The sequence below is a fragment of the Ranitomeya imitator genome, chromosome 1 (genome assembly GCF_032444005.1).
Source record: "Ranitomeya imitator isolate aRanImi1 chromosome 1, aRanImi1.pri, whole genome shotgun sequence".
NCBI classification, from domain to species: Eukaryota; Metazoa; Chordata; class Amphibia; order Anura; family Dendrobatidae; genus Ranitomeya; species Ranitomeya imitator.
The window spans coordinates 256,103,411-256,245,129 of record NC_091282.1 but is presented as its reverse complement, the minus strand read 5'-3'; the positions used below and the strand labels follow the sequence as shown (position 1 = coordinate 256,245,129).

The 141,719-nt window shown below is 45.2% G+C and overlaps 1 protein-coding gene across 1 annotated transcript; it reads right to left on the bottom strand.

The window, feature by feature from the left end:
* Positions 1-27,383: 27,383 nt before the first annotated feature.
* TCTN2 (tectonic family member 2) lies at positions 27,384-92,783 on the bottom strand. The gene is made up of 18 exons (XM_069755990.1): positions 92,646-92,783; positions 91,510-91,614; positions 91,299-91,387; positions 89,256-89,451; positions 87,401-87,501; positions 86,094-86,293; positions 82,161-82,293; positions 63,201-63,345; positions 55,637-55,693; positions 50,716-50,847; positions 47,851-47,925; positions 42,539-42,619; positions 34,026-34,134; positions 32,668-32,774; positions 30,819-30,972; positions 29,568-29,678; positions 28,483-28,571; positions 27,384-28,054 (listed from the first exon to the last, which is right to left on the bottom strand). The coding sequence occupies exons 1-18, from the start codon at positions 92,725-92,727 to the stop codon at positions 27,933-27,935; spliced, it is 2,088 nt and encodes a 695-aa protein (XP_069612091.1). The 5' UTR covers positions 92,728-92,783; the 3' UTR covers positions 27,384-27,932.
* Between the last annotated feature and the right edge of the window lie 48,936 nt (positions 92,784-141,719).

Sequence of the window (141,719 nt, the reverse complement as noted above, 5' to 3'; positions counted from 1 at the left end):
TCCCACAGCCCCCCCTTTGTATGATGGCCCCCTCACTCAGTAGTATGTCTCCACAGCCCCCATTCAATATGATTCCCACAGCTCGTCACTTATTATTATACAGCCCAGCCCCCTCTCAGTACCAATAACTCTCACTCAGTATGATGCCCTCTCAGACCCCACTCAGCATGATCCCCCAGCCTCTCACTACGATTGCTCACACCACCCCTCATTTATGATACCCCCACAGTATCATGTCCTTCACAGCCCACACACAGTATGATGGCCCCCACAACTCTTCACTTCTTATTATATATGTGGCGCCCCAGGGTCCTGGTTGTCACAGTGACATTGCTTTCCTCAAGGGGAGAGTGATGTTAAGTTTGGAAGCGATGAAGGATATCTCTTTATCAGGTAACCACAATGCACACAACATCTTCACACTCCAGGCCACAAGGGGGAGCTTATGATCCTATTTACTAGGTGACTCCCCTATATATATGTGTCAGAGATACAGAAGAGAGGAGACCGACCTAGAGGGTCAGAAGGTCTGAAGGGGCCGTGTAGTCTGAAGCACTACAGCTCCTGGAAGGAGACATACAGAAAGCCGAACATTGTTCAGTGAGCGTGCAGGAGAGCGAAGCACAGGAGAATAATATCAGGGGAGACCAGCTAAGAGCAGGCTGCCTCCCTCTGAGGCGCAGATAACCGGTAGCCGGACAGTGCACCATCACCACCACTGAGACAGCAGTGGCCACCATGCCAACCATCACATGTACCCAGGCAACACAGACCCCCATTGCAGGACATGACCTGACTGTACATGAATTCAAAACCCATGACGTCTACTTGTTACCAGGTGTAACTTTGGCTCAAGACCTTCCCAGGCCAGGAAGTATTCAGCGTCAAGTGCTACCTTGGAAAAAGAACTAGAATTGCGCAAATTTGAACATGACTATGAATAGTTAAAAAGTTTAAAAGTTCATTTAACCCAATCAAGGTTCGAGTTATTCATTTTAAAAGAACTGCAGAATCATGAACTGAGCATGATCAAAAACTGTCCATTATACATAGTTGGCACCTATTTAGGTGCTTCCTACTGGTTTTACAAAGAAGCTTTTAACCCCTTCACCAGCTTGCCCTTTTCCGTTTTTGCGTTCTCGTTTTTCGCTCCCCTCCTTCCCAGAGCCATCATTTTTTATTTTTCCGTCAATATGGCCATGTGAGGGCTTGTTTTTTGCGGGACAAGTTGCACTTTTGAACGACATAATTGGTTTTAGCATGTCGTGTACTAGAAAAAGTGCAGTCAAATTGCAAAAAAAAGTGCAATCCCCCACTTGTTTTTTTTGTTTGGCTTTTTTGCTAGGTTCACTAAATGCTAAAACTGACCTGCCATTATGATTCTCCAGGTCATTACGAGTTCATAGACACCAAACATGTCTAGGTTATGTTATATCTAAGTGGTAAAAAAAATTCCAAACTTTGCTAAAAAAAAAAAAATTGCTCAATTTTCCGATACCCGTAGCGTCTCCATTTTTCATGATCTGGAGTCGGTTGAGGGCTTATTTTTTGCATGCCGAGCTGACGTTTTTAATTATACCTTTTTGGTGCAGATACGTTCTTTTGATCGCCCGTTATTGCATTTTAATGCAATGTCACGGCGACCAAAAAAACGTAATTCTGGTGTTTCTAATTTTTTTCTCGCTACGCTGTTTAGCAATCAGGTTAATCCTTTTTTTTATTGATAGATCAGGCGATTCTGTACGCGGTGATACCAAATATGTGTAGGTTTGATTTTTTTATTGTTTTATTTTGAATGGAGCGAAAGGGGAGTGATTTAAACTTTTGTATGCTGGCCCCCACAACTCTTCACTTCTTATTATACAGCCCAGCCTCTCACTCAGTATGCCGGCCCCTACAGCCTCTCACTCAGCATGCCGACCCCCACAGCCTCTCACTCAGCATGCCGACCCCCACAGCCTCTCACTCAGTATGCCGGCCCCCACAGCCTCTCAGAATGACGGCCCCCACAGCCTCTCACTCAGTATGACGACCATCACAGCCTCTCACTCAATATGAAGGGCCCCACAGACTCTCACTCAGTATGCCGGCCCTCATAGCCTCTGACTCAGTATGCCGGCCCCCATAGCCTCTCACTCAGTATGCCGGCCCCCACAGCCTCTCACTCAGTATGCCGGCCCCCACAGCCTCTCACTCAGTATGCCGGCCCCCATAGCCTCTCACTTAGTATGACGGCCCCCATAGCCTCTCACTCAGTATGCCGGCCCCCATAGCCTCTCACTCAGTATGCCGGCCCCCACAGCCTCTCACTCAGTATGACGACCCCATGTGGCAATGGCCCCCGTTGGCTCACGAGCTCCATAGCGGAGGCGTGGACTGCCACTATGGACAGTATGCCTCTTTGTATAAGGGCATTACCTCAGCTTTGTCTTTGGTTGTATTAGTTTCCCTATGAGGTGGCCTCTAATGATGGGTCATTCACAGAGGAGTGAGTGGAATTGAATGCTCAATTTTTAAAAAATTTATATTTTTCCTTATACAGATTTTTTTTTTATTTGTTCACTTGCATTCAACAAAAGAGTCGCCCGTTGTGGACACCATTTTGCCGAAACATGAAAGACCAAGCTAACTATTGATAAAAAAATAGACTGAGGCAAGAACCTTCGGCACTCACTGAGAACAATTTTTTGTTCAGTGTTCAAAGAAAAAGAGGCAAAACATCCACCATATAATAATAATAATAATTTTTATTTATATAGCGCCAACATATTCCGCAGCGCTTTACAAATTATACAAAAGAAAAGAAAAAACGGAACGTTGATATATACAGATACGCTTCAGCTGCAACGTTTCGGCAATGTAATGCCTTTATCAAGCCAAATCTGTTGTGAAACATATACAAAACAGTAAATATTAAAAACACACATAAAAATAGTACCGGAAAATACAGAAATAATGCAATATACTTGCTGGAGATAGCTAGGAAAAAATAACTAAAGTTGCACTCCAGTTGCTAGTCCCAAATACAGGATGTAGCCATTCCAGTGAAATATACATGAATACGGCGTACAGTGCCGCAAAGTACAACCAATATATAGTACAGCAAGGTCAAATCTGTGGGCATGTGTACAAGTAAAAAATGGAAAAAGAGACTCATTGACTAAGGACCCATGTTGTAGGATAAAAGGAAAATGGAAAAAAGGAAAAGATTGTTGAAGGGTAAAAAATTAAATAAAGAACAGTAAAATGTGGGAAGGGTAAAGAAGAGGGCAGAAAGAAAGGGGAGGGTTTTTTCGCCATATAATGTGTATCCATGAGTGTAAAAATCCGCCATATAGTGTGCCCATGAGTGAAAAAAGGGGGTATACAATGTAGGACCAGGTTTACCTGTAAAGGAAAAGTGTCAGATATTAGGATCAACTTGGCCGTTCTGCCTAAAATAAATACCCATATTAGTAAAATACATATGTATATATAGAGAGAGAGAGCAGGCGGGGCAGGGAGAGCACCAAAAGGGAGGCTTGTCATCAGGCTATGCCTGGTAGTGGGAAGGTAGCAAGGCATTTATAAATAATCAATAATGTATTTCAGTCGTTTCGGTCATTATGTAGTAGAAGGTGTATGGTGGTGTTATTGGTCTTTGTATGGAGTGTTTTGGTATGTAGAGGTAATGGTCATATTATATTATGTATTTGCGGTGTGGTGGTGATTGTAGTGGGCATTGTGCAGCCGTATTGTTTTGGCCTTTTATAGTAGTAATCTATCTATATAATAGTCTAAGGGGTACTTCCGTCTGTTTGTCTGTCACGGAAATCCTGCGTCGCTGATTGGTCGCCCCATCCCGGACCAACTTTTTACTATTGATGCTGCCTATGCACCATCAATAGTAAAAAGATGTAATGTTAAAAATAAAAAAAAATAAAAAATCATGCTATTGTCACCTTCCATCGCCTCCGCAGCTATCCCTTTTGTGAATTCCGCTCTTGGGCTCCCTCCGGTGGTTGTAAGTGGCACTTTTGTGAGTTCTGCCCCTGGGCTCCCTCTTGTGGTTTCAAGTGGTATGGCTGCTCCTTGGATTTAGCTGTCAGCAGCTGCTTCTACTGATTGTCTTTTCTGCTCGGCTATTTATGCCTGGCTCTTTCCTTCAGCCAGTGCCACTTGTAAATGGTTCCTGGTTGGATTCACATCTCTTTGGATTTCCTTGTTATCTTGACCAGTTCAGCAAAGCTAAGTTCTTGCTTGCTCTTTTCTGTCCACAGATTGTGGACTTATCCGTTCTGTGCTTTCTATGTTTGTCCAGCTTATCAGTGTGAATTATCTCTGTGTTGCTGGAAGCTCTGGGAAGCAGATTTACCCTCCACACCTTTAGTCAGGTGTGGAGATTTTTGTAATCTCTGCGTTGATTTTTGTAGTGTTTTATACTGACCGCACAGTATTCCATCCTGTCCTATCTATCTAGCTAGACTGGCCTCCTATGCTCATCCTAGTTTCATTCTGTGTATGTCTTTTCCCTCTCCACTCACAGTCATTACTTGTGGGGGGCTATCTATCCTTTGGGGATTTTCTCTGAGGCAAGATAGTTTTCCTGTTTCTATCTTTAGGGGTAGTTGGTTCTCAGGCTGTGACGAGGTGCCTAGGGAGTGACAGGAGCATCCCACGGCTACTTCTAGTGTTCTGTCGAGCTTAGGGACTGCGGTCAGTACAGATACCACTTCCTTCAGAGCTCGTTCCATGTTGCTCCTAAACCACCAGATCATAACATATCCCGCTTCCTCGCGATGCGGCCGACAGCTTCCGTTCCCAGAGATGCATTGCGAAATTACCCAGATGACTTAGCGGTCTCGCTAGACCGCTATGTCATCTGGGTAATTTCGCAATGCATCTCTGGGAACGGAAGATGCTGGCCGCATCGCGAGGAGCTGGACAGCTTCGGTGGACAACTGAAGGCGAGTATATAACTATTTTTTATTTTAATTCTTTTTTTTCACAGGGATATGGTGCCCACACTGCTGTATACTACGTGGGCTGTGTTATATACTACGTGGGCTGTGCTACATACTACGTGGCCTGTGTTATATACTACATGGCCTGTGCTATATATTACGTGGCTGCTATATAATACGTGACTGCTATATACTACGTGGCTGCTATATATTACGTCGCTGTGCTATATACTACGTGGGCTGTGCTATATATTACGTGGCTGCTGTATACTACATGGCTGTCTGTTATACACTACATGGCTGTTATATACTACATTGCTGTTATATACTACGTGGCTGTGCTATATACTACGTGGCTGTGATATATACTACGTGGCTGCTATATACTACATCGCTGTGTTATATACTATGTGGCTGCTATATACATCGCTGTGTTATATACTACGTGGCTGTGCTATATACTACGTGGCTGTGCAATATACTACGTGGCTGTGCTATCTACTGCATGGGCTGTGTTATATACTACATCGCTGTGCTATATACTACGTGGCTGCTATATACTACGTGTCTGTGCTATATACTACGCGGCTGGCCGCGACCAATCAGCGAAGCGTGGTTGAAATCCCACACCAATTCGCGGCCGGACTGCGTTTCGCTGATTGGTCGCGTTTGGCCGGGCGCGACTAATCACCGAAGCGGTGTTTAAATCCTGCGGCAATATCGCTGATTGGTCGCGGCCAGCCGATATTGCCGCAGGATTTAAACACCGCTTCGGTGATTAGTCGTGCCCGGCCAACTGCGACCGATCAGCGAAACGCAGTCCGGCCGCGAATTGGTGCGGGATTTCAACCACGCTTCGCTGATTGGTCGCGGCCAGCCGGGCGCGACCAATCAGCGATATTGGCGCGGAATTTAACCCCCACTCACAGCGCAACGTATATACATATTCTAGAATACCCGATGCTTTAGAATCGGGCCACCATCTAGTATTGATAATATTGGTCTTTGCATTGTGTGTTTTTTGGTTACCAACAATGGTATACTGTAGTTATATATACATGCTATTTAAATGGCTAAAGGTTGGTCGTATGGGGAAACATGCACTTTGGGACTTGGGCCCTTGATCTTTAACCCCTTAATGACCGCCAATACGTCTCTTAACTGACCTGAGATATGAGAGAATAGCCTCCCCATACAGGTGACAATCCCGCAGCTGTGGGCTGCCCACTATAGCTCACAACTTGCTGCATCAGGCACGATCAGTGTTTGCACCGTCCAAATCTGTTTAACCCCTTAGATGCTGCTGTCAATAGTGACTACATCATATAAATGGTTAACAGAGTGTGGGGGCTTCCCCTTTATCCCAATTGGCACCATGAGATCATCATTTTGTGGTCCTGGTCCTAATGTTTGCAATGGCAATTCATGACCAAATAGTGGCCTTAGAGTCTGCCGGCTGTAGTAATCTGTTCAGAAGTTAGAGATATTTAGGTGGTAAAAATACACTTCTTCATTTCTGTCATGCCACTTGCATTAATTCCTGCAAAGCACCTGAAGGGTTAATAATCTACCTGACTGCAGTTTTCAATATGTCAGGGGGTGCTGTTTTTAAAATGGTTTTAACTTTTGGGGGTTTTCCAATATATGGGACCACTAAGGGCACTTCAAACCTGGATAGGTCCCTAAAAAAATAAATTTTGTAAATTTATTAGAAAAAATGAAAAATTACTGCTACATTTTTAAACCTCTTAAAATGCTAACAAAATAAAATAACATTTTACAAATGATGCTGATGTAAAGCCGACATGTGGGAAATGTTATGTATTAATTTTTTTCTATGGTATGACTATCTGGATTAAAGAGATAACCATTCAAATTTTGAAAATTGCAAATTTTTTAAAATATTTCTCTTTTTTTATAAACAAACACAAAACATATTGACCTACATTTATCATTATCATAAAGTAGTAATGTGTCACGAAAAAGTCTCAAAATCACTGGGATTTGTTGAAGTGTTCCAGAGTTATTACCACATATAATGACACTGGTCAGATTTAAAAAATGTGGCTCTGTCACTAGCAATGCCCCTGCCGTACTGTGTGTTTACATGTCCGTGTTTCTGGAGTTGTATGCATGTTTGTAAGTAAGCTCAGTTATGGTACCCTATCTAAGCAGTAACCTTGGTTCTGGTACTGTATCGATGTAGTAATTTAGATTCTGGTACGATTATGGATGCCGTAAGCTTCTGTTTCCGTATCTTGTTGTAGACAATAGTAAGCTCTGTTCTGCTCCCATATCTCCGTAGTAAGCTCCATTCTGCTCCCTTATCTCTGCAGTAAGCTTGGTTCTGCTCCCATATCTCTGTAGTAAGCTCCGTTCTGTTCCCATATCTCTGTAGTAAGCTCAGTTCTGCTCCTATATTTCTGTGGTAAGCTCAGTTATGCTCCCATATCTCTTTAGTAAGCTTGGTTCTGCCCCCATATCTCTGTAGTAAGCTCTAGTCAGTTTCTTTGTCTACATAGCAATCTTGGTTCCGGTCTCGTGTCTATGTAGTCAGCTTGCTTCTGTTACAGTATCTATGTAGGCAGCAAGCTTGGTTCTACTTCCATATATATACAGCTAGCTCCGTTCTGTTCCCATATCTATGTACCAGCCTGTTTTTAAGGGCTCATACTCACTTGCGCGAGACTCGGATGAGTCTCACATGGCAATATCCTACACTGTACCTGGCACAGAGGAACGGAGCGTGCGGCTGCATGTATTCTTATGCGGCCACACGCTTTGATCTGAGTGCTGGCAGTAGCGCCGGGTATTGCTGTGCGAGACTCATCCGAGTCTCGCGCAACTGAGTATGAGCCCTAAAGCCTGTAATCTCTGTTGCCTTAATGCAGTGGCCAGAGATAAGCAGGGCAAAAGCACCGCAACTGGAGGGCCACTGCTTTGTGATTGCCCCCCAGGCTGAAAAGTGCCAGCCAGTCCCTGCGTATTTGTATGTGTGTTTGTGTATAATATCTGTCAAATCTGAGGGCAGGTTTTCAGAAACCACTGAACCACTAAGTTTAGCACTTGCGCCAAGCATGGCACATTTGCAAGTTGCCAAGCTTCACAGCCGCCACCAGGTTACCACAATTATCACACATGACCATGTCTCGTTGGATGTTCAGCGACGAGAGACACAGATCTGTCTGTTAATGTATTCCTTTCACTAACTCTGCCGCGGTGTGCGGTTTGTTTTCTGGCCTGTTGCTGTGTCGCTGAGGCAGTACTGCAGAGCTTCCAGCTGATGTGGACAACATTCTCTAAGATAGCACATCGGAGGTGGAGGAGAGAGGACAGGGTTCAGGAACTAGTGTAGAATGTGAAGAAAACCCTGACAGAATTAGGGCTACTTATCCTCGGCATCGGTAGAACATGTGCCATGCCAGGGTGATACTCAGCCCCTGCCTCCACAATGTTCAGGAAAAAGTAGCGTCCCTGGCCACAAGAGCTTGTTTACGTGTCTGTCCTTAAGTGTACAATCTCTAACTGCATTGGTAAGGCCACGGGTGATGTTTCTGGACACGAGCTGGTATAAGGCGGGGACACCACACTGGGAAAAATAGTGTCGGCTGAGGACTGAGAGTACCAATGGACAGCTACTGCAATGAGTCGGTGGAAATTCTCTGTGTCTACAAGCCTAAATAGAAACATTTCCACAGCAAGCAGCCTGGAAATGTGCCAGTTTAGCATTTGAACCAGTGGATGATTGGCTGGGAACTTTCTTTTTTGTTCCAAGGCCTGGGGTAGGAACAGCTGAAGACTGTGCTGAGACAAGTTTTTGGAATCGCCAGATGATGGCGCCTGATGAATGTGCAAGGATAGGTACAGGGCGGAAGACATCTGCACTAGTCTCATGGACAGGGGTTTGGGAAGCACCTAGCACAGGGGAAGAGGCAGTGGTGTCACTCGCTGTCACCAATCATGGACCCAGGCGTTCAGCCCACAGAGTCTGGTGCTTAGATGACATGTAACTGATCATGCTGGTGGTGGTTAGGCTCTTAGTGGTCAGGATCCTGTTGACCTTGGCATGGCACAGGTTGCAAATGACCTTTTTTTGCCTCAGAATGCTCCTTAAAGTCCCAGACTATGGAACACCTAACTCTTTCAGAGAGAAATTCAGGAGTGTCTTTGCTCTGTGGAACAATTTCCCGCCTTCTCCCTTTGGTCACCACACTGCTTATTACTGCCTGTTTCGGTGATGTCGATCCCTCCCTCTCAGCGCTGCTGGCCTCGCTCTGCATTCAGGCTTCGCAGGTTGGGTCTGTGACTTCATCATCCACCACCTTGTCTTCCACCACCGCACCCTGGTGACTTAAAAACAACCTGACTTATCTGCAACTGTGTCTCATCATCATCTACCTCTTTAGAAAAAATGTGCTATTCCCCATCATCATCTTCTTGTGACCATGGCTGCTACAAGTTTTGTTCATCATTACACAGCATCTGCTCCTGTTCCTCTTGGAACAGATCAGGGTGAGGATTAAGTGATCCAGACTGTTGCCTGGAGAGACTGAACTGTGTGGAAGACTGGGTGATGCAGGAAAGCATGATGGAAGCACTCTCTACTATCCGGAGGTGTTCCATGCCTCCCTGCAAAGTGGGACAGGGTGCTGGGTGTTGTGGATGGGCGTGTTCCTTGTGCTCCAGCAACAGGCGTAGTCGCACCTGCCCATGTATGTATGTATGTATGTATGTATGTATGTATATACAGTTAGGGCCAGAAATATTTGGACAGTGACACAAGTTTTGTTATTTTAGCGGTTTACAAAAACATGTTCAGAAATACAATTATATATATAATATGGGCTGAAAATGCACACTCCCAGCTGCAATATGATAGTTTCCACATCCAAATCGGAGAAAGGGTTTAGGAATCATAGCTCTGTAATGCATAGCGTCCTCTTTTTCAAGGGACCAAAAGTAATTGGACAATGGACTCTAAGGGCTGCAATTAACTCTGAAGGCGTATCCCTCGTTAACCTGTAATCAATGAAGTAGTTAAAAGGTCAGGGGTGGATTCCAGGTGTGTGGTTTTGCATTTGGAAGCTGTTGCTGTGAGCAGACAACATGCGGTCAAAGGAACTCTCAATTGAGGTGAAGCAGAACATCCTGAGGCTGAAAAAAAAGAAAAAATCCATCAGAGAGATAGCAGACATGCTTGGAGTAGCAAAATCAACAGTTGGGTACATTCTGAGAAAAAAGGAATTGACTGGTGAGCTTGGGAACTCAAAAAGGCCTGGGCGTCCACGGATGACAACAGTGGTGGATGATCGCCGCATACTTAATTTGGTGAAGAAGAACCCGTTCACAACATCAACTGAAGTCCAGAACACTCTCAGTGAAGTAGGTGTATCTGTCTCTAAGTCAACAGTAAAGAGAAAACTCCATGACAGTAAATACAAAGGGTTCACATCTAGATGCAAACCATTCATCAATACCAAAAATAGACAGGCCAGAGTTAAATTTGCAGAAAAACACCTCAAGAAGCCAGCTCAGTTCTGGAAAAGTATTCTATGGACAGATGAGACAAAGATCAACCTGTACCAGAATGATGGGAAGAAAAAAGTTTGGAGAAGAAAGGGAACGGCACATGATCCAAGGCACACCACATCCTCTGTAAAACATGGTGGAGGCAACGTGATGGCATGGGCATGCATGGCTTTCAATGGCACTGGGTCACTTGTGTTTATTGATGACATAAGAGCAGACAAGAGTAGCCGGATGAATTCTGAAGTGTACCGGGATATACTTTCAGCCCAGATTCAGCCAAATGCTGCAAAGTTGATTGGACGGCGCTTCATAGTACAGATGGACAATGACCCCAAGCATACATCCAAAGCTACCCAGGAGTTCATGAGTGCCAAAAAGTGGAACATTCTGCAATGGCCAAGTCAATCTCCAGATCTAAACCCAATTGAGCATGCATTTCACTTGCTCAAATCCAGACTTAAGACGGAAAGACCCACAAACAAGCAAGACCTGAAGGCTGCGGCTGTAAAGGCCTGGCAAAGCATTAAGAAGGAGGAAACCCAGCGTTTGGTGATGTCCATGGGTTCCAGACTTAAGGCAGTGATTGCCTCCAAAGGATTTACAACAAAATATTGAAAATAAAAATATTTTTTTGGGGTTATGTTTATTTGTCCAATTACTTTTGACCTCCTAAAATGTGGAGTGTTTGTAAAGAAATGTGTACAATTCCTACATTTTCTATCAGATATTTTTGTTCAACCCTTCAAATTAAACGTTACAATCTGCACTTGAATTCTGTTGTAGAGGTTTCATTTCAAATCCAATGTGGTGGCATGCAGAGCCCAACTCGCGAAAATTGTGTCACTGTCCAAATATTTCTGGCCCTAACTGTATATGTGTGTGTGTATATATATATATATATATATATATATATATATATATACATACAGTGGAGCAAAAAAGTATTTAGTCAGTCAGCAATAGTGCAAGTTCCACCACTTAAAAAGATGAGGCGTCTGTAATTTACATCATAGGTAGACCTCAACTATGGGAGACAAACTGAGAAAAAAAAAATCCAGAAAATCACATTGTCTGTTTTTTTAACAATTTATTTGCATATTATGGTGGAAAATAAGTATTTGGTCAGAAACAAACAATCAAGATTTCTGGCTCTCACAGACCTGTAACTTCTTCTTTAAGAGTCTCCTCTTTCCTCCACTCATTACCTGTAGTAATGGCACCTGTTTAAACTTATCAGTATAAAAAGACACCTGTGCACACCCTCAAACAGTCTGACTCCAAACTCCACTATGGTGAAGACCAAAGAGCTGTCAAAGGACACCAGAAACAAAATTGTAGCCCTGCACCAGGCTGGGAAGACTGAATCTGCAATAGCCAACCAGCTTGGAGTGAAGAAATCAACAGTGGGAGCAATAATTAGAAAATGGAAGACATACAAGACCACTGATAATCTCCCTCGATCTGGGGCTCCACGCAAAATCCCACCCCGTGGGGTCAGAATGATCACAAGAACGGTGAGCAAAAATCCCAGAACCACGCGGGGGGACCTAGTGAATGAACTGCAGAGAGCTGGGACCAATGTAACAAGGCCTACCATAAGTAACACACTACGCCACCATGGACTCAGATCTTGCAGTGCCAGACGTGTCCCACTGCTTAAGCCAGTACATGTCCGGGCCCGTCTGAAGTTTGCTAGAGAGCATTTGGATGATCCAGAGGAGTTTTGGGAGAATGTCCTATAGTCTGATGAAACCAAACTGGAACTGTTTGGTAGAAAACACAACTTGTCGTGTTTGGAGGAAAAAGAATACTGAGTTGCATCCATCAAACACCATACCTACTGTAAAGCATGGTGGTGGAAACATCATGCTTTGGGGCTGTTTCTCTACAAAGGGGCCAGGACGACTGATCCGGGTACATGAAAGAATGAATGGGGCCATGTATCATGAGATTTGGAGTGCAAACCTCCTTCCATCAGCAAGGGCATTGAAGATGAAACATGGCTGGGTCTTTCAACATGACAATGATCCAAAGCACACCGCCAGGGCAACGAAGGAGTGGCTTCGTAAGAAGCATTTCAAGGTCCTGGAGTGGCCTAGCCAGTCTCCAGATCTCAACCCTATAGAAAACCTTTGGAGGGAGTTGAAAGTCCGTGTTGCCAAGCGAAAAGCCAAAAACATCACTGCTCTAGAGGAGATCTGCATGGAGGAATGGGCCAACATACCAACAACAGTGTGTGGCAACCTTGTGAAGACTTACAGAAAATGTTTGACCTCCTGTCATTGCCAACAAAGGATATATTACAAAGTATTGAGATGAAATTTTGTTTCTGACCAAATACTTATTTTCCACCATAATATGCAAATAAATTGTTAAAAAAAACAGACAATGTGATTTTCTGGATTTTTTTTTCTCAGTTTGTCTCCCATAGTTGAGGTCTACCTATGATGTAAATTACAGATGCCTCTCATCTTTTTAAGTGGTGGAACTTGCACTATTGCTGACTGACTAAATACTTTTTTGCCCCACTGTATATACACACACACACACACACACACACACACACACACACACACACACACACACACACCATTATCAGCACTTCGACTTCCCCACCCCTAAACACACTCACCTTACGCATATTCTAATTGCTAGGCCTCGGATGAGTATATAGTCATGTTTTTTCACCCTCCCCCCAAAAAAAGAATGTGGCCACATGCAGCATCTATATATTTAGCAAAGGACTGCAAAGCCCTAAGCCCTATCTAGAGGCTGTATTCTGCCACTCTCCCTGCTCCTGCAACTATCCATAGGCTAAATGCAGTGTATCTGATGCAAACAGAAAAACATAAGATTGGCTCTTAGAAGGACTGTTAATATGATGGTTCAGCATCAGCACCAGTATCCACACTAGTGGACTCTGACTAGTTAAATTGTGCACACACAGACTGGTCTCTCCCTCCAGTCACAACTGTTCCTGAGCTGTGCAATGGCATCAGTGAGATGAACATGGCGGCACCTGTCCTTTTATAACCTCTGATGAGGTAATGTGGCCAGCCGGTCACAGTAATACTACTACCAAGATGGCTACGGCATTACAGTGACTGTCAGGCAATCCCCTCATGCTTATTGGCTGTGTAACAGGCACCAAACATGTGGGGCGGGTATTCGAGCTTCAAATTCAATCACCAGCCAATGCTCGTCGAGTGCCGAGCACATCCGAGAACCCAAATACTCGAGTGATATCACAGCATCACCGAGCACGTTCGTTGATTCCTAATAGACAGCTTACAGGTGCATCCGTTCACAGGTGCATCCTTTTTTTTTTTTTTGTCAGCTAAATCAGATTTTCTCTATTGCTTCATTGGGGGCCCTGGTAAACATGGGTGTATGATGCTGCCTCTCTCTTGTCAGCAGTGTACAATGTACACCCACCACGTGGCACCAAGCTAAATCAGTTTTAGCTTGGTGTCAGTAGGAGGCAGACATGGGTCTTTCCCAGATCCATCTCTACCTTTAGGTTTTGTTGTTTTCTTTTAATGTTGTTCCCTTTTTATTTCAGATTCCACTGGAAGAGAAACAGGGTGAAATATTTCCCTCTGTCACCCCATATGGAGCACAGTGTGGAGTATGTCACAATGTATCCTCTCCAGTCTATCCGGCAGGACTAACGCATGAAGAGCGTTCAGGTGACCAAGATGATGGTCCGTAACCTCCCATCCCAGCCCGCACACCCCTCAGTGGCACGCAGGCGCTCCTAGCGCGCCTTTCTCGGCTCCGCCTTCTTCCTTTCCCATTCGCAGCACTCTCCCCAACAGCTTCGCAGAGGAAATCACGCACCCTTTTTCCTCAGCCCCGTCTCCTTCCCCATCCGGATGCCATTTTACCTCCATGGAAGCTTGGTTCACCTGCAGGACTCTCCATGGCTCGCCCACTAAGGATCCTCTGGGACACAGCGATCCTACTGCACACGATTGGGCTCCAGCAGACAACAACCCTCACCCTCTAGACTGGATAAACTCTGCCCTAGTGAGTGTGGCACTCTCTCCCTTAGCAGCATCGTCTCTTGGTCCCTCTCTCTTCTCCCATGACTAAATCCAAAGGACAGTGCTCTCAGCCTCCTGCCTCTGCCCCACTTATCATGCATTTGCCTGCTCCTCCTAGAAGTGCAAATTTCCTTTGAGTCAGTCTGCACCCATCTGCCATGAATACAACCATCCCTCCACGTATACCTCCCAGGAGCGCTCCATTGTCTGTGAGGAGAGCATGCCCTCTCCTTCGGTTTGGGCCTTGACGGCTTCCCAATCCATCACTGACCTAACCAAGGCCTCTGTCACGTCGCCTCCTCTGCCGCCGGTCACGCAGCCTCCTCTGCCCTCTCCTGCCCCCGCTTATACTTACCTGTCCCCGGCATCTCGGCACGGCTCTCCTGCAGCATCCCCTCCTCAGCGCTCGCTCCCGACCTCTACTGGTTGTCGGGCATGCGCACGCACGTCAGGTTCTCTTCTGTGCGCGCACACCTCTAACCTCTTCTGGCTCCTTCTGCCTGGTCCTCTCTATCGTCCTGGAGGACTTTCTTCACCCGGAAGTTAGGCGTTGCGTTTCTATTTCTTCCTCTCTGCATCTCACCCCTGTGCCTGATGATCACTTGTGTCTTTCTAGTGCTCCAGGCCACAGGTGTGTTCAGTGCATCTACTGTTCTGATTCTGTGCTCTGCTTTCTCTTCGCAGAACGTCTCAGTACTGGACAGTCCTGGCAGTTCCTGTGTTCCCGCAGTCCCTGTCGCTCTGCAGTTCCTTGTGTCCCTGTAGTCCCAGTCACTCTTCTGTTTCTGTGCGGTCCCTATGCTTCTGCAGTTCCAGTCCTCCTGCGGTCCCTGTGTCTCCCCTGTGCTCCAGTAGTCCCTGTCTCCCAGCGGTCTCTGTTTCTCTATAGTCCTGAGTTCCTGTGGAACTCCATCAATCCTTTGTCTCTTCTGTTCCCGCCAGTCTTAATTTCTCTTTTACTTCTCACGGTCCTGACTCACCGTTCTTTTCTCCCCTTTTTCTCGCCTAGGTTCCTCCGGCTTCCGTGGCGATAGTCCCTCACGGTCCTGCCCCTAACTCTCCCTGTATGGGGGGAGGTCTATCTGGTCAGCTCGCCCGTGGGGGGGGGGGGAAAATCGGCGTCACGGTCTAGTGGGTCCACTCTTTCTACCTTGGTATCCTCACAGTCTCACAGACTCTGGTTTCCATCCTGGACCAGCTCTCTAATCTCCCCTCCACATCGGTCACTACAGGGGGAGTCAGGCGGGTCAAGCGAGTCCCTAGAGTTGTCGTCAACCATAAGGAATTTGAGAACATCCTAGCAAGGGAGTGGGAACATCATGACAAGCAGTATCAGACAATGAAGCACCTATACGTTCTTTATATCTTCCTTTCCACTCTCACCAAAAGTTGGGCTGAATCACCAACTGTGTATCCACCAAAACTGTCCCCTTACTGTCCGATGAAGCTTCACTAAAGATTCCAATGGTAGACACATCGAATCGCTGGTCAAGTCAGCCTTTGAGTCAGCAAGCTCATCCTTGTGCCCATCCTTTACCAACACATGGATTTCAAAGTCGGCATTGGCTAAAGAAGATCGGCAGGGTATCCTTGCAGGGGCTCCTCCTGATGAACCAAATCACTCAGGCTGGAAAATGCCTTCTTTCAGTGTCCCTGGATACGTCTCCTGCTCCGCTCATGCTTCCAGCAACCTGGTTGCCATTCACAGAGTCATTTAGCTTAAGGCTCGGAATGTGGATTCAGCATCTAAGAAGTCCCTCACCAATCTACCCTTTCAGGGTTTTTGCTTGTTTGGATCCAAATTGGATTATATCATAGTGGAGGTCACGGCTGGGTAGGAGGAGTGCTCTCTGCTCCAGCAACCCAAGCAAAGATGACCTCCTGCCAGATAAAGAACAGTACTCTTTTGTCGTTTTTCCAATTTTTCCTTGACAGAAGCCAAGCCACGTGCGTTGCAGCAAAGGAAGAGATCCTCCTTCTGGCGACCATGCAGTACCCAGAGCAGGTCCTCCAGGAATAAGTCCAACAGATTCTCCTCCTCATTATCGGTTGCTCTCTGGTTGGTTGGACATCTCCTCCTCTTTCAGGACAAAAGGCTCGCCGCGGTTAAAGACGCCCGGGTCAGAGCGGTAATCTCTTCCAAGGGGAAGACATATCATAGGTGCAACTTCTGCCCATAAAGTAAGTGGGGCAATGTCTATCCCCAAAACTGGTGGAATTGTGAATTATGATGAGCTATTGGACTGGAAAGGGCCCATATACTGTTATTGCACAGGGGTCCTTTTCTGTCTATGTTCACCAGTGTCTCTTCTGGATACAAAATAGTTGCTCCTACTACTTTCTCACTAACTGATTAGCTTTGTGCCAGTTGGAGGGTGTACACTGCTGAGGAGGAGCCAATCAGTTAGTGAGAAAGCAGCATGAGCAGCAACATGTACAGCAAAAACTCAGAAAGGGATGGTGCTGTGTCCCCCAATGAAGGCCCAGAGAAAAAGATTTTATAATGTTTTGCACCCAGTCTGTATAAACAAAGAATAGAACAAAGACATGTGAATGAAGTATTAAAGGGGTTATCCATTACTAGGACCACCCTGTCTCAATATGAATACACAATATAATATACTCACCTCTGGTGCTGTTACAGTGTGTCAGCACGCACGTTACCGGGGCTCACGTGAGGTTGTTAAGTCACAGGAGCCCAGGAATCAAGAGAACTTGAGAGTTGCAGCTGGCCGCTCACTTCCTCTTAATTACTTATACTCCCGAAGGTGGAGACAGTGACACAATTGCAGATTTGGCTCTGGACTCACGTGACATAACAATGTGAGGTAAGCTTCGGGAATGCAAGTGCCAACACTGGAATGTCAGCACGATGCCGGAAAAGGAGATAAGTATAGATGTTTTTATTTCAATGGGGACGAACATTCAGATTGAGAAGAGGTTGTTCAAGTAGTGAAAAACCCCTATAAGTTAAGGGAGAATTTTCCTTTGTTTTGGGGTGAAGGTTTTTCTTTTTTTGCCAAAACAAGATAAGAGTGCTGGCCAGGATCTTTGACATTTTGATCCCAAGTTAGAATCCCTAGCTCCCCTTGGGCATTCACACTGTCCTCCCTCACTTCCATCTAGCTTTATGCTACTAATGATTTATATAAAAATGAAGATAACAAATAAAAAAGGAAATAATGCAAATTAAAAATACAATATTAATAAACTGAAGTACTGAGGAAGAAATGGAACCATACTCTAAATAAAAAATGCTAAAAATCCATTTTTGTATATCAAACTTAAAATTTATCTTGGTACCTGTATGTGAAAATTGGCATTATACAATAATTTCATGTGGTCAATATATATATACACCCTTATATACAATTACAAGGAATCGATTAGTATTTACAACATAAATATTGCTGCAGTCACATGTGCTATAAAACATGAAGTAATGGAGAAGATCAGTTCTTAGTTTGCATTCACCCATCCATGTGAAATGTCTGTGCTGCCTGATTTTTTTTTTTACAGGACAATACAAGTACTCATTGAGTAAAATGGATCTATTCAGACGTCCATTAAGATAATGGATCAGAGAATGAGATCCATGAAACTCAGAACAGCTCCTATTTCTAGTATTGAAAAAAATTAGAGGAGAAACCGCAATTCCATGATCCTTTTAAAACGTTTCATCTTTATTGAAAAAACATGTTAAGGTTACTTTCACACATCAAGTTTTTTGCATCAGGCACAATCCGTTTTTTCTCTCATAGAGTTGTATTAGTGCTGGATTGTGCCTGATGTCCCAATGTTTCATCCGTTTTCTGCCGGTCCTGCGGCCGGAGAAAACGTCGAGAGAAACTTTTTGTGTTGCAGAGAAAAACCTGATGGCGCCTTTGGGAGCCGGATGCGCCACATGACATCCCCCGCGGCAATGACCCTAGATGACGTGCGGTTTCGCGAGACCGCTACGTCATCACAGGTCATTGCCGCGATGCATTACTGGGCCCGGAAGAATCATGAGGAGCGGGAAGGCTATGGGGAACGCCGGAAAGTGAGAATATCACGATTTTTTATTTTTTTACATTTTATCTTTATCCCGGATCCGGAAGAAAAGCTGATCCGGCGCAATCTGTTTTTACACTAATTGCGCCGTATCCAGCGATCCATCCCGCCGCTGGATTATGATTGACGTGAAAGTAGCCTAAGAGTTACAGTGGCTTGTGAATGTATTCACTCCCCTTGACTTTTTACCTATTTTGTTACATTACAACCTGTGTTTAAATATTTTCTTGTAATGCGATTTGTGATTCATCAGCACTAAATAGTCAAAGTTGGTGAAGTGAAAAAAATATAGGCATAAATTAAATTTATGGGATTGCATAACTTGGCATGTGCATATGTATTCACCCCTTTTGCTATGAAGCCCCTACAAATTTCTGGGGAAAGCAGTTACCTTCATCAGTCACATGTTTAGTGATAGGAAGTCCACCTGAGTGCAATCTAAGTGTCACATAGTCTGTCAGTATATATACACCTTTTCTGAAACGCCAAAGAAGCTACAAACACCATTAAGCAAGAGACAGCACGGACTATATGGTACTATAAAGACCAAGATCTCCAAACAAGTCAGGGACAAAGTTGTTGATAAGCACAAGTCAGGGTTGGGTTATAAAAAAAAAAAAAAAAAATATCCCAATCTCTGATGATCCTACTGAGCACCATCAAATCCATTATCATCAATGAAAAGATCATGGTACCACAACGAACCTGCCAAGAGAGCTGCCCACAAAAAGTCTCAGCCTGGGAAAGGAGGGCATTAATCAGAGAGGCAGCACAAGACCAAAGGTAGCCCTGAAGGGGCTGCAGAGTTCACAAGCAGAGACTGGGAGTATCTGTCCATACGACCACAATAAGCCGTACACTCCATAGAGGTGGCCTTTATGGAAGAGTGGGCAGGAAAAGTCTTTACTTACACACACCAATTGTAAGGTGCGTTTTGAGTTTGCCAAAACACATTTGGGACACTCCCCAAATGTATGGAGGAATGTGCTCTGGTCAGAGGAGAGTAAAATTGAACGCTTTGGCCACCAAGTTAAATGCTATGCCTGGCAGCAAATCAACACAGCTCATCACCCCAAGAACACCATCCCCATAGTGAAACTTAGTGGCAGCATATTGCTGTGTGCAGGGCCGGCGTCAGCACCTGGCGTACCCGGGCAAGTGCCGGGGCCCTGGAGAGACAGGGGGGCCCATTCAGGGCTGGCGTTAGGAGCAGGCAGCTGCCTAGGGCTTCTGCTTCCCCAGGGGCCCTCAGCTAGCGGCACATCACGCAGCCGCTATGGGGCCTCTGTGAGGCAGGGGGGCCCGCCTGTCACCAGCGCCAACTCCCCCGCTGCAGTATTGAACTGTACCGGATAATGGAGGAGGGAGTGTCACCTGACGCTCCCTCTCTCATCATTCCCGACTCTGCCTCTGACACTGCCGCTGTGGGTGCGCGATGACGTCATCGTGCACTCGCTGTGTGTCAGGCAGTGCAGCGGCAGCCGCCGAGACCGGAGCAGGGAGCAGCGCGGGCACATTGAGAGGTGAGGAGTGTTTTTTTTTTTTTTTGTTGTAACTATAACAGTGAGTACTGGACTATGGGGCCATTCTTGGGGGTAGGGGAGCGGTGCTGTATACTACATGTCTGTGCTATATACTACATGGCTGTGTTATATACTACGTAGGCTGTGCTATATACTATATGGGCTGTTATATGCTACGTGGGCTGTGCTATATACTACATGGCTGTTCTATATACTACGTGGGCCGTGTTATATAATATGTGGCTGTGCTATATACTATATGGACTAATATGCTACGTGAGCTGTGCTATATACTACGTGGCTGTGTTATATGCTACATGGGCTGTCCTCTACTACATGGCTGTGTTATATGCGATCATGAATCGTGGTATGTGTTAAAGGAGGGGGGCACACAGACTCTTTCGCCCGGGGCCCTCAAAAACCTGGAGCCGGCCCTGGCTGTGTGAATGTTTTTCAGCAGCAGGGACGGAGAAAATGGTCCGAGTAGAGGGGAAGATGGATGGTGTGAAATACAGGGATATTCTTGAGCAAAACCTGTTTGTCGGTCAGTGACTTGAGACTGTGACGGAGGTTCACCTTCCAACAAGACAATGACCCAAAGCATACTGCTAAAGCAACACTTGAGTGGTTTAAGGAGATACGTGTAAATGTTTTGGAGTAGCCTAGTAATTATTGTAAAAGGAGGCTCTACAAAGTACTGACTTTAGGGAGGTGAATAGTTATGTGCACTAAAGTCTTCAGTTATTTTGTCCTATTTGGTTTTCTTTTTATTGTGACGTAAACAACAAATGTTCAGTTGTAGACATGTTCTTTACATGAACTGATGCAAACCCTGAAAAAAAACTGAAATTCATGGTTGTGAGGTAGCAAAACATGAAAAATGCTAAGGGGGTACATACTTTAGCAAGCCACTGTACATAATAAAATCTTTCACATACTAAGTTCACTGATGTGTTTCTGGCAACAACTCGTCCTTATTCATAGTGTGCTGTATACGGACATGAACAAGGGTCCTATTTAGTGATGAGTGAGTATACTCTTTCTCAGGTTTTACTGAGCACGCTCGAGGTGATCTCCGAGTATTTGTAAGTGTTTGGAGATTTTGTTTTTGTCACCTCAGCTGAATGAATTATGGCTGCTAAACAGGCTGAATACATGTGGGGATTCCCTAGCAACCAGGCAACTCCCACATGTACTCAGCCTGGCTAGGCTAGTAGCTGTAAATCATTAAGCTCAGGGGACAAAAACTAAATCTCCGAATACTTACAAATGCTCGGAAAACCAGAGCAACGAGTATACTCGCTCATCACTAGTCCTATTCTAATTCGATGTTGAGGATCAGAATAGAACATACCAACTGGGGCAGTGTGCTGTCCTATAAAAAAAAAATGGGATAGCACATTGTCACTTCACACGGATATGTGTAAACACCCTAAGAGACATGGAATAGCTAGGTTATCTTAGCAAGTCCATTAGGCACTATAAGTCAAGATCGGCCAGCTACTTTAAAGGGGTTGTCCACTACTTGATCAACCCCTTCTCTATCAGCATTTTTTCTGCCATAAAATAATGACACATATTCACCTCCAGTACAGGCGTTGTCCCAGCGGTGTTGGCACTACCTCTCCTGGGGATCGCATGACGTAACAATGTGAGTGGGTAGCCGAAGCTCTCACGTCCTCTTTATGTTTGATTTGTCCAAAGGACGGAAGACTGAAGAGAGTGCCGAATGGCCACAGGGATCCCGTGATGTAATAATGTAATGCGATCCCCAGAAGGGTAAGTGGGACAGCGTCTGCACCATAGGTGAGTAAAAGCGTTATTTTTCTGGGGATAAGAAGCTGATTGGCAGGGGTTGTCCGAATAGTGGACAACTCCTTTAACCCCTTAGTGACAGAGCCAATTTGGTACTTAATGACCAGGCCAATTTTTACAATTCTGACCACTGTCACTTTATGAGGTTATAACTCTGGAACGCTTCAACGGATCCCGCTGATTCTGAGATTGTTTTTTCGTGACATATTGCACTTCATGTTAGTGGTAACATTTCTTCGATATTACTTGCGTTTATTTATTAAAAAAACGGAAATATGGCGAAAATTTTTAAAATTTTGCAATTTTCAAACTTTGAATTTTTATGCCCTTACATCAGAGAGATATGTCACACAAAATGGTCAATAAATAACAACATTTCCCATATGTCTACTTTACATCAGCACAATTTTGGAAAAAAAAAAAAATTATTAGGGAGTTATAAGGGTTAAAATTTGACCAGCAATTTCTTATTTTTACAGCAAAATTTACAAAACCGTTTTTTTTAGGGACCACCTCACATTTGAAGTCAGTTTGAGGGGTCTATGTAGCAGAAAATGCCCAAAATTGACACCATTCTAAAAACTGCACCCCTCAAGGTGCGCAAAACCACATTCAAGAAGTTTATTAACCCTTCAGTTGCTGCACAGGAACTGAAGCAATGTGGAAGGAAAAAATGAACATTTTACTTTTTTTCACAAATATTTTACTTCAGAATCAATTTTTTTTATTTTCACATGTATAAAATAAGAAAATGAACCACATCTTTTGTTGTGCAATTTGTCCGGAGAATGCCGATACCCCATATGTGGGGAGGGACCACTATTTGGGTGCACAGTAGAGCTCAGGAGGGAAGGAGCGCCATTTGGCTTTTTCAACATAGAATTCCCTGGAATTGAGATCGGACACCATGTCGCGTTTGGAGAGCCCCTGATGTGCCTAAACAGTGGAAACCCCCCACAAGTGACACCATTTTGGAAACTAGACCCCCTAAGGAACTTATCTAGGTGTGTGGTAAACACTTTGAACCCCCAAGTGCTTCACACAAGTTTATAACGTAGAGCCGAAAAAATTAAAAATCATTTTTTTTTCACAAAAATGATCTTTTCACCCCCAATTTTTTATTTTCCCAAGGGTAGCAAGACAAAATAGACCCCAAAAGTTGTTGTGCAATTTGTCCTGAGTATGTCGATACCCCGTATGTGGGGGTAAACCTCTGTTTGGGTGCACAGTAGAGCTCAGAAGGGAAGGAGCGCCATTTGACTTTTTCAACATAGAATTCTCTGGAATTGAGATCGGACACCATGTCGCGTTTGGAGAGCCCCTGATGTGCCTAAACAGTGCAAACCCCCCACAAGTGACACCATTTTGGAAACTAGACCCCCTAAGGAACTTATCTAGGTGTGTGGTCAACACTTTGAACCCCCAAGTGCTTCACACAAGTTTATAACGTAGAGCCGAAAAAATTAAAAATCATTTTTTTTTCACAAATATGATCTTTTCACCCCCAATTTTTTATTTTCCCAAGGGTAGCAAGACAAAATAGACCCCAAAAGTTGTTGTGCAATTTGTCCTGAGTATGTCGATACCCTGTATGTGGGGGTAAACCTCTGTTTGGGCGCACTGCGGAGCTTGGAAGGGAAGGCGCGCCATTTGACTTTTTAATCTCTTAATTGTGAGAGCGGACGTCATTTTGGGTTTGTAGATGTGCCTAACAGCAGAAACCCCCCACAACTGACCCCGTTTTGGAAACTACACCCCTCAAAGATTTTAATCAGGGGTATATTGAGCAATTTGAACCCACATGTATGACACAGAGTTTGATAACATTAGGTTGTCATATTGAAAAAATTCATTTTTTTCCACGAGAATCTTGTTTTAGACCTGAATGTCTCGATTTTTCAGAAATAACATCAAAAAGTGGACCCCACAATTCGTTACCCACTTTATTATGAGTGCAGCAATATCCCATATGTAGTAAAAAAGTTCTGTTTGGACAAATGGCAGGGCTTGGACAGAAAGGGGCACAATGTGACAAATTTGGCTTTATTTGAAATTGAAGATCCAGGACCCATTCAAAGCTTCTAGAGACATTGAGCAAAAAAGAAAATCCTTCCAGGAATTATTACTCACAGAGGGAGGCATGCTCCTAAAACACATTGGCTGACTATAAAATTGGTCTTGCTAACAAAACAGTTGTCCCGCATTTGCGTATATTGTAGCAGGAAGAATAAACTGTACTGGAATGAAGGGCAAAATGTGTAGGAAAATGCAGCCAACTATGTGGCAAAGCGGAGTTTGTTCCAAAGATGAAAGAACACCATCAGGGCTAGAATGGCAGACACTTTCAGAGACTGGTCGTACAACGTCCTTTTAGCTCCATCAATCCCTATATGAGAGACGAATGTGCCAATAGACGTGGTACACCATAGCAAGCTCCCACCCGCCAAGGTCAGAACCGCTATATGCACAAAACAACCAGTTCTCTATAGAAAGTATTGTCTGGTACCAGAGGTTCGGCAAGAACCATAAAGTAAAGCCCATAGTGTATAAGTACGGAACTTCCTCATTTTTTAGAAATCCTACAATAAAATGATCATGCCCGTATCATCAACATAAATATAAGTAATATAAATGGAAGCCAAAGTTTTGTGTAGCAAGACAGTTATAAAAACAGTCAAAGTTAGATAAATGGTCAAAAATGTTTGAGTAATAAAGTCCTAGAATTCATTTTCAGATAATCTCACTTTTCAAGATCATTTCTGGGGTCCACATTCTAACGCTTATTGACATAGGTACGTGGACGAGAATTTGTTGGAATAGTAGTTTGGTATGGGATTGATCGAGTCGTAGAATTTTCAGATGACCTGACTTTGCAAGAACATTTGTGGGGTCCACACTCTAGAGCGTACAGACGTGGGTACGTGGATGAGAATTTGTTGGGATAGTAGTTTGGTATGGGATTGATCAAATTCTGGAATTAATTGTGAAATGGGGTAAAATGGGATCTACTAATTAAAATATTTATCAATTGTTCCAAATTGTACTACTGGGGCCACTAAGCAGAAAATAAAAATGATTGAAAAAAAAACAAACTAATAATTGTAGGTGGTGTGGTAGGTCTCAAAACAGGGGGAGATACAAAGGCCTGGTTGGGATGGGCATGTGGGGCAATAAAATCGGGAATCACTCCGCCTGCCATGCTTTCTGCAAACTCGGCACCTTTTTTGAGGATACCTTTGGGTGGGAGTGACAGGGACAGGGTGAGGAAAATGGCGTTCTGACAGTCTCCGGGAATCCTCAGAGTCGAAGGCTTCCCCCGGTGCCATGGACTCAAATATGAGGCTCTCTACTACTTTTTCCTGAAAGTGCAGGAAAGTTAGTGGTCCTTGAGATTTTTTGTATAGGACAAAACTGTTGTAGGTGGCAGTCTGAATTAGATAGATTCCCACCTTTTTATACCACGCCCTGGTCTTCCTCTTGACCAGGTATGGTTGCAGAACCTGGTCTGACAGGTCTACGCCACCCATATGTCTATTATATTCTGTGACGCAGACAGGTTTTTCTTTGTCCCTGGTGGCACCCCTCTCTCTGACCGTCACAGTGGTGTCCGTATGCAGTGTGGAAAGCATATAGACGTCCTTCCTGTCTTTCCACTTCACTGCAAGTAGTTGGTCGCTTGCAAGTGAAAATGACGCCCCCCTCTCCAAACGTCTGGACACCAACTGTGACGGAAACCCCACTCTGTTTTTCCTCACTGTCCCACAGGCCCCTGTACTTGCAGCATGGAGGGATTTGTATAGGGGGATACTCGTGTAATAATTATCTGTGTACACGTGGTACCCTTGATTGAGAAAGGGCGTCATTAGCTCCCAGACAATTTTGCCTGGGATACCAATTGTCTGGGGGCAGTTTGGGGGGTTTATTTGGCGGTCCCTACCTTCGTAAATTAGGAAGGTGGACGTGTACCCTGATGAGCTCTCGCAAGCTTTATATAATTTTACGCCGTATTTGGCTCTCTTGGAGGGAATAAATTGGCGGAATGAAAGACGGCCCTTGTAGCTCATCAAGGACTCGTCGACTGCCATATTTTGCTCTGGGGTATAGGAATTTAGAAAGGAAGTTTTTAGGAGGGAAATTAGGGGTCTTAATTTATTTAGCCGATCGTAGTTGGGGTCAGTTCTTGGGAGAGCTTGGGCATTGTCACTGAAGTGGAGGAATCTCATCAGGGCTTCGTAACGGGCTCGGGACATGATGGCTGCAAATACAGGGGTGCAGTGGACAGCTTTTGTTGCCCAGTAAGAGCGGAGAGTGGTTTTTTTTACTATACCCATATTCAGGGTGAGGCCTAAGAATTTTTTAATTTCGGGGACATTTGTGGGGATCCAGGAACGGGAATGAAAGGCAGTGGGTTTTTGGGAAATATATTGCCGGGCATATAGGTTAGTTTGGTGGACGATTAATTGCAGGACTTCGGGGCTAATGAAAATTTCAAAAAAATCAATGGGGGTAAAATTGGCGACATCTACTTTTATTCCAGGGACTGCAGAAAAAGGGGGAATTTGAGGGGAAAATGAGGTGTCATTATACCACAGCGGTGGGGGGACTGCGGTACTTGGTCCTGCCTCTGAAGCTTCAGCAGTGACGACCGACTCCGCTACCACCGGGCTGGGGGATCCCGTGGAGGAAGAGTCGTCATCACTGTCTGAAAACTGCTCAACTTCAGGGGCAGAATCTGTTTCGCTGCCGGAGCTGCCGGAGCAAAGCAGGCTGTAAGCTTGCTCCGCGCTAAAAGTTCTGCGAGCCATTTTATCTAATTCCTCCCCTAACCCTAACCCTAAAAAAAATTTTTAAAAAAAAATTATAATTTTTTTTTTTCTTTTTTTTTTTTATAATCCTCTGCTGGTGATGCAGGGATTACGGAGAACGGGGGTGGGTAAATGGGATGCTGGCGGAGGCAGATATTTTTTTTTTTGTCACTGACAGGGCAGCACTTGAACTGTAGTCTCTCTCTCTTCTCTCCTAGAACAACTACAAGGAGAGAAGAGAAAGGTACAGCCCAAGTGCTGCCATGTTTATCAAATATTAGGGGTTTTGATCACTGTAATTGGACATATTACAGTAATCAAAACCCAGCAGCCAATGAGAAAATTCTCATAGGTTGCTGGGTCTCTGCTGGCAGATCATGGCAGGCGCACTGCGCATGCGCCCGCCATTTTCTTCCAGCAGAGAAGAAGGGGGGCCAGGAGCAGTGGGCTGGGGACCGGGGACCACTACTGAGGATCGGGGACCACTACTGAGGACCGGGGACAGGAGCAGGCGGTATGGTGGGGGGCTCGGGGGCTCTATTTCTCTCCCCTCTGATGTGCGATCACATCAGAGGGGAGAGAAATGCAAAGCATTTTTTTTTTTTTTACAAACTATTTGCAGCGATCGCAATCCCGGGGGTCTGTAAAGACCCCCGGGATTGCGATCGCTCCAGGGGGTCTGCGATCGCTCCAGGGGGTCTGTAAAAACAGACCCCAATACACCGGGGGAAGCTAGGCTTTGGCGGGCGCATCTGCACATGCGCCCGCCATTTTGGAGCCCGGGCAGGAAGGAGGAGGGTCGGGGACCCGGGGGGGCACCTTCTCCGGTACATAAGGTACCGTGGGGGGCTCGGGGGACCCTATTTCTCTCCCCTCTAATGTCCGATCACATTAGAGGGGAGAGAAACACAATACTAATCGCCTTTTTTTTTTTTTTTGCGATCGCCGGTAAACGGTTAATTACCGGCGATCGCAAAAGCGGGGTCGGTGAAAACCGACCCGAATCATGTTCTCTGGGGTCTCGGCTACCCCCGGCAGCCGAGACCCCGGAGAAAATCGGCCTCTGGGGGGCGCTATGTACTTTTTCCACAGCGCCGTTAATTAACGGCGCTGTGGCTTAAGTACCCTTAGCGGCCGCCGTTAAAAGGCGTATCGGCGGTCGCTAAGGGGTTAATAGTCTAATGTTAGAGCATCTTTGTCTTTTATTGTAAGCTTCTTTTAAAAGGTAGTTTCATTCCATGCTTTACGTATCATGTTCCACGGTGTTCCAAGGACTGCAGCGCTTATAAAAAAGAAGACCAGAATCAATCCTTTAGCTAAAGTGACATGTTGTGGCTCTCCTAAAAAAAAACAAACATAAAAAACAAACAATTAAAAATAAACAAAAACAAATACTTGTACAAAACGACAGAGCATAAGAGGAGCTGATCTCTGGACCTGCAATGTATGGCACAACTGGACAGTACTACCATAGAGTGCCTTCTTTAGTAAAAGGGTTGATAAGCAGAATAAAGTGAAAGGCGCGTGATGTAAAAAAGGTCTTGGCCACTCGTGTTTCTCCGGTGTGTAATCTGTGAGCAGCTGAGAGTGGGCTGGATGCAGGAGACATGGGATAGATGCTCTGGATTTTCCACAATGGGAAAACGGGGCCAAACACAGTTCAACCGACCAATTCAAAAGTCTGAGCAATCCCCTAACCTAACAGTACAAAACCTGGACACATGGTGGCAAAGTGTTAACTGTCCTGTGGGGGATTATAGCCCCTTACCTGTGTAATACTTGGTCAGTGGATACGCAAGCTGCTGCCAGCACACGTCATTTTTCTCACAGTCATATTCTGTATCCGTCATCTGAAATCTAGAAACAGTCGGATGTTTAATAGTTACTCAAAATGAAGATATAGAATTTATTAGATGAGAACATCCACACTAATCAGTCATAACATTAAGGATGAGGTGACATGTTGTGGAGCCTTTTTTTGCTTGAATTTTCTGAAGTCGCAGCACAAAAAGCTGAAAATGCTGCAGAAACAGTACAGAAATATATAAAAAGGGAAAAAAGCATTCTTTTCTACCACATGGTGCAAGCAAAAAATATTTTGGAATAGCCAAGCCAGACTCCTGACTTTAAAGGGAACCAGTCCCATGAAAAAACGCTATTATCCTGCAGATATATGGTCAATAATGTTCTGAACCTACCTGGCACCCGCACTTAGACCCCCAATGTGGGAGGAAATTAACTTTATTCCCCCCGGCAGCGTTTAGTCTTCAGCTACGGGGGTGGCGATGTTACAGTCACGAATCTGTGTATAGAGAGCAGCAGCTGTAACCCCGTCCCCGACTGACAGCGGTTAGGCATTAGAGCTGGCTGTCAGTCAGTGCCGGGAGGAGCGGTTACAGCTGCCGCTCTCTATACACAGAGTGATGACTGTAATGTCGCCACCCCCGTAGCTGGAGCCCAAACGCTGCCGGGGGGAATAAAGTTGATTTCCTCCCACATTGGGGAGAACGTTATTCACCTGCAAATTAACCCCATAACTACTTACATAACCTTATGTAAATGCTATGGCATGTTATTAATAGGGCTGCGGATCCAGAAAGAGTCATGAATTGAAACACACTTTCAAGCTGGTCCTCAGCGTTATACAAATCTCATCATAGTTGCAGTAAAGTGCTCCAGAAAAGACAAGCACAGTACAGATGTGTGCCATTAGCTTTAGTATATAACAATCAGGTAATCAGTGCAGGAATATAGGCAGGTGCACTTATGTTTTCCTGCAAGAACATTGGGTGCTAATGTTATGGCTAATCTGTGTATGTATAGTAATTACCCCAGTTCCATAAGTGATCATACCTTGTAACGCTCAAGGGCACCTGGGCCGGGACTCTGGTGAACTGTACGGAGGCCGTGAGTGGAAGGGACAAGTTACAGGCAGACACACAATTTATATTAACCGCTGAGAAGCTGGAAAAGAAACAAAGCATGGTGACATTGTGGCAAATTAGACTTTATTAGCAAGCTAGAGTAAAACCCATTCGTTTAGAAAAGTTAGGGCGCCGTTAAGTCTGCGCAATTTCCGCCAACAGTTTGAATCTGAATCCGTATCATACGGCTGCTGTAAAAATCTGGACACAGATCTGTTTAACTATTGGAGAAACATAGTTGACAATTGAAGGATGAAACATCAATAGTAAAAAGGGGTTGTCCACTGCTCAAACAAGGGCTTCTTAAAGGGGTTGTCCAGGCTTGAGGTTCAAGTCTGCAGTCACTATGTGATTGCGGACCAAATGAATCCTCAGATCGTGTAAAATGTACACTGTCAGGATTCTCCGGTGCTGGCGCCATTAGAGGCACGCGAGTGACCAGAAGTATGCAATACGCAGTCACATGCTAACTAGACATACAAGTGAACTGAGCTAGGCTGGACACGTCTGGTTGGAATGTGGTTCAATGTAGTATGAAAATCACATACTTGCTGTTACATGACCTCTCTCTCCCAACGCCGCAGAATCCTGACAGCGCACACTGTGAGGCTTCACATGAATCCCGAGCCTGGACAACCCCTTTAAATACTATATGCCAGAATATAAAATAAAAACATCATATACTCACCTCTATCACAGACACCACTACATCGATGTCGGCACCGAGTCTCCCGAGGTGCGTGTGACATGGTTTTGCCAAACCGTGGCCACCATTGGGCGGCCTTTCTCACACTTTCTTCAGATGAAACACGGACATCTGAAGGAACTGAGAGCGCAGCAGCTCAATAGCAGTTGCTAATTGGCTGTAGGGCTCATGTGGCATAATAATCTCACGGAAACCTTGGGAGACCCGGCGAAGACATCAATGGAGTGGCGCTGATGAGGCAGGCGAGTATATAGTGTTTATTTTATATTGTGAGTATGGCATTTAAGAAGGAATTGTCAGTAGTGGACGACACCTCTAGGAAGTAAAGATTTCATAAAAAATGTTAAACTATTAACCATTTATAGGTGGGGGCTTCCTACTATAGTTACTCTACTGCTAAAGCAAAAAGACAATGGTGGTGTTTATCAGGAGCAGGAAAGCGGATACGATCAATGAAGTATACTGGATCCTGACCTAAATTTAGCTGCCAGAATTTCTTCCTGAGGAATGCCCTCGACGGCTCCCGTTACAGCGGTTAAGATCTCAATGTTGATGTTTGATGGCACCCTTATACACATTACATTTTCTGAGCCGCAGTTCTCTGGACACGTTGTATTGTATTCTTCATCTAGAAGAAATCACACCAAATTAAAGGAGGGATGCAGGTTAAAAGAAATAAAGCACAGTCATTCTACAAGCTCCAGCTTTCTCACAAACTGTGTCTTATAGCTCACAGGATGCTTTTTTTTTCCTCTTGAAGAGGCTGTAAACCTGTACAAACCCAATACTGAGGGTTTGCTACAGTTGTGCCTATTCTAGACCATCCTCTGTGAACTAATCAGGATGGACCCTAGGCTATTAGTCCTATACTAACACATTATAAAACACTATCAGGACAGGATGGTGCAGGAGAACCGGTCACAGAGAAGTGTGACCCGTCAGTCATTAACAAGAGGCCGGCGGTGGGCGGAATATAGGGACAGAGGCCGGAGAGCTGTAAGTGCCGGCCAAGCTCCTTTTCATTTGCATAAAAATTAGATAGATTTCTATAAAACTGAGAGATGAACTTATAAAACAAAGGGATATATGTAATCAACATTTCAGGGATTTTACATAGCTGATGTTAGTTTGGGGTCCAAAAACCTGCTGACAGGTTCCCTTCTACCCCTTCATGACATGCGCCGTACATTTATGGCACAAGTCGGAAGAGGTGTTTGGAGCAGTCTCACAGGGTGAACCCACCCTGTACGCATCAAATCATGGCTGGGTGTTACAGACAGAACCTGCCTCTAACCACGATTGCTGATCTGTTAAATGCTGCTGTCAAACTGTTAACAAGCGCCAGCATGGGAGTGCATCATTCCATGTGCCCATCGGCGCGCCGGTGACTTGATAGCTGGTCGCCAATGGGTTACTATGAGGACCCCCGTGCTTGTCATTACGGAGATCCTTTGAAACCCTGCCCGTGCTTGGGCTTCAAAGGAGACAGAGATTTTGACTATATGCAGCAATACTATGGCATCACTGTATATAGCACAAGCGACCAGGCCCTCACAGCTTCAAGTCCGCTAAGGGGACTAACAAGAACAGTGAAAAGTAAAAGAAAAAATGTTTTAAAAAAATCTGGAAAAAAACCCGTAAAAAGTTAAAATTGCCTCCTTCTTCCCCATTAAAAATAAAGATGATGACATTTAAAAAATACACAGATGTGGTTCAGAAAAGTCCAATCAAAATATAAAAATAATTAACACGATCGGTAAACATCGTAAATGAAAAACAAAATCAAGAATGCCAAAATTTCGTTTTTTTTGGTTGCTGCAATCACACAAAAATCCTGTAACGAGATCAAAATGTCGAATGTATGCGGATGCCTCTGCATGCGTTGTATTGACGCTGCGCCGAACTGCGTCAAATGCAACATGTTGCATTTTGTTGCGGTCAGCGCAGTGTCAAAACGATACATGCGGAGGCATCCGCATACATTCCATGGTCTGCGTACCCAATGTTAAAGATCAGTACGCAGGACACATGCCGACATAGGTGGAGCTGAATGGAAGAGGCGTGGCAGTAGGCGGGGCTTAACTGAGGAACTACGCAGCCCTCCGCAGCTCTGACCAACGCAAATGTGAAACCAGCCTTACACTTCTGCTACTACGTCTTTGAGGCTTGTGTACTTGTCCTTTACTGGTAAGCTTCAGACAAGACGCTGAGTACACAGCAGGGAACAACAATATGGCACAACCCAGCAGTGGCACAAATATAGTTTCCTCTATTGTCCTACATGGAGGAGCGCTTTCATCATCACAGCTACCTACTGACTTACAGATTATTGATATCCATTCGCTTGGATCGCTGACATTTGAGTTTCCCCGCATGGATACGTGATTGACGGAAAGTAGAGAATTATTAAACCAGGAAAGTACATTTTCCCTGCAAATATAGAAGAAAATGACAAATACAGTACATCATTCTTATTAATACAAGCACAGGCCTTACTGGATAAACTGATCCTTACTGTCAGACAAGTGGGGGCAGGTTTAAGGCTTAAGCTTATATGATGAGACATCTGAGGGTCTCTGCTGCTCCATACTATAGTACCATGTACTTCAGAGAGGTTCTTCTCTAAGAGCAACGCTACAAAGGAAAAACACCACCAGAATATGTCATGGGGTTTTTTTATGTCCTTTTCTTATGGAATCCACAACTATTAGGTTAAGTTCCCACAAGGCATTTAATTTTTATGCAAATTTTCAGCTGCGTTTTAGAGAACCAGCTAGGTCTATGAGATTTCAGAAATCTCATGCACACACATTGGTTTTTTGTCATAAGTATTTTGTACTTTGCATGTGTTTTTGCACAATGGAGCAAGTCACTTTTTTCATGTTTTTTCAGCGTTTTTCACCCATTGACATGAATTTGTGGTGAACAAAACGCTGAAAATCTGCAGCAGAAACGCAGGTATCGGGTTTTGGTGACAAATCCTGACTGTAGAATAGCACTTTTTTTGTGCACTAAACTTTATCATCGTGCATAAGGGACAAATCTAGCATGCAAAAAACACAGAAAAAAAAACAAAACAAAAACACACAACACATGCTTTTTTTTCTGCAGCTTCTTTCCTGCCAAGACACCAGGTTTTGCTGTGGACTTCGCCTTAGGATGCTCAGCTTGAGCCCTAGGAAAGTTGGAGAATATTTTGCGGACTTGAATCTCCCCCCCCAGCCCAATATTATAATCTTTTATATTTAGCTTTTGCACTGGTTCCCACTACATTAGAGCTGTGCCTCTGTGTAGGTCAGTTGTAAGAAAATAATCTGTGTAATACAAGGCTGTATGTATAATCTCTTCTGGTCTGAAGGCCACGTTGTCAGATTGTAGAACAACAACATTTAAAGGGGTATTCTCATTTGAGACATTTTGATCATATTGACAATATCTGCCACGTACGAGTGACAGGTGGGCGTTTCATTTTCGTGACTTTTCCTATTGGGGACAAGGATTTTTCTGCAACTCCCATAAACTATTTTCTTCTTTTGACAGCCAAGTTTTTCTTAACAATCAAAGACAAGCATGATGTGTACTGCTAGTTCGGAAACTGCATGGCAGGACCCAGGTACTTTTACTCGGATAGTGGCCATTTTTATCATTAAAGTAATCTAATTATTGAAGATTATAACTCACCTAAGCTGTGTGCAGTTCTCATCAACCACTTGCAAGAGACATCCAGAAAATGAATTTTCTCCAAAAAGAATTGGTGTATGTGTCACACTAGAGCAGGAGCTATCCAAAACTGAAATAGATGATATAATAAGCTATTCTCAATTACAGCACATTAAAGGGAATCTGTCAGTAGGATCAACCCTCCTAAGCCTCTATATGGCCACACATAGGTCATAGGAGGCTGAATAAAGTAGCACCTTGATATCTGCGATCCAATGTCCCTTTCCAGAGAAATCCCATGGGAGACATGTAACTAACACAGAACAGTAGAACTGAACTTAGTCCCTTATAAACACATATGCTGCAGCTCTCACAGCTCTGCTGTATTGCCAAAATATTGCAACCCAGTGTGCCTGTGAGATGGAAGCTGAAATGAACCTGCAGATGTGTCAGATATAATCACACACAGCCATGCAGTAGAGAGCGGACATTACACATCACACTGGTAACCATTACACATCACACTGGTAATGTCACTTCTATTTAAAATAATCTCTGGAGGCAGATTATCATGCAGATCAGTGTCCTCAGTATGGAACCGCTTATTTATATGTAAGAAAAACATGGATTTCTCTGGAATAAGGTATTAGATCACGGATATCAAGGTATCATTTTATTCAGCTTCCTATGAATTACAGGCCTATATAGATTGCTTAAGAGGGTTGATCATACTGACAATTCCCTTTAGATAACACCAAATTATATACCATACTTCACTACAAGTATTAGAATATATATACTGTATATTTTGGACTATAAGGTTATGTTTCCACGTTCAGGATTGCATCAGGATTTGATCAGGATTTGACACAGGTAAAATCTGCACCAAATCAGCACCTGAGGTCGCTGGCAGGTCACCTGCGTTTTTCATGCATTTTTTGACGCGATGTATTGCGAAATTACCCAGATAACTTAGCGGTCTCGCGAGACCGCTAAGTCATCTGGGTAATTTCGCAAGGCATCTCTGGGAACGGAAGCTGCCCAGAGCATCACGAGGAGCGGGACAGCTTCGGTGGACAACGGAAGGTGAGTATATAACTATTTTTTATTTTAATTTTTTTCACAGGGATATGGTGCCCACACTGCTGTATACTATGTGGGCTGTGCTATATACTACGTGGGCTGTGCTATATACTACATGGCTATGCTATATACTACGTGGGCTGTGTTATATACCATGTGGCTGCTATATACTATGTGGCTGTGCTATCTACTGCATGTTATGTGTTATATACTACATCGCTGTGCTATATTCTACGTGGCTGTGCTATATACTTCGTGGGCTGTGTTATATACTACATCGCTGTGCTATATACTACGTGGCTGCTATATACTACGTGGCTGTGCTATCTACTGCGTGTTATGTGTTATATACTACATCGCTGTGCTATATTCTACGTGGCTGTGCTATATACTACGTGGCTGTGCAATATACTACATCGCTGTGCTATATACTACGTGGCTGCTATATACTACGTGGCTGTGCTACCTACTGCGTGTTATGTGTTATATACTACATCGCTGTGCTATATTCTATGTGGCTGTGCTATATACTACGTGGCTGTGCAATATACTACGTGGGCTGTGTTATATACTACATCGCTGTGCTATTACTACGTGGCTGCTATATACTACGTGGCTGTGCAATATACTACGTGGGCTGTGTTATATACTACATCGCTGTGCTATATACTACGTGGCTGCTATATACTACGTGGCTGTGCTATCTACTGCATGTTATGTGTTATATACTACATCGCTGTGCTATATTCTACGTGGCTGTGCTATATACTTCGTGGGCTGTGTTATATACTACATCGCTGTGCTATATACTACGTGGCTGCTATATACTACGTGGCTGCTATATACTACATGGCTGTGCTATCTACTGCGTGTTATATACTACATCGCTGTGCTATATTCTACGTGGCTGTGCTATATACTACGTGGCTGTGCAATATACTACGTGGGCTGTGTTATATACTACATCGCTGTGCTATATACTACGTGGCTGCTATATACTAAGTGGCTGTGCTGTATACTACGCGGCTGGCCGCGACCAATCAGCGATATTGGCGTGGAATTTAACCCCCACTCACAGCGCGACGTACATACATACATACGTACATATTCTAGAATACCCAATGCGTTAGAATCAAGCCACCATCTAGTCTACTATATAATTGTCTAAGGGTCACTTCCGTCTGTCTGTCCTTCTGTCTGTCACGGTTATTCATTCGCTGATTGGTCTTGGCAGCTGCCTGTCATGGCTGCCGCGACCAATCAGCGACGGGCACAGTCCAGAAGAAAATGGCCGCTCCTTACTCCCCGCAGTCAGTGCCTGTCGCCCGCATACTCCCCCTCCGGTCACCACTAACACAGGGTTAATACCGGCGGTAATGGACCGCGTTGTGCCGCGGGTAACGCACTCCGCTACCGCCGCTATTAACCCTGTGTGTCCCCAACTTTTTACTATTGATGCTGCGTATGCAGCATCAATAGTAAAACGATCTAATGTTAAAAATAATAATAATTAAAAAAAAAACCTTATTCTCACCTTCCGCCGTCGCGTCCTCTCCTCGGCACTGCAAGCGGCAGGTTCCGCTTCCAAAGATGATATGGGAGAAGGACCTTCCATGACATCACGGTCATGTGACCGCGACGTCATGGAAAGTCCTGCGCTCATACCAATCCTGGGACCGGACACCGCACACAAGCGCTGGAACTACAACGGGCTCTTCGGATGGTGAGTATGTTTCTTTTTAATTTTTTAACCTGTTACATACGTGACTGGGCAATATACTACCTGGCTGGGCAATATACTACGAGTCTGTGCTGTATACTACGTGACTGGGCAATATACTACGTGGCTCTGTGCTGTATACGTCGCTGTGCAATATACTACATGGCTGGGCAATATACTACGTGGCTCTGTGCTGTATACTACGTCGCTGTGCAATATACTACCTGGCTGGGCAATATACTACGTGTCTGTGCTGTATACTACGTAGCTGGGCAATATACTACGTGGCTCTGTGCTGTATACTACGTCGCTGTGCAATATACTACGTGGCTCTGCTGTATATTACGTGACTGTGCAATATACTACGTGACTGGGCAATATACTACGTGACTGGGCAATATACTACGTGACTGGGCAATATACTACGTGGCTGGGCAATATACTACGTGGCTGGGCAATATACTACGAGGACATACATATTCTAGAATACCCGATGCGTTAGAATCGGGCCACCATCTAGTACATATATAATCATCTAAGGGTCTGTTTGTCTGTAATGGAAATTCTGCATCACTGATTGGTCGCGGGAGGCTGGCGCGACTAATCAGCGACAGGTGCAATCCAGCTGCAAATTGGCGCGGGATTTAAACCATGCTTCGCCGAATGCCGGCCACGACTAATCAGCGATATTGCAGCGGGATTTAAATACCACTTCGTAAATAAACTACATACATATTCTAAAATACCCGATGCGTTAGAATCGGGCCACCATCTAGTAGATATGTAATAGCAAGGCTGATGTTTATTAATGAACGTTTAATTAAAAAAAAAAAAAAATGGCGTGGGCTCCCGCGCAATTTTCTGCGCCAGAGGGGGAAAGCCGACGGCCGGGGGCCAATATTTGTAGCCTGGGAAGGGGGTAATAACCATGGCCCCTCTCTATGCTATGAATATCAGCCCGCAGCTGTCTGCGTAGCCTTTACTGGCTATTAAATTAAGGGGACCCCCCCCAAAAAAAAAAATGACGTGGTGTCCCCTTATATTTTATAGCCAGAAAGGCTACGCAGACAGCTGCGGACTGATATTCATAGCCTAGAGAGGGGCCATGGTTATTGCCCAACCCCCCTCCCCGGCCACAAATACCAGCCCCCAGCCACCCCAGAAATGGCGCTAATTCCGGCACTTAGCCCCTCTCTTCCCACTCCCCTGTAGCGGTGGGATATGGGGTAATAAGAGGTTAGTGTCACCTTGCTATTGTTAGGTGACATTAAGCCTGGTTAATAATGGAGTGGCGTCAATAAGATGCCTATCCATTATTAATCCTAGAGTAGTGAAAAGGGTAAAAAAAAAAAAAAAACACAGCCAGAAAAAAGTATTTTAATATTCTTAATTTAACCATGCTTACCATACTCGATCGCCTGCAAAAAAATTAAAATAATAAACCAACCGTATACTACCTGTCCGCCGTAGTCCAATTAATAACGAATGTCCCACGACTATCTCCCCTATAGAACAGTGATATCGGGTGATGTCACTGCTCTATAGGCCCTCCAGTGACACACTGACAGGGGACAATGGCTCCTGCTGTGTATCACTGAGGTTACCTTAGTCCTGGGTCTCACTTTATGGCAAAAGCTGCGTTGGAATTTTTCCACACAGCAGTGCCACAAGTGAGACTAGGGACTATTTCTCACAGGGGCATAGGAATACATTGCTGAAGGATACCTTCTGTAATTGTATTCCTGGAGCCCCTGGAGAGCGGTCACATCAGCTGATGTGGCTGCTCTCCACGGGAGATCGTCGTAGGACACTCGTTTTAATTTGATATCTGTGGACTCAGGAGTAGAGTGTTTGTTTATTATTTTAATATTTTTTACAGGTGACAATGGCTTCGGGGATCAAGGTGATCGTGAGTATGTACTTTATGTTTAATGTACTGTATGTCTATATGTATGTAGTGTATGTATGTGTTGTATGTTGCATGTTGTATGGTGCATGTCGCATGGTGCATGTTATATGGTGCACGTTGCATGTCGAATGTTGTATGTTGCATGTTGTGTATTGTATGTGCACACAGTCCAGCTCTGCTACATCTGGATGCCTCACATGCAGGATGTAGTAGAGCGGCTCCCATGGGCGTGGAATGCGGTGAATATTCATTCCCTTTAGTAGCGGGGATAAGTAAATCAACGCTGGCAGCTGCAGGAAGCCTGCAGCTGACTCTGTGCGTGCTACTAAAGATCGAGCAATGAATACTCACTGTCCTCCACGCACTGTCCCGGCGTTGAGAGCAGTGAGCATTCCGGCAGCTGCCCTTCAGCTTGTAATCAGCGCATGACGTTCCTGCCATGCACTACTGACAAAAATAAAGCAGCTGCTGGCACCGGAACAAGACGCTGCGAGGGAGCAGAGGAAGGTACGTGTAATGGTTTGGGTTTTTTAATGTTTTTCTGATGGGGCCATGGATACCTGGATGGGAATGGGGGCTAATCACACAGGACGGAGATTGGGGCCAATCATACCAGGATAAGGATGGGGCCATGCATACTAGGACAGAGATGGGGGCTATGCATACCAGGATAGGGATGAGGGGGACAATTCCTACCAGGATAGGGATGAGGGGGCCATGCCAACCAGGATAGGGATGAGTGGGACATGCCTACAAGGCTAGAGATAAGGGGGACATGACCAGTGGCGTAACTACCACGGTCGCAGCAGTCGCCACTGCGACCGGGCCCGGGGGAAGTCAGGGGCCCCGGCAGGTCAGATGCACGCCGACACCAGCAAAAAGTTAAAAACTGTTGCCGTGCAGGTGATTCCTCCCGCACGGCAACAGACAGACCGGCCCTCCACCTGACCTGCCGGGCGCACACATCAGATCAGCAGCCGACGCCTGATCTGAAAGGAAGAGCTGAAGATCCTGTGGTGACGTCATCACTATCATAGGTCTTTCACCATTTATCAGCTCCGCCTCCTGATCACATGACGATGACGTCACCACAGGTCCTTCAGCTCTCAGCAGCTCAGTCCTGGTTGTGTGCAGCTCGTGTTCTCTGGTATCAACCAGCAGCAGATTTCCGATTCCTGCTGTTCTGGTGAGATGTGGAGACAGGGGCAGAATGTGGAGACGGATGGGGCAGAATGTGGAGACGGATGGGGCAGAATGTGGAGACGGATGGGGCAGAATGGGGAGACGGATGGGGCAGAATGCGGAGACGGATGGGGCAGAATGCGGAGACGGATGGGGCAGAATGCGGAGACGGATGGGGCAGAATGCGGAGACGGATGGGGCAGAATGCGGAGACGGATGGGGCAGAGTGCGGAGACGGATGGGGCAGAGTGCGGAGTCGGATGGGGCAGAGTGAGGAGTCGGATGGGGCAGAGTGAGGAGTCGGATGGGCAGAGTGAGGAGTCGGATGGGGCAGAATGAGGAGTCGGATGGGGCAGAGTGCGGAGTCGGATGGGGCAGAGTGCGGAGTCGGATGGGGCAGAGTGAGGAGTCGGATAGGGCAGAATGCGGAGACGGATGGGGCAGAGTGCGGAGACGGATGGGGCAGAGTGCGGAGTCGGATGGGGCAGAGTGCGGAGTCGGATGGGGCAGAGTGCGGAGTCGGATGGGGCAGAGTGCGGAGTCGGATGGGGCAGAGTGCGGAGTCGGATGGGGCAGAGTGCGGAGTCGGATGGGGCAGAGTGAGGAGTCGGATGGGGCAGAGTGAGGAGTCGGATGGGGCAGAGTGAGGAGTCGGATGGGGCAGAGTGAGGAGTCGGATGGGGCAGAGTGCGGAGTCTGATGGGGCAGAGTGCGGAGTCTGATGGGGCAGAGTGCGGAGTCTGATGGGGCAGAGTGCGGAGTCTGATGGGGCAGAGTGCGGAGTCTGATGGGGCAGAGTGCGGAGTCTGATGGGGCAGAGTGCGGAGTCTGATGGGGCAGAGTGCGGAGTCTGATGGGGCAGAGTGCGGAGTCTGATGGGGCAGAGTGCGGAGTCTGATGGGGCAGAGTGCGGAGTCTGATGGGGCAGAGTGCGGAGTCAGATGGGGCAGAGTGCGGAGTCAGATGGGGCAGAGTGCGGAGTCGGATGGGGCAGGAGCATGGGCAGGATGTGGATTTGGGTGAAAAATATTTTGGCGGGGGGGCCCCATTTGAAAGTTCGCACCGGGGCCCATAACTTTGTAGTTACGCCACTGGACATGACTACCAGGCTAGAGATGAGGAGGCCATGCAAACCAGGGTAGGGATGAGGGGGCCATGCATACCAGGAAAGGGATGAGGAGGCCATGCATATCAGGAGAAAGATGAAGGGCCCATGCATACCAGGATAAAGATGAGGGGGCACATGCACACCAGGATGGGGATGAGGAGACCATTCATACCAGGATGGGGATGAAGGGGCCATTTATACCAGGATAGGGATGAGAGAGGCCATGCATACCAGTATAGGGATGAGAGGGGTCATGCATACCAGGATGGGGATGACGATACCATGCATACCAGGATAGGGATGAGGGGGCCATGAATAGAATACAAAAATATGGATGAGGGGACCATATATACAAGGATTTTTTGCTTCAAATTTTTTTTCTAATTTCCTCCTCTAAAACCTAGGTGTGTCTTTTGGTCCGATACATCTACTCCGAAAAATGCGGTATATATACCGTATATACTCAAGTATAAGCCAAGATTTTCAGCCCATTTTTTGGGGCTGAAAGTCCCCCTCTCGGCTTATACTCGAGTCATACCCAGGGGTCGGCAGGGGAGGGGGAGCGGGGGCTGTCTAATTATTCTCACCTGCTCCTGGCGCGGTCCCTGCAGGTCCCTGGCGCCCCGGCTTCTTCCTGTACTGAGCGGTCACATGGTACCGCTGATTACAGTAATGAATATGCTGCTCCACCTCCCATAGGGGTGGAGCCGCTTATTCATTACTGTAATGAGCGGTAACAGTGACCGCTCCGTACAGGAAGAAGCTGCAGCGCCGGGAAGCAGGGACTGCACAGCGCCAGGAGCAGGTGAGTATAATGGGGAGGGGGAGCGCTGCGCGATATTCACCTGCTCCCCGTTCCGGGCGCCGCTCCGTCTTCAGCGTCTTCTGCAGTGACGCTCAGGTCAGAGGGCGCAGTGACATGGTTAGTGCGCGCCCTCTGCCTGAAAGTCTGTGCAGAAGACGCTGAAGATGGAGCGGCGCCGGAACGAAGTCAGATGAATATTGAAAGTGCCGGGGGCCTGAGCGATGGAGAGGTGAGCAAATGGGCAAGTGTCTGTAAGGAGCATCTTATGGGGCCATAACGTTTGTGCAGCATTATATGGGGCATATGTCTGTATGGAGCATCTTATGGGGCCATAATCAACATTTGTGCAACATTATATTGGGCAAATGTGTCTATGGGTGTCTATGGAGCATCTTATGGGGCCATTATTAACCTTTATGCAGGATTATATGGGGCATATTTTAATATGGAGCATCTTATTGGGCCATCATAAACTGTATGGTGCATTATATGGGGCTCATGATTCAATATGGATATTCAAAAACACTTAACCTACTGAGGTCTCAGTTTATTGGTATCTATTTTTACTTTGACATTTACCGGTAGCTGCTGCATTTCCCACCCTAGGCTTATACTCGAGTCATTAAGTTTTCCTAGTTTTTTGTGGCAAAATTAGGGGGGGTCGGCTTATACTCGAGTATATACGGTATTTATTCATTATACCAGAACTATAAAAACACAATTTTACCTGATTTAAATACATTGAGAGTGGTCTTGGTAAATGGTGCACTTCCATTTGCAGCTATCACAGGTTTTCCAATTTGGTAGCCTGCACATAAAACAAACAAATAAAAAAAAAAAGAAAATCTTCATTAGGATTATTAGAACAAAGAACTATTGATGTATGGTTCCAGATTTCTTTATACGGAAGCTGGGAACAGATTATGAAAAAAAGATGCCTCAGATCCATTTAGGATCCATGTCTTACTTTTTGCTTCAAAAACTGTATCAGAAAACCACAATGTGAGAACACTCCCATATTTCTGGGTGGATTCAGAATGGACCAAAAACTAACTCATATGGAGAAGATCGAACACAACAAGTAAAGTCGAAGCTCAAACCAACCAATAATATTGTCCTATGGATTTTCAAAAATATCTCTGAAATATGAAGATACAGTTTAACCCCTTTACCCTCGAGGGTGGTTTGCGCGTTAATGACCAGGCCAGTTTTTACAATTCTGACTCTTAAATAACTCTTAAACTCTTTAAGAACTCTTAAATCACCAGGAAAGCTTTAACAGATCCTGGTATTCTGAGACTGTTTTTTGTGACATATTGTACTAAATGATAATGATAAAATTTCTTTAATATGACTTGCGTTTATCTGTGAAAAAAATGAAAACTTCACAATTTTCCAACTTTGAATTTTCATGCCCTTAAATCACACAGGGGTGGTTGGGGAGGGGGTGGGGAAAGTTTGGATTCAGGGGTTATTTGTTTTATATGTCTTTTCATTCAAAACCTAATAAACAAATTTGGAAAAAAAACAAAGTACTTAAAGGGAACCTGTCACCCCGAAAATCGCGGGTGAGGTAAGCCCACCGGCATCAGGGGCTTATCTACAGCATTCTGTAATGCTGTAGATAAGCCCCCGATGTTACCTGAAAGAGGAGAAAAAGACGTTAGATTGTACTCACCCAGGGGCGGTCCCGCTGCTGGTCCGGTCGGATGGGCGTCTCTGGTCCGCTGCGGCGCCTCCTATCTTCATTCCAAGAAGTCCTCTTCTGATCTTCAGCCACGGCTCCGACGCAGGCGTACTTTGTCTGCCCTGTTGAGGGCAGAACAAAGTACTGCAGTGCGCAGGCACCAGAAAGGTCAGAGAGGCCCGGCGCCTGCGCACTGCAGTACTTTGCTCTGCCCTCAACAGGGCAGACAAAGTACGCCTGCGCCGGAGCCATGGCTGAAGATCAGAAGAGGACGTCTTGGAATGAAGATGGGAGGCGCCGCAGCGGACCAGAGACACCCATCCGACCGGACCAGCAGCGGGACCGCCCCTGGGTGAGTATAATCTAACGTCTTTTTCTCCTCTTTCAGGTAACATCAGGGGCTTATCTACAGCATTACAGAATGCTGCAGATAAGCCCCTGATGCCGGTGGGCTTACCTCACCCGCGATTTTCGGGGTGACAGGTTCCCTTTAATAAGTAACATTTCCCACATGTCTACTTTACATCAGCACAATTTGGGAACCAACATTTATTTGGTTAGGAAGATATAAGGGTTAAAAGTTGACCAGCGATTTCTCATTTTTACAAAAAAAATTTACAAAACTATTTTTTTCTAGGGACCACAACACATTTGAAGAGACTTTGAGGGGGTCTATGTGATAGAAGATATCCAAAAGTACCATTCTAAAACTGCACCCCTCAAGGTGCTCAAAACCACATTCAAAAAGTTTGTTAACCCTTCAAGTGCTTCACAGGAATTTCTGGAATGTGGAAAACAAAATTAAAATTTGAATTTTTTTTTGTTGTTTTCACAAAAAAAATTTTAACTTCAGATCCAATTTTTTTTTTAGTTTCTGACAAGGGTTAACAGGAAAAAAATGGACCCCAAAATTGGTTGTGTAATTTGTGCCGAGTACACAGATACCCCATATGAGGGAGAAAACCACTGTTTGGGTGCTCGCCAGAGCCCAGAAAGGAAAGAGCGCAGTTTGACTTTTTGAATGTAAAATTCCTGGAATCATTAGCGGACGCCATGTCGCGTTTGGAGGCCCCCTGATGTGACTAAACAGGAAACTCGCCACAAGTAACCTCATTTTGGAAAGTAGACCCCCTCAAGGAATGTATTTAGATGCGTGGTAAATACCCTGAACCCCCAGGTGCTTCACAGAAGTTTACAACGTTAAGCCGTGAAAATATTATAACATTTTTGTGGGGAAAATGTGATTTTTTTTGGCCCCAAATTTTCCATTTTCATAAGGGTAACAGGAAAATTTGCACCATACAATTTGTTGTGCAATTTCTCCTGAGTACACCGAAACCCCATATGTAGGGGAATACTACATTTGAGGTGCAGTGCAAAGTTCAGAAGGGAAGAGGCGCCATATTGGAGTTCAGATTTTGCTGGAATGGTTTGAGAGTGCCATGTCACATTGGCAGAGCCCCGGAGGTGACAGAACAACAGAAACCCCCTATATGTGAACTCCCCTTTTCCTGTAAGTCTGTAAGCTTGCGAGCAGGGCCCTCATTCCTCCTGGTATCTATTTTGAACTGTGATTTCTGTTATGCTGTAATGTCTATCGTCTGTACAAGTCCCCTCTATAATTTGTAAAGCGCTGCAGAATATGTTGGCGCTATATACGGTAAATTAAATTATTATTATTATTATTATAAATGTCTGCCGCCTGGAAAGAATATCAATACAAGGTCATGATTGAACCTTGACCCTGCTGCCTCCTCACCACTACCGAAGCTACCGGCCCACCAACACCGGAGCTGCTGCAACCCTCAACCTATTGTCTCCTTCCCCACCATCCTGTAGAATGTAAGCCCACAAGAGCAGGGTCCTCGCCCCTCTGTATCAGTCTGTCATTGTTAGTTTGCTTACTGTCAGTGATATCTGTAACTTGTATGTAACCCCTTCTCATGTACAGCACCATGGATTCAATGGTGCTATATAAATAAATAATAATAATAATTAAACATAAACAAGTTGGTAATGAGAACCTTAGATTGCACTTTGCCCATGAACGGATTGTACTTAGTTCTGTTATGTAATTGCAATTAGCCCCGATGTAAAGAAAATTGTACAACCCGATTTAAATGATGGCCACCTAGAAGCAGAATCCATAGATACAATATAAAGTGGTTACGTGCACCATACATGGAAAACAATAGAAAAAGGGATTCAGTAAGATAGTGAGTCTCTACAATAGTCCTCTGTAAATAAACCGCCTCAGTTTGAGAGTTCACGATCCGTATTAGGTGCAGGCCTCTCGGAGTCTTGTATAAAAATCCTGTGTGGTCGACTGGAAAGCATACATGTGTTTGCTGAAGAAGAAATAACGATTAGAAGCAGCCCCGGCTGGTGGCAAAGCTTCTGTTGGTGAGCTGATGCGGCGGCGCTTCAGACAGATTAGCCGGGTCAGAAATCTGCTGTGCACACATCGCTTTTACCTTACTTGTTGTTTTAGCCCCAAGTTTTTGATTTTTCTAAGGGTAATAGAACATTTTTTTTTTTTTTTACAATAAACTGAGGTCCATTTTTTCCTCAGTGCGCCAATACCCTACATGTAATCTGGAAATATTTTTCAGGTACACTGCAAACCTGAGAAGGCAAGGAGCACCAGATTTTACTGTTATGGTTTGCAGGTACCATGACCCACTGGGAGAGTCCAAGAGGTGCCAGAACAGCAGAACCCCCCATAAGTGACCACATTTTACAAACTACACCTCTCTATGAATTCATCGAGGGGTGCAGTGATCATATTGACAATACGGGCGTGTCACAATTTTATACCATTGGGCAGTAAAGAAAAAAATATCTACGGTACATTTTTACCAACAAAATTTTGTTTTAGCCCCAGATTTTACATTCTCACACATAAAGTGGGTAAAAGAGTCTCCCAAATTTGTCCCACAATTTCTAATGAATGTGGCAATACCCCATATGTGTATAGTACTAATTAGCCATACGGAGAGACTCCGGAGCAACGGCAGTGCAGATTTTACTTGAAAAGTTTGCGGACTCCATATGCAGAGCCCCTAATAGCTAGAAGAGAAGAATCCCCCCTCAAGTGACCTCATTTTGGAAACTATATCCCTTGGGGAATTTATCTACAGGTGTAGTGACAATTGTGACTCCATGGGTATTTTCCAGACACAAGCAGCAATGATTGTTGCCAAGTGAAAATTGCCAACTGCCATTGTAGTGACCAGTACGCGGTAGTTACCAGTACGTTATGCCCAGCCCGTGCTTCTGGAGGTTCAATTTTTTCTGAAAAGTAGGGTAGAGAAATATCACCTTACACAATTAGGTCTTTAAGAATTGGTATGTGTAGAGAAAAAAAATGCTTTAAAGAAGGGACCTCAAAACACTGTCCCTAGGGCCTCCTGTGAATCTGGACTCAGAGATTCCACCTTCAGGACAGATACGCATCTTAGCCTATGGTCCAACATCCATCCCCCACAGCTCCTGTGTAGCTCAGGCCAACTTCACTCCAGGGGATTGCTCAAAATTTCTGTTCTTCATTCCTTCATTGTGCGGCGGCACTCCTTCCTCTTCTGGCTTCCAGCACAAACCACTGTATTTCCTCCAGCAGGTTCAGGACTAATCTAGCCCCAGACTTCTATTACAGCCTACCTGACTCTGGCAAAATGCACCTTCTCTCCTACTCCAGCCTACCAGGCTTGTGCACTTTGTCTGTCCCCAACATCCATCGAGCCCATCATGTTTGTGTAGCCACTTGCACATGTGTTGGCTCTATTCGCTCCTCTATATCTGCCGGACAGCAGAGGAATATCTCCCTCCTGGACACTGCAGGAAAGTTCTTAGCCCCCAAGAAAACCTCTTGTCCTGGTACCTCTTTTTCTATCTGTATATTTCATCAAGCATCCCCAATTCCAGAAAAGATTGCACACACCAGCCTGGGAAGCCTCCCCATGTCACTAGTATTGCATGCACCTCTTACAAATGAAAATTTGCCTAAGGACAACCTGACGCTAACTGCAATTGCAGCCCCCAGAGCCCACGATGAGAGGCTATTCCCTCCCCCAAAATGGGCCATACCCCTCTCACAGTCTCTGGATGGCCTAACCAAGGTATCTCATACTTTGGTTTCTGTCATGGAACGTCTATTTAACTCTTCTACTGCCCCGGTACTCTGACCACTACCCAAGGCGAGTCAGACCTATTAGATACTCCAACATGACAGATCACATAGCAGATCCAAGCGGTGATACAACATAAGCGGTTTAGAACCCACCACTCCAGAGAAAAACGATAGCTGACAAGACTCAAATGTTAAGCATATCTGTCAGTTCCATTTTCAATACCTGGATTTCCAGAGAGGACATCTGTTGTACTGTTGTTGGTGAGAAATGTAGCTGTAAATCTTTGAGACAGTTTTGCTGTGAAAAGAATCAAATATTATTAATTATTTGCAAATTATTAAAGGGAATCTGTCACCCCAAAATTCGCCTATAAGCTAAGGCCACCGGCATTCTGTAATGCTGTAGATAAGCCCCCCTATGTAATCTGAAATATAAGAAAAACATGTTATATTATACTCACCCAGGGGCGGTCCCAGTTCGGTCCGGTCCGATGGGCGTTGCGGTCCGGCACCTCCCATCTTCATACGATGACGTCCTCTTCTTTGCTTCCTGTCGCGGCTCCGGCGCAGGTGTACTTTGTCTGCTCTGTTGAGGGCAGAGCAAAGTACTGCAGTGCGCAGGCGCTGGGCCTCTTTGACCGCGACAGAAAGAAAAGAAGAGGACGTCATCGTATGAAGATGGGAGGCGCTGGACCCGTTCCGCAACGCCCATCGGACCGGACCGCAGCGGGATAATAATAATAATAATAATGTTTATTTTTATATAGCGCTAACATATTCCGCAGCGCTTTACACATTGGGGGCTTATCTACAGCATTACAGAATGCTGTAGATAAGCCCTTGATGCTGGTGGCCTTAGCTTATAGGCGAATTTTGGGGTGACAGATTTCCTTTAAATGCAAAAACCCATAAGAACAAGCAAATAGTAACTTTCACAACATTAAGAAAATATAATTACACACATGAGTTTTATGTGGATATAAACTAATGGATTTTAACAAGGTGAAAGCGGGTTTAACATAATCTCAGAATACGTTAAGACCCTTGAACACATTAGAACAATGTCTACTGATGAACTGAACTTTGATGATTGTGCCGTTATCGGCCAACCATTTAATATGTATGGGGCCTTCCCAACTCTTCCCCAGCAGATGATGTCTGGAGGAAAGAAGGATCAGGCATGCTACATTTTAATGTCATATACTTTTAGCCCAGAGGTGTTGCAGAAGCTTAACCTATTTTTACGACTGAAAATAAAACCCGCATATACAGTGGGGCAAAAAAGTATTTAGTCAGTCAGCAATAGTGCAAGTTCCACCACTTAAAAAGATGAGAGGCGTCTGTAATTTACATCATAGGTAGACCTCAACTATGGGAGACAAACTGAGAAAAAAAAAAATCCAGAAAATCACATTGTCTGTTTTTTTATCATTTTATTTGCATATTATGGTGGAAAATAAGTATTTGGTCAGAAACAAAATTTCATCTCAATACTTTGTTATATATCCTTTGTTGGCAATGACAGAGGTCAAACGTTTTCTGTAAGTCTTCACAAGGTTGCCACACACTGTTGTTGGTATGTTGGCCCATTCCTCCATGCAGAGCTCCTCTAGAGCAGTGATGTTTTTGGCTTTTCGCTTGGCAACACGGACTTTCAACTCCCTCCAAAGGTTTTCTATAGGGTTGAGATCTGGAGACTGGCTAGGCCACTCCAGGACCTTGAAGTGCTTCTTACGAAGCCACTCCTTCGTTGCCCTGGCGGTGTGCTTTGGATCATTGTCATGTTGAAAGACCCAGCCACGTTTCATCTTCAATGCCCTTGCTGATGGAAGGAGGTTTGCACTCAAAATCTCACGATACATGGCCCCATTCATTCTTTCATGTACCCGGATCAGTCGTCCTGGCCCCTTTGCAGAGAAACAGCCCCAAAGCATGATGTTTCCACCACCACGCTTTACAGTAGGTATGGTGTTTGATGGATGCAACTCAGTATTCTTTTTCCTCCAAACACGACAAGTTGTGTTTCTACCAAACAGTTTCAGTTTGGTTTCATCAGACCATAGGACATTCTCCCAAAACTCCTCTGGATCATCCAAATGCTCTCTAGCAAACTTCAGACGGGCCCGGACATGTACTGGCTTAAGCAGTGGGATACGTCTGGCACTGCAGGATCTGAGTCCATGGTGGCGTAGTGTGTTACTTATGGTAGGCCTTGTTACATTGGTCCCAGCTCTCTGCAGTTCATTCACTAGGTCCCCCCGCGTGGTTCTGGGATTTTTGCTCACCGTTCTTGTGATCATTCTGACCCCACGGGGTGGGATTTTGCGTGGAGCCCCAGATCGAGGGAGATTATCAGTGGTCTTGTATGTCTTCCATTTTCTAATTATTGCTCCCACTGTTGATTTCTTCACTCCAAGCTGGTTGGCTATTGCAGATTCAGTCTTCCCAGCGTGGTGCAGGGCTACAATTTTGTTTCTGGTGTCCTTTGACAGCTCTTTGGTCTTCACCATAGTGGAGTTTGGAGTCAGACTGTTTGAGGGTGTGCACAGGTGTCTTTTTATACTGATAACAAGTTTAAACAGGTGCCATTACTACAGGGAATGAGTGGAGGAAAGAGGAAACTCTTAAAGAAGAAGTTACAGGTCTGTGAGAGCCAGAAATCTTGATTGTTTGTTTCTGACCAAATACTTATTTTCCACCATAATATGCAAATAAAATGTTGAAAAAACAGACAATGTGATTTTCTGGATTTTTTTTTCTCAGTTTGTCTCCTATAGTTGAGGTCTACCTATGATGTAAATTACAGACGCCTCTCATCTTTTTAAGTGGTGGAACTTGCACTATTGCTGACTGACTAAATACTTTTTTGCCCCACTGTATAAGCAATTATGCATGTATATGAATAGATCAGGAGAGACAGTTGCCTGCCAAACAAGCTTATGGGCACCTTTAGTTTATACATACAAAAGGCGTGACCCACAAATATCAGACATTTATGGTATATGCCATGAATAGAGGAGAATAACCCTTCCAATGACTTAGATTAGTAAACATGAACTGACAGTCAAAGTAATAACATTTTTATTACCCTGATGAGTAAGAGTGATGTTAGCAGTCTCAATGGTGACCTGTATTTCCTTTATTTTATTGGCTTCCCAAACAAATATGTAGTCTGCTGACACATGCACTTCACACAGTAAGACTTCTGGTAGGGTGGGTCCTATAGAGAATAGCAGTGTTACAAAACCGTACCATACCATATTACATGTGGTTCAGAGTACGTTTTATTGAAGATTATGGAATATTACACAACTTAGCAAAGTTACATCATAGAACAAAAGAACAAACAGCATTTCTCATTGCTCATCAATGCTGTCTGGCAAGGTTAACCTTTCCCTTAACGTGCCATTGGTCTAAAACCTTAACCAAAACCATAAGACACCCATGTCAGGCACCAAATATCACATTTTTATCAAGGGAGAATACTCATCACCTCCTGGGGGCTAATGTGAGTCAAAGGGGAATCAAGCCAAGGCTTCCGTACCGTATCACATTTTTCAGGACAGTGTCTATTATATACCACCCTCTCATAGGAAGCTTTATTATTTACTATACTGATCAAGTGTGATCTTCTATCCATCCATCTCATGGCGATAGTCTTGCGACCCAAAAACAAAATTTCCCAAAGAATGCAAGGGTAGTGAGGCCAGGTCTCCTCCCCAAGGATTCCTAATAAACACACCTTAGGACACAGTAGTACAGGACGATTGTATAATCTTGATGAGGATAGATATGACCTCTTCCCAAAAGTCTGCAATAGGAGGTCTATACCTCATCAGGTGTATAAAATCTGCCGCCTCTTCCCCACACCTACGGCAATCTGCACTGGTGGATATCTATAATATAACGCTGGGAGCGTCACTCTGTTCGAAGCCTTTATAGACTGCGCAGGTGCAAGCGCCGGCGCAGTCTGGGCCTCACAGAGTGACGCTCCCGGGAGATCGCACTGAACGCACACCGCGATCTCCAACAGAGAAGCAGGGACCGCCAGGAGGGTGAGTATCAGCCATATTTCACCTGTCCTGCGTTCCACCGCTGAGCGCCGCCATCTTCCCGGTCTTCGGCCTGTGACCTTCAGTTCAGAGGGCGCGATGACGCGCTTAATGCGGGCCGGCACCGCCCTCTGACTGAACAGTCACAGCCAGGAGACCGGGAAGATGGCGGTGCGCAGCGCTGGAACGGGACAGACAGGTGAGTATAGTAAGTGCTGGGGGGCCTGAGCTGGCGGCGATACCAGCACCTGACCCCCACAGCGCGCCGGTGTCCCCGCCTGCTCAGGCCCCCGGATGGGTGCAGCACATGACAGGATGGGGACGCAGGATGGTTGCAGCACATACCAGGATGGGGACGCTGGATGGAGACGCAAGATGGTTGCAACACATACCAGGATGGGGACGCAGGATGGGTGCAGCACATACCAGGATGGGGACGCAGGATGGTTGCAGCACATACCAGGACGGGGACGCTGGATGGAGACGCAGGATGGTTGCAGCACATACCAGGATGGGGACGCAGGATGGTTGCAGCACATACCAGGATGGGGACGCTGGATGGAGACGCAGGATGGTTGCAGCACATACCAGGATGGGGACGCAGGATGGGGACGCAGGATGGTTGCAGCACATACCAGGATGGGGACGCTGGATGGAGACGCAGGATGGTTGCAGCACATACCAGGATGGGGAGGCAGGATGGTTGCAGCACATACCAGGATGGGGACGCAGGATGGGTGCAGCACATACCAGGATGGGGACGCAGGATGGGTGCAGCACATGACAGGATGGGGACGCAGGATGGGTGCAGCACATACCAGGATGGGGACGCAGGATGGGTGCAGCACATACCAGGATGGGGACGCAGGATGGGTGCAGCACATGACAGGATGGGGACGCAGGATGGGTGCAGCACATACCAGATGGGGACGCAGGATGGGTGAAGCACATGACAGGATGGGGCGCAGGATGGGTGCAGCGCATGACAGGATGGGGACGCAGGATGGGTGCAGCGCATGACAGGATGGGGACGCAGGATGGGTGCAGCACATACCAGGATGGGGACGCAGGATGGGTGCAGCACATGACAGGATGGGGACGCAGGATGGGTGCAGCACATACCAGGATGGGGGCGCAGGATGGGTGCAGCACATGACAGGATGGGGACGCAGGATGGGTGCAGCACATGACAGGATGGGGACGCAGGATGGGTGCAGCACATACCAGGATGGGGACGCAGGATGGGTGCAGCACATGACAGGATGGGGACGCAGGATGGGTGCAGCACATGACAGGATGGGGACGCAGGATGGAGCAGCACATACCAGGATGGAGATCATATACCAATATAAATGCTCGCCACCCGGGCGTAGAACGGGTTCAATAGCTAGTTTTATATAACCTGCTAGATGTCAGGTAGAATTGATGGACTATGGACCATATACATTCGGACAAGCTTGTTATTAATTGCCGATTAAACATATTGTGGCGAGGTCAAGGCCCCGCTCCAATGCTCCTCAGATAGGGAGGGTATTACTGTCCTCCATTTGGTCTCAACCAACAATGGCAATGAGGAGCATCTCCTGCTTAGTAACAGGGTGTATAAACAGGGGCTTAAACCCTTGGATCCCTGGCTCCTTAGAATCCCAATCAGGGGGTATGAGAATATGAAAATATTTCTAATATCTGGGAACTGGGTATTTATTGCATGTCTTAGATGCAGATACCTAAAGAAAGTGTGTCTGGGGACTTGATAGAGCTATTGACATTGACAGAAGGGAAAAAGAAATATATCCCCTCCTGGATGCATTCGTCATAATCACCTTCGCGGCATCACGGGGGTCGAGGCAGCCACAGGGGTGACACCTACACATCCGTTGATGGAAATATCCCCTTAGTGAGAAAGCCAATTTGGTACTTAATGACCAAGCCAATTTTTATAATTCTGACCACTTTCACTTTATGAGGTTATAGCTCTGGAACGCTTCAACGAATTCCACTGATTCATGTTAGTGCTAAAATTTCTTTGAAATGACTTGCGTTTATTTATGGAAAAAAAAACTGAAATTTGGCAAAAAATTTTTTTTAAATTTAGCAATCTTCAAACTTTTAATGCCCTTTTTGTTCCCTTAAATCAGAGAGTCGTGTCACACCAAAATAGTTAATAAATAACATTTCCCACATGTCAACTTTACATCTGCACAATTTTGGAAACATACATTTTTTTTTGTTAGGACGTTATAAGAGTTAAAAGTTGACCAGCGATTTCACATTTTTCCAGTAAAATTTACAAAAACATTTTTTGAGGGACCACCTCACATTTGAAGTGAGTTTGGGGGACAATATGACAGAAAATATCCAAAAGTGACACCATTCTAAAAACTGCACCCCTCAAGGTGCTCAAAACCACATTCAAGAAGTTTATTAACCCTTCAGATGCTTCATGAGAACTAAAGCAATGGGTAACAGGAGAAAACGGACCACAAAATTTGTTGTGCAATTTCTCCTGAGTACACAGATACCCCGTACGTGGGAAAAAGCCACTGTTTGGGCGCATGGCAGGGCTCAGAAGGGAGGGGGCACAGTTTGACTTTTTGAACACAAAATTGGCTGGAATCAATGGTGGCGTAATGTCGCATTTGGAGACACCCTGATGTACCTAAACAGTGGAACCCACCCAATTCTAACTCCAACCCTAACACAGTCCTAACCCCAACACACCCCTAACCCTAATCCCAACCCTAACCACAACCACAACCCTAACCACAAAACACCCTTAACACAAATCCCAACTCTAACCGTAACCCCAACCATAACCACAACCCTAACCCCAACACAACCCTAACACAAATCCCAACCCTAACTCTAGCCAAACCCTAACTCTAGCCAAACCCTACCCTTAACTCTAACACCAACTCTAAAGGGAAAAAATATATATTTTACTATTTTTACCTAACTAAGGAGGAGATAAAGGGGGGTTTGATCTACTATTTTTTTTTTATTTTGATCACTGTGATAAGGTCTGTCACAGTGATCAAAATGAACCAATAGGAAAAATCTCCTATTGTTGCCAGGTGCCGGCCAGCAGATCTTGGTGGGGATACTGCACATGCGCCCGCCATTTTCTTCCCAGATGAATACGCTGAGGGCCAGGGGATAGAGCCGAAGGGTCCAGGGACACCGGAGGTACCGGGGGAGGCTTGGAGGACCCCATTTCTCTCTCCTCTGGTATGTTAGAGAAAAGATAACTGGGAAATTGACTCTTTTTTTTTTAATGAATAATGGAGATCGCAACACGTAAACTTAAACACCAACCCAAATCATGTTTTCCGGGGTTTCAGCTGCCCCCGGTAGCCGAGACCCCGGAGATTTTCTGACGCTGGGGGGTGCTATACTTTTATTACTCATTGTCGTTAAAAAGCGGCGAGGAATAAGTACCCTTAACTGCCACCGTTAAAAAAGCGCATTGGCGGTCGTTAAGGGGATATACCTCTGCCAGAGTCTTGACCCCAAAGTTAGACCAAAACTGATCATCTAGGGAATGTAGCAATTCAGGAAGAGCGTGCCATAAGGAGAACTCCGCTACTGGAATATTATATACTAGATGGCAGCCCGATTCTAAAGAATCGGGAGTCTAGAATCCATATATACTTGAAATTCGGCAGGAGCTTGAAGAGCAACGTCACTGGGCCCGCCTCCACGCAGTAGAAACTTGCTGTGAGGTAAAAATTCAAAAATCACACCAAAATGGCGGGCGGAGTGTGTCACAGTACGGCACGTTTCTGATTGGTCGCTCGCAGCAGGCGGCAACCAATCAGACACTGGACACTGTTGACGTCACTTATCTCCGGACATTAGCTCCGGACATTAGCTCCGGACGGAAGTTGGCACAAATTGCAGGAAGTAGTATTCTAGGCAATTATATATTAGATATTTATAGTCAAACATATGTCATACCTGTAGGGACAATATCCAGTGTAATACTTTTAAGCTGGGTATTAAGAGGAATGGTACCTGAAATAAAATAAAAATAAGCATTAATGTCTAAAGATTTAAAATGTCCATAACAGGTTGGTTTTTATTTTTGTTTAGATTGTTTTTAAACACCTCACACACTTTAAAAAACACAGTTTGATACTGAAAAAAAAATTCTAAAAATAAGGCAAAACAGAAAAGTTAGAATCTTTATAAGGAAATAACATGTATTCCTCTATAAATAACCAATTTTTGTTTCTGGTGGATACTTTCTGAATTTACTCCAACCTGAGTTGATGTTCTCTTATTTCTTAGGCTACTTTCACACTAGCGTTAACTGCAAACCGTCCTAAAAACGTCTTTTTCCCGAAAAAACGGATGCGTAAAAAAACTGCAAAAATGTATGCACCGCATATAGCATTTAGACGGATCCGTCGCAAATCCGATAAACGGTTCCGTTGAAATGCTGGATGCGTTGCATACGTTGCATACGTTTTTACCATGCGTTGCATCCGTTTTTACGACGGATCCGTTTTTAAAACGGGAGGCACCCAAATTTGATTGGCTACTGGAAACTAGGGAAATCTATATACTGACTGTATTTACAGCACATCTTTGAGGGTTTTAGTTTAGTGGCAAGGATGGATGGTGTAATTGGGAGGATTTCGAGTTTGGCTACTGAAGTTATATTTGAGACGAATCGCCTGGATATCATAGTGCGGGAGAAGGAGGCGGCAGCAGAAAGACTGAGGATGCAACGGAGAAGGCGACGATTCTGGATACATCCAATCAATGAGCTGCGGATGACCAGGGGTGTCCAGTCCACTCTCTATATGGAGTTGCGGCAGAACCCACAAAAATTCTACAATTATGTACGGATGAGAATGGAACATTTCGATTATTTGGTTGGAAAACTAGAGGAGGTCATCCAAAGGCAGGACACAAGGATGAGGCTTGCCATCACACCGGCGGAGCGGCTCCTGGTGACACTGCGGTAAGCATCTTTTTTTTATGTCATTGCTGATATTGAATGTTATTACATGCTGCAGAGAAAACTGCACTGACACATTGCGCTGCATTTTCTGCAGCATGTAATTTTATGGTTTTTTTGAGGCCATTCCACTGTTTTTTTTTTTCTTGTGTCATTGCTGATATTGAATGTTATTACATGCTGCAGAGAAAACTGCGCTGACACATTGCGCTGCATTTTCTGCAGCATGTAATTTTTTAGTTTGTTTGAGGCCATTCCACTGGTTTTTTTATTCTTGTGTCATTGCTGATATTGAATGTTATTACATGCTGCAGAAAAAACTGCGCTGACACATTGCGCTGCATTTTCTGCAGCATGTAATTTTATGGTTTGTTTGAGGCCATTACACAGGTTTTTTTATTCTTGTGTCATTGCCGATATTGAATGTTATTACATGCTGCAGAAAAAACTGCGCTGACACATTGCGCTTCATTTTCTGCAGCATGTAATTTTATGGTTTGTTTGAGGCCATTACACAGGTTTTTTTTGGTTGATGGTCTGTGCAAAATTTTTTTTTTACATTTTTTTTTTTTCTTTTTTTTTTCTTCAGCTTCCTAGCTACGGGTGAGTCTTTGACTTCACTCCATTTCCAATTCAGGCTGGGGATTTCCACTATTGGCGGAATTGTGAAGGACACATGTCGTGCGATTTGGGACACTTTACAGCCGGAGTATATCCCACAACCAACAATGGAAATCTGGTTGAGAAGTTCCGAACAATTTGAGAGAATTTGCAATTTCCCAAATTGTGTTGGTGCCGTGGACGGCAAACACATAAGGATTGCTAAACCGGCAGGAACAGGATCAGAGTACTATAACTATAAAAAATACTTCTCCATTGTACTCATGGCTATTGCTGACGCCAACTGCCGATTCCTTGCTGTGGACATAGGAGCGTATGGCCGGTCCAACGACTCACAAGTGTTTAAAAACTCTCAGATGGGTCGCTGCCTGTATGGAGATACATACAATTTCCCGCCAGCAAGACCGCTCCCAGGAACAAGTGAACCAGCCATGCCATATGTGTGTGTAGGTGATGAAGCCTTTCAACTGTCGCCGCACCTACTGAAACCATACAGCAGCCGTGAATTACACCGTACCAAGCGGGTATTTAATTACCGTCTTACCAGAGCAAGAAGAGTGGTAGAGTGCTCTTTCGGTATATTGACGGCAAAGTGGAGAGTTCTGCTGACGGCAATAAAACTGGAAACAAAAACTGTAGACGATGTTGTCAAGGCATGTGTGGTGCTCCATAATTTTGTCATTTCAAAGGAGCCTGTTACCTTGGATGACGAAGAATTGGAGACATCCTTGTGGGATTACCGCAGTGCCTCTGTTCGCTCCACCAGTTCTGTTACAATGATGAGGGACCAGTTAGCGGATTATTTTTTGTCACCTGTTGGGCGGATTCCATGGCAAGACATCATTGTGTGACATGTTTTTCTTGGTTTTTGTTGTTTATCAAAAAATGTTTTTGGAGCAACACCAAAAAAAAAAAAAAAAAAACAAAGTGTGGTTTGGTTGCTAATATAAAACCATTTTGTTATACCTTGAAAACGTCTGGTGTTTCTTTTCACTTAACCTTTAATATTTACCTTAATGAATCAACACACACACAGTAGATTGTAAACCAGAAATATTTTTATTTCTAAAATATAATTATTTTTTGGAAATTTTCCAAAAATTTTCAGATTTTGATAATTTTCAAAAACTTTTTTTTTTTTGCAAACAAAAGAATTTTTAACAATGAAATTACAGTCTCACAGGTCTTGGTAGTGTCGGGTGGAGTAACTATGGGAGGAGGGGCTGGAAGGTTGGACCACGTCGGTAGGTGGGATTGGGGAAACCCTACCTGTTTGGTCTGCAGTGGAAGGGGGGGGAAAACAGGAGGCTGACCAGAGGGGGGTTGTGTTGGGGTAGGTGGAAAACTTCCTGGGGAAGGAAAGCTGGGCAAAGACGATGAAAACACGGGTGAATACATTTGAGTTGTGGGCCGGGTTGGGTATTGTTACTGATGTGGATATTGGGACTGGCGGTGATATTGTGGGGCATGGTGTTGAAATTGGGACTGGGATGTGTGGGGAGGTGTGGGGGTAGATTGGGGTTCGTTTATGACCTTGAGCAGAGCGTTATGGCAGCTATTCATTACCCGCATCTGCTGATCAAAGGAAAGCTTCTCCATGCTCCTGAGCATGGACTGAAAAAAAAGATTGGCCGGAGCTTGACTTACATCTAAATGCAGCCTATCCAAGCGACTGCTGATTTCATGGTGGTTTTCACTCATGCGTGATTGCACCATGCTGAAACCAGCAGTCACTTGTTCTCCCAAAATTTTAAATGAATTTTGGAAGCCTGCATTTAGATGCAAGAACTCAGGAGCATAGCTCCTTTCCTGACCCCTCTGACGCTGCCGCCACGAACCTAACGGTGGTGTAGAGGTGGCAGGGTCCGAGGGGTGGGGTAAAGGGAACGCTATCTGTTGACCATCAGATGCGAATAAGGAAGGCTGCGCTCCACTGGTAGAGGTGGATGAAGTGGAGGGGACAGAGGGGTGAGAGGTGTGGGGCCTACCGACGTGGTCCCCGGTGGCGGACTCAGGAGGGATCGCTTCAGAGGGCGCAGAGGTAGATGCAGGCGCACAGTGGCTGGAGTAGGTGCTGTGAAAGAAAAAAAAGAAATTAATATATTGATATGAAAAAGCCCGGACTGAAACAAAAGTTTTGTGATTAGACATGTTCTTACTGGGATGTTGAATACTTACACTCGACTCAGCATGGTTTGCCTCAGGAAGGAGAGGGCAGGGCCGTATCTATACCTCCTCTTCTTCCTTCCTGCTGAGCCACTCGGGGCCTGCATCTCCTCGTTAAATTCCCTCTTAAAGCGATCCCTCGGTGACCGCCACCGCTTCCTAACCTTGCAACCTGTGAAGACAGGAATGAAGAAAAATAAAAATAGGTAAATACAATACAGTACATTCATCTTTAAACATCACTGAAAAGTGAATACTTACATAGTTTGCTCTGCTGCTGTGGAAGAAGGTCCTCCCACCTCTGAAAGATGTTCCGGCATACTTCCAACCAGAGCCGACGGGTGACACTGGTATCAGCATGCCTGCGGTCAGCCATGTTCCACAGCGGCTCCCGCTCTCGGACCTCCTCGATGAGGGCTTCAATCTCTATATCAGAGTCTTCTGCGGGAGCACGCTGTGAAGCCTTTGAGAAAAAAAAAAAAAATATACGAAAAAAATAAAAAGTACAATTAAAAAAAAAAAATTACCAATCGACCCCCTCACCCCCCCAAAAAAATAAAAAAACTTACTGATGGCCGACCGCGGCGACGAGTCCGCCGACTCTGGGAGTGCCTGGGAGAACCTTCATGGTGTTCAGCAGGAGCAGCAGCAGCAGCAACAGGAGACTGAAATAAAGGATAAAAAAAATTAGCTTGAATGTATGTATATGTTTTCTTGTTTCCGTTGTATCTGAAAATCTGTTTCATGTATGGTGATTGTGTATGGTGTAAAGCAAGTGATTCACAACTACTTACACGTGGTTCCTCCTCCACTTGTATATCTCCACCCGTCTCGGTCCCTTCTGACAGCTCCTCATCGGATTCTGTTTCCTGTGTAAACATAATAAATGCATGTAGTGAATAAAATTTATGAAAATAAAAAAAAATAGAAAAAATTAGGGATATTTACTTACCGATACACGCTGTTGCTGTGGAGGAGGGCTGCCAGAAGAGGACATTGTGTTCCGGTAACCTGTGGACCTGGTGGCTGTGGTATGCTGCCTTTTTCCTGGGGCCTGTGGACCTTCTGGCTGTGGACCTGGTGGATCTGTAAGTTAAAAGACACTTGCAATCTGCTCTACACATTGAAGTAGCAGATTTGGGGTCTTCAAAACTTACTTTCAATAATTTGACGATGCGGTCCTGGTGGCTGTGGTATGCTGCCTTTTTCCTGGGGCCTGTGGACCTCGTGATTGTGGTTCCTACTCTATCTGCAATATAATAAGTATAATGGATTTATAGTTAGACCACACCACAACTAGGTAATGTTCAGCAATAAACACCCTGTTAAATTGTGTAAAATAGGTGAACACCCAAACCCAAAAACAGGTGCACGTTATACCATTATTTTCCATGTCCCCCAACTAAAAAAAATTGTAAAAATGTGAGATAACCTTTAAACATATTTTTAAGTTTAACTTTAAAAAAAAAAAATAAATTTACCTACCCCAAAAAAACTATTAAAGGATAACCTTTATTAAAAAAAGAACACTCAACCAACTCTCTATTGCATGTGTAACCATTGGTACATACACCTGTTTTAAATTTACCTTTATGAAATAATACTACGGACAATTTTTTAATAAACAGTTTATTAAATTGTTTTTATTTTTTTTTAAATCACAATGGAGCAGAAATGCTCTTTATTTTAAATACATGTACATCAACTGCGAATCGTTTCAACAGTAAATTAATAAAATTAAAACTTTTTAAAAAAAAAAAAACACACACATTCTAACCAAAAGCTGCAGACCTATAGGCTTTGCAATAATATATGCAATTTAAAAAAAAAAACACACATGCTGCACAAACCACTATACTAAAGGTACCGTCACACTGAACGATATCGCTAGCGATCCGTGACATTGCAGCGTCCTGGCTAGCGATATCGTTCAGTTTGACACACAGCAGCGATCAGGATCCTGCTGTGATGTCGTTGGTCACTGCAGAAAGTCCAGAACTTTATTTCGTCACTGGACTTCCTGCAGACATCGCTGAATCGCCGTGTGTGACGCCAATTCAGCGATGTGTTCGCTGGTAACTAGGGTAAACATCGGGTTACTAAGCGCAGGGCCACGCTTAGTAACCCGATGTTTACCCTGGTTACCGGCATCGTTGGTCGTTGGAGAGCTGTCTGTGTGACAGCTCTCCAGCGACCAAACCGCAACGCTGCAGCGATCCGGATCGTTGTCGGTACCGCTGCAGCATCACTCATTGTGACGGTACCTTTAGTAAATACATCAAAAATCAACATTAACCAATATGGCATTGACAAATGCACATGCAACCAACAAGAAGCACACAAACATACCTGCAAGCAGAGTCATAACGCAAGCATAACACATGAACCGGCATAATATTGACGAAGGCATAATAAGGTGCAGGCACGTGAACACATACATACAAAAGCACACAGCAGTACCAAAATACACACACACACACACACACACGGCCATGAGTCCTCCGGCTGGAGCTTGATGTCTTCACAGTGGCAGGCCTCAGGGTAGATCTGGACTGTAGCAGGGCACTGGCTGTTGCAGGACGACGGCAGGCCTCAGGTTGGATTCAGGTTTTAAAAGCTCTTGCTGTAGTCAGTACGGCATAAACAAATGCGCACACACACACACACACACACACACACACACAAAAATGGCAATATACTCACACTGTTGTAGTGTGTCTGGTCCTTGCTGCCAGGCTGGGCTCTTGGTGTCCAGGCTGGGCTCTTGGTGTCCGGCTGGGCTATTGGGGTCCAGGCTGGGCTCTTGGTGTCCGGCTGGGCTATTGGGGTCCAGGCTGGGCTCTTGGTGTCCGGCAGGGCTCTTGGTGTCCAGGCTGGGCTCTTGGTGTCCAGGCTGGGCTCTTGGTGTCCGGCTGGCTGGAGGCTTCTCTTCTTGTCTCTGTGTCTTGCTGGCATATGTGGGGGTTGAAGGCCCAGACCAGGTTTATATAGATTTGGGGATGTCTGGCCAATTAGATAAAAAATCCTGTTTCTGAGCATGCTCAGTAGAAAAAAACGTATTGCAGCGCTGCATTGCGTCGTACGACGTGTCTCGACGCATCCGTCGCTCATAGACTTTAATTCTAGCAAAAGACGTATGCCGACGAATGCGCCGAGACACGTTTCATTGTCGGAGCCAAAAAACGTTACAATCTACGTTTTTCCAGACGACGTGTCGCCTCTTTTCGACGCATCCGCCGAAAGACGTATACCGACGAATGCCAATTCGTCGCAATGCGTCGCCAATACAAGTCTATGGGGAAAAAACGTATGCAGCAAAATATTTTGCTGCATGCGTTTTTTCGGCAAAACGACGCATTTTAACGTATTGCAGTTAACGCTAGTGTGAAAGTAGCCTTAACCTCCGTCCGGCTGAGTAGGTACAATTGTAACTATCCCGTTTTAAAATTGCAATAACCTTTTTTTTTTTCGAAAAGCCGTAGGGGGCTGAAATTTTGTGACATCTCTGCAGTTTTGGTCCAGAATATATTGGCCAAATTTCAATAAAATATATATGAAGGTACAATTGTACCTCTGCAGCCTGTTAACGTTGTAAAATTATGCAAACTGACGAAGGTTAAACATCCTTGTGTGGGGACCCAGGTAAGAAATCAGACATGACTTTATGATGTGTTTGACATCAAACAGTTGGAGCAAGATTTTTTTCTGACTGCCTAAAATTATTTTTTAGAAAAAAAAAAAAAAAAAAAAAAAAAATGAAGTACTGACCTCCGCTGCCATCCTTAACATTCACGTCATCCAACTGAAATGTCCATGCATCAGTGCACACAGATATATCAGTGACACACGTAGTGCTGAAATCTTGAAGGTAAGCCACTGGTGCATATCTCATGCACGTCCCAATAGAAGTTTGCTAGGGGGAAAAGAACGAAATACAAATGTCATCTTTCTGCAAGTAATTGCCAGACCACTGAGCGACTGCTTTTATACACAGCAATTAATGTCTGGTAACATTGCTGGAGATCTTAAATAATGATTATAGAAAGTGGCAGCTTGAAGGGAAGAAATCAGCAGACAATTAGGTTTTGCTTAAATCAGGTTTTTGTGTTAAATGTATTTTTAAGTATTTTTAGAAATGTCTTTATTTCCATAATCACAATTTGTATCAGCGTCTACGTGCACCCTGACGTAACTGTATGTCACAGTCAGGATGCGCGAGTATGCAGCTGAGCGCGCTCATTGCCATGATTTGATTACCTCCGCTGACAGGTAGGGTAATCTCAGTGTATTATAGTAGATACCTAGGGAGGTGCCTGTCCCTATAAGTGTCTATATGATGCTTTGGTGGTGGTATGTGTTTATTTTACTTCAATAGCATTTTGTAATTAAGTAAATACAGTGTTATTTTAATGTATCTTTAAGTTGGGCTTTTTTCGGTGAATCACCATTGCCATGATCTGCCTGTAACAGCAGCAATCAGAGCTAGCCGTGATCGCTGCTATTTAACTATTTAAAGGGAACCTGTAAAATAACATTATTAGTGTAAGTTCACACAGGGTGTTTTTTATGCTAATTTTCAGCTGCTTTTTACAGTACCAGCAAAGCCTATGAGATTTCAGAAAACTCATACACACATTGGGTTTTTGTGTCATCAGTATTTTGTGCTTTGCTGCGTTTTTTGGACATGGAGCATGTCACTTCTTTCAGCGCTTTTCCAGTGTTTTCCACCCATTGACTTGAATGGATAATGAAAAAACACTGCAAATACGCAGGTTGACTTTTCTTGCTGCGTATTTGCTGCAGAAAAGTTAAAGACAGCCAGATGTGACCTCACACTCTGCTCTGCTACATCTAGATGGCAGGCTGCATGATGCATCCATGCAGCCTGCCTCCAGCAGAGCGAACCCTTGAATGGGGGGTCCGACAATACAGTGTTTGACACGCTGTCATATGCATGACAGCGCAGCAAACACTGCTTTTGATCGGCGGTGAAATCATCCCTGCCGGTCAGAGAGCCATGGTTCCCACGCTGTCAGAAGACAGCGGGGAGTTCTCAGCTGTGATCGGAGGTATAAACTTCACCTCCGGTCACTGGTGTCAGCTGATGGGACTACTGATCCCATCATCTGACACCTACAGCCACTAAGTACAGTGACTGCAGGAGCGGCAGATGAGAGTTTTCATCTGCCGCTCCTGCACTAAAAAATTAATAATAATAAAAAAAAGCAGTGTGGGTTCCCCCCTTGTTTTGATAACCAGCCAGACAAAACTCACAGCTGGGGGATGCAACCCCCAGCTGTCAACTTCAGCAAGGCTAGTTATCAAAAATAGAGGGATTCCCACGCTTTTTCTTTTAATTATTTAACTAAATAATTGAAAAAAAAATGGGATGCCCCCCCCCATTTTTGACAACCAGCCTTGCTAAAGCTCACAGCTAGAGGTTGCCATGGATATAGGCCCCCCATCCTAAAAATAGCAGTCCGCAGCTGCCCAGAAAAGGGACATCTATTAGATGCGCCAATTCTGGCACTTTGCCCGCCTCTTCCCACATGCCCTGTAGTGATGGCAAGCGGGATAATGAGGGGTTAATGTCACCTTCCTATCGTAAGGTGACATTAAGCCTGCTTAGTAATGGAGAGGTGTCAATGAAGTAGTTAAAGGGTTAAATAAACACACACATAGTAAGAAAAAAAAGTATTATAATGAAATAAAACACCACACAGTTTTGTCATCTTTATTAGTCTGCCATTCCAAGCGAAGCCATCGATCTCCTGAAATAAAAATAATAAACCAACACAAATACTCCCTGGTCCGATGCAGTCCAATATAACAAGTATCCCACGCAGTATCTGGGGGAGATAAAGCTTACAACCGGGAGCGCTGCTAATGCGACCGCTCTCGGATATAATCTACTGGGGAATGAATGATATGCAGCGGGCGCAGACTCAGTAACTAGCGGTGACGTCACCGAGCCTGCGCTCCCTCACAGCATGACCTGAGGTAACCTCTGCACCGTGGGAAAATGCCAGTGAAGAGGTTACCACAGGCAATCTATTAATTCAATCTACAGGAAGTTTTTTTTTCTCTGTGTGCACTCAACTTTATTGGCATGCACAAAGAGAAAAAAAACGCAGGAAAAAAAAAATGCACCAATAACGCGGAAAAAAAACACACTTAAACCTGCTATTTTTGGCGCAGCTTCTTTCCTGCCATGAAGATCAGGTTTTGCTGCAGAAAAAAAAAAAAAAAAAGCAGCAAAAACGCCCTGTGTGAACTTACCCTTAACCTGCAGATATGGGGTTAACCTGCAGGTTAACAGCATTCTAACAGCATGCGGCACCCTCAATGAAAGCCACGCTGCAGGGAGGAAATTATCTTTATTGTCATGGGTTTACCGCGGCAGAGAAAAGTCAGAAGAGCTCAACAGGGCAGACAAAGTACGCCTGCACCGGAGCCGCGGCGTGAATACAAGAAGAGGACGTCATTGTAAAAATATGGGAGGCCCTGGACCTAACCGCGACGCCCATCAGACTCAGACCGCAGCGGGACCGCCCCTGGGTGAGTATAATCTAACCTCTTTTTCTCATTTTTCAGGATACATCGAGGGCTTATCTACAGCATTCCAGAATGCTGGTGGGCTTAGCTCATCTTCGATTTTGGGGGTGACAGGTTCCCTTTAATGTCTAAACTGCTGGCAACAAACACGGGTATTACATACCTGGTAATGTGTTTTTTCATGAGACATGACGGCACCACGAGAGAGGGGATCCGCCCATCAAGGACAGGAAACCTTCAAGATAAAAGGGGCGGCTCCTCTCTCCACATCAGTTGTTTTACAGAGTACGAGAGGAACTCCGCTGGTTAATGTACACATAAATAATACATCCTATACGGTTCTATTCACCGATACCCCAGGGAGTGTATAATACAAATAATGCTAATAATGCACCCCACTAATGACGTGATCAAAAGGGTGGGAATATAAGGGTGCCGTCATGTCTCATGAAAAAACACATTACCAGGTATGTAATACCCGTGTTTTTCCATCATACATGACGGCACCACGAGAGAGTTACAGAGATTTGCATTCTCTTTTAGGGAGGGATCACTGCTTGTAATACTCTTCTCCCAAATGTGAGATCAGAGGTAGCAGATAGGTCTAGCCTATAATGTTTAAAAAATGTAGACGGAGAGGACCAAGTGGCCGCCTTACAGATTTGGTCGATGGTAGCTGTTGTGAATTCTGTGGCAGAGCTCCCTCCTGTGGTCACAAGTGGCACTTCAGCTGGTTCTCTCTGTGAGCTTCCGTTGGTGGAGGAAAGTGGTACTGCGGCTTCTGAGTTTCCTTCCTCAGGTGATGTGGTGAAGTCGTTAGGTGCTTCTCTATTTAACTCCACCTAGTGCTTTGATCCTGGCTTCCAGTCAATGTTCTAGTATTGGACCTGTTTCCTCCTGGATCGTTCCTGTGGCCTGCTGCTCTGCATAGCTAAGTTCCTCTTTGCTATTTGTTTGCTGTTTTTTTCTGTCCAGCTTGTCAATTTGTTTTTTTCTGCTTGCTGGAAGCTCTGGGACGCAGAGGGTGTACCTCCGTGCCGTTAGTTCGGTACGGAAGGTCTTTTTGCCCCCTTTGCGTGGTTTTTGTAGGGTTTTGTGTTGACCGCAAAGTTACCTTTCCTATCCTCGCTCTGTTCAGAAAGTTGGGCCTCACTTTGCTAAATCTATTTCATCTCTACGTTTGTCTTTTCTTCTTACTCACAGTCATTATATGTGGGGGCTGCCTTTTCCTTTGGGGTATTTCTCTGAGGCAAGGTAGGCTTATTTTCTATCTTCAGGCTAGCTAGTTTCTCAGGCCGTGCCGAGTTGCATAGGCAGCGTTAGGCGCAATCCACGGCTGCCTTTAGTGTGGTTGGAGAGGATTAGGGATTGCGGTCAACAGAGTTCCCACGTCTCAGAGCTCGTTCTTGTTTTTTGGGTTATTGCCAGGTCACTGTATGTGCGCTGACCTCTATGTCCATTGTGGTACTGAATTACCTTTCATAACAGTACTGGAAGCCCAAAGTACTAATGATTCTCAATAGAGGGAAAAAAGAAGTTCTGAGACCATTTTTTTTTCTTTGCACTGTGTTTTGCCTTTTTTTTCCCCCTAGACATTTGGGTGGTTCAGGACACAGGTGTAGCAATGGACATTAAAGGTCTGTCTTCATGTGTGGATCAGCTCACGGCAAGAGTACAAAGTATTCAAGACTTTGTGGTTCAGAATTCTATGTTAGAACCGAGAATCCCTATTCCTGATTTGTTTTTTGGAGATAGAACTAAATTTCTGAGTTTCAAAAATAATTGTAAACTATTTCTGGCTTTGAAACCTCGCTCCTCTGGTGACCCAGTTCAACAAGTTAGGATCGTTATTTCTTTTTTGCGTGGCGATCCTCAGGACTGGGCATTTTCCCTTGCGCCAGGGGATCCTGCATTAAGTAATATCGATGCATTTTTCCTGGCGCTCGGATTGCTGTACGATGAGCCTAATTCTGTGGATCAGGCAGAGAAGAATTTGCTGGCTCTGTGTCAGGGTCAGGATGAAATAGAGGTATATTGTCAGAAATTTAGAAAGTGGTCCGTACTCACTCAGTGGAATGAAGGTGCGCTCGCAGCTATTTTCAGAAAAGGTCTCTCTGAAGCCCTTAAAGATGTCATGGTGGGATTTCCTATGCCTGCTGGTCTGAATGAGTCTATGTCTTTGGCCATTCAGATCGGTCGACGTTTGCGCGAGCGTAAATCTGTGCACCATTTGGCGGTATTACCTGAGCTTAAACCTGAGCCTATGCAGTGCGATAGGACTTTGACCAGAGTTGAACGGCAAGAACACAGACGTCAGAATGGGCTGTGTTTCTACTGTGGTGATTCCACTCATGCTATCTCTGATTGTCCTAAGCGCACTAAGCGGTTCGCTAGGTCTGCCACCATTGGTACGGTACAGTCAAAATTTCTTCTGTCCGTTACCTTGATCTGCTCTTTGTCATCGTATTCTGTCATGGCATTTGTGGACTCAGGCGCTGCTCTGAATTTGATGGACTTGGAATATGCTAGGCGTTGTGGGTTTTTCTTGGAGTCCTTGCAGTGTCCTATTCCATTGAGAGGAATTGATGCTACGCCTTTGGCCAAGAATAAGCCTCAGTACTGGACCCAGCTGACCATGTGCATGGCTCCTGCACATCAGGAGGTTATTCGCTTTCTGGTGTTGCATAATCTGCATGATGTGGTCGTGTTGGGGTTGCCATGGCTACAAGTCCATAATCCAGTTTTAGATTGGAAATCCATGTCTGTGTCCAGCTGGGGTTGTCAGGGGGTACATGGTGATGTGCCATTTCTGTCTATTTCGTCATCCACCCCTTCTGAGGTTCCCGAGTTCTTGTCTGATTACCGGGATTTATTTGATGAGCTCAAGTCCAATACCCTACCTCCGCATAGGGATTGTGATTGTGCTATCGATTTGATTCCTGGTAGTAAATTCCCAAAAGGTCGACTGTTTAATTTATCTGTGCCTGAGCACGCCGCTATGCGGAGTTATGTGAAGGAGTCTTTGGAGAAGGGGCATATTCGCCCGTCATCGTCGCCATTGGGAGCAGGGTTCTTTTTTGTAGCCAAGAAGGATGGTTCACTGAGACCTTGTATAGATTACCGCCTTCTAAATAAGATCACGGTTAAATTTCAGTACCCCTTGCCATTGTTGTCTGATTTGTTTGCTCGGATTAAGGGGGCTAGTTGGTTCACCAAGATAGATCTTCGTGGTGCGTATAATCTTGTGCGTATTAAGCGAGGCGATGAGTGGAAAACTGCATTTAATACGCCCGAGGGCCATTTTGAGTATCTAGTGATGCCATTCGGACTTGCCAATGCTCCATCAGTGTTTCAGTCCTTTATGCATGACATCTTCCGAGAGTACCTGGATAAATTCCTGATTGTGTACTTGGATGACATTTTGATCTTCTCGGATGATTGGGAGTCTCATGTGAAGCAGGTCAGAACGGTGTTTCAGGTCCTGCGTGCTAATTCTTTGTTTGTGAAGGGATCAAAGTGTCTCTTTGGTGTTCAGAAGGTTTCATTTTTGGGGTTCATCTTTTCCCCTTCTACTATCGAGATGGATCCTGTTAAGGTCCAAGCCATCCATAATTGGACTCAGCCGACATCTCTGAAAAGTCTGCAAAAGTTCCTGGGCTTTGCTAATTTTTATCGTCGCTTCATCTGCAATTTTTCTAGTATTGCTAAACCATTGACCGATTTGACCAAGAAAGGTGCTGATTTGGTCAATTGGTCTTCTGCTGCGGTGGAAGCTTTTCAAGAGTTGAAGCGTCGTTTTTCTTCTGCCCCTGTGTTGTGTCAACCAGATGTTTCGCTTCCGTTCCAGGTCGAGGTTGATGCTTCTGAGATTGGAGCAGGGGCTGTTTTGTCGCAGAGAAGTTCTGATTGCTCGATGATGAAACCATGCGCCTTCTTTTCCAGGAAGTTTTCGCCTGCTGAGCGAAATTATGATGTTGGCAATCGAGAGTTGCTGGCCATGAAGTGGGCATTCGAGGAGTGGCGTCATTGGCTTGAAGGAGCTAAGTATCGCGCGGTGGTCTTGACTGATCATAAGAACTTGACTTATCTCGAGTCCGCCAAGCGGTTGAATCCTAGACAAGCTCGTTGGTCGTTGTTTTTTGCCCGTTTTGACTTTGTGATTTCATACCTTCCGGGCTCTAAAAATGTGAAGGCGGATGCTCTGTCTAGGAGTTTTGTGCCCGACTCTCCGGGTGTATCTGAGCCGGCGGGTATCCTCAAAGAGGGAGTAATTGTGTCTGCCATCTCCCCTGATTTGCGGCGGGTGCTGCAAAAATTTCAGGCTAATAAACCTGATCGTTGCCCAGCGGAGAAACTGTTTGTCCCTGATAGGTGGACGAATAAAGTGATCTCTGAGGTTCATTGTTCGGTGTTGGCTGGTCATCCTGGAATCTTTGGTACTAGAGAGTTGGTGGCTAGATCCTTTTGGTGGCCATCTCTGTCGCGGGATGTGCGTACTTTTGTGCAGTCCTGTGGGATTTGTGCTCGGGCTAAGCCCTGCTGTTCTCGTGCCAGTGGGTTGCTTTTGCCCTTGCCGGTCCCGAAGAGGCCTTGGACACATATCTCTATGGATTTTATTTCAGCTCTTCCCGTCTCTCAAAAGATGTCAGTCATTTGGGTGGTCTGTGATCGCTTCTCTAAGATGGTCCATTTGGTACCCTTGTCTAAATTGCCTTCCTCCTCTGATTTGGTGCCATTGTTTTTCCAGCATGTGGTTCGTTTGCATGGCATTCCGGAGAATATCGTTTCTGACAGAGGTTCCCAGTTTGTTTCGAGGTTTTGGCGAGCCTTTTGTGGTAGGATGGGCATTGACTTGTCTTTTTCCTCGGCTTTCCATCCTCAGACTAATGGCCAGACCGAACGAACCAATCAGACCTTGGAAACATATCTGAGATGCTTTGTTTCTGCTGATCAGGATGACTGGGTGTCCTTTTTGCCTTTGGCTGAGTTCGCCCTTAATAATCGGGCCAGCTCGGCTACCTTGGTTTCACCGTTTTTCTGCAACTCTGGGTTCCATCCTCGTTTCTCTTCAGGGCAGGTTGAGTCTTCGGACTGTCCTGGTGTGGATACTGTGGTGGACAGGTTGCAGCAGATTTGGACTCATGTGGTGGACAATTTGACTTTGTCCCAGGAGAAGGCTCAACGTTTCGCTAATCGCAGACGCTGTGTGGGTCCCCAACTTCGGGTTGGGGACTTGGTTTGGTTATCTTCTCGTCATATTCCTATGAAGGTTTCCTCTCCTAAGTTTAAACCTCGTTTTATTGGTCCGTATAGGATTTCTGAGGTTCTTAATCCTGTGTCTTTTTGTCTGACCCTTCCAGATTCATTTTCCATACATAACGTATTCCATAGGTCATTGTTGCGGAGATACGTGGCACCTATGGTTCCATCTGTTGATCCTCCTGCCCCGGTTTTGGTGGAGGGGGAGCTGGAGTATATTGTGGAGAAGATTTTGGATTCTCGTGTTTCAAGGCGGAAACTCCAGTATCTGGTTAAGTGGAAGGGTTATGCTCAGGAAGATAATTCCTGGGTCTTTGCCTCTGATGTCCATGCTCCCGATCTTGTTCGTGCCTTTCATATGGCTCATCCTGGTCGTCCTGGGAGCTCTGGTGAGGGTTCGGTGACCCCTCCTCAAGGGGGGGGTACTGTTGTGAATTCTGTGGCAGAGCTCCCTCCTGTGGTCACAAGTGGTACTTCGGCTGGTTCTCTCTGTGAGCTTCCGTTGGTGGAGGAAAGTGGTACTGCGGCTTCTGAGTTTCCTTCCTCAGGTGATGTGGTGAAGTCGTTAGGTGCTTCTCTATTTAACTCCACCTAGTGCTTTGATCCTGGCTTCCAGTCAATGTTCTAGTATTGGACCTGTTTCCTCCTGGATCGTTCCTGTGGCCTGCTGCTCTGCATAGCTAAGTTCCTCTTTGCTATTTGTTTGCTGTTTTTTTCTGTCCAGCTTGTCAATTTGTTTTTTTCTGCTTGCTGGAAGCTCTGGGACGCAGAGGGTGTACCTCCGTGCCGTTAGTTCGGTACGGAGGGTCTTTTTGCCCCCTTTGCGTGGTTTTTGTAGGGTTTTGTGTTGACCGCAAAGTTACCTTTCCTATCCTCGCTCTGTTCAGAAAGTTGGGCCTCACTTTGCTAAATCTATTTCATCTCTACGTTTGTCTTTTCATCTTACTCACAGTCATATGTGGGGGCTGCCTTTTCCTTTGGGAATTTCTCTGAGGCAAGGTAGGCTTATTTTCTATCTTCAGGCTAGCTAGTTTCTCAGGCCGTGCCGAGTTGCATAGGCAGCGTTAGGCGCAATCCACGGCTGCCTTTAGTGTGGTTGGAGAGGATTAGGGATTGCGGTCAACAGAGTTCCCACGTCTCAGAGCTCGTTCTTGTTTTTTGGGTTATTGCCAGGTCACTGTATGTGCGCTGACCTCTATGTCCATTGTGGTACTGAATTACCTTTCATAACAGGTAGCATCAGCTCTCTCCACCCACAACGTCGCCACGGCCCTCGTAGAGTGGGCTTTCAGACCCTGTGGAACAACCCTGCCTGCACTACTATACGCTAGAATAATGGCCTCTCTCACCCATCTAGCTATAGTCTGTTTTGAGGCTTTAAGGCCCTTCCTTGACCCCTGGAACGAAACAAATAAAGCCCTCTGCTTCCTCCAGGATTTAGTCACCTCTAGATACTGTAGGATACATCTCCTAACGTCTAGGCAATGGAGTCTCTCCTCTTTTTTGTTACTGGGATTGGGACAGAAAGAGGGTAGGGTTATATCCTGAGCTCTATGGAATCTCGATACCACTTTGGGGAGATATGCCGGATCTAATTTTAATACAACCCTATCGTCCATGACTTGTGTGTAAGGGGGGTCAGCTGACAACGCGTGTAAATCCCCCACCCTACGGGCCGATGTAAGTGCCACTAACAAAGCTGTTTTTAATGTTAGTATTTTATCAGAAGTTGTATTTAACGGCTCAAAGGGGCTTTCCGTCAGGGCAGTTAACACTAGATTTAGATCCCATGGTGGAGGAGTAGGAGATGGGACAGAGTCAGCTCTACTACAGGCTCGGATAAACCTCACCACCCACCTATTACTTGCCAGGTCACAGTTGAATAGGGCTGCTAAGGCTGAAATGTGTACTTTGAGGGTACTAACCGCTAACCCCAGATCTAAGCCCTTCTGCAGGAACTCCAGTATTGCCACTATCGGGACCTCCCCTTCCCGTATTAGCCCTGAGCTGGACAGGAATTTCTTCCATATCCTCCCATAGATCTTGGTCGTTACTGGTTTTCTGCTGCTGAGCAAGGTGGATATTAACCCAGCTGAGAACCCTTCTTTCTCTAGTAACGACCGCTCAAATGCCAGGCTGTCAAATGAAGCCCGGAGTTCTGCGGGTGGTTGAAGGGACCCCGAGTTAGAAGGTCCTGGTCTTCCGGGAGAACCCACGGGTCCGTCACTGACATCACTCTCAGCCAGTAGAACCACGGTCTTTTCGGCCAGAAGGGCGCTATCACGATCACTCTGGCCTTGTCTTCCCTGATCTTCCTCAGAACCACTGGGATTAGACATATCGGTGGGAAGGCATACAGGAGTCCAGATGTCCATTCTATGCTGAAGGCGTCTACTGCCAACGGCCTGTCTGTAGGGTTCAGGGAGCAGAATTTTTGGACTTTCTTGTTGACTTTTGAGGCAAAGAGGTCCACCCTGGGTTTTCCCCACATGTGCACTATCCGTTGAAAAACGGACTTTTTTAGGGACCATTCCCCTTGCCTCAAGTGGTTCCTGCTTAGAAAGTCTGCCTTTATGTTGTCCACACCTCGGATATGCAGGGCCGATAATGACAGGAAGTGCCTTTCGGCTAGAGACATGAGTCTTGTGGTTATGTGCATCAGTGCCCGAGAGCGGGTGCCTCCCTGGTGGTTCACGTATGCGACCGCTGTACGGTTGTCCGATAGGACTCTCACATGATGCCCTGCCAAGTGTGGAAGTAATCTCTCTAGCGCCCTTTCTATTGCTAGGAGCTCCCACTCGTTTGAGGATAGATCTTTCTCCTCTTGAACCCAGGGGTCTTGGACCCATAGTGTGTCTGAGTGAGCTCCCCATCCCCATGGACTGGTGTCCGTTGTGATTACCATGGAGGCTGTGAATGTCCAGGGAACTCCTCTGGGGGATGACTCCATCTGAAACCACCATCTGAGAGATTGGAGCACAGAGAGTGGGAGAGTGAGCTTCTGCTCTAACTGTCCCTGAAGTTCTCGGTCGTTCTGCAGCACACACCATTGCAGTTCTCTTGCATGGAACTGGGCCCATTTTACTGCCGGTATGCAGGAGGTTAGGGACCCTAACACCGACATGGCCCTTCTTAAGGTCATTTCCGGCTTTTTTAATGTGGCCATAATCATCTGTTTGATTTTTTCTTCTTTTTCTTCTGGGAGGCGGCACTCCTGTGCCACGGAGTCCACCGTTATCCCCAGGAAATTCTGGACCATTGCCGGCTCTAACTTGGACTTCTTGAGATTTAGTTGCCACCCCAGTGTCTGAAGAGTGTCCATCACTATCCTGACCTGCTCCTGACAGTGAGAAAAGTTCTTTCCCACTATCAGGAAGTCGTCCAAATAGGGAATTATTAGAGTGTCTTTTTCCCTGAGATGTGCTGTGACCTCTGCAATCAGCTTCGTAAATACGCGTGGGGCGGTTGCTATCCCAAAGGGCAGAGCCCTGTACTGGAAGTGACGCAGCTGGGACCCTATCTGAACTGCCACTCTGAGGAACTGACGATCTTGTTGTCTGATTGGGACGTGATAATAAGCGTCCTTGAGGTCGAGGACGGACATGTAGCATTGGGGATAGAGAAGTTTCACCGCCGATTTTATGGTTTCCATCTTGAATGATGGTACTACAAGAAATTTGTTGAGGCCTTTTAGATTTATAATTGTCCTCCAAGAGTTGTCCGGTTTTTTTATGAGAAAAAGAGGGGAATAAAATCCTTCCCTCCTTTCATCTATAGGAACTTCTTCCAAGACGTGCTTGTCTAGGAGTGATGTTACTTCCCCCTCCAGACTGTCTTGCTTCTCTTGGGAGGACTGCACCGGGGTCTGCATATACCTTCTTGGAGGCCAGTGGTGAAACTTTAGACTTAGGCCTGATCCTACGATCTGCCGGATCCATATGCTGGAGGAGTTCCTCTCCCAGGCTGGAAGGAAGTGAGAGAGCCTCCCTCCCACCTGAGAAGGACCGTCACTGGGAGGGTTTTTTGGTGTCTCTGGGGGACTTGCCGAAATAGAAGCCCTTTCCTCCCCTGGGTCGCTTGTCCAGGTTGCTTCTGTCTCGGTCCCTGTACTGCGGTCTTCGGAATCTTTGGCCTCTCCGAAAAGGAGCGACGAAAGGGCTGAAACGGCTGTCTTGGAAAGTTCTTCTTTTTATCCCCGGCCTTCTCCAGTACCTCATCTAATGCCGGTCCGAACAGGAAGTTCCCCTCACAAGGCAAAGAACAAAGCTTCATTTTGGCCTGAGTGTCCCCTGGCCAGCATTTAAGCCATACGGCACGGCGTCCAGTGTTAGCTAACGCTGCTGATTTTGCTGCCAGCCTAGCAGAGTCTGCTGATGCTTCAGCTAGAAACATAGCCGCTGCCCTCATAGTTGGAAGTGACTCTAAGATAGCTTCCCTGGGAGCTTTTTGCTCCACCTGTTCCTCCAGGTTGTCTATCCAGATCTTAAGGGATCTGGCGACACAAGTGGCCGCGATAGCTGGCCTTAGTGCTCCTGCTGAGGCTTCCCAAGCTGTCTTCAGGGAACTGTCCACCTTCCTGTCCAGAGGTTCTTTTAGAGAAGCTAGGTCCTTGAACGGCAGGGAGGACTTCCTGGCCACTTTTGAGACCGCCACATCGATTTTTGGGGCTCTGTCCCAAGATGAGGATGCTTCCTCTTCAAAGTGATACCTTCTTTTTAGGGAGGTAGTTATCTGGGACCTCTTTTCCGGCTTTTGCCATTCCCGTTTGATTAGTTCTTGAATTTGATCGTTAACAGGGAATGATCTCCGTTTCTTCTTTTGTAGGCCACTGAACATGAGTTCTTGGGCTGTTTTTTTGGCCTTCTCCTCTACCAGCCCCATGGTAGAGCGAACAGCTTTAATAAGTTTATCTGTAGCCTCTGCTGGAAAGGTGTCTTCCTCCTCAGAGCTACTATCAGAACAGCGGGCCATATCAGAATCCTGCTCTGACCCCGAGGAATCCCTTTGGGATGCTATAGAGGGGCTGGATCTGTCCCTAGATCTGGCATCTGTGTCAGGTGTCTGTAATGCTCTTACGGACTTAGAGACTTCGGACTGAATCAGAGATCTTAGGCTGTCCGTAAAGGAGGGTGTTTCCTCCGCCACAGTCTGGTTAATACAGTCCTGACACAGTCTTTTACCCCAAGATGACATTAAAGGCTTTTTACATAAGGGACATTCTCTATTTTTAGTCTTCGCCTTATACTTTTTGGGGACCTCCTATACTCCACCCCGCAATGTATGTAAGAAAAGAGGGGAGAGACGGAGATAAGAGAAGAGAAAAGAACAGGCATTAGCGTACTGGACTTTCTCGTAGTTCACTCACCACTCGGACGTTTTCAAAGTACGGGTACCGGATCCGGAGGTTGGCTGGTTTTCTCCGTGTCTCCCAATGAGACTAGGGACCCCTCCTTGTTACGCCGATCCGTCCGTATACTGTCCGAGCGGCTTTTGCTGCTGACATGGCGGGTCTGGCTTTTTTCGCTTGAGCAAGACCGCCTCTCCTGCACCTCTTGCTGTGGTATCAAATGCTCTGGCGAGAAACTCTCCATTATACACACCAGCACACAAGAGTAGTCACCTTCAACCTGCCTGGCTTTAGTGACACAGGGCAGCACTTCTAGCTCGTTTAAATAGAGCCTTTTTTTTTTTTTTTTTTTTTTTTTTAAAGAAACCACCTGGTTGATCCTGCCTTACTGGTCACTTCAGTGATCAGGTGTACCATCGCACCTGTCATGAATGATTACCTGGCTGATCGTGCCTGCACCACTTCCGGTGCTCCTATATGCAATCAATCACCTGGTTGATCCTGCCATCGCTAGCGCAACGCCTGCGCTGTAAAAACATGCCCAAGCGTGCACCTGGCAACCACATCCGGTGTGCGCTTTAATATCCACCATCTACCTGGTTGATCCTGCCTCTATCAGAGCAGCGCGCGCGCACCCGGCCTCACTATGCTCCAGGCGCGCATCCGGTTACCACTTCCGGTGCGCGCCGCCTTTTTGGGTCCCCCCCCGGCGCCATGCTCCTGCACAAGGGTTCCCGCTGACGCCGGCTTCAGCGCCTGTGCACGCTTTACCTCCAGGCGCGCACCTGGCATTTACTTGCGGTGCGCGCCGAAGAATCTGTCCCCCCCCCGCTGCATTAAACGTTCCGTGCGCGCCTACCTCTCAACCCGGATACCTGGTGCCGGCTGGAGGGAGGCTTCCGGGAGTGTCCACGCCACAGCGTCAGGCAGCGCACCTCTTCACTCACCAGCCACTGCTTCAAACCGCTCTGTGCCTCAGGTACCGTCAGGGAGGAGGGGGAAGGGGGGAGACCTGAACTCAACAGGGAGGCCCAAAAACCTCCGAGGAGCTTACCTGGCTCGGGCACCGATGTGCCTCACAGGCTGCATGGCCACCTTTGGTCAACAGGGGGGGCACCATAAAGTGACCCCCGTGGACAGGCAGGATTTCCACTCTACAGGGGGGGAGCGCGCCTGCGGCCCCCGTGGAGTATCTTCACCCGGGCATTCGCCTCGCGGGCTGTGGCCATGCTTCGCTCAGGGGGGGCATGGTATACATTGACCCCCGAGGCGACTACGGGTACCTGGTGACGGTGCAGCAGACAGCGTCCGGCCAAATCCACCGGACCCAGGCCCCGGCATCCTCTTCTGTCTTCAGACGACTTCCATCTTGAGGGTTCCCCGTCAAGGACAGGAAACCAACTGATGATGTGGAGAGAGTAGCCGCCCCTTTTATCTTGAAGGTTTCCTGTCCTTGATGGGCGGATCCCCTCTCTCGTGGTGCCGTCATGTATGATGGGAAAAAAGTGAGTACTCCCCTAAGTAAAAATGGCCAAAATGTGTCCAAAGTGTCAATATTTTGTGTGGCCACCATTTTTTCCAGCACTGCTGTACCTCTCTTGGGCATGGAGATCACTAGAGCTTCCCAGGTTGCCACTGGAATCCTCTTTCATGACGATGTCACAGAGCTGGTGGATGTTAGAGACCTTGCGCACCTCCATCTTCCACTTGAGGATGCCCCACATTTACTCAATAGGGTTTCGGGGTGGAGACATGCTTGGCCAGTCCAGCACCTTTATCTTCAGTTTCTTTAGCAAGGCAGTGGTCGTCTTGGAGGGGAGTTTGACGACGTTATCATGTTAAAATACTGCCCTGCGGCCCAGTTTCCGAAAGGGAGGGGGATCATGCTCTGCTTCAGTATGTCACAGCATTTGTTGGCATTCATGGTTCTTTCAATAAACTGTAGCTCCCCACAGCCGTCAGCACTCATGCAGCCCCAAACTCTGACACTCCCACCACCATGCTTGACTGTAGGCAAGACACACTTGTTTTTGTATTCCTCACCTGGTTGCCACGACACACGTTTGGCACCATCTAAACCAAATAAGTTTATCTTGGTCTCATGAGACCACAGGACATGGTTCCAGTAATCTATGTCTTTAGTCTGCTTGTCTTCAGCAAAGGGTTTGAGAGTTTTTTTGTGCATCATCTTTAAAAGAGGCTTACCTTCTGGGACAATGGCCATGCAGACCCATTTGATGCAGCGTATGGTATGAGCACTGGTAGGTTGAGCCCCAATCCTTTAACCTCTGCAGCAATGGTGTCAGCACTCATAAGTCTATGTTGATAAGACAACCTCTGGATATGACACTGAGCACGTGTAATCAGCTTCTTTTGTCGACCATAGAGAGGCCTGTTCTGAGTGGAACCTGTCTTGTTAAACTGCTGTATGGTCTTGTCCACCATACTGCAGCTCAGTGTCAGGGTGTTGGCAATCTTCTTATAGCCTAGGCCATCTTCATGTAGAGCAACAATTCTTTTTTCCACATCCTCAGAGATTTCTTTGCCATGAGGTGCCATGTTGAACTTCCAATTATCAGTATGAAGGAGTGCGAGAGTGATACGAAATTTAACACACCTGCTCCATATTCACACGTGAGACCTTGTAACACTAATGAGTAACATGACATCTGGGAGGGAAAATGGCAACTTGGGCACAGTTTCGCCATATACACTTAGTGGTGTACTCACTTTTGTCGCCAGCGATTTAAACATTTATGGCTGTGTGCTGAGTCATCTATGGGGCACATCAAATTTATACTGCTATACAAGCTGTACATTGACTACTTTACATTGTGTCAAAGTGTCATATCGTCAGTGTTGTTCCATGAAAAGATTTAATAAAATATTTACAAAAATGTGTCCTTCGAAATGTGGTGCTGGAGAAGGAGGTTATCAATACCATAGATGGCAAAAAGAACAAATAAATCAATACTGGAACAAATCACGCCAGACATGTCAATAGACGCAAAGATCACCAAGCGCCAACTTGCCTAATTTGGACACATCAAAGAAAGCAATCATTGGAGAAGGACATCATGGTCGAAAGAATAGAAAGAACAAGGTGAAGAGGAAGACTAGCAACCTGATGGCTTGATACAATCAAGATAACAGCAGAGAAGACCATGGTAGACCTATCTAGGCTTCCACGAGGTCGAAATTCCTACAGAGCGTTCATCCATCAAGTTACCATGGCTCAAGATTGAGCTGAAGGCCATATAATAATAATAATATTTGGAAAAATATATATGTATAGCCCCAAACCACATAGGGAAGAAATAAAACTACAGAGAAATATATATATGATACTTGCGCTCTAGATCAATATACACTTGTAAGGCACCAATATGATATTAATTACATGTTGGATGGGAAAATGGCTGTGTAACAAAAAAGTGTGAAACAACTGAAATTATGTCTTATATTCTAGGTTCTCCAAAGTAGCCACCTTTTGCTTTGATGACTGCTTTGCACACTCTTGGCATTCTTTTGATGAGCTTCAAGAGGTAGTCACCGGGAATGGTCTTCCAACAATCTTGAAGGAGTTCCTAGAGATGCTTAGTACTTGTTGGCCCTTTTGCCTTCACTCTGCCGTCCAGCTCACCCCAAACCATCTCGATTGGGTTCAGGTCTGGTGACTGTGGAGGCCAGGTCATCTGGCGTAGCACCCCATCACTCTCCTTCTTGGTCAAATAGCCCTTACACAGCCTGGAGGTGTGTTTGGGGTCATTGTCCTGTTGAAAAATAAATGATAGTCCAACTAAACGCAAACCGGATGGAATAGCATGCCGCTGCAAGATGCTGTGGTAGCCATGCTGGTTCAGTATGCCTTCAATTTTGAATAAATCCCCAACAGTGTCACCAGCAAAGCACCCCCACACCATCACACCTCCTCCTCCATGCTTCACGGTGGGAACCAGGCATGTAGAGTCCATCCGTTCACCTTTTCTGCGTCGCACAAAGACACGGTGGTTGGAACCAAAGATCTCAAATTTGGACTCATCAGACCAAAGCACAGATTTCCACTGGTCTAATGTCCATTCCTTGTGTTCTTTAGCCCAAACAAGTCTCTTCTGCTTGTTGCCTGTCCTTAGCAGTGGTTTCCTAGCAGCTATTTTACCATGAAGCCCTGCTTCATAAAGTCTCCTCTTAACAGTTGTTGTAGAGATGTGTCTGCTGCTAAAACTCTGTGTGGCATTGACCTGGTCTCTAATCTGAGCTGCTGTTAACCTACGATTTCTGAGGCTGGTGATTCAGATAAACTTATCCTCAGAAGCAGAGGTGACTCTTGGTCTTCCTTTCCTGGGGCGGTCCTCATGTGAGCCAGTTTCTTTGTAGTGCTTGATGGTTTTTGCCACTGCACTTGGGGGCACTTTCAAAGTTTTCCCAATTTTTCGGACTGACTGACCTTCATTTCTTAAAGTAACGATGGCCACTTGTTTTTCTTTACTTAGCTGCTTTTTTCTTGCCATAATACAAATTCTAACAGTCTATTCAGTAGGACTATCAGCTGTGTATCCACCAGACTTCTGCACAGCACAACTGATGGTCCCAACTCCATTTATAAGGCAAGAAATCCCACTTATTAAACCTGACGGGGCACACCTGTGAATTGAAAACCATTCCCGGTGACTAGCTCTTGAAGCTCATCAAGAGAATGCCAAGAGTGTGCAAAGCAGTCATCAAAGCAAAAGGTGGCTACTTTGAAGAACCTAGAATATAAGACATATTTTCAGTTGTTTCACACTTTTTTGTTAAGTATATAATTCCACGTGTGTTAATTTATAGTTTTGATGCCTTCAGTGTGAATGCACAATTTTCATAGTCATGAAAATACAGAAAAATCTTTAAATGAGAAGGTGTGTCCAAACTTTTGGTCTGTACTGTATCTCACACAAAATCAAGCTTTTGCTACATGCAGATTTTAATGCTGATTTGCTGTCTACTGATGATATCCTTTGGTTTGCAAAACCAGTCTGTAGTACAACCATATCGAAATATTCATGTACAATAACACATTTTTGCGTCCAAATTCACAACAAAGCAATAAACAAACATTGCTGCCGCAAAAGAATGTACCCTTATTCATTACACTAACCTATTAGACTAATTGTTTAAATACCTGAAATATTGGCATGGTACAGACTTTGCACCCGTAATGGTTTTTCCACTACAGTTTTATAAAATAGTGGCATTTGAAACAAAACACGTAACATACTCACCCTGTGAACTTACCCTAAAAGATGCAGTTAAAGGATTAATCCCATCTCATAACTCAGTACAGTTCTGACAATTGACTGGTGAAACAGATGAGCGCAGCTGAGCTACCCTGTTTCCGTAACGCCTCTTCATTTCTATGGGAGTTACGGAAACACCGAGGCTCGCCTGCTCTATCCTGAGCTCCACAGTCAGTAGTTGAAAGTAGACGGCTTATTCCAGTCTGGGCCATGAAAGGCTGACATATGGACAATCTTTTAACTCTCTAGAATATTTTAATTGTACAGACAAATATATGTACCAAGCAGTACCTGAGGAATTGTAAGATAGTCACTGAATCCACTCTGATCTATTAAAACTGCATCTCCTTGTTTATAACCATTGAGAACTTTTTCATAAATGGACTGGAAGTTCAGAGTAAAAGATGGCGCCTGGGAGGGAGATCTGTGCAAAATCAGAGAAGGAAATATCATATTATTCAGAAACAATTACCGTAGTTCTGACATTAATATAAATTTACCAAATTCGGATATAGTTCACCTCTGGTTGACAACACATCAGAAGCTGCGCTAGGGATCAAATAATAGCTCAGGACAGCAGGGATAGGAGAAGACAGCCACACATACAGTGCAGTCTGATAATAGAAGTCTGAAAGATTAACCCTTGTCATCAGGTTTTTATTTTTTTTGTTTCTTGTTACTAAGAAAGCAATAGTAGTATTTTGAGTCCCTGCTTACAGACAAATTATGTATCAATTAAATAAAAAGAAAGAGACGAGGTCCTGCAGAAAGAGATGGACTTTACAGGAAGAACCAAACATAGGGATCCCCCATCTAATTATATATCTATTATAAAGTTGCAGCTGGATAAGTTCTAGATGGAATTTATATGTCACCGAGGTGCCTAACCTTGGTGATGTGAAACCCAGAGAGCGGGTTCCAGCACAGATAGTGCTGAGAGGTTTTTTTTTTTAATGGGTCCAGGTTTTAAGAACGGCCAATAAAGCTGGGAGGGACTGGCCGTTCCCATACTTCCACTTCTAGGCCATGGAATGGCCTATTCAAGGTAGTCCAGTTACTTCATTCAGGGTCTGTGTGTGAGAGAGAGGTGAAATGACCTTTTGATGTGGTTCAGACTGTGGGGGAAGAAGCTGTTGTGTATCTGCACGGACGAGCCCGTAACGCTTTATGGACTATTTTAGTTTTTTTATATCTTTTATGGGGAGGAGAGGCTATTTTGCCTTGTGAGTAGTGATGAGCGAGTGTACTCGTTGCTCGGGTTTTCCTGAGCACGCTCGGGTGGTCTCCGAGTATTTGTAACTGCTCGAAGATTTAGTTTTCGTAGCTGCAGCTGAATGATTTACAGCTGCTAGACAGTTTGAATACATGTGGGGATTCCCTAGCAACCAGGCAACCCCCAGGAAAACCCGAGCAACAAGTATATTCGCTCATCATTACTTGTGAGCTGTGAACAGTTTATGGACATTTAATAAACTGCTCACTGTTTGATACAAGAACTTTGTGCCAGTGTAAACACTACCAGCTGCCAAAGAGAATAAATGCCTAATTATATTATATACACTGCTCAAAAAAATATAAACGGAACACTTAAACAACAGAATATAACTCCAAGTACCGTATATACTGGAGCATAAGCCGAGAATTTCAGCCCATTGTTTAGGCTGAAAGTGCCCCTCTCAGCTTATACTCGAGTCATACCCAGGGGTCGGCAGGGGAGGGGAGCGGCAGCTGCCTAATAATACTCACCTGCTCCTGGAACAGTCCCTGCGCGTCCCTGGTTCTCCAGGTGCCGGCAGCTTCTTCCTGTATTGAGCGGTCACATGGTACCGCTCATTACAGTAATGAATATGGACCCAGCTCCGCTCCCATAGGGGTGGAGCCGCATATTCATTACTGTAATGAGCGGTACCATGTGACGGCTCAATACAGGAAGAAGCTGCCGGCGCCGGAGAACCAGGGACTGCACCGCGCCAGGAGCAGGTGAGTAACACAGTACGCGATATTCACCTGTTCTCCGTTCCACCAACTGCTGCCGCTGCATCTTCTCCGTCCTCTGCAGTGACGCTCAGGTCAGAGGGCGCAGTGACGCGATTAGTGCGCACCACCCTCTGCCTGCATGTCAGTGCAGAGGACGGGGGAAGACACAGCGGCGGCCGTCGGAACGCGGAAAGGTGAATATAGTAAGTGTCAGGGGCCTGAGAGGCAAGTATGTCATTTTTTTTTTTTTTTTTTTTAATCGCAGCAACAGCATATGGGGCAAATGTCTGTATGGAGCATCTTATGGGGCCATGTGCATTATTATATGGGACAAATATCTGTATGGGACCATATGCAGCATTATATGGGGCAAATACCTGTATGGGGCCATGTACAGCATTATATGGGGCAAATGTCTGTATGGAGCATCTTATGGGGTCATAATCAACATTTGTGCAGCATTATATCGGGCATATTTTAATATGGAGCATCTTATGGGGCCCATCATAAACTGTATGGAGCTTTATATGGGGCTCCTGATTCAATATGGATATTCAAAAACACAACCTACTGATGTCTCAATTAATTTTACTTTTATTGGTATCTATTTTTATTTTTGAAACTTACCAGTAGCTGCTGCATTTTCCACCCTAGGCTTGTACTCGAGTCATTAAGTTTTCCCATTTTTTGTGGCAAAATTAGGGGTCTCGGCTTATACTCGAGTATATACGGTAAATCAAACTTCTGTGAAATCAAACTGTCCACTTAGGAAGCAACACTGACAATCACTTTCACATGCTGTTGTGCAAATGGAATAGACAACAGATGGAAATTATTGGCAGTTATCAAGACACACTCAATAAAGGAGTGGTTCTGCAGGTGCGGACCACAGACCACAGCTCAGTACCAATGCTTTCTGGCTGATGATTTGGTCACTTTTGAATGTTGGTTGTGCTTTCACACTCATGGTAGAAGGAGACGGACTCTACAACCCACACAAGTGGCTCAGGTACTGCAGCTCATCCAGGATGCGAGCTGTGGCAACAAGGTTTGCTGTCCCAGATGTGTTCAGTCGGATTCAGGTCTGGGGAACGAGCGGGCCAGTCCATAGATTCAATACCTTCATCTTGCATAAACTGCTGAAACACTCCAGCCACATGAGGTCTGGCATTGTCCTGCATTAGGAGGAACCCAGGGCCAACCGCACCACCATATGGTCTCACAAGTGGTCTGAGGATCTCATCTCGGTACCTAATGGCAGTCAGGCTACCTCTGGGGAGCACATGGAGGTCTGTGCGGCCCTCCAAAGAAATACCACACTATTACTGACCCACTGCCAAACCGGTCATGCTGAAGGATGTTGCAGGCAGCATATCGCTCTCCACAGCGTCTCCAGACTCTGACACCCCCCCATCTGTGGACGTCAGGCACTCAGACCATCCTCATGGAGTCGGTTTCTAACCGTTTGTGCAGACACATGCCCATTTGTGGCCTGGTGGAGGTCATTTTGCAGGGCTCTGGCAGTGCTCCTCCTGTTCCTCCTTGCACAAAGGCTGAGGTAGTGGTCCTGCTGCTGGGTTGTTGCCCTCCTACAGCCCCCTCCACATCTCCTGGTGTACTGGCCTGTCTCCTGGTAGCACCTCCAGCCTCTGGACACTACGCTGACAGACACAAAAAACCTTCTTGCCACAGCTCGCATTGATGTGCCATCCTGGATGACCTGCACTACGTGAGCCATTTGTGTGAATACGAATACCTTGAATACGAGACTATAAGACTGGTTACTACTAAACAAAATGTAGAACAGAGAGGAAAAACATTAGCCCTTCTAAATCATTGACAAAAACGCAGGTGGCAGTGAAACGCGCGTCGTGGTGTTCTCTCTGACCATTTACGCACTACTATGACCAAAGGTAACTGTTATTCAACAAACATGTGACTGGTGTGCTTTCATCTATAATGTCATATTGTTATTCATATGCTATTTATCGTTTATTGAATTTCTGACCCTTTACTCAGGCCACTTATTATCAGGACATTTAGTTTCATGATACACTTCTGAGCTCGCTCCAGATCTACGTATCCATTGTCCTCTTGATCCTATGTGTTTGTATGTTATATATATGTTTATGTAAATGGTCAATAAACTTTGATATATTTATATTACCAATTGATCATTCACACGCTTTATATCGTTGTAGGTTTAGTAACGTCTTGAAGTGTACATATAAGCAAACAGAAACTTACCCAGTGTATCCCTGGTAGAAATAACCAAGAAATGGGGAATTGTCTGTGGGAGACTGGACACACAGAAACGGAAACCAATCAGGAGCATAGTTCTTCTCCTGAACACTACAAAGCTGATCAAAAGGTGGAGAGACATTTCCACCAAAGACACCAGAGTAACAGGATCCATTAAAGAGCTCTTTCATACTTTCGCTGCAGTCCTAGCAAGCAAGGAAAGAGGCCAATTGTAAATTTATAAAATTGCTACAAATTATTTAAAGGGAATGTCAGGATTTCACCTCCCCAAACTATTTATATGTAGTGCTTTCAAAGGCAAGTCGAGCAATAGCTTTCCATGGCCAGTCCATTCTTCCATTCCTAAGAAATTAGGAATGGATATGCAAATGAGGCTGAAGAACTATTTGTAGATCTGAGGCATCTGTCACTCCAGCTCTGTTCCCCACCAAACGCTGCCTCCTTTTGCTGGACTGAAGGTGCCTATACCTAGAGTCGCACAGCATTGAGGATGTCAGTCAAGCAGGAGGTGGCGGCTAAGAGCGGAGAATAGAGCTGGAGTGACAGAGGCTTCACATCTACCATAGCTCTTCAGCCTCATTTACACATCAATTTCTCATTAGCAGAGGAATGGACTGGCCATATAAAGATATAAAAGGACTTGTATTACAAAGAGCTTCTTGCACATATAAAAAGTCTTGGGGTGAGACCCTGCTAACAGAATTTCCCTGAGAAACCTCTTCACCCTTTTTATATAACTGATACGACATCAAAAAGATAAATGTAACTATAGAACTACAACTCCGAGGCTGTTTACTCAGAAAATGTACTGATTACATTAGGAAAGCAGGATTGGATTACAAATAATTGCACGGATATGGTCCAGCCAAATTACAAATTGGAACAGACTGTAGTAATTCATTTAATGTAGGGAACAATCTTGTATTTTCTCAGTAAGCAATATAGGATAATTCTGACAATTAATCCTAGGAAAGGCTCATATATAAAGTATGTTGCTCTCATAATTCGAGTGACTTAAGGCACTTGCTCATTAAGAACGAGACTGCAGCTGTCTTACTAAATCAGTCATAAGGAGAAGATATTACTAAATTACATTAATCTATTGAAAAAAAAATACTGCTCCTTTCACAGGTTGCGTAAAAACATGATGCTTTAATAATGCATACTGACATTTTTTTCTTTTTTTAGGACATTTTACATGAAGTGTAAGAATGAACATATTTCTCACCAAAATGATAAAAACTTTACATAAAATGTCAGAACATGACAACAAAAAGCAGCAAATAAGTTACCTGGTCACAGCAGCAGCGAACGTCACAGGCCCCGGCTGTCAGATTACACGGACAGGGCCCTAGGGGTTGGTACACTTGGTTTGGGATGACAGTTTTATTTTCTGTAAAATTAGGTACAAAAATTCAACCGTTCAGTAAAAACAATGTAATCATTTTACCATTGGCCTTATGCCATAATGGAAAGGGTTGTCCAGATAGGGCACCGTCTGTAGGGCTGGGGCAACAAGGGAACATTTGGGCAGAGGAAGGCGTTCTAAAATCACAAGGTTACTGTCTCCTCAATATCTCCATATAGGAAGCAAAGCAAAAAGTCTCCTGTAAACTGGGCCCCCATAGGGAAACACCGAGAATGCATCATGTTTACCCTACAACCTTCACTAAACCAAATGTCACCTAGAATAAATCTTATGGGGACCTGTCAAGATGATTTTACTAATGAATCTAGGGTTATGGCTATATGGGTAAAGATTCGAACCAAAAAAAGATGACACTCATTTTGTACCAATCCGATGTCAGTGCTGTGAAATCAAGCTATGAGGCCACATGCAAATTAGCCTGGCAGTGCATTATGGGGGGAGGCTGTGACATTCAGAGTGCACCGACACATCCCCAATGCACTTCCAAGCCTGATTGAATGTGGATTGAAAGGAAATCTGTCAAGTTAGATAACCTGCAGATATAGGGTTAACACGCAGGTTTACAGCATCAGGAAGGTGCCCGGAAGCCATACTGAAAGTGCTGCAGCCCAGAGAAAATGAACTTTATTTCTCCCAGTAGCTGCCGGCTTTTAGTCATAGAGGTGTGTTACAGTAACTGCTCGGTATATATCTCAGCACACCCCGGCACTCTGACAGCTGGCTTTGCAGCATTTAAGTGCAGAGACGGCTGTCAGTCAAAGTAGCAGGCTTGCTTACAGTCGCCACTCTCAGTGCTGTAAGAGGTGACTGAAACCGCACCGAAGTTCTGTGTGACTGAAGACCGGCAGTTCCCGGAAGGAATAAGATCCATTATCTACCAGGTACTGCACTTTCAGTTCAGCGGCCAGGCACCTTCCTAACTACTAGCCTGCAGATTAACCCTATATCTGCAGGTTAATAGCATTTCCCGACCGGACAGGTTCCTTTTAAAACATAAATTTATCATATCGGATTATGACACAAGTATAATCCTTCCCCACTGTCCGCAATATTTTCCGGAATTGGAGTAGGTGTCCTCCATAGTTCGCGCGTGCGCAATGCAATCTTGTCTCGCGCACGCGCAGTATGCTTTGCCCTACTCCAATTCCGGGAAATATTGTGGATATTTTTCTTGTGCAATCATTTGTCTGTACTTATGTAAGTGTTCTCAATAAGTACATTTGGCTGATTTGTGTCTTTGTATATATTTCTTTTAGGCTGTGAACAAGATCGGAAACATTGGCCTCCCTACTTGTACAGAATTTTTGCTGCACCTTTTTTCCCCAAGTGCCACTTGTGGTTTTGTCCTGAGGATCGTGGTGTATATACTTCGAAACGAGTCGACAAACTTAATCGCAGGATTAACCTCATCGCCTTCCACAACATTGCATTAGTATTTCTTATACACTTGTTATTACAGACGCTATTATAAGTAGTAAAATTGTGCTGGCAGGTTTTCTTCTACAAATATGCAAGAAATGTCACAAAACAAAAAATAGAAAATTGGCAGCTCATATATTGGAACCTACTTACATACTAGCAAAGTAAATTAATCCTCACTTATTCTAATGTCTAGCTTTAATAATTGCTGTAGTTTTCACGTACAGGGTGTAAACAGAGCATGGTACTGCAATAGGTCTGGACATACCCAGTATACAGACGTGTGAATAGCCCCTTACCTGAGACAGCCCCTACAAAGGTGGTGTTGGTAAAAATCCCAGCATGAATGAGCATGCTGGCTATAGGTCGGCTATTCTCACAGGCGGTGACTTGAAGGGTTTCCACAACACACTGAACCTCGGGACAGCAATTTGTTTCATTGCCTGAACATAAGGTCAGGTTCTTCCTGGAGGTTACCAGAACTTTTGCTACAACCTGCAAAAGTGATACAAGAGAGCAAAGTAAGTCATGGACCGTTCCATGGGTCAAAACAGGCGCTGGTGGTATCAGTCATATATGAGCAGAAGCCACAATGCAATGTGAACAAAGCTTTACAAGTCATTAAGGAGAAATTACAACTGCACCTATACTGAGACAATAAAGGGTCAGAACATAATTTAACAGGGTTATCCAATACTATATTAATGTTTTACTGTTGGCCTAAGAACCAACAACCTGTCTGTTCTGCCCAGCACAGATCTCTGCTGGCACAAAGCGGTCACTGACTGCTCCTGCAACTTTCATTGATGGCATGTTGGCAGAAGTGGGGCTTCCCTTGCACTCTGTTGACCGGGTGAGACTGGCGAAATCATGCTGACTGAAAGCCGGCTCCCTGCTGCGTAACTACAAAACTGCCGGATGTCAATCAGCATTACATCAACAAGCCACGCCTCGTCAAAAGAGTAACCCAGAAGAAGAAGAGCTGCTCTATCGATGTGGAGCAGGTGAATCACCGGCAGGAGTGGTCCGTGACTGCTTTGAGCCAGCGCCGGATAGAACAGGCAGGTAGTTGTCAAGTAGTTAATTTTAATTACTTATTTTCTCATCTCCTAGGGTCTTACCCTCCATTTGCTACAGTGTCTTCCACTTCTATCATCCACAGTTATCACTAATAGAGTTGAGCGAATTTGTTCGGGTTCCCTCTTATTCAGCAAGCTATAGCGTTTACTGAATAAACTACAGAGGGAATCCGGCTTCCTGGATCGCTCCGGCTGATCAGCTGTTTGGCTCCGCAGCTGCATGTGTCACGGCTGTGTGACAGTCACAGAACATGCATGGAGCCGATCAGCCAGCGCGATCCACAAAGCCGGGATCCCCCTGTAGCTGATTCGATAAGCTCTACAGCTTGCCGAATAGGAGGGAACCCGAACAAATTCGCTCAACTATAAATCACTAACTGCACCTCACAGGCTTTGGGAGGAGATTCCCCTTCTGAAGTCGTACCCACACTCCCTGGAGAATATCACATGATACACCTCTACTTATTCCAACCAACGCTCAAAACTACACAGAAACTGAACCAAAGACATTTCGCCACGTGCCTCAGCAGACAGGTAAGAGCACACATCAACAATGAAGGCATTGACTAACTGTAAGACCCTATAGCGGCTGCAGTCCTCATAATTACCCCCATCCCAGACTGATATAAAGGATAGAACTAACATTTTATAGGTTCCGGACAGGGAACACCAATTACTTTACCAAATGAAAGGAGACATAGCGTTCTTTTTGGTGACAGTAGTAAAAGTGTAATACCAGTCGAAACTCTTGAAGACTATTTTTCACAATTTTTTTTTGCCTGTATTTGATCCTTAAAGCACTACTCCAGCAATGTTTTCTTTTATTTTACCACTGGAGAAATACCACTATGGTAAGTTCCCTGCCCGTAGTCTCATACTTACCACTGTCTTCTTCTCTCCTTGGCGCCACTCTGGTCAGCCCCCAGCAGTTTGTGACCTGCCGGATCGCTCCAGTGCTAGCTGAGTGAGCGGGAAATCACAACTCATTGTAAGTCTATGAGAGCCGGTACAAGGCTTTCAGACTTAGATTGAGAGCTGGTGACCGTCACCTCTGACATCCGGTTAGTCAGACGTTGCAGTCACAAGATGGTGGAGCGGAACCGGAGAGGCGCTGGGAACAGCAGAAGAGGATGGATGGTGAGTATAATACTAGGGGCAAGGACCTTACGCTAGTGGCGCCACTCAAGCACTGAGATAGAAAAAAACGCTACAGTGATGCTTTACCAATCTATTCATTTCCCTTAATATTTTAATCTCACTCACCAGTTGTGCACCAGCAACAAACGATTCCAGACTTGATGACCAGCTCTCTGTGGTAGCCTCCCCGTTACAGCTTGGTGATGGTATAGACGCTAGGAAAAAAAACTGTATTGATACACACTACACTTATAAACACTAAAAAAAAAATCAGGTGCAAATAAAAATCACAAATTGGGCCCATAGTGACAAAAAGGAGAAAAATCACTGAACTTACTTGTATCGGCGATGACCACAAGAGATAACTGATCAGAGGAGACATTAGAAACAAGAAACATTGTCATTTGTGGTCCAGACAAAAAGACTGTGGCAGGATAGAAACCTAAATGCAAAAGTACAAAAATAAACTCCAATTAAATTCTATGATTGACTATTGCTAACAGCCTGGTCAACCTAAAGGCTGAAAGAGGATGTTCAGCAAGAATAAAAACATACCGTACTTTCATCATCAAAGCTCAACTGATGTCCCGCTCTCAGCAGACGGAGGGGGCTGGCTCAATTCAACAGTTTTGCCAGCCCCCAATCTATAGCTATGAATCAAAATACAGATGGGGGATACTCAATACCTAGCAAATGTGCAAACAGAGCTAGCGGGATGGATCCATGCCTACAGTGGGGCAAATGTGGGACTTTGATAAGGAAAGAATACTATTAAATTCTATACATTTCTATTATAAACACAGAGCTGTTCATCTAGCAGGAGAACCACCTTATTAAATTAGGGTTTTCCACTCATGGAATGCAGACACAATATTAATGTCATTGATTTTTTTCTTAAATGCATGTAATCGGGGCTTACAAAAAGTGTCATTCAGTTTCATTAAACGTTTTGCACCGTGTGGTTTTTACAGACTTTCCCTACAGATCCAAACATGGTGTTGTCCTATATCAGCGGGGAAGAGCTAAACCAAAAATCAGATTAAAGAATTACAAGTGGCAGGCAGTGAGCTGATGGGTCCTCAGTTCACTCATTCTGCAGTCAGCAATAATCAGCGTAACTCAGCGGCTGTAGAAGGAAAACTGTACAGATTTGTGAATAAAACCTAATTGCATCCAATTAATTAAAACAACAAATTGCCCCAATAGTTGGGACAAGCCCTTTAACCCCAGACAAGCCCTGTAGTATCTATGGCCTACAGTGACACAGATCAGAGTCTGAGAGTCTCCTGCCCAGAATGCAGCAGGGATAACACTGGATAGTCTGTACTCTGATGATCACACAGGAGCATTGCTCTACTGGACTGGGGCCCCATTCCCACTACTTCTCCTGTACTTCATTGCAGATTCGCCCGCACTGCAGCTTCCAGTCAGTGAGGAACAGGGCTCGCTATTCATGGCTTCCCCTATACTCACCTATCACCGCCTGCGCCCCGGCCTGAGCTAGTAATCCGACCGCTGCCAACGTCACCAGGCGCAGCGCATCCATGGGCAGCATGGCAGCAGCAAGTTCTACTACACAATACCGCGCACCCACGTTGCTAGGACGCCATGTCAGGCCCGCTATGCGTTCCACGGTAACCAAGTAAAAATCGGCCAATCGAAAGGTAAAGATAAATCACGTGGGCTGCAGTGACGTTTGACAGCCAATTGGTTACTTGCAGGAAGTGTTAGAGAAAGGAAGTGTGACACTGGCGGCCGGTGCTTTTATTTTCTCTGCCCCCTTTCCCCTGGGCATCGTTACAAAGGTTCCGCAGTATTTGATATGCTCATTGCTGCATAATACTGACGTCGGAGAACGAGAATCACTGAGCAGTCAGGTTACAGCGCGGCTCTGGTTTTACACTAAACCTATAAGGATATAAGTTCACACGCTCAGTACTTGGTCAGTATCTTACCTCAGTAAAAGTGACGTGACGAAGTGGTGACGTGTTCCTATTATACTTTTCCTCTGATTGTTCCACTCTTGGATTTGGCTTACAAATACTGAGGTAAAATACTGACCAAATACTGAGCGTGTGAACTTGGCCTACTGTAAATGATGATATGTAAAGCGATGTCCTGCTGTAGATGTGCAGGACACAGCATGGAAATGCAGAGATTACGCACCAAGCCTGGGCCATTTACGCCCCTTCCTGACCAAACACGTTTTTTTTTTCTAACATGAGGTTTTAAAAGCTGTAAAATAATACTCAAGTAATTGTGTATTTTTTGTGATACATGGGGCTTCATTTTATGTCGTAGTCTTTTTTTTATGACATATATGAAAAAAAGGGAAAAAAGTGTTTGCTTTTCCCTTTTTTTTGTTATGACCATAAAGAATTAATAGAATACATAAAAAAAATGAGTTCTTCATACTATAAGAATTATTTTTCTCTATCGGACACGTTTTTGTACAAGGCAGGGTTAGTATCGGTGAACTGGATTCACGGCAGAATTTTTATTTTATGTTTCATGTATATTACACATTGTGACCCCTGCACCATAAGGTCATAATAGACCTCTGGCGGGGCATTTAAATATTGAAATATTTTTATTTTCATATTATTTTCTTTGTAAAGTAGGGCTGGCATATTAGCTCCAGATTCAAGAGAAATGCAGCTCCTGCTGTCGGGGTCTCCAATAACCCAGCATCTCCTTCTGTCGGGGTCTCCTATGGCCCAGCATCTCCTGCTGTCGGGGTCTCCTATGGCCCAGCAGCTCCTTCTGTCGGGGTCTCCTGTGGCCCAGCAGCTCCTGCCAGGGTCTCCTATGGCCCAGCAGCTCCTTCTGTCGGGGTCTCCTATGGCCCAGCAGCTCCTGCTGTCGGGGTCTCCTATGGCCCAGCATCTCCTGCTGTCGGGGTCTCCTATGGCCCAGCAGCTCCTTCTGTCGGGGTCTCCTGTGGCCCAGCAGCTCCTGCCAGGGTCTCCTATGGCCCAGCAGCTCCTTCTGTCGGGGTCTCCTATGGCCCAGCAGCTCCTGCTGTCAGGGTCTCCTATGGCCCAGCAGCTCCTGCTGTCAGGGTCTCCTATGGCCCAGCAGCTCCTGCTGTCAGGGTCTCCTATGGCCCAGCAGCTCCTGCTGTCGGGGTCTCCTATAGCCCAGCAGCTCCTGCTGTCGGGGTCTCTTATGGCCCAGCATCTCCTGCTGTCGGGGTCTCCTATGGCCCAGCAGCTCCTGCTGTCGGGGTCTCCTATGGCCCAGCATCTCCTTCTGTCGGGGTCTCTTATGGCCCAGCAGCTCCTGTCAGGGTCTCCTATGGCCCAGCAGCTCCTGCTGTCGGGGTCTCCTATGACCCAGCAGCTCCTGCTGTCGGGGTCTCCTATGACCCAGCAGCTCCTGCTGTCGGGGTCTCCTATGACCCAGCAGCTCCTGCTGTCGGGGTTTCCTATGGCCCAGCAGCTCCTGCTGTCGGGGTCTCCTATGGCCCAGCAGCTCCTGCTGTCAGGGTCTCCTATGGCCCAGCAGCTCCTGCTGTCAGGGTCTCCTATGGCCCAGCAGCTCCTGCTGTCGGGGTCTCCTATAGCCCAGCAGCTCCTGCTGTCGGGGTCTCCTATGACCCAGCAGCTCCTGCTGTCGGGGTCTCCTATGACCCAGCAGCTCCTGCTGTCGGGGTCTCCTATGACCCAGCAGCTCCTGCTGTCGGGGTTTCCTATGGCCCAGCAGCTCCTGCTGTCGGGGTCTCCTATGGCCCAGCAGCTCCTGCTGTCGGGGTCTCTTATGACCCAGCAGCTCCTGCTGTCGGGGTCTCCTATGGCCCAGCAGCTCCTGCTGTCAGGGTCTCCTATGGCCCAGCAGCTCCTGCTGTCGGGGTCTCCTATGGCCCAGCAGCTCCTGCTGTCGGGGTCTCTTATGACCCAGCAGCTCCTGCTGTCGGGGTCTCCTATGGCCCAGCAGCTCCTGCTGTCGGGGTCTCCTATGACCCAGCAGCTCCTGCTGTCAGGGTCTCCTATGGCCCAGCAGCTCCTGCTGTCAGGGTCTCCTATGGCCCAGCAGCTCCTGCTGTCGGGGTCTCCTATGGCCCAGCAGCTCCTGCTGTCGGGGTCTCCTATGACCCAGCAGCTCCTGCTGTCAGGGTCTCCTATGGCCCAGCAGCTCCTGCTGTCAGGGTCTCCTATGGCCCAGCAGCTCCTGATTCCTCCCTCGACAGAGTGATCACATAACCGTTGTGTATGGAGGAGGAAGCGATGTCAGCTCTTCTTGTTACTGTACACATAGCGCTTATTGATGGAGAAGGCACAGGGCGGTAATAAATCATCTCTGCCTTATCAATGTGTACACATACTGGCTGGTGACCGGATCATGCAGCGTTGTTTGAATAGTTTGCATACCCTATTTATTATATTGATGGCTGGACCATACAATAGAAGCAATTTTTTACCATTTACATTTTGTGTCTCCCCTATTTACCCATAGAGTGTAAGCTGGCGAGTAAGACCTCCACTCCTGTTGGTATCTGTTGATTTATGTGTTTTCTGCTATGTCTTTATTGTCCGTAGAAATCCCCTCTGAAATGTAAATGTAGATTGCTGCGAAATATGTTGGCGCTGTAGAAATAAAAATTATTATTATAAGTAAAAAGCAATAGTGCATGTAAATAACATTGGGCACTTAGTAAACACTGTTTTTGATCTAATGTTTTAGTCCATGCTCAACTTTCCTCCCACCTCTCATCTAACTCCCTCCTTGACAACCTCCAATCTGGCTTCTGTCCCCACCACTCCAACGAAACTGCCCTGACCAAAATTACTAATGACTTACAGCCAAAGCTAACCGACAGTTCTCCATCCTTCTCTCCTTCGGTGCCTTCGACACAGTCAACCACTGCCTACTGCTACAGATTCTTGCTTCCCTTGGCATCAAAGACCTTGCCCTGTCCTGGATTGCCTCATACCTTTCCAACCGCACATGTAGCGGTTCCCACTCCCACACTACCTCCTCATCCCGCCCTTTCTCTGTTAGAGTCCCTCAAGGCTCTGTCCTAGGGCCCCTAATTCTTTCCATCTATACCCTTTGACTAGGATAACTCATAAAGTCCCATGGCTTCCAGTTCCACCTGTATGCAGACAACACGCAGATCTCCCTCTCTGGCCCAGATGTCACCTCTCTGCTGTCCAGAATCCCGGAGTGTCTATCAGCCATATCCTCCTTGGTCACCTCTCGCTTTCTAAAACTCAATGTAGACAAAACCGAACTCATCCCCCCTACCCGACCTATCTATTATGGTAAACGGCATCATGCTCTCTCCCGCATCTGAAATCCACTGCCTCGGGGTAACTTTCGACTCTGCCCTTCAAACCGCACGTCCAAACTCTTGCCACATCCTGTCGCCTCCAACTCAAAAATATTGCCAGAATCCGTCCCTTCCTCAGCCCACAATCTACTAAAACTTGTTAGGATTTGAACCTGTGACTCTTTGTTAGTCTGTTCCTTTGCTTGAGGAGCTATTCGGAACTTGCTTGACTTCTGTCTGAAACCATATGAACTTCGTCTGGGATAGAGATCATCACCTGCCCTGTTGATTTTTCCCTGCCCTGATTGAGCTTGATTGGACCTGCTATATATACCTGGCCCTGTGCAGCTTTCTGTTGCTGAGTATTTTGTGTGCTCAGTCTAAGGCCGGCGTCACACACAGCGTAAAATAATACGGTCCGTATATTACGTCCGTAATACGCTGAAAAGTCCCGAAAATAGTGGTCCGTAGCTCCTCCGTAGGCAGGGTGTGTCAGCGTTTTTTGCGCATGGCATCCTCCGTATGTCATCCGTATGGCATCCGTACTGCGTGGTTTTCTCGCAGGCTTGCCAAACCAACATACCGCTATAGAAGTGATCCATGTGTCCCAAAAAGAAAATATATATATATACTGTCTATATATATATATATATGTCAGTAGACACATATATGTATATATATTAATATTTATTCCAGCGCTATACAGCTTGAAAGCCGGTAATTCAATTACCGGCTTTTTCTTTCTCCTTCCTAAAACCCGACATGATTTGAGACATGGTTTACATACAGTAAACCATGTCTTCTCTCCATTTTTTTTGCAGATTCCACACTACTAATGTCAGTAGTGTGTATCTGCAAAATTTGGCCGTTCTAGCTCTTAAAATAAAGGGTTAAATGGCGGAAAAAATTGGCGTGGGCTCCCGCGCAATTTTCTCCGCCAGAGTAGTAAAGCCAGTGACTGAGGGCAGATATTAATAGCCTGGAGAGGGTCCATGGTTATTGGTCCCCCCCTGGCTAAAAATATCTGCCCCCAGCCACCCCAGAAAAGGCACATCTGGAAGATGCGCCTATTCTGGCACTTGGCCACTCTCTTCCCATTCCCGTGTAGCGGTGGGATATGGGGTAATGAAGGGTTAATGCCACCTTGCTATTGTAAGGTGACATTAAGCCTAATTAATAATGGAGAGGCGTCAATTATGACACCTATCCATTATTAATCCAATTGAATGAAAGGGTTAAATAAAACACAAACACATTATTTCAAATTATTTTAATGAAATAAAAACAATGGTTGTTGGAGTATTTTATTCTACGCCCAATCCAGTCACTGAAGACCCTCGTTCTGTGAAAGAAAAAACATAATAAACCAACAATATACTTACCCTCCGCAGATCTGTAACGTCCAACGATGTAAATCCTTCTGAAGGGGTTAAAACATTTTGCAGCAAGGAGCTTTGCTAATGCAGGCTGCTCTTCGCTGCAAAACCCCGGGGAATGAGTCTAAATATAGATCAATGAGCTATATTTAGCTTCATTTGCGGTGAGGTGCCCTCTGCTGGATGTTCATAGATCGTGGGAAATTTCCTAGAAAGCCTGGGAGCCTTCTAGGTAAGTTCCCACGATCTATGAACATCCAGCAGAGGGCGCCTCACCGCAAATGAAGCTAAATATAGCTCATTGATCTATATTTAGACTCATTCCCCGGGGTTTTGCAGCGAGGAGCAGCCTGCATTAGCAAAGCTCCTTGCTGCAAAATGTTTTAACCCCTTCAGAAGGATTTACATCGTTGGACGTTACAGATCTGCGGAGGGTAAGTATATTGTTGGTTTATTATGTTTTTTCTTTCACAGAACGAGGGTCTTCAGTGACTGGATTGGGCGTAGAATAAAATACTCCAACAACCATTGTTTTTATTTCATTAAAATAATTTGAAATAATGTGTTTGTGTTTTATTTAACCCTTTCATTCAATTGGATTAATAATGGATAGGTGTCATAATTGACGCCTGTCCATTATTAATTTGGCTTAATGTCACCTTACAATAGCAAGGTGGCATTAACCCTTCATTACCCCATATCCCACCGCTACACGGGAATGGGAAGAGAGTGGCCAAGTGCCAGAATAGGCGCATCTTCCAGATGTGCCTTTTCTGGGGTGGCTGGGGGCAGATATTTTTAGCCAGGGGGGGGCCAATAACCATGGACCCTCTCCAGGCTATTAATATCTGCCCTCAGTCACTGGCTTTACTACTCTGGCGTAGAAAATTGCGCGGGAGCCCACGCCAATTTTTTCCGCCATTTAACCCTTTATTTTAAGAGCTAGAACGGCCAAATTTTGCAGATACACACTACTGACATTAGTAGTGTGGAATCTGCAAAAAAAATGGAGAGAAGACATGGTTTACTGTATGTAAACCATGTCTCAAATCATGTCGGGTTTTAGGAAGGAGAAAGAAAAAGCCGGTAATTGAATTACCGGCTTTCAAGCTGTATAGCGCTGGAATAAATATTAATATATATACATATATGTGTCTCACTGACATATATATATATATATACCTATTCTATGTGTACACATTTATTCTACCTATTGGACTGTAAGCTGTCAGTGTGATTTTACTGTACACCGCACTGAATTACCGGCTTTTCTCTCTAACAGCGCTGCGTATTTCTCGCAAGTCACACTGCTGGTCCGTGTGTAATCCGTATTTTTCATGCTTCCATAGACTTTCATTGGCGTATTTCTTGCGCAGTACGGTGACAAACGCAGCATGCTGCGATTTTGTACGGCCGTAGAAAGCCGTATAATACTGATCAGTAAAATACGGCAGATAGGAGCAGGGGCATAGAGAATAATTGTGCCGTATTTTTTGCGAGTTTTACGGACGTAGTTTCTGCGCTCTTACGTCCGTAAAACTCGCAAGTGTGACGCCGGCCTAACTGAGTGAAGCAATCTCTGAGCTCCTGGTTGGAAGGTGTCTTGCTAGCATCTCTCTGCTTCTTATTGATATTCTGCTGCTACTAACCTGAACTCCTGCTGCTCATACGGACTTTGTGCACGTATGTAATACAGGCTGGCCTTTGCTCGGGCTGGTGCCTGCATCTGCGGATATATTGAACTATCACTGCCATATATTGCATCTCCAGACATCTTTCCACGGTCCGGTCACTTGTATACACTGACCTTTAGTCCTGTATCGCCAGTAACGTGACAAAACTCTTGTGCATGCCCTCATCATCTCTCATCATCTCCCGCCTCGATTACTGCAACACCCTCCTCTGTGGCCTCCCCGCTAACTCTCTTGCACCACTCCAGTCTGTCCTCAACTCTGCTGCCCGGCTAATCCACCTCTCTCCTTGCTATTCCACTGCTTCTCCCCTTTGCAAATCCCTCCACTGGCTCCAAATTCCCCAACAAATCCAGTTCAAACTACTAACACTGACCTACAAAGCCATCCACAACCTGTCCCCTCCCTATATCTCTGAACTAATCTCCCAATATCTTCCCTCATGTAATCTTCGATCCTCCCAAGACCTCCTACTCTCCTCCACACTTATTCGTTTCTCACACAACCACCTCCAACATTTCTCCCGAATATCCCCCATCCTCTGGAATTCCATGCCTCAACACCTCCGATCATCCACCACCTTCGGATCCTTCAGACGGACCCTGAAAACCCATCTCTTCAGGAAAGCCTACAGCCTGCAATAACCATTCTGCCGCCTCACCACAACCCGAGCTGCCGCCTAACCACCACCCGAGCTGCCGCCTCACCACATCCCGAGCTGCCGCCTCACCACATCCCGAGCTGTCGCCTCACCACTACCAGAGCTGACGCCTCACCACCACCAGAGCTGCCGCACCCCTTACTTTCTGACTCTTGCCTATTATCCCGCAGAATGTAAGTCCACAAGGACAGGGTCCTCTCCCCTCTGTACCAGTCTATCATCATAAATTTGTGTACTGTAACTGATATCTATAACTCTGTACGTAACCCCTTTCTCATGTACAGCACCATGGAATTAATTGTGCTATATAAATAATAATAATAATCTAAAGAGAGTAAAAGCCATCTCATCAATGTCAAGATCTACCCAAATTGGGATGGTTCTAACCTCTAGTATTAAAACCTTACCATGTGTCAAAAATGTGAATAAGTACTGAGCAGGATAGGGGCCCAACTGTGGACACCCAGCAATGGGAGCTATATAAACATAAATCTCCAGCTCAAAGAAAAGGGAAGCCGCACCCTTGTCTGCACTGAGTGCAAAAACCTAAGGCAAAACCAAAAAATGAACTGGAGTATAAGATGGTATACATGCAATGTGTAGGTACATGTTCACACTGACCATTAAACAGAGAAAACTTAAGATAGAAGCAAATGAACATGTACCCTGCTATAAGTAAAAAAGCAATAGTGGATGCAAATAACAGGGTATATAGTAAAAATTGTTTTTGATTTAAAAAAAAATTGTAAAAGCCATCCCACCAGCGTCAAGTTGAACCCAAATCGGGATGGTTCTAACCTCTAGTGTTAAAACCTTGCCATGTGTCAAAAATGACCTCAATGTGAATATAATATGCAAATTGCCTCTTTTTAGAAAAAGAAGACTTAAACTCTATAGCGCCACCTGTTGGAAGTGAATAAGCACCGAGGAGGATCATGGCCCAACTATGACTTGATCAAAAAGAGTGTTTATTAAGTACCCTATGTTATTTATATGTTCTACTGCTTTTTACTCATAGCAGGATATATCTTTATTTTATTTCTGTCTTAGCTTTTGTCTGTTGCAGAATGAGTTAGCAGAGATCCTGTCAGTGAGCTCTTTCAGATCACGAGAGTTTGTAACTCTTTTATCTCTTTTTCTGAGCTCTTATAAGCTGATTTATGAACACAGCCCTCATCAAATTTTAATGTGCAGGGGAACAAAGTGACTATAAAAGCAAAACGGTACCAAATTTTTAATTAACCCATTTTGCAAAATTGATTTTTAGCCTTATATACATTTAAGTAAAAAAAAATTCTCAAAATGTGAACAACACCTTTAACCCCTCTGTGACCTTAGACGTACTATCCCGTCGAGGTGCCCTGGGCTTATCTGACCCTGGACGGGATAGTACGTCATAGCCGATCGGCCGCGCTCACGGGGGGAGCGCGGCCGATCGCGGCCGGGTGTCAGCTGCTTATCGCAGCTGACATCCGGCACTATGTGCCAGGAGCGGTCACGGACCGCCCCCGGCACATTAACCCCTGGCACACCGCGATCAAAGATGATCGCGATGTGCCGGCGGTGCAGGGAAGCACCGCGCAGGGAGGGGGCTCCCTGCGGGCTTCCCTGAGACCCCCGGAGCAACGCGATGTGATCGCATTGCTGCGAGGGTCTCACCTCCCTCCCTGCTCCCTCCAGCCCCGGATCCAAGATGGCCGCGGATCCGGGTCCTGCAGGGAGGGAGGTGGCTTCACAGAGCCTGCTCAGAGCAGGCACTGTGAAGGCTGCAGCGCTGCATGTCAGATCAGTGATCTGACAGAGTGCTGTGCAAACTGTCAGATCACTGATCTGTGATGTCCCCCCTGGGACAAAGTAAAAAAGTTAAAAAAAATTTTTCCAAATGTGTAAAAAAAAACAAAAAAAAATATTCCAAAATAATGAAAAAAAAATAAAAATATTATTCCCATAAATACATTTCTTCATCTAAATTTAAAAAAAAAACAATAAAAGTACACATATTTAGTATCGCCGCGTCCGTAACGACCCGACCTATAAAACTGTCCCACTAGTTAACCCCTTCAGTAAACACCGTAAGAAAAAAAAAAAAAAAACGAGGCAAAAAACAACGCTTTATTATCATACTGCCGAACAAAAAGTGGAATAACACGCGATCAAAAGGACAGATATAAATAACCATGGTACCGCTGAAAGCGTCATCTTGTCCCGCAAAAAATGAGCCACCACACAGCATCATCAGCGAAAAAATAAAAAAGTTATAGTCCTGAGAATAAAGCGATGCAAAAATAATTATTTTTTCTGTAAAATAGTTTTTATCGTATAAAAGCGCCAAACCATAAAAAAATGATATAAATGAGGTGTCGCTGTAATCGTACTGACCCGAAGAATAAAACTGATTTATCAATTTTACCAAACGCGGAACGGTATAAACGCCTCCCCCAATAGAAATTCATGAATAGCTGGTTTTTGGTCATTCTTCCTCACAAAAATCGAAATAAAAAGCGATCAAAAAATGTCACGTGCCCGAAAATGTTTTCAATAAAAACGTCAACTCGTCCCGCAAAAAACAAGACCTCACATGACTCTGTGGACCAAAATATGGAAAAATTATAGCTCTCAAAATGTGGTATTGCAAAAAATATTTTTTGCAATAAAAAGGGTCTTTCAGTGTGTGACGGCTGCCAATCATAAAAATCCGCTAAAAAACTCGCTATAAAAGTAAATCAAACCCCCCTTCATCACCCCCTTAGTTAGGGAAAAATAAAAAAAAATGTATTTATTTCCATTTTCCCATTAGGGTTAGGGTTAGGGCTAGGGTTAGGGCTAGGGTTAGGGCTAGGGTTAGGGCTAGGGTTAGGGCAAGGGTTAGGGTTAGGGCTAGGGTTAGGGTTAGGGCTAGGGTTAGGGCTAGGGTTAGGGTTAGGGCTAGGGTTAGGGCTAGGGTTAGGGCTAGGGTTAGGGTTGGGGCTACAGTTAGGGTTGGGGCTAAAGTTAGGGTTAGGGTTTAGATTACATTTACAGTTGGGAATAGGGTTGGGATTAGGGTTAGGGGTGTGTCAGGGTTAGAGGTGTGGTTAGGGTTACCGTTGGAATTAGGGTTAGGGGTGTGTTTAGATTAGGGTTTCAGTTATAATTGGGGGGTTTCCACTGTTTCGGCACATCAGGGGCTCTCCAAACACGACATGGCGTCCGATCTCAATTCCAGCCAATTCTGCGTTGAAAAAGTAAAACAGTGCTCCTTCCCTTCCGAGCTCTCCTGTATGCCCAAACAGGGGTTTACCCTCACATATAGGGTATCAGCGTACTCAGGACAAATTGGACAACAACTTTTGTGGACCAATTTCTCCTGTTACCCTTGGGAAAATACAAAACTGGGGGCTAAAAAATAATTTTTGTGGGAAAACAAAAAGATTTTTTATTTTCACGGCTCTGCGTTATAAACTGTAGTGAAACACTTGGGGGTTCAAAGTTCTCACAACACATCTAGATAAGTTCATTGAGGGGTCTAGTTTCCAATATGGGATCACTTGTGGGGGGTTTCTACTGTTTAGGTACATTAGGGGCTCTGCAAACGCAATGTGACGCCTGCAGACCAATCCATCTAAGTCTGCATTCCAAATGATGCTCCTTCCCTTCCGAGCCCTCCCATGCGCCCAAACGGTGGTTCCCCCCCACATATCGGGTATCAGCGTACTCAGGACAAATTGGACAACAACATTTAGGGTCCAATTTCTCCTGCTAACCTTGGAAAAATACAAAACTGGGGGCTAAAATATAATTTTTGTGGAAAAAAAATATTTTTTATTTGCACGGCTCTGCGTTATAAACTGTAGTGAAATACTTGGGGGTTCAAAGCTCTCACAACACATCAAGATGAGTTCCTTAGGGGGTCTACTTTCCAAAATGGTGTCACCTGTGGGGGGTTTCTACTGTTTAGGTACATTAGGGGCTCTGCAAACGCAATGTGACGCCTGCAGACCATTCCATCTAAGTCTGCATTCCAAATGGCGCTCCTTCCCTTCCGAGCCCTCCCATGCGCCCAAACGGTGGTTCCCCCCCACATATGGGGTATCAGCGTACTCAGGACAAATTGGACAACAACTTTTGGGGTCCAATTTCTCCTGTTACCCTAGGGAAAATACAAAACTGGGGGCTAAAATATAATTTTTGTGGGAAAAAAATTTTGTTTTATTTTTATGGCTCTGCATTATAAACTTCTGTGAAGCCCTTGGTGGGTCAAAGTGCTCACCACACATCCAGATAAGTTCCTTAGGGGGTCTACTTTCCAAAATGGTGTCACTTGTGGGGGGTTTCAATGTTTAGGCACATCAGTGGCTCTCCAAACGCAACATGGCGTCCCATCTCAATTTCTGTCAATTTTGCATTGAAAAGTCAAACGGCGCTCCTTCCCTCCCGAGCTCTCCCATGCGCCCAAACAGTGGTTTACTGCCACATATGGGGTATTAGCGTACTCAGGACAAATTGGACAACAACTTTTGAGGTCCAATTTCTTCTCTTATCCTTGGAAAAATAAAAAATTGGGGGCAAAAATATATTTTTTGTGAAAAAATATGATTTTTTATTTTTACGGTTCTGCATTATAAACTTCTGTGAAGCACTTGGTGGGTCAAAGTGCTCACCACACATCCAGATAAGTTCCTTAGGGGGTCTACTTTCCAAAATGGTGTCACTTGTGGGGGGTTTCAATGTTTAGGCACATCAGTGGCTCTCCAAACGCAACATGGCGTCCCATCTCAATTCCTGTCAATTTTGCATTGAAAAGTCAAACGGTGCTCCTTCCCTTCCGAGCTCTCCCATGCACCCAAACAGTGGTTTACTGCCACATATGGGGTATCAGCGTACTCAGGACAAATTGGACAACAACTTTTGGGGTCCATTTTCTCCTGTTACCCTTGGTAAAATAAAACAAATTGGAGCTGAAGTAAATTTTTTGTGTAAAAAAGTTAAATGTTCATTTTTATTTAAACATTCCAAAAATTCCTATTAAACACCTGAAGGGTTAATAAACTTCTTGAATGTGGTTTTGAGCACCTTGAGGGGTGCAGTTTTTAGAATGGTGTCACACTTGGGCATTTTCTATCATATAGACCCCTCAAAATGACTTCAAATGAGACGTGGTCCCTAAAAAAAAATGGTGTTGTAAAAATGAGAAATTGCTGGTCAACTTTTAACCCTTATAACTCCCTAACAAAAAAAAAATTGGTTCCAAAATTATGCTGATGTAAAGGAGACATGTGGGAAATGTTACTTATTAAGTATTTTGTGTGACATATCTCTGTGATTTAATTGCATAAAAATTCAAAGTTTGAAAATTGCGAAATTTTCAAAATTTTCGCCAAATTTCCGTTTTTTTCACAAATAAACGCAGGTACTATCAAATAAATTTTACCACTATCATGAAGTACAATATGTCACGGGAAAACAATGTCAGAATCACCAGGATCCGTTGAAGCGTTTCGGAGTTATAATCTCATAAAGGGACAGTGGTCAGAATTGTAAAAATTGGCCTGGTCATTGACGTGCAAACCACCCTTGGGGGTAAAGGGGTTAATTTATTGAAAATGCTATCAGTAGGTCTATAGGTAGATAAAACATTGAAAAGCTGATAAATATTAGAAATTCTAACCACTAAGCCCTATTAATGACTAGAATTGGTGACCCAATGCCCCCAGTCGCACAAACACAGAGGAAGTGAGATGGGCGCGTGACGTCATGGCTACGGATACCTTTGATCCAGCTCCCGTGTACTAGGACTAGATGTTGGGCAACCTTCCTAATGGAGTAGTAAGGGTATGTACACACGTCCGGATTTTTAGCGTTTTTTTTGCGGAATTTCGCTATAAAAACGCTATAATTCTGCATCAAAAACGCTAAAAATATGCATCCCATCATTTAGAATGCATTCCGGATTTTTTGTTCAGATGGATGCGTTTTTTACCGCAAAAAAAACGCATTCCGCAAAAAAAATGGACATGCTCATTCTTTTTGCGGATTTTTTGCGGATTTCTTAGCCAAAATGACTTTCAGGAAAAAAAAATAAAAAATCTCAAAAATTCCGCAAAAAATCCGCGCGGAAAAAAACGCAAATTTCTGGCAGAAATCTCCGGATTTTGTCAGGAAAAAAACCTGACGTGTGCACATACCCTTAAGGTGCTCGATACCTGCTGCTTGTGACGTCACTGGCTCGCCATGCCGTTCGACTTCTGTAATAGTGATAAAGACAGTGGGGTGTACATTTGTTTCTAAACTGCATAAACATCAATAAGTGCACACTTTCACAGGACTCAGGGCCGGCGTTAGGGGCAGGCAGACCAGGCAGCTGCCTAGGAACCCACTTCCCCAGCTAGTGGCACATCACGCAGTCGCTATGGGGTCGCCATGAGGCAGGGGGGCCCGCCTTCTGCCAGCGCCGATTCCCGCCACTGCCGCTTTGAACTATACCGGCATCTGCCAGTACAGTTCAAAGCAATGATGGAGGAGAGAGCGTCAGCTGACACTCCCTCTCCCATCATTCCCCGATCTGCCTCTGACACTTCAGGTGCGCAATGACGCGGGTGCGCGATGACATCATTGCGCACTCACTGTGTGCCAGGAAGTGCAGCTGCAGATACAGGAGCTGGTAGCAGCATGGGCACGAGGAGAGGTGAGGAGTGTGTTGTTGATTTTTTTTTACTATAACAGTGAGTACTGGACTGTGGGGCCATTCTCGGGGGGAGATGTGGGCTGTGCTATATACTATACGGGCTGTGTTATATACTATGTGGGCTGTGCTATATACTATGCGGGCTGTGCTATATACGGGCTGTGCTGTATACTATGCGGTCTGTGCTGTATCCTATGCAGGCTGTGCTATATACTGCAGGCTGTGCTATATACTATGCGGGCTGTGCTATATACTATGGGGGGTATATTATATTCTATGGGTAGGCTGTGTTATATACTATGTGGCTGTGTTATATACCATGGGGGATACATTATACATTATATTCTATGGGGAGGCTGTGTTATATACTATGGGGAGTACATTATATTCTATGGGGAGGCTGTGTGATATACTACGGGGGGCTGCATTGTATTCTATGGGGGGCTACATTATATACTATGGGGAGGTGGGCTGTATTATATTCTATGGGGGACTACATTATATTCTATAGGGGCTGTATTAGATTTTATGAGGGAGGATTGCATCATACTCTTTGATGGGGCTCCATTATATTCTATGGGGAGGTGGGCTGTATTATATTCTATTCGGGGCTACATTATATTCTATGGGGGCTGTATTATATTTATATTCTATGAGGGGTGATTGCATCATACACTATGAGGGGGCTACATTATACTATATGGGGGGGTTACATTATACTCTGGGATGGCTGCATTATACTCTGGGGTGGCTGCATTATTCCCTGTAGGGTGGTGGCTGCATTATACTATATGTGGGCTGCATTATACTGTATCGAGGACTATGGTGGATACATTACACTATATGAAGAACTATGGGGTGCATTATACTATGGGAAGTGAATTGTACTACATGGATGACTATGGCGGTGCATTACACTATATGGAGCACTCTGAGGAGTGTATTATACAATGTGAAGGACTGAGTAGTGTATTTTAATATATGGAGGACTATGAGGAGTGTATTATACTATATAGCGGACTATGGGGTGTGCATTTTACAATATGGAGGACTGTAGTGCACATTATAATATATGGAGGACTATGCAGTGTATTATATTAAACAAGCAAAATGCTGCATATTCATCAAGTTATTGTTTATGCCAGAACAAAAATCATTGTTCTCAGCAGCACATCGCTGGTGTAAACTGCAGATGTGCTGCTGATAATATGATACTTTATGGTGATCTGTTAGTGATCTATTAGTGATCATTCTGTTCCCCATCATTCTTTCTCAGTTGGTGTAAAGAGGCCGGGAAACAAGCGTTGAACGACTTCAGTATTGTCGATCAAACTCATTTAGCGGCCTGAATTCAGTGCATGTAAATACAACCGAAATGCTTCTGTGTGATGTGCAATATGTCAGCATTTGGGGCCCCATTTTAACCTTTGCCTAAAAGCAGCCCTCAGTCAGGAATATTAGGGTAAGTTCACACTAGGTGTTTTTTTCAGCATTTTTTTCTGCAGCAAAGCCTGATCTCTTGGCAGGAAAGAAGCTGCAGAAAAAAGCATATTTTCCTTAGTCTTTCTTGCATTTTTTTGCTGTAGTTTTGGCATGCTATATTTTTCTCTTGTGCTTGCTGATAAAGTTTAATGTTGAAACAAGAAAGCCCTATTCTATAGAATCAGGTTTTGTCATAAAAAAAAACAACAGCAAAACCTGATACCTGCATTTTTGGTGCATTTTTTTCACCACCAATTCATTTGAATGGGTGAAAAACGCTGAAAGAAGTGACATGACATGCTCTGTCAAGAAAACCGTGCAAAGCACAAAATCCTGATGACAAAAAAAAACAAGCTGTGTGCATGAGATTTTTTAAATCTCATTGGCTTTGCTGGTACTGTAAAAAGCAGTTGAAAATTTGCATTAAAAACCCTGCAAAAATGCCTCATGCAGGGCCGGCTCCAGGTTTTTGAGGGCCCCGGGCGAAAGAGTCTCAGTGAGCCCCCCCTTTAACACATACCCCGATTCATGATCGCATATAAACACAGCCATGTAGTATATAACACTGCCCACGTAGTATATAGCAGCCCATGTAGTATATAGCACAGCCCACGTAGTATATAGCAGCGCAGCCCACGTAGTATATAGCAGCCCACGTAGTATATAGCAGCGCAGCCCACGTAGTATATAGCAGCGCCACTCACTCAGGCACTGGTAGGACTAGGAGCTCCTCCTGAATCTGCCTCATAACTTCAGCAGCACTGCAGCCAGCCAGGGGCGGAGAGCAAAGCAGAGAATGTGCTCTCTCCGCCCACAAACAATGTCACACTGGCTGCCTTCTCTTAACCCCTATGTGTGCCTGCCTGGCTGCACTGACTGAGTGAGAAGATGCTTGTGTCAGAGCTGGCACATAGGGGTTAAGAGAACGCAGCCAGCAGTGACTTTGTGGGCGGAGAGAGCATGTTATCTCCTGCTCTGCTCTCCCAGCTGTATCTATGACAGTGTGAGTGGGCCCCCCTCTCTCCCCAGGGCCCCGGCATTTGCCCGGAGCGCCGGGTGCTGACGCCGGCCCTGGCCTCATGTCCCCTTATTCTCCAGATAGATGAGATGTAACGCAAAACTTTCACCAAGTTTTTTTATATTGAACTGGACACACAATGTAATAGAATGGAATAAAACATTTTTTTGTTATTTTTTTTATTTTATCTCTCAGGTGATATTTGTAATAAAAGTATTTGCCATCTAGTGAATTAACTCATGTTTAGTTCAAGTGAGTGTTAACAGATGATTATTTTTTTCTATTAATTCCATAAAAAATGTAATAAAAATATAACGCTGAGACCATAGTGTAAATGCGTTATTTTCGGCTCCTTTTTAGGCCGGGATCACACATACGCGAGATACGGCCGAGTCTCGCAGGTGAAAACCCAGCTCTGGCCCCGCCACTCCGGAGCGGAGCGTGCAGCTCCATGTATTGCTGTGCGGCTGCACGCTCCGCTCCAGAGTGCCGGCGCCAGAGCTGGGTTTTCACCTGCGAGACTCGGCCGTATGTCGCGTATGTGTGATCCCGGCCTTATGTGCAGTCAAGGATCAACTAGACCTAGCCACTTCATTCAATAGATTCTAGTCGTTATGTAACTGCAACTATACAATTCGCATACTTACATTCACGTATCGACTGCTGGAAGCGGCAAGCGGAGATGAAACCTCGCAGTTTTTATTATTATTATTATTTATTTATATAGCACCATTGATTCCATGGTGCTGTACATGAGAAGGGGTTACATACAAATTACAGATATCACTTACAGTAAACAAACTAACAATGACAGACTGATACAGAGGGGCGAGGACCCTGCCCTTGTGGGCTTACATTCTACAGGATTATGGGGAAGCAGACAGTAGGTTGAGGGTTGCAGGAGCTCCGGTGTTGGTGAGGCAGTAGCTCCGGTAGTGGTGAGGAGGCAGCGGAGTCAGTGCAGGCTGTAGGCTTTCCTGAAGAGGTGGGTTTTCAGCAGTTTGTACATTTGCATATTACATACCTTTACGATTCAGCAAACTTGCCAAAAATTTTATTTTGGGTTGACGACCCATTTTCTGGAAACCCATTTAACCCCTTCATGACCCAGCCTATTTTGACCTTAAAGACCTTGCCGTTTTTTGCAATTCTGACCAGTGTCCCTTCATGAGGTAATAACTCAGGAACGCTTCAATGGATCCTAGCGGTTCTGAGATTGTTTTTTCGTGACATATTGGGCTTCATGTTAGTGGTAAATTTAGGTCAATAAATTCTGTGTTTATTTGTGATAAAAACGGAAATTTGGCGAAAATTTTGAAAATTTCGCAATTTTCACATTTTGAATTTTTATTCTGTTAAACCAGAGAGTTATGTGACACAAAATAGTTAATAAATAACATTTCCCACACGTCTACTTTACATCAGCACAATTTTGGAAACAAAATTTTTTTTTGCTAGGAAGTTATAAGGGTTAAAATTTGACCAGCGATTTCTCATTTTTACAACGAAATTTACAAAACCATTTTTTTTAGGGACCACCTCACATTTGAAGTCAGTTTGAGGGGTCTATATGGCTGAAAATACCCAAAAGTGACACCATTCTAAAAACTGCACCCCTCAAGGTGCACAAAACCACATTCAAGAAGTTTATTAACCCTTCAGGTGCTTCACAGCAGCAGAAGCAACATGGAAGGAAAAAATGAACATTTAACTTTTTAGTCACAAAAATGATTTTTCAGCAACAATTTTTTTATTTTCCCAATGGTAAAAGGAGAAACTGAACCACGTACGTTGTTGTCCAATTTGTCCTGAGTACGCTGATACCTCATATGTGGGGGTAAACCACTGTTTGGGCGCACGGCAGGGCTTGGAAGGGAAGGAGCGCCATTTGACTTTTTGAATGAAAAATTGGCTGCACTCTTTAGCGGACACCATGTCACATTTGGAGAGCCCCCGTGTGCCTAAAAATTGGAGCTCCCCCACAAGTGACCCCATTTTGGAAACTAGACGCCCCAAGGAACTTATCTAGATGCATAGTGAGCCCTTTAAACCCCCAGGTGCTTCACAAATTGATCCGTAAAAATGAAAAAGTACTTTTTTTTCACAAAAAAATTATTTTAGCCTCAATTTTTTCATTTTCACATGGACAACAGGATAAAATGGATCCTAAAATTTGTTTGGCAATTTCTCCTGAGTACACCGATACTTCACATGTGGGGGGAAACCACTGTTTGGGCACATGGTAAGGCTCGGAAGGGAAGGAGCGCCATTTGACTTTTTGAATGAAAAATTATCTCCATCGATAGCGGACACCATGTCGCGTTTGGAGAGACCCTGTGTGCTTAAACATTGGAGCTCCCCCACATGTGACCCCATTTTGGAAACTGGACCCCCCAAGGAACTTATCTAGATGCCTAGTGAGCACTTTAAACCCTCAGGTGCTTCACAAATTGATCCGTAAAAATGAAAAAGTACTTTTTTTTTCACAAAAAATTTATTTTCGCCTCAATTTTTTCATTTTCACATGGGCAATAGGATAAAATGGATCCTAAAATTTGTTGAGCAATTTCTCCCGCGTACGCCGATACCTCATATGTGGGGGTAAACCACTGTTTGGGCACACGGCAGGGCTCGGAAGGGAAGGCGCGCCTTTTAACTTTTTGAATGGAAAATTAGCTCCAATTGTTAGCGGACACCATGTCGCATTTGGAGAGCCCCTGTGTGCCTATGCAATGGAGCTCCCCCACAAGTGACCCCATTTTGGAAACTAGACCCCCCAAGGAACTTATCTAGATGCATACTGAGCACTTTAAACCCCCAGGTGCTTCACAGAAGTTTATAATGCAGAGCCATGAAAATAAAAAATAATTTTTCTTTTCTCAAAAATGATTTTTTAGCCTGGAATTTCCTATTTTGCCAATGGTAATAGGAGAAATTGGACCACAAATGTTGTTGTCCAGTTTGTCCTGAGTATGCAGATACCCCATATGTGGGGGTAAACCACTGTTTGGGCGCACGGCAGGGCTCAGAAGGGAAGGCACGCCATTTGGCTTTTTAAATGGAAAATTATCTCCAATCATTAGCGGACACCATGTCGCGTTTGGAGAGCCCCTGTGTGCCTAAACATTGGAGATCCCCCACAAATTACCCCATTTTGGAAACTAGACCCCCAAAGGAACTAATCTAGATGTGTAGTGAGCACTTTGAACCCTCAAGTGCTTCACAGAAGTTTATAACGCAGAGCCATGAAAATAAAAAAAAAAAATTATTTTCTCAAAAATGAATTTTAGCCCGCAATTTTTTATTTTCCCAAGGGTAACAGGAGAAATTTGACCCCAAAAGTTGTTGTCCAGTTTCTCCTGAGTACGCTGATACCCCATATGTGGGGGTAAACCACTGTTTAGGCACATGCTGGGGCTCGGAAGTGAAGTAGTGACGTCTTGAAATGCAGACTTTGATGGAATGCTCTGCGGGCGTCACGTTGCGTTTGCAGAGCCCCTGATGTGGCTAAACAGTAGAAACCCCCCACAAGTGACCCCATTTTGGAAACTAGACCTCGAAAGGAACTTATCTAGATGTGAGGTGAGCACTTTGAACCCCCAAGTGCTTCACAGAAGTTCATAACACAGAGCAGTGAAAATAATAAATACGTTTTCTTTCCTCAAAAATAATTTTTTAGCCCAGAATTTTTTATTTTCCCAAGGGTTACAGGAGAAATTGGACCACAAAAGTTGTTGTCCAGTTTCTCCTGAGTACGCTGATACCCCATGTGTGGGGGTAAACCACTGTTTGGGCACACGTGGGGGCTCAGAAGGGAAGTAGTGACTTTTGAAATGCAGACTTTGATGGAATGGTCTGCGGGCATCACATTGCGTTTGCAGAGCCCCTGGTGTGCCTAAACAGTAGAAACCCCCCACAAGTGACCCCATTTTGGAAACTAGACCCCCAAAGGAACTTATCTAGATGTGTGGTGAGCACTTTCAACCCCCAAGTGCTTTACAGAAGTTTATAACGCAGAGCCGTGAAAATAATAAATACGTTTTCTTTCCTCAAAAATAATTTTTTAGCCCAGAATTTTTTATTTTCCCAAGGGTTACAGGAGAAATTGGACCACAAAAGTTGTTGTCCAGTTTCTCCTGAGTACGCTGATACCCCATGTGTGGGGGTAAACCACTGTTTGGGCACACGTGGGGGCTCAGAAGGGAAGTAGTGACTTTTGAAATGCAGACTTTGATGGAATGGTCTGCGGGCGTCACATTGCGTTTGCAGAGCCCCTGGTGTGCCTAAACAGTAGAAACCCCCCACAAGTGACCCCATTTTGGAAACTAGACCCCCAAAGGAACTTATCTAGATGTGTGGTGAGCACTTTCAACCCCCAAGTGCTTTACAGAAGTTTATAACGCAGAGCCGTGAAAATAATAAATACGTTTTCTTTCCTCAAAAATAATTTTTTAGCCCAGAATTTTTTATTTTCCCAAGGGTTACAGGAGAAATTGGACCACAAAAGTTGTTGTCCAGTTTCTCCTGAGTACGCTGATGCCCCATGTGTGGGGGTAAACCACTGTTTGGGCACACGTGGGGGCTCAGAAGGGAAGTAGTGACTTTTGAAATGCAGACTTTGATGGAATGGTCTGCGGGCGTCACGTTGCGTTTGCAGAGCCCCTGGTGTGCCTAAACAGTAGAAACCCCCCACAAGTGACCCCATTTTGGAAACTAGACCCCCCAAGGAACTTATCTAGATATGTGGTGAGCACTTTGAACCCCCAAGTGCTTCACAGACGTTTACAACGCAGAGCCGTGAAAATAAAAAATCATTTTTCTTTCCTCAAAAATGATGTTTTAGCAAGCAATTTTTTATTTTCTCAAGGGTAACAGGAGAAATTGGACCCCAGTAATTGTTGCGCAGTTTGTCCTGAGTATGCTGGTACCCCATATGTGGGGGTAAACCACTGTTTGGGCACACGTCGGGGTTCGGAAGTGAGGGAGCACCATTTGAATTTTTGAATACAAGATTGGCTGGAATCAATGGTGGCGCCATGTTGCGTTTGGAGACCCCCTGAAGTGCCTAAACAGTGGAAACCCCTCAATTCTACCTCCAACACACCCCTAACCCTTATCCCAACTGTAGCCGTAACCCTAATCACAACCCTAACCCCAACACACCCCTAACCACAACCCTAACCCCAACACACCCCTAACCCTAACCACAACCCTAATTCCAACCCAACTCTAAGGCTATGTGCCAACGTTGCGGATTCGTATGAGATTTTTCAGCATCATTTTTGAAAAATCCGCGGGTAAAAGGCACTGCATTTTACCTGTGGATTTACCGTGGATTTCCAGTGTTTTTTGTGCGGATTTCACCTGTGGATTCCTATTGAGGAACAGGTGTAAAACGCTGCGGAATCCGCACAAAGAATTGGCATGCTGCGGAAAATACAACGCAGCGTTCCCGCGCGGTATTTTCTGCACCATGGGCACAGCGGATTTGGTTTTCCATATGTTTACATGGTACTGTAAACCCGATGGAACACTGCTGCGGATCCGCAGCGGCCAATCCGCACCGTGTGCACATAGCCTAATTCTAAAGGTATGTGCACACGCTGCGGAAAACGCTGCGGATCCGCAGCAGTTTCCCATGAGTTTACAGTTCAATGTGAACCTATGGGAACCAAAAATCGCTGTACACATGCTGCGGAAAAACTGCACGGAAACGCAGCGGTTTACATTCCGCAGCATGTCACTTCTTTCTGCGGATTCCGCAGCGGTTTTAGAACTGCTCCAATAGAAAATCGCAGTTGTAAAACCGCAGTGAAATGCGCAGAAAAACCGCGGTAAATCCACGATAAATCGGCAGCGGTTTAGCACTGTGGATTTTTCAAATCCGCTGCGGAAAAATCCGCATAGGACCAGAATACGTGTGCACATACCGAAACCCTAACCCTAGCCCTAACCCTACCCCTAACCCTACCCCTACCCCTAACCCTACCCCTACCCCTAACCCTACCCCTACCCCTAACCCTACCCCTAACCCTACCCCTAACCCTAACCCTACCCCTAACCCTAACCCTACCCCTAACCCTACCCCTAACCCTAACCCTAGTTCTTACCCCAACCTTAGTGAAAAAAAAAAAAATTCTTTATTTTTTTTATTGTCCCTATCTATGGGGGTGACAAAGGGGGGGGTCATTTACTATTTTTTTTATTTTGATCACTGAGATAGGATATATCTCAGTGATCAAAATTCACTCTGGAACGAATCTGCCGGCCGGCAGATTCGGCGGGCGCACTGCACATGCGCCCGCCATTTTGGAAGATGGCGGCGCCCAGGAAAGAAGACGGACGGACCTCGGGCGGCCAGGTAAGTATAAGGGGGGGGAGATCAGGGCACGGGGGGGGCGTCGGAGCACGGGGGGGTGGATCGGATCATGGGGGGGGTGGATCGGAACACGGGAGGGAGGATTGGAGCACGGGGGAGGATTGGAGCACGGGGTGAGGGATCGCTGTGCGGGGGGGGGTGGATCGGAGCACGGGGGGGGGGTCGCTGTGTGCGGGGGGGGGGATCGGAGTGCGGGGGGGTTTGATTGCAGCACAGGGGGTGTGATTGGTGCACGGGGAAGCGGACAGGAGGACGGGGGAGCGGAGCACAGGACGGAGGGGAGCGGACTACAGATCGGGGGGCTGGGGGGGCGATCGGAGGGGTGGGGTGGGTGCACATAAGTGTTTCCAGCCATGGCCGATGATATTGCAGCATCGGCCATGGCTGGATTGTAATATTTCACCAGTTTTTTAGGTGAAATATTACAAATCGCTCTGATTGGCAGTTTCACTTTCAACAGCCAATCAGAGCGATCGTAGCCACGAGGGGGTGAAGCCACCCCCCCTGGGCTAAACTACCACTCCCCCTGTCCCTGCAGATCGGGTGAAATGGGAGTTAACCCTTTCACCCGGCCTGCAGGGACGCGATCTTTCCATGACGCATATGCTGCGTCATGGGTCGGAATGGCACCGACTTTCATGACGCAGCGTATGCGTCAAAGGTCGGGAAGGGGTTAATGCTCTGTAATTGTAATAATGAGGCATTACAGTGAATGCTACCATTGTCTTAACCCCTTAATGACCCCAGCTTTTTTTGCATTTTTTTTGCATTTTCGTTTTTCGCTCCCCTTCTTTTCAGAGCCATAACTTTTTTATTTTTCCGTCAATATGGCCATGTGAGGGATTATTTTTTGCAGATGAGTTGTCCTTTTGAACGACATAATTGGTTTTAGCACGTCGTGTACTAGAAAACGGGAAAAAAATTCCAAGTGCGTTGAAATTGCCAAAAAAGTGCAATCCCACACTTGTTTTTTGTTTTTGCTTTTTTGCTAGGTTCACTAAATGCTAAAACTGACCTGCCACTATGATTCTCCAGGTCATTACAAGTTTATAGACACCAAACATGTCTAGGTTCTTTTTTTATCTAAGTGATAAAAAATTCCAAACTTTACTAAAAAAAAAAAAATTGCACCATTTTCCGATACCCGTAGCGTCTCCATTTTTCGTGATCTACGGTCGGGTGACTGCTTATTTTTTGCGTGCTGAGCTGACGTTTTTAATTATACCATTTTGGTGCAGATACGTTCTTTTGATCGCCCATTATTGCATTTTAATGCAATGTTGCGGCGATCAAAAAGACGTAATTCTGGCGTTTTGAATTTTTTCTCCCTACGCCGTTTAGCGATCAGGTTAATCCATTCTGAACGCGGCAATACCAAATATGTGTATGTTTGATTTTTTTTTTATTGTTTTGTTTTGAATGGGGCGAAGGGGGGGTGATTTAAACTTTTAGATTTTTTTATTTTTCTCATATTTTTTAAAACTTTTTTTTTTTTACTTTTGCCATGCTTTAATAGCCTTCACGGAAGCTAGAAGCTGGCATAGCCTGATCGGCTCTGCTACATGGAAGCGATGCTCAGATCACTCCTATGTAGTAGAATTGCTGCATTGCTATGAGCGCCGACCACAGGGTGGCGCTTGGAGCAATCCGGCATCAACAACCATAGAAGTCTTCAGTAGACCTCTGGTTGTCATGCCGACGCATCGCTGACCCCGATCACGTGACAGGGTCAGCGATGCGCGCATTTCTGGCCAGATGGCCGAAAGAGCTAGAGTCAGCGTTTGACAGCGGCATTTAACTAGTTAATAGCGGCGGGTGGATGGCGATTCCACCCGCCGCTATTGTGGGCACATATCAGCTGTACAAAACAACTGACATGTCCCAGCTTTGATGCAGGCTCACTGCCGGATCTTGCATCAAAGCTGGGGTTCTGTCCTCGGACGTACTATTCCGTCCAGGGACAGAAAGGGGTTAAAGAAAGTTGGATGCTTCTTGTGAGTAATTCAATTACTAGGTATTGAAGGTATGTGCTCATGAGTATTTGCATTAAAAACTAAGGCAAGGTGCATATTTTCCGATATATCATCAATATGAGATTGGTGGAGGTCTGACACCTATTTGAATATAAGCGGACCAGCAGGAACTGGGAGCAGCCAAAAATAGCGTGATTAAGATGCTCCATGTACGGTTTACATCCGGCCACTGTAGAAGCTGGTAACAGCAGATTGTTGGGGGTGCCAGGTATTGAACCCCCACCCAATTGATATCCTATTTTATGGCTGGGTCATTAATACCATACTAGTGGAAAACACCTTTAGTAGAATTAACCTGTGCTTAGGTATACATCATCATTAACATCATCATCAACTCCCAACACCCCAACTAAGCAGCTGATTAAAGAGGCCTTATTGCACTAAAACTGGCACAGTTCTGGATATTTTGAATAGGAGAGAGCTGCAGTACCATTCATTGTCAATTATTTCATACTAATATATTATTATTAGAGTGTTAATTGTTTTATTACAACTTACACAATACAATGTTTTGAAGCAATAATTTGTGAATTAGTTAGAGTTGGTTTGAGCAGAACCTACAAATATTTGCCAAATATAAAAATACAGTATTGCGAAGACTTTTTGGATTCTAGAAAATCTGTGTCCAAACACACCTTGAAGCTTGATTTACACACAGCATCTAGCTCTTGTAGACTCAGAGCCACCTGAGTATTCAGGTAGCAGTGTCCAATGTCTACCACATCCTTTTTGCCACTTGACAAACCCACACGAAGCAAGCAGGAGGACGGCATCACAAGCAGATGGGAGGTGCTGGGCCAAGAAGAGTGACACCCATTACACCGGACCGCCCTGCAAGGTTTTCTTCTCTTGCAGACCGGGTTGGGGCAGATATACAGCATACTAGAATGCATACTAGATAGCATACTAGAATAGCTGTCTACAAATATCTCAAGGGCTGTCACATTGTAGAAGGATCATCTTTATTCTCAATTGCACAAGGAAAGACTAGAAGCAATGGGATGAAACTGAAAGGGAGGAGACACAGATTAGATATTGGAAAAAAAGTTTTGACAGTGTGATCGATGAGTGGAACAGGCTGCCACGAGAGGTGGTGAGTTCTCCTTCCATGGAAATCTTCAAACACAGGCCGGACAGACATCTGTCTGGGATGGTTTAGTGAATCCTGCTTTGAGCAGGGGGTTGGACCAGATGGCCCAGGAGGTCCCTTCCAACTCTATCATTCTATGATTCTAAGAATGCTGTATATCAGCCCTGAAAGGTGATGGCCGTATCCCTTATCAGTCAAACCTGGTGACAGGTTCCCTTTAATTGCTGATAATAATCCTCAAAAGTGTGCTATCTGACAAACTCTTATCTGCTATCCCTCATGCTCTGCTCTGCTGTACTAAGGTACCTGTCTGCATATATTGCACTACAGTTCAATTATCTTCCCCTTAACCAGCTCCACTACAGGTATTGACCTGCTTATCCAACTCGGCTGTTCCACACGCGTTTGGCTTATCCACCTCTTACATATCTCACTGAATCAATGTTTCTAGTCCATGCTGCTCATCTGGATCTATGACTTACTGAATCCATCTCACCAGGCGATCCATAACAAATTATCTCGAGTTGGCTCATTGACTTTTACGGAAGAGTTTAAAAATATGTTCTGTTACTTGTGTGAAAGTAATTGAACAGGGAGTAGGTGAAGGCAGAGGCCCCACCCACCTTTTATTTTACCAAAAAATACCACACACAGATATGTATGATTGTTTTTAAAGAAGCAGTCCTCCTCCCATCAAAGTGTTATCCTCTTAATATATTGCAATCATCATATTATATACCACTGTGTACTTACATTCGTGCATTTTGTCCTCCGTTAATTCTTCCATTTTCCAATAGGTCTATGACATCACATGATTAAAAACAGCTGTCCATACAGTGTGATATCCACAACATCCCCCCAATATACACTATGATGTCCACCACAGCTCCTATACAGTATGATTCCCCCCGCAGCCCCCTATACAATGCTGCCCCCCCACATATTCTATATATTACCATGTCCCCACAGCAAAGGTATAACGACCCCCACTGCTCCCAGTATAATGTTCCCCTCAGTCTCTGATAAAATATGATGTCCCAGCAGCCTTACTTTTGATAGCTCCCACAGCCAACCCCTTATGTACCCCACATCCATCCCCTTATGTCCCCCATAGCCAGCCCCTCATATGTCCCCTGTTATGACCTGGTGGTCAGGACAATAATGGACCTGGTGGTTAAGAGAACACGGAATGACCTGATAGTTACTGATAATAAAGGACGAGCTCTGGGACGTGGGAACTCTGCTGACCGCAATCCCTAAACCTATCAACCACGCTAGAAATAGCCGTGGATTGCGCCTAACGCTCCCTATGCAACTCGGCTGTTGTGAATTCTGTTGTCGGGCTCCCTCCTGTGGTCATGAATGGTACTTCGGCTGGTTCTGTCCATGGACTTCCTCTGGTGGGTGTTTCTGAGTTTCCTTTCACAGGTGACGAGGTTAATTCGTTAGCTGCTGCTCTATTTAACTCCACTTAGATCTTTGCTCCAGGCTACCTGTCAATGTTCCAGTGTCAAGGTAAAAATATATGTCTTTATACACTTTTGTACTTTTATATATTCTTATGCTGTGAAACAATAAGTTTTTCCCCTTCGCTTGCTAATGCATATGTAATTGTATTTAAGATGGCTGCCAGTATTCACCTTTGCCTTAGTTTTTGTTCTTGCCAAGAATCTACTTTCGTTTCTGAAGCTAAAGTATCATTTCTGGAGAAATGGAAACTTAAAGTGACGTGGAGGAAGGAGGATCCATCATATGACGTCAGAGCCAACCAGAAGGACTGAATACTAGATACATTGCTTAAACCCCGCCTAACCCCACCCTCTGCACACCTTCCCCCAATAGATCATATAATGTTGTGTATTAGGAAATAAAGTTCAGTTGTTGCTGTGACGTTACACACGAGCATGCAATGAGTTTGAACCAGCATTGTGTCTGACTCATTCTTATCCGGTACCAGCGCTTTTAATCTGATTTGGAATGACTGGTGGATGAAGGGTATTGTCGTGACGACCCCGACAATTTGGCGCAACCAACGTGGGGCGTGGCCCGCGATCCGAGACCCCCTGGACCCATGCCTGGAAGTCCGTGGACGACACCCGTAGTGGCTGACCTCGAGGACTGATCACCCTCCAAACACGGTAAGTGGAGATCACATACTATGTATGTGTCACACTTGCTAGTGTTTCAGCCATTATTGGTTAGTCTGTGGTCTCCTTGGGTCTGGGGAGTGACCGGTCGAGTGGTGAGACCGAGCGCGATCCCGTGCCATGCTTCGAACCAGCAACTGAGAGACGTCGCACTCTGCGCGTCCTCGTGTACACCACGCCTCCTCCACCGGTCATTTTACTCCATTCAACCACCCTACCCGTGACTGTTGCCTAGTAGTGATAGAGTGAAAGATTGAGGAAGTTTGTGGATTGGGGGCGGCTTTGAGAAGGGATAGGAGACGCAACCTCTGTGATATTGTACTAACTAGGTAATTAAGACGTCCCGAGAGGGGACCACCTGTTTTACTGTGGAGGGCTCTCACTAGAAGACCGCCTCCCGACTGGTTAGAATATCGTGACAGGGTAGACTGTTAATCACTGGTGTTCAGAGGTTAGGGACAGCACGTCGAACGAGAGGCTCCGTGTTTTTTTGTTGGGAAACCAGTGTTGTTACCGCTATCAGCGATCCTAAGCTGCAGCAGGGCGTAGTATTCTGTGAGTCATGTTGCGTCTCTTGAAGCAGAATAAGTCTGTGCCCCATGAGTTAAGTGAGGATGCTGTGGAAGTCAAGACAATAGTAGAGTCACGGGAGGGCAAGAAGGCAGTCAAGAATGTTGAGAGGTTGTACAAGCATGAAGGATTGCCCTCGTCAGGGAGATTGCAGCCGTCTACATGGCACAATCTCATGGAGAACAAAAAGGGCATGTTGAAAGAGAAAGGATTGTTAGAACAAGTGCAAGCTCATCTGCGAGTTGCGCGAGGTTTAAAGAAAGAGGTTGATGGAGAGGGAGGATGAGAGGATGCAGAGCCCGTGTTTGGTTATAAAATACCTCAATCATTGGTTTTTCTAAGGTGTTTTGGTATATGAGTTGTGTGAAGGTTTTGTAGAAATTAATTGAGTCTTTAAATTGCTGTATTCCGTTACTGTGGTTTTCCGAGACACCCGATGGGAGGGGTGAACCCCTGCGCAAATTGTTTTTTTGATTCTTCCTCTTTGTGCTGCGGGCCAGAGAAAGGGGGGCCAAAGTTTTCAGAAGAACTTAACCCAGTCTGTATCAGCAGCTGCAGCGATTCTGACTCGCTCTCTAGCCCCACTGCTCTCAGCCCCCACCACCGCAGCGTGCAGCTTCAAGGACACAGCTCGCGGCTCACTTCCTTATCAGTGGCCCACTAGACTCCAGCTTCAGACCCCCTCCCTTACACAAATCCAGTCTCATATTCCAATATCCATTTTAACCCTGTGTCTGGAAATCTCTCTCGCCATGTTAATTCTCAGACCAAGACAAGACAGATGGACTTGTAAACATTGCGGTCAGACAAACCCAGACTGGAGAAATACTTGTATAATCTGTGCTGCAACCCAACCTAAGTGAATTACACTGATTCCTGTCCAGATAAGATCACATGTAGTGATATAAGAAGCTGACATAGGATTGTGGTTAGTGGGGACATTAACTTTGGGAGTAAGCTGACAGTAATGCTTTTGGGAAGGAGCCGTAGACCAGCATGTCATGTCACCCCCAACCGGTCATCATGTCACCCCCACCACCAGAGAACTAACCACATCAGGTAGTGTAAGACAGATACAGGAGTATTATCCCTGGAAGCCCTCTGACTAGCTAGCTACGCTAAAATAATTGGCTGACCCTGAGAACAAACCTTTCCCATTTTACAGATAAAGATAATATGATGGACGTATAAGTGCACCTGAGCAGACCTAGAGAGTTGGTGAGCCAAGATGATGGTCAGATGGTCCTTACGTTATATAACCCCTATGTAGATGAGTATAATGAGATGTATATCTTACATGCCCTTTCCACGGTTATGCTGGCCCTGATAGGCCCAGATCCACCCCCAATAATGCCTGTAGAAAAAAAAAAAAAAATAGGGGGATAGTGTCTCTAACCCTGGCAGTTAGAATATCCTTATGTCATGCTGCTTCAGTATGTGGGTAATTTTTTTTTTTTGTTGTGTGCACAGACAGAGCAGGAAGCTATTGTTGCCACTGTTAGTTTTCACAAGTATCTGGCAGATCTGAACTGTCGGGTTTCGGCCTCGAAACTTCGGTTCTGCCTTGGTCAAGTGATATTTTTGGGTCACTGTCTCCTTCAGGGTGCCAGACACCTCACAGAAGAAAGAAAAATAGCCGTCAGCTACAAAGGATGTGACTGAACTCCAGCGTTTCCTTGGACTATGTACTTATTGTTGTCAGTGAATACCGGACGCATCCCGCATAATGCAATTTCTCTACAAAGCCCTGAAAGACTGTTCAAGATATGCTGATGATTTTGGCAGACTCCACACAGGATACACTGTTACTACGGAAGATACTGTAGTGCACAGAGCTGCACTCACTCCCTCCCTCCCTGTCAGGACAAGAAGCAGAATTTCAGGATCTGTCTACTGCATGTGTTCTGGCCAAAGACAGGCGGGCTAATATATACACGGACTCACAGTATGCATTTGGTATTGCTCATGATTTCGGAGCCCTATGGGCCAATCGAGGATTTGTTACTACTGCCGGGACTGCAGTGAAGAATGCTGAAGCTGTTAAAGCCCTCATGGACTCAATCGAATTACCTACCCAGGTGGCCATTATCAAAGTTAAGGAGCACGGTCCTAGGAACAGTCCACAGACTGTTGGTAACACCTTTGCGGATATGCAAGCAAAAGCTGCTGCTCTCCTGCCCGTTCAACAGACCATACCAGCTATGGTGACCACACGCTCTCAGCGTAAACAGTTACAAGAAACACTGACTCTACAGGAACCTGATGATCTATGCCAGACTGAGGTTTTCTGTCGGACTCCGCAAGACCGCTTAATGTCGATGCAGAGAATGTCTCCTAAGGAAGAAGTGAAGCAGTGGAAAGCTGATGGAGCATGTATGGACATGGTCGCTGGAAAAAGGACCAACTTGTGTGTCTCCCTAAGCGGATGTACCCTGCTATTGCCACGTGGGCACATGGGCCCACACATCGAGGTATCTGTCAGACCTGCAATCCCGGTCAACTTCAACGTGTAACCCCAAAGCATCTTGCTAAGCCCGACTATCCTTTCCAAAGGCTCCAGGTGGACCACCTCACGTTGCCTAAGTCTGGAAGGTATGAATATTGTCTGGTGGTTGTCGATATGTTTTCCAGTTGGCCAGAAGTATTCCCCGTTACCAACGTGACTGCAAAGATCACAGCAAAGAAACTGGTGATGGAAGTTATATGCAGATATGGTGTTCCAGAAGTTGTCGAAAGTGACCAAGACCCGGCCTTTCCTTCTCATGTGTATCAGGAGGTTCTGACAATGCTTGGATCCACTGTAGCCCTCCATACTCCGTACCATTCACAATCCAGTGGGAAAGTTAAGAGGCTGAACGGCACACTGAAGGGACAATTGACCAAATTGATGCAGGAGACTACGGCTCCATGGCCAGGGCTCTTACACGTTCGTACTACCCCTAAGGCAAAACATGGCCTGTCCCCATATAAGATATTGTTTGGTGCTAGGTCCTCAGTTGCAAATTCCCAGTCTCAGTAGTTGTCAGGAGAAACTGACCATGCTGTTCAATATGTTATTCAGCTTAGTAAAAATGTTGCTAACACCCATGTTTTAGTTTCTTTTTCCCTTCCAGATTCAGCAGAAACCGATACTTGTCATAATTTGAAGTCTGGTGGTCTTATGGTCGTGAAAAGCTATGTCAGTAAAACTTGAAGGAAAGAGCACCTGGATCTACACTTCACACTGCAAAAGAGACCGAACCAGCGCTTACTCACAGTGATGATCGAAGGAAAATGTTGCTGTTGTTTTTGGTCCTGAGGCTGGGGGCCATCTTCGCCCCTACCTTTCCGGCCCCTATTGTAAATAAGAATTCCGGTGCCACTATTCTCTGGGTAAATCTAACGGCCCCGGTAAATATCTGGTGATTTGATTTCTGCGATGTAGTCAAGTGCCCCGAGACTCAGCGGGTGGTAGAGGGAATTATCCAATATTATATATGTGTTACCAGAGATAACAATTGTGCTGCGAAGATATTTTCATAATGTGTTTAATAGTGGATACTATGGGAATTTAGGCCATATACAGCTCCAGGATATTAGCTTCAGACCAACCAAGGCCCCCATTACCAGTACAGCTAAAACAGGCCCAGGTGAACGTTTGCAAAATGCAGTTAACGAAGTAATCCCCATTCCAGGTCTTAGTTGGCAAGAAGTATTCTCCATAGAAACATAAACAGCCCCAAGGAAAAAATTCATGGTTAGAATGGGTAAGATACAATGTAAGAGTCCAGAATATCTCTGTAGGATTTATTGCTTGTGCTGCAGCGAATACACATCTATACACACATCCATTGTTTTTTTTTCCTGATGACAATACCACTGCCTGTGTTATGAATCTGTTGAGGGGTCTAAAGCCCACTGATTGCTCAGATTATGTCCCACTAATTCATGAAGCACCTAAACTAAAGGTCCCAGGAGGGATAACTGTGTTAGCTGATAATTATACCTGCTATAATTCCCACGACACCACAGGTACACCAGTAGGGGTCTTCGAGACAGGTTTCTGCAAAGAGAACAGTTCCCTAGATACTGACTTGCTAGTTAATCATACACAGTATATGTACGACATTTATTGGTTATGTGGAGATGGTAAGCTCCATCCTAGGTTGCCTAATACCTGGACAGGTCAATGCACCCTTGTTAAACTAGCTATGCAGTTCAAGATTTTACTTTGGGATCCAGAGACACCTGATGAATATACCAGAAAGAGGAGAAGTCTCGATCAGCTCCATATGAGTTATGAAGAAGATCCATTAGTATATGTCGATGGCATTGGAGTGCCAGGGGGGGTGCCTGACCAATTTAAAGCCCAGAACCAGATCTATGCTAGCTTTGTTTCTTTAATCCACAGGTGCAGATTAATAAAAATGTTGTTTGGATCAATTATATATATATATATTACAGTGAACAAAGGTTTGTCAATTTTACCTGTGATGCTTTCCAGGGTATAGTTGAGGAATTGAGCCCTAATACTAGAATGACCCTCCAAAACCGACTAGCCCTTGATATGATCTTAGCTGAGAAAGGAGGAGTCTGTGGGATGGTGGGAGAGGAATGTTGTACCTATATCCCTCAGAACTCTGGGGTAAATGGAAAGACCATGATAGCCCTTAAAAAAGATAAATGGGTTAGCAGCAGAATTAAAATCTAATGCTGGAGTAGACACATCTTTCTTTTCCGGTTGGTTGGGTGGGCTCAAAGGATTCCTCCAACAAGCTTGTCTAGTACTGATTGCTCTTCTTGTAGTTGGATCGATAATTCTCTGTTGTGTTATTCCCCTGTATAAAAAAGGTTATCATTGAGGCAACTTCGACTGGCACCTTCCTCAACCAAGAAGTAGACCCACTAGAGTGCGATGGCACTGATCCAGGGGAAATCCCTAAGTACGTCCCCCTCAAGAAGTTAGACAAAACCCCCAACTCTCAGATGATGCAAAGAGATTTAGTTTAGGGACAGCGGGAGAACTCCATGTGAATCTAGTGAAGGGTTCAGCTGCCTGGAGGCCTCTCGCAAGGGGAGAGCTTCTGAGGTGTCTGGATGAAGAAATCCACCTCCCCTTTCCCCATCACATGGACAGTCTCGAAGGATCTTTCTTCTTAAGGAAAAACTTAGTGTTTAGGGGGGATTGTCAAGGTAAAAATATATGTCTTTATACACTTTTGTACTTTTATATATATTCTTATGCTGTGAAACAATAAGTTTTTCCCCTTCGCTTGCTAATGCATATGTAATTGTATTTAAGATGGCTGCCAGTATTCACCTTTGCCTTAGTTTTTGTTCTTGCCAAGAATCTACTTTCGTTTCTGAAGCTAAAGTATCGTTTCTGGAGAAATGGAAACTTAAAGTGACGTGGAGGAAGGAGGATCCATCATATGACGTCAGAGCCAACCAGAAGGACTGAATACTAGATACATTGCTTAAACCCCGCCTAACCCCGCCCTCTGCACACCTTCCCCCAATAGATCATATAATGTTGTGTATTAGGAAATAAAGTTCAGTTGTTGCTGTGACGTTACACACAAGCATGCAATGAGTTTGAACCAGCATTGTGTCTGACTCATTCTTATCCGGTACCAGTGCTTTTAATCTGATTTGGAATGACTGGTGGATGAAGGGTATTGTCGTGACGACCCCGACACCAGTATTGGTCTAGTTCACTCCTGGATCGTTCTTGTGACCTGTCTTCCCATCAGAAGCTAAGTTCCAGCTTGTATTTCTTTGGTTTGCTATTTTTCTGTCCAGCTTGCTATTTAATTTGTTGTCTTGCTTGCTGGAAGCTCTGGGACGCAGAGGGAGCGCCTCCGCACCGTGAGTCGGTGCGGAGGGTCTTTTTGCGCCCTCTGCGTGGTCTTTTTGTAGGTTTTTGTGCTGACCGCAAAGTAACCTTTCCTATCCTCGGTCTGTTCAGTAAGTCGGGCCTCACTTTGCTTAATCTATTTCATCTCTGTGTTTGTATTTTCATCTTTACTCACAGTCATTATATGTGGGGGGCTGCCTTTTCCTTTGGGGAATTTCTCTGAGGCAAGGTAGGCTTTATTTTTCTGTCTTCAGGGCTAGCTAGTTTCTTAGGCTGTGCCGAGTTGCATAGGGAGCGTTAGGTGCAATCCACGGCTATTTCTAGTGTGGTTGATAGGTTTAGGGATTGCGGTCAGCAGAGTTCCCACGTCCCAGAGCTTGTCCTTTATTATCAGTGACTATCTGGTCATTCCGTGTGCTCTTAACCACCAGGTCCATTATTGTCCTGACCACCAGGTCATAACAGTACAGGTGGCCCAAAGTACTAATGCATCTCAATAGAGGGATAAGAGAAGTTCTGAGACCATTTTTTTTTCTTTGCAGTGTGTTTTGTCTCAATTTTCCCCTTTACCTCTGGGTGGTTCAGGACACTGGTGTAAACATGGACATTCAAGGTCTGTCCTCTTGGATGGATAATCTCACTACAAGGATACAAAACATTCAAGATTTTGTGGTTCAGAATCCGATGTCAGAGCCTAGAATTCCTATTCCTGATTTGTTTTTTGGTGATAGATCAAGGTTCTTGAATTTCAAAAATAATTGTAAATTGTTTCTTGCCTTGAAACCTCGCTCCTCAGGTGACCCTGTTCAACAAGTAAAGATCATTATTTCTTTGTTACGTGGTGACCCTCAAGACTGGGCATTTTCCCTTGCGCCAGGAGATCCGGCATTGCGTGATGTTGATGCGTTTTTCCTGGCGCTTGGATTGCTTTATGACGAGCCTAATTCAGTGGATCAGGCAGAGAAAATCTTGCTGGCTCTGTGTCAGGGTCAGGATGAAGCGGAGATATATTGTCAGAAGTTTAGAAAGTGGTCTGTGCTCACTCAGTGGAATGAATGTGCCCTGGCAGCAATCTTCAGAAAGGGTCTCTCTGAAGCCCTTAAGGATGTCATGGTGGGGTTTCCCATGCCTGCTCGTCTGAATGAGTCTATGTCCTTGGCCATTCAGATCGATCGACGCTTGCGTGAGCGTAAAGCTGTGCACCATTTGGCGGTACTATCTGAGCATGGGCCTGAGCCTATGCAATGTGATAGGACTTTGACCAGAGCTGAACGGCAAGAACACAGACGTCGGAATGGGCTATGTTTTTACTGTGGTGAATCCACTCATGCTATCTCCGATTGTCATAAGCGCACTAAGCGGTTCGCTAGGTCTGCCACCATTGGTACGGTACAGTCTAAATTTCTATTGTCCGTTACTCTGATTTGCTCTTTGTCATCCTATTCTGTTATGGCATTTGTGGATTCAGGCGCTGCCCTGAATTTGATGGACTTGGAGTATGCTAGGCGCTGTGGTTTTTCTTGGAGCCCTTGCAGCATCCTATTCCATTGAGAGGAATTGATGCTATGCCTTTGGCCAAGAATAAACCTCAGTATTGGACCCAATTGACCATGTGCATGGCTCCTGCACATCAGGAGGATATCCGCTTTCTGGTGTTGCATAATCTGCATGATGTGGTCGTTTTGGGGTTGCCATGGCTACAGGTTCATAATCCAGTATTGGACTGGAAATCTATGTCTGTGTCCAGCTGGGGTTGCCAGGGGGTACATGGTGATGTTCCATTTTTGTCTATTACGTCTTCCACTCCTTCTGAAGTTCCAGAGTTTTTGTCGGATTATCGTGATGTATTTGATGAGCCCAAAGCCAGTGCCCTACCTCCTCATAGGGATTGCGATTGTGCAATTAATTTGATTCCTGGTAGTAAGTTTCCTAAGGGCCGATTGTTCAATTTATCTGTGCCAGAACACGCCGCTATGCGGAGTTATATAATGGAATCCTTGGAGAAAGGCCATATTCGCCTGTCGTCATGACCGTTAGGAGCAGGGTTTTTTTTTTTTGTGGCCAAGAAGGATGGTTCTTTGAGACCTTGTATTGATTACCGCCTTCTTAATAAAATTACAGTCAAATTTCAGTATCCTTTGCTGTTGCTGTCTGATTTGTTTGCTCGTATTAAAGGGGCTAGTTGGTTCACCAAGATAGATCTTCGAGGGGCGTATAATCTTGTGCGTATTAAACAAGGCGATGAATGGAAAACAGCATTTAATACGCCCGAGGGCCATTTTGAGTACCTGGTTATGCCATTCGGGCTTTCCAATGCTCCATCAGTATTTCAGTCCTTTATGCATGACATCTTCCGAGAGTACCTGGATAAATTCCTGATTGTGTATTTGGATGATATTTTGGTCTTTTCGGATGATTGGGAGTCTCATGTGAAGCAGGTCAGAATGGTGTTTCAGGTCCTTCGTGCGAATTCCTTGTTTGTGAAGGGGTCAAAGTGTCTCTTTGGAGTTCAGAAGGTTTCATTTTTAGGTTTCATTTTTTCCCCTTCTACTATCAAGATGGACCCTGTTAAAGTCCAGGCCATTTACGATTGGACTCAGCCGACATCTGTGAAGAGCCTGCAAAAGTTCCTGGGCTTTGCTAATTTTTATCGGCGCTTCATCGCTAATTTTTCTATTGTTGCTAAACCGTTGACTGATTTGACCAAGAAGGGTGCTGATGTGGTCAATTGGTCTTCTGCGGCTGTAGAGGCTTTTCAGGATTTGAAGCGTCGTTTTTCTTCTGCCCCTGTGTTGTGCCAGCCAGATGTTTCGCTTCCGTTTCAGGTTGAGGTTGATGCTTCTGAGATTGGAGCAGGGGCTGTTTTGTCGCAAAGAAGTTCTGATGGCTCGGTGATGAAGCCATGTGCTTTCTTTTCTAGAAAGTTTTCGCCTGCTGAGCGTAACTATGATGTTGGTAATCGTGAATTGTTGGCCATGAAGTGGGCATTCGAGGAGTGGCGTCATTGGCTGGAAGGAGCCAAGCATCGCGTGGTGGTCTTGACAGATCACAAGAATTTGACTTATCTTGAGTCTGCCAAACGGTTGAATCCGAGACAGGCTCGATGGTCGTTATTTTTCTCCCGTTTTGATTTTGTGGTTTCGTACCTTCCGGGCTCTAAGAATGTGAAGGCTGATGCCCTGTCAAGGAGTTTTGTACCTGATTCTCCGGGTGTTCCTGAGCCGGCGGGTATTCTCAAAGAGGGGGTAATTTTGTCTGCCATCTCCCCTGATTTGCGGCGGGTGCTGCAAAAATTTCAGGCTGATAGACCTGACCGTTGCCCAGCGGAGAAACTGTTTGTCCCTGATAGTGGACTGTTAGAGTTATCTCTGAGATTCATTGTTCAGTGTTGGCTGGGCATCCTGGAATCTTTGGTACCAGAGATTTGGTGGCTATATCCTTCTGGTGGCCGTCTTTGTCGCGGGATGTGCGTTCTTTTGTGCAGTCCTGTGGGACTTGTGCTCGGACTAAGCCCTGCTGTTCTCGTGCCAGTGGGTTGCTTTTGCCCTTGCCGGTCCCGAAGAGGCCCTGGACGCACATTTCTATGGATTTTATTTCGGATCTCCCCGTCTCTCAAAAGATGTCGGTCATTTGGGTGCTTTGTGATCGCTTTTCTAAGATGGTCCATTTGGTACTGTCATGCCGTTGCTGCCGCCGCCTCTGCCCACTGCAGCTCGCCGGGTGCGCGCGTCGCATTCAGCTCTGCGCGTGCGCACATCTGATTCCTCTGTTGGCGCTCTTTCCTGTTCTCTCCGTCATCCTGGAGGACTGTAACCTGGAAGTAGCTCCCATGCTGCTATGTAAACTGCTTCCTGCTGCTTCTCTGTGCCTGATGTTCATTTGTGTTTACAAGTGCTTCTGGCCACCTGTGGTCTCTGTGCGTTCCTAGCTCTCTGACTTTGGGTCTCCTCCACCCTCTGCAGTGCCTGCCTGTTTCCTGTGTTCCTGCCTTGTTCCTTCAGTTCCTTTTCCTCTGCGGTACCTGCCCGGCTCCTATATCTTTTCCTTGCTCCCGTCAGCCTCGGTGTCTCCATATTGTCCTGCCAGCCTCCGTGCCTCCGTAGCGTTCCCATCTTCTCCCTTGTCTCAGTAGTTCCTTTCTGTTCCCTCTTTCCCTTTGTGCCTGCTGTGTTCCCATCTGATCTCAGTCGACCCTCCAGCTTCCGTGGCGATAGTACCTCACGGGCCTGCCCCTAACTCTCACTGTATAGGGGGCGGTCCACCTGGTCAGCTCGTCCGAGAGGGGTTCGTCATCACGGTCCAGTGGGTCCACTCTCCGTTTTTCACTGTTTTAATCTACATGCTCTAATAGGACTGCACTCGGGTGACATCCGAGTGCAGCCAGATTCTTACAGCGTCACAGGTACCTTTGTCTAAATTGCCTTCCTCCTCTGATTTGGTGCCATTATTTTTCCAGCATGTGGTTCGTTTACATGGTATCCCGGAGAACATCGTTTCTGACAGAGGTTCCCAGTTTGTTTCAAGGTTTTGGCGATCCTTTTGTGCTAGGATGGGCATTGATTTGTCTTTTTCCTCGGCTTTCCATCCTCAGACAAATGGCCAAACCGAACGAACTAATCAAACTTTGGAAACATATCTGAGATGCTTTGTTTCTGCTGATCAGGATGATTGGGTGTCCTTTTTGCCGTTGGCTGAGTTCGCCCTTAATAATCAGGCCAGCTCGGCTACTTTGGTTTCGCCGTTTTTCTGCAATTCTGGTTTCCATCCTCATTTCTCTTCAGTGCAGGTTGAGTCTTCAGACTGTCCTGGTGTAGATACTGTGGTGGATAGGTTGCAGCAGATTTGGACTCATGTGGTGGACAATTTGACATTGTCCCAGGAGAAGGCTCAACGTTTCGCTAACCGCCGGCGCTGTGTGGGTCCCCGACTTCGTGTTGGGGATTTGGTTTGGTTGTCGTCTCGTTATGTTCCTATGAAGGTTTCCTATCCTAAGTTTAAGCCTCGTTTCATTGGTCCGTATAAGATTTCTGAGGTTATCAATCCTGTGTCATTTCATTTGGCCCTTCCTGCTTCTTTTGCCATCCATAATGTGTTCCATAGGTCGTTATTGCGGAGATACGTGGCGCCTGTGGTTCCATCCGTTGATCCTCCTGCCCCGGTGTTGGTTGAGGGGGAGTTGGAGTATGTGGTGGAGAAGATTTTGGATTCTCGTGTTTCGAGACGGAAACTCCAGTACCTGGTCAAGTGGAAGGGTTATGGTCAGGAAGATAATTCCTGGGTTTTTGCCTCTGATGTTCATGCTGCCGATCTGGTTCGTGCCTTTCATTTGGCTCATCCTGGTCGGCCTGGGGGCTCTGGTGAGGGTTCGGTGACCCCTCCTCAAGGGGGGGTACTGTTGTGAATTCTGTTGTCGGGCTCCCTCCTGTGGTCATGAATGGTACTTCGGCTGGTTCTGTCCATGGACTTCCTCTGGTGGGTGTTTCTGAGTTTCCTTTCACAGGTGACGAGGTTAATTCGTTAGCTGCTGCTCTATTTAACTCCACTTAGATCTTTGCTCCAGGCCACCTGTCAATGTTCCAGTATTGGTCTAGTTCACTCCTGGATCGTTCTTGTGACCTGTCTTCCCATCAGAAGCTAAGTTCCAGCTTGTATTTCTTTGGTTTACTATTTAATTTGTTGTCTTGCTTGCTGGAAGCTCTGGGACGCAGAGGGAGCGCCTCCGCACCGTGAGTCGGTGCGGAGGGTCTTTTTGCGCCCTCTGCGTGGTCTTTTTGTAGGTTTTTGTGCTGACTGCAAAGTAACCTTTCCTATCCTCGGTCTGTTCAGTAAGTCGGGCCTCACTTTGCTTAATCTATTTCATCTCTGTGTTTGTATTTTCATCTTTACTCACAGTCATTATATGTGGAGGGCTGCCTTTTCCTTTGGGGAATTTCTCTGAGGCAAGGTAGGCTTTATTTTTCTGTCTTCAGGGCTAGCTAGTTTCTTAGGCTGTATGTGTAGGTATATATATATGTGTGTAATATGGTTATATAAATGTAAAAATGTGGATATGTGTTTTATTTAATTCATTATTGATTGGTTAGATTTTTATAGTATGCATATGTATATAATTGGTTACACATTGTTACATTTTAGGTATATATTTGTGTTATATATGTGATATGTATCTATGTTTGGGTGTTATGGTGTATGTATATATATTAGGGTGTACGTGCACGTGTGTGTGTTTGTGTGTGTATGTGTATGGATATGAGGTATGGTGTATGTGGGTCACATATGCACATGCATATGGATATATGTGCATATATATGTGTTTTTATTTAATTATTTAATTCACTTTAGTTTTATTATTTTTTTATGTTAGCATATATAATAATCTTTGGATGTAGTGTTATACTGTTATGTGGTTTGTTTTTTGTCTTGTATGTATATATGTTATTATGGTAGTTTATTAATATTAGCTTTAGCATAGATTCATCCATTTAACTCTATCAAGTAATGATTATACTGCGGTAATAATTGATATTATTCGTTGTTTTTGCATGGTTTTTAATGTTCTGTTTGCCCAATTGCTTCATAATCCTTTGCCCTTAATCCTTATGGCTGCGGAGACGCTGTGCGCCGGTGTGCGCGTGCGCCGCTCCTGTCCTGTGGCTGGAGTCCCGGGGTGTGTGTTATCGATGGTGTCAGATGACGCCCTCGGTGACGCACTTCCGGGGTCTAGTCGCGGTGATGGCGGCGGCTGCATGCGGCATTACGGCGCCATATAACTATGGCGTCTCCTAATTACATAGGATTTGCAGCTGCTATCTTGTTATATAAAGGCCCTCCTGCCCCATTCACATCACTCCCTGACGAAGCGGTGAGCGAAACGTGCGTTGGAGTGGTGTGTGCGGGGCAGTGGCATTCCTATACTGGTTGGTGTAACGTTTATACTATTGCATTATATGTGTGTGGTATACCTGGTACATATGTGATCTAAAACTTCATCATATTCTTGTGTTTTATTTGTTAACACATTTTTTAGTTGTATTTTTTATGTGTGCACATTATTCATGGATTCAAGATTTAAATAACACTTTATTACAATTATTATTTGTGCTGCACATATGAGATTTTTATAATATATTTTTTATAACATATATTTTTTTCACTATTTTATATATTTTTTCACAATTAATTATATATTGATTTTTTGGATCACATGTGCCTCTTTTATTACATATGTATTCTGTATGATTTTAGTATGCGTTTGTTCCAATCAGTTTGGGTGTGCCCTGTCCTGCACATACAGGGATTGTGATAAAATAAAACAGAATTAATCCAATTAATAATAAATATTAAGTTATCAAATCCCTATTAAAATCTCATTTATTGAGGTAGTTAGTTATATGCATATACATACAAAAGCATTTCAATATATCATCATTGTTTTTATTGATTTTGTATATATATTTTTTATTATTTTTGATTTTAATAAAGATTTCTATATACATACATGTATACATACATGTATATGTATATGTTTATGGTGAAATTATTATGATTTTATTTGAATAAAAATAATTGTATAGGATTTTTGGTCTGATGAATTTTTTAAGGAGTTTATGGTATATATATATTCATTGACCGGATAGAATTTGATTTCTGGTATTCTTTTCTATATAGGTTTTTGTTTCGATATTGGAACATTGACAGGTGGCATGGAGCAAAGATCTAAGTGGAGTTAAATAGAGCAGCAGCTAATGAATTAACCTCGTCACCTGTGAAAGGAAACTCAGAAACACCCACCAGAGGAAGTCCATGGACAGAACCAGCCAAAGTACCATTCATGACCACAGGAGGGAGCCCGACAACAGAATTCACAACAGTACATCCCCCTTGAGGAGGGGTCACCGAACCCTCACCAGAGCCCCCAGGCCGACCAGGATGAGCCAAATGAAAGGCACGAACCAGATCGGCAGCATGAACATCAGAGGCAAAAACCCAGGAATTATCTTCCTGACCATAACCCTTCCACTTGACCAGGTACTGGAGTTTCCGTCTCGAAACACGAGAATCCAAAATCTTCTCCACCACATACTCCAACTCCCCCTCAACTAACACCGGGGCAGGAGGATCAACGGATGGAACCACAGGCGCCACGTATCTCCGCAATAACGACCTATGGAACACATTATGGATAGCAAAAGAAGCAGGAAGGGCCAAACGAAATGACACAGGATTGATAACCTCAGAAATCTTATACGGACCAATGAAACGAGGCTTAAACTTAGGAGAGGAAACCTTCATAGGAACATAACGAGACGACAACCAAACCAAATCGCCAACACGAAGTCGGGGACCCACACAGCGCCGGCGGTTAGCAAAACGCTGAGCCTTCTCCTGGGACAATGTCAAATTGTCCACCACATGAGTCCAAATCTGCTGCAACCTATCCACCACAGTATCTACACCAGGACAGTCTGAAGACTCAACCTGCCCTGAAGAGAAACGAGGATGGAAACCAGAATTGCAGAAAAACGGCGAAACCAAAGTAGCCGAGCTGGCCCAATTATTAAGGGCTAACTCAGCCAACGGCAAAAAGGACACCCAATCATCCTGATCAGCAGAAACAAAGCATCTCAGATATGTTTCCAAAGTTTGATTAGTTCGTTCGGTTTGGCCATTTGTCTGAGGATGGAAAGCCGAGGAAAAAGACAAAACAATGCCCATCCTAGCACAAAAAGATCGCCAAAACCTTGAAACAAACTGGGAACCTCTGTCAGAAACGATGTTCTCCGGGATACCATGTAAACGAACCACATGCTGGAAAAATAATGGCACCAAATCAGAGGAGGAAGGCAATTTAGACAAAGGTACCAAATGGACCATCTTAGAAAAGCGATCACAAAGCACCCAAATGACCGACATCTTTTGAGAGACGGGGAGATCCGAAATAAAATCCATAGAAATGTGCGTCCAGGGCCTCTTCGGGACCGGCATGGGCAAATGCAACCCACTGGCACGAGAACAGCAGGGCTTAGCCCGAGCACAAATCCCACAGGACTGCACAAAAGAACGCACATCCCGCGACAGAGATGGCCACCAGAAGGATCTAGCCACTAACTCTCTGGTACCAAAGATTCCAGCCAACACCAAACAATGAACCTCAGAGATAACTTTATTCGTCCACCTATCAGGGACAAACAGTTTCTCCGCTGGGCAACGATCAGGTTTATTAGCCTGAAATTTTTGCAGCACCCGCCGCAAATCAGGGGAGATGGCAGACACAATTACTCTCTGTTTGAGGATACCCGCCGGCTCAGATAAACCCGGAGAGTCGGGCACAAAACTCCTAGACAGAGCATCCGCCTTCACATTTTTAGAGCCCGGAAGGTACGAAATCACAAAGTCAAAACGGGCAAAAATCAGCGACCAACGAGCCTGTCTAGGATTCAACCGCTTGGCAGACTCGAGATAAGTCAAGTTCTTATGATCAGTCAAGACCACCACGCGATGCTTAGCTCCTTCAAGCCAATGACGCCACTCCTCGAATGCCCACTTCATGGCCAGCAACTCTCGATTGCCCACATCATAATTTCGCTCAGCAGGCGAAAACTTCCTGGAAAAGAAGGCGCATGGTTTCATCACCGAGCAATCAGAACTTCTCTGCGACAAAACAGCCCCTGCTCCAATCTCAGAAGCATCAACCTCGACATGGAATGGAAGCGAAACATCTGGTTGACACAACACAGGGGCAGAAGAAAAACGACGCTTCAACTCTTGAAAAGCTTCCACAGCAGCAGAAGACCAATTGACCACATCAGCACCCTACTTGGTCAAATCGGTCAATGGTCTAGCAATACTAGAAAAATTGCAGATGAAGCGACGATAAGAATTAGCAAAGCCCAGGAACTTTTGCAGACTTTTCAGAGATGTAGGTTGAGTCCAATCATGGATGGCTTGGACCTTAACAGGGTCCATCTCGATAGTAGAAGGGGAAAAGATGAACCCCAAAAATGAAACCTTCTGAACACCAAAGAGACACTTTGATCCCTTCACAAACAAAGAATTAGCACGCAGGACCTGAAACACCGTTCTGACCTGCTTCACATGAGACTCCCAATCATCCGAGAAGATCAAAATGTCATCCAAGTACACAATCAGGAATTTATCCAGGTACTCTCAGAAGATGTCATGCATAAAGGACTGAAACACTGATGGAGCATTGGCAAGTCCGAATGGCATTACTAGATACTCAAAATGGCCCTCGGGCGTATTAAATGCAGTTTTACATTCATCGCCTCGCTTAATACGCACAAGATTATACGCACCACGAAGATCTATCTTGGTGAACCAACTAGCCCCCTTAATCCGAGCAAACAAATCAGATAACAACGGCAAGGGGTACTGAAATTTAACCGTGATCTTATTTAGAAGGCGGTAATCTATACAAGGTCTCAGCGAACCATCCTTCTTGGCTACAAAAAAGAACCCTGCTCCCAATGGTGACGATGACGGGCGAATATGCCCCTTCTCCAAGGACTCCTTCACATAACTCCGCATAGCGGCGTGCTCAGGCACAGATAAATTAAACAGTCGACCTTTTGGTGAATTTACTACCAGGAATCAAATCGATAGCACAATCACAATCCCTATGCGGAGGTAGGGTATCGGACTTGGGCTCATCAAATACATCCCGGTAATCAGACAAGAACTCTGGAATCTCAGAAGGGGTGGATGACGAAATAGTCAGAAATGGGACATCACCATGTACCCCCTGACAACCCCAGCTGGACACAGACATGGATTTCCAATCTAATACTGGATTATGGACTTGTAGCCATGGCAACCCCAACACGACCACATTATGCAGATTATGCAACACCAGAAAGAGAATAACCTCCTGATGTGCAGGAGCCATGCACATGGTCAGCTGGGTCCAGTACAGAGGCTTATTCTTGGCCAAAGGCGTAGCATCAATTCATCTCAATGGAATAGGACACTGCAAGGGCTCCAAGAAAAACCCACAACGCCTAGCATACTCCAAGTCCATCAAATTCAGGGCAGCGCCTGAATCCACAAATGCCATGACAGAATACGATGACAAAGAGCAGATCAAGGTAACGGACAGAGGAAATTTTGACTGTACCGTACCAATGGTGGCAGACCTAGCGAACCGCTTAGTGCGCTTAGGACAATCAGAGATAGCATGAGTGGAATCACCACAGTAGAAACACAGCCCATTCAGACGTCTGTGTTCTTGCCGTTCAACTCTGGTCAAAGTCCTATCGCACTGCATAGGCTCAGGTTTAAGCTCAGGTAATACCGCCAAATGGTGCACAGATTTACACTCACGCAAGCGTCGACCGATCTGAATGACCAAAGACATAGACTCATTCAGACCAGCAGGCATAGGAAATCCCACCATGACATCCTTAAGGCCTTCAGAGAGACCCTTTCTGAAAATAGCTGCGAGCGCACCTTCATTCCATTGAGTGAGTACGGACCACTTTCTAAATTTCTGACAATATACCTCTATCTCATCCTGACCCTGACACAGAGCCAGCAAATTTTTCTCTGCCTGATCCACTGAATTAGGTTCGTCGTACAGCAATCCGAGCGCCAGGAAAAACGCATCGATATTACTTAATGCAGGATCTCCTGACGCAAGAGAAAATGCCCAGTCCTGAGAGTCGCCACGTAAAAAAGAAATAATGATCCTAACTTGTTGAACTGGGTCACCAGAGGAGCGAGGTTTCAAAGCCAGAAATAGTTTACAATTATTTTTGAAACTCAGAAATTTAGTTCTATCTCCAAAAAACAAATCAGGAATAGGAATTCTCGGTTCTAACATAGAATTCTGAACCACAAAGTCTTGAATATTTTGTACTCTTGCCGTGAGCTGATCCACACATGAAGTCAGACCTTTAATGTCCATCGCTACATCTGTGTCCTGAACCACCCAAATGTCTAGGGGAAAAAAAAGGCAAAACACAGTGCAGAGAAAAAAAAAATGGTCTCAGAACTTCTTTTTTCCCTCTATTGAGAATCATTAGTACTTTGGGCCTCCAGTACTGTTATGATAAGGTAATTCAGTACCACAATGGACATAGAGGTCAGAGCACATACAGTGACCTGACAATAACCCAAAAACATAGAACGAGCTCTGAGACGTGGGAACTCTGCTGACCGCAATCCCTAATCCTCTCCAACCACACTAGAGGCAGCCGTGGATTGCGCCTAACGCTCCCTATGCAACTCGGCACAGCCTGAGAAACTAGCTAGCCTGAAGATAGAAAATAAGCCTACCTTGCCTCAGAGAAATACCCCAAAGGAAAAGACAGCCCCCACATATAATGACTGTGAGTTAAGATGAAAAGACAAACGTAGAGATTAAATAGATTTAGCAAAGTGAGGCCCGACTTTCTGAACAGAGCGAGGATAGGAAAGGTAACTTTGTGGTCAACACAAAACCCTACAAAAACCACGCAAAGGGGGCAAAAAGACCCTCCGTACCGAACTAACGGCACGGAGGTACACCCTCTGCGTCCCAGAGCTTCCAGCAAGCAGGAAAAAACAAATAGACAAACTGGACAGAAAAAAAACAGCAAACAAAATAGCAAAGCAGAACTTAGCTATGCAGAGCAGCAGGCCATAGGAACGATCCAGGAGGAAACAGGTCCAATACTAGAACATTGACTGGAGGCCAGGATCAAAGCACTAGGTGGAGTTAAGTAGAGCAGCACCTAACGACTTCACCCCATCACCTGAGGAAGGAAACTCAGAAGCCGCAGTACCACTTTCCTCCACCAACGGAAGCTCACAGAGAGAATCAGCCGAAGTACCACTTGTGACCACAGGAGGGAGCTCTGCCACAAAATTCACAACACGGATCTCCTGGTGCAAGGTGAAAATGCCTAGTCTTGAGGGTCACCACGTAACAAATAAATAATGATCTTTACTTGTTGATCAGGGTCACCTGAGGAGCGAGGTTTCAAGGCAAGAAACAATTTACAATTATTTTTGAAATTCAAGAACTTAGATCTATCACCAAAAAACAAATCAGGAATAGGAATCCTAGGCTCTGACATCGGATTCTGAACCACAAAATCTTGAATGTTTTGTTTCCTTGTAGTGAGATTATCCATCCAAGAGGACAGACCTTGAATGTCCATGTTTACACCAGTGTCCTTAACCACCCAGAGGTAAAGGGGAAAATTGAGACAAAACACACTGCAAAGAAAAAAAATGGTCTCAGAACTTCTCTTATCCCTCTATTGAGATGCATTAGTACTTTTGGCCACCTGTACTGTTATGACCTGGTGGTCAGGACAATAATGGACCTGGTGGTTAAGAGCACACGGAATGACCTGATAGTTACTGATAATAAAGGATGAGCTCTGGGACGTGGGAACTCTGCTGACTGCAATCCCTAAACCTATCAACCACACTAGAAATAGCCGTGGATTGCGCCTAACGCTCCCTATGCAACTCGGCACAGCCTAAGAAACTAGCTAACCCTGAAGATAGAAAAATAAAGCCTACCTTGCCTCAGAGAAATTCCCCAAAGGAAAAGGCAGCCCCCCACATATAATGACTGTGAGTAAAGATGAAAATACAAACACAGAGATGAAATAGATTAAGCAAAGTGAGGCCCGTGTTGTGAGTTCTGTTTTTGGGCTCCCTCTGGTGGTTACTGATGGTACTGGGTGATTTGTGTTCTGCTGTCTCTGGTGTCCACCTGTTCTATTAGGATTTGGGAGTTTCCTATTTAACCGGGCTTTCTTGTCATTTCCCCGCCGGCTATCAAGGTTATCAGAGTGTTTTGTTACCTCAGCTTCTGGCTTCAGTTATCTTCAGGACAAGCTAAGTTTTTGATTTTCTTGTTCCACGTTTTGCTTTATTTTTGTCTAGTCCAGCTTGCATATAATTGTATCTTGCTGCTGGTTGCTCTAGTGGGCTGTAATTGTTCCTCATGTTCCATGAGTTGGAACATGAGTTCAAGTAATTACAGGATGGTTTTTTTAAGGGTTTTTTGCTGACCGCGCAGTTTACTGTTGTATCCTCTGCTATCTAGTTTTAGCGGGCCTTATTTTGCTGAATCTGTTTTCATACTGTGTATGTGCCTTCCTCTCATTTCACCGTCATTATATGTGGGGGGCTGCTATTTCTGTGGGGTATTTCTCTGGAGGCAAGAGAGGTCTGTGTTTCTTCTAATAGGGGAAGTTAGATCTTCGGCTGGTGCGAGACGTCTAGGATCAACGTAGGCACGTTCCCCGGCTATTGTTATTTGTGTGTTCAGGTTTAGGGTCGCGGTCAGCTCAGGTTCCATCACCCTAGAGC

Coding starts and splice junctions, on each gene's coding strand:
- TCTN2 (XM_069755990.1), bottom strand. CDS start 92,727: ATGCTGCCCATGGATGCGCTGCGCCTGGTGACGTTGGCAGCGGTCGGA. Junction 50,848..55,636: donor ACTGGATATTGTCCCTACAG/GTATGACATATG, acceptor TATTCTCTATAG/GACCCACCCTACCAGAAGTC. Junction 30,973..32,667: donor CGAATGGATATCAATAATCT/GTAAGTCAGTAG, acceptor GATTTCTTCTAG/ATGAAGAATACAATACAACG.